General features: G+C 46.3%; 6 protein-coding genes across 15 annotated transcripts; 3 read left to right on the top strand and 3 right to left on the bottom strand.

Moving 5' to 3' along the window:
• The first annotated feature begins 10,307 nt into the window (after positions 1-10,307).
• On the top strand, positions 10,308-12,728 carry Hyi (hydroxypyruvate isomerase (putative)). Of its 2 annotated transcripts, none has more exons than XM_047549736.1 (8): positions 10,308-10,616; positions 10,702-10,813; positions 11,516-11,630; positions 11,783-11,861; positions 11,953-12,002; positions 12,107-12,176; positions 12,259-12,439; positions 12,550-12,711. In XM_047549736.1, the coding sequence occupies exons 1-7, from the start codon at positions 10,418-10,420 to the stop codon at positions 12,396-12,398; spliced, it is 765 nt and encodes a 254-aa protein (XP_047405692.1). In that variant the 5' UTR covers positions 10,308-10,417; the 3' UTR covers positions 12,399-12,439; positions 12,550-12,711. The 2 variants fall into 2 exon arrangements, with proteins under 2 accessions (XP_047405692.1, XP_047405688.1); XM_047549732.1 differs by having other exon boundaries at positions 10,314-10,616; positions 12,305-12,439; positions 12,550-12,728.
• Positions 12,729-13,439: 711 nt separating this feature from the next.
• On the bottom strand, positions 13,440-65,024 carry Szt2 (SZT2 subunit of KICSTOR complex). The gene is given in 94 exon segments (XM_047549747.1): positions 13,440-13,463; positions 13,466-13,585; positions 13,740-13,808; positions 15,166-15,282; positions 15,389-15,794; positions 15,908-16,036; positions 16,187-16,334; positions 16,679-16,892; positions 19,382-19,456; positions 19,539-19,619; positions 19,814-19,904; positions 22,204-22,403; positions 22,525-22,631; positions 22,634-22,649; positions 22,737-22,816; positions 22,919-23,186; positions 23,360-23,493; positions 23,496-23,535; positions 23,607-23,707; positions 23,834-23,964; positions 24,148-24,232; positions 24,235-24,279; positions 24,364-24,461; positions 24,587-24,627; positions 24,630-24,692; positions 24,695-24,741; positions 24,744-24,756; positions 25,157-25,257; positions 25,260-25,289; positions 25,679-25,762; positions 25,765-25,845; positions 25,958-26,121; positions 26,246-26,334; positions 26,336-26,350; positions 26,583-26,747; positions 26,858-26,953; positions 26,955-26,977; positions 27,585-27,696; positions 27,786-27,891; positions 27,981-28,000; positions 28,002-28,063; positions 28,066-28,083; positions 28,167-28,247; positions 28,250-28,318; positions 30,342-30,471; positions 31,162-31,261; positions 32,007-32,208; positions 32,363-32,434; positions 32,559-32,646; positions 32,725-32,803; positions 32,805-32,890; positions 33,239-33,424; positions 33,484-33,489; positions 33,656-33,713; positions 33,798-33,905; positions 34,062-34,203; positions 34,365-34,658; positions 34,765-34,843; positions 35,033-35,123; positions 35,182-35,183; positions 35,249-35,390; positions 36,278-36,390; positions 36,392-36,410; positions 36,412-36,521; positions 36,630-36,762; positions 37,000-37,018; positions 37,021-37,206; positions 37,296-37,460; positions 37,593-37,716; positions 37,959-38,053; positions 38,236-38,406; positions 38,612-38,725; positions 38,832-38,856; positions 38,858-38,947; positions 39,120-39,288; positions 39,558-39,652; positions 39,898-39,976; positions 40,297-40,512; positions 40,596-40,681; positions 40,683-40,814; positions 41,013-41,127; positions 41,263-41,415; positions 41,627-41,769; positions 42,448-42,577; positions 42,764-42,998; positions 43,400-43,570; positions 43,778-43,988; positions 49,479-49,585; positions 49,996-50,137; positions 51,243-51,374; positions 55,566-55,736; positions 56,014-56,187; positions 56,665-56,790; positions 64,924-65,024. Coding segments are annotated over 94 exon segments (10,302 nt in total). The 5' UTR covers positions 64,951-65,024.
• A 94-nt stretch (positions 65,025-65,118) lies between these two features.
• Positions 65,119-70,564, top strand: Med8 (mediator complex subunit 8). Its single transcript, XM_047551718.1, has 7 exons — positions 65,119-65,161; positions 66,406-66,524; positions 67,177-67,321; positions 67,933-68,073; positions 68,246-68,327; positions 68,685-68,933; positions 70,181-70,564. The coding sequence occupies exons 1-7, from the start codon at positions 65,156-65,158 to the stop codon at positions 70,243-70,245; spliced, it is 807 nt and encodes a 268-aa protein (XP_047407674.1). The 5' UTR covers positions 65,119-65,155; the 3' UTR covers positions 70,246-70,564.
• On the top strand, positions 68,801-88,183 carry Elovl1 (ELOVL fatty acid elongase 1). 7 transcript variants are annotated; one of them, XM_047551706.1, is made up of 9 exons: positions 68,801-68,933; positions 70,181-70,241; positions 86,033-86,090; positions 86,274-86,464; positions 86,635-86,715; positions 86,832-86,888; positions 86,970-87,075; positions 87,160-87,296; positions 87,445-88,183. In XM_047551706.1, exons 3-9 carry the CDS (start codon positions 86,045-86,047, stop codon positions 87,664-87,666), a joined length of 840 nt encoding a protein of 279 aa, XP_047407662.1. In that variant the 5' UTR covers positions 68,801-68,933; positions 70,181-70,241; positions 86,033-86,044; the 3' UTR covers positions 87,667-88,183. The 7 variants fall into 7 exon arrangements, with proteins under 7 accessions (XP_047407662.1, XP_047407621.1, XP_047407612.1 ...); XM_047551665.1 differs by lacking the exons at positions 68,801-68,933; positions 70,181-70,241 and adding an exon at positions 83,418-83,566; XM_047551656.1 differs by lacking the exons at positions 68,801-68,933; positions 70,181-70,241 and adding an exon at positions 83,856-84,180.
• Positions 88,184-88,327: 144 nt separating this feature from the next.
• Positions 88,328-100,571, bottom strand: Cdc20 (cell division cycle 20). 3 transcript variants are annotated; one of them, XM_047551645.1, is made up of 14 exons: positions 100,538-100,571; positions 100,161-100,431; positions 97,262-97,349; positions 92,248-92,674; positions 91,865-92,091; positions 91,607-91,755; positions 91,424-91,520; positions 91,150-91,278; positions 90,856-91,052; positions 90,646-90,740; positions 90,280-90,508; positions 89,995-90,120; positions 88,875-88,992; positions 88,328-88,559 (listed from the first exon to the last, which is right to left on the bottom strand). In XM_047551645.1, exons 4-14 carry the CDS (start codon positions 92,376-92,378, stop codon positions 88,381-88,383), a joined length of 1,677 nt encoding a protein of 558 aa, XP_047407601.1. In that variant the 5' UTR covers positions 92,379-92,674; positions 97,262-97,349; positions 100,161-100,431; positions 100,538-100,571; the 3' UTR covers positions 88,328-88,380. The 3 variants fall into 3 exon arrangements, with proteins under 3 accessions (XP_047407601.1, XP_047407593.1, XP_047407585.1); XM_047551637.1 differs by lacking the exon at positions 100,538-100,571 and having other exon boundaries at positions 100,089-100,207; XM_047551629.1 differs by lacking the exons at positions 100,161-100,431; positions 100,538-100,571 and adding an exon at positions 99,937-100,141.
• Mpl (MPL proto-oncogene, thrombopoietin receptor) lies at positions 95,487-109,193 on the bottom strand. Its single transcript, XM_047551616.1, has 12 exons — positions 109,115-109,193; positions 108,840-108,972; positions 108,359-108,537; positions 107,506-107,804; positions 106,951-107,113; positions 106,573-106,699; positions 102,536-102,720; positions 102,224-102,366; positions 100,272-100,431; positions 99,937-100,033; positions 97,262-97,349; positions 95,487-97,061 (listed from the first exon to the last, which is right to left on the bottom strand). The coding sequence occupies exons 1-12, from the start codon at positions 109,191-109,193 to the stop codon at positions 96,768-96,770; spliced, it is 1,947 nt and encodes a 648-aa protein (XP_047407572.1). The 3' UTR covers positions 95,487-96,767.
• Between the last annotated feature and the right edge of the window lie 278 nt (positions 109,194-109,471).

Below are 109,471 nucleotides of genomic sequence, written 5' to 3' on the forward strand. Positions count from 1 at the left end.
ATTGTGTTATATTGCACAGTGGAGGCAAGAGCACTATTTTTAGGACTGTAAGTTCTCTCCTGCTCTAAGTCCTGGTCAGTGAAAAACTGACAGTTCAATCATGTTAAGACTCCCAAAGACTCAGATCCTTTAAGAATAAAAGTTTGGAGCTGAGTGCATGGTGCCTGCCAGTAATCCCAGCAACTCAGGAGGCTGAGTCACAAGGATCTCAAGTTAGAGGCTAGTCTCTACAATTTAGCTAGATCCTGTCTCAAAAAATAGGCTGGGGAAGTAGCTCAGTGGTAGAGGGCCCTTGGGTTCAATCCCTAGTATCACATAGAAAAAGAGAAAGAAAGAGAGAGAGAGAGAAAGAGAGAGAGAGAGAGAAAAAGAGAGAGAGAGAGAGAGAGAGAGAGAGAGAGAGAGAGAGAGAGAGAGAGAGAGAGAGAGAAAGAAAGAAAGAAAGAAAGAAAGAAAGAAAGAAAGAAAGAAAGAAAGAAAGAAAGAAAGAAAGAAAGAAAGAAAGTTGGCATCATCCCATTGGGTACAGAATACATCCAGCTGAGGCGCTGGATGACAATGAGAACCTAGATGGAGGGATGACGAAAGGTAGTGGCAATCACCTCTTTAGGCTCCATTACCAGCTACAGAAATGGGGACTGTAAAATCTGTTTCATGTTACTTTATGTTTACTCCCGGTATCAGTTTCTAGTACTATCTAATGAATCACCATAAATTTAGAAGCTTAAAGCAATACCCATTTATTAACTCACAACTTTGTAGTTCTGAAGTCCAGGCATGGTATACACAGCTGGATCCTCTACTCACAGTTTCACAAGGGTGATATCAAGATGTGGGATGGGCTGCTGCATGTCCACCCGGACCTCAGGATTTTTGTCCAAGCTCATGTGGTTGAACTTGGATTCTGTTGTCTGTGGCTAGAAGAGTGAAGCTCCCATTACTTTGCTGGTTGTGAGCCAGTGACTGCTAAGTTCCTAGAAATCACCCACGTTCCTTGCCACATGGGCCTTTCCATCTTCAAAGCCACCAATAGAGAATTCCTCATGTATCAAACTTGAATCTCTTTCACCAGGAAGAGCCTCGATCCTCTGAAGGAATCACCTGATTAGGGCAGTCTGACCCAGGACAGTCTCCCTGTAACTGATTTGGGACCTTAATTATATTGGCAAATCGCTTCATGGAAATCATTGATTAGGGTTTGACTGAATAACAGGGAGGTGGGTGTACTCCAGGAGGCGGGGATTTGGGGAGGCTATCCCCAGGTTCCATCTATCATACGTTTCCTCACTGTTACCCAATTCATTATTCGAAGAACCAGCGGTTCTGCTTTAAGTTTCAGGAGAGATTATGCCAGGTTGAGATTGCCTGATAAAATGGTAGCCAATGGGCCTTTGTCATCCCTTTTGATGAGGACACGACCTTACTCAGAGGAAGGGGAAGCATTTACAGAGGATGGAAAGGGGAAACTGTGAAACTGTGTCAGATATATTCTGTTTGTGCCTCCAGATCTCTTTTCTTCCTTTCTTGCTGCCCAAGATGGATCTGTGTTGATTATATCAATGGGTTCTCTTGACCTTTGGCTCTGCTGGTTTATCTAGTAGGGAGGCCTAGTAGGAGATTAGAGGAGTGAGAGAGTAAGGTCAGGACATTTATTTCTAAGACTTCCTTCCTGTAAGCTTACCTCATACTGTCTGTACCCTTCAACTCAGGGCCTGTCCTCCTCTTGGGGCAGCCATTTCTGTGTGGCTGTCTCCTTTGGGTTTCAGCCTCCCACTTCATCCTTTGCCCTTTCAGGCCTCAGAGGCCTTCGGTTGCTGTAGGAGCTACATATCTCCACTACATCCTGCCCACACCTTCACAATAGCCCCATTATTAAATCTCCTGAATTATCCTAATTTGAATGTGCCATCTGTTTTCTGTTTGGATTCTGACTGATACAAGAACCTATTAAGAGACAGACACAGGAGTGCGGCAGATGGAGATACAAATATTACTTTTATTACCATCAAAACTGATACTGGACAATATGGCTTAGGTCTGCTAGGCAAGCATGTTTGTTAACATGTGACCCCCGAGGTTGGCCCTGCGAGGGCTTGCCCCTGTGAAACCCACAGCGGGAAGGAGCAGAGCAGGATGTGTGCTTTTTTGGAATGAAGAGAGAGGACATAACTGAGCTGAGCATTTCAGTGGCTTTCTGCTGAAGTCACCAGTCAGTTAAGTCAGTTCCCAGGCCCAGGGGAAAACTGAGAAGTTGGGGCAAGAGGCAGGAACCTTATTCTGAAAGGGCTCCTTCTACAAGGGATCATGAAGCCTGACAACATTTTGAATTGTGAATGATACTTTTAAAAAAGTTAAAAACAAACAAACAAACAAAAAGCTGGGCACAGAAGCGCGTGCCTATAGTCCAGCCCTTGGAAGCTGAAGAAGGTGTGTCACTGTAGCTCAGGAGTTCAAGACCAATCTGGGCAACATAGCAGGGCCCTATCTCAAAGCTGAAAGAGTCAACCTATAAGCAAAAACAGCCAAAGATTTAATATGCAGAAATTTTATAAAGAACACCTACAGGGCTGGAGCTGTGGCTCAGTGGCATAGCGCTTGCCTAACACGTGTGAGGCACTGGGTTCAATCCTCAACACCACATAAAAATAAATAAAATAAAGGTATTTTGTCCATCCACAACTAAAAATAATTTTAAAAAAGAACATCTATAGATTGCTTAATGAAAACATTAAGGATCCCATTGAAAAGTGGACAAGGACTACTAACAAGTATTTCATATAAAAGGATTTTTTTGCAGTGCCGGACATTAAACCCAAGGCCTTGCTCATGCCAGGTAAACGCTCTACCATTGAGTCAGACCCCGACCCTGAAAGAAAATACTAATGGCCAATAAACATTTGGAAAATTGAGGTGTACAACTTTGGTAATTATAAAGGAATTGATTTTTTAAAAATAGTTTCTCCTTTAGATTGTCAAAACTTTTAAAATATTTTTTAGAACTAGGGATTGAACTATATCCTCAGACCTTTTTGTTGTTTATTTAGAGACAGGGTGTCCCTAAGTTGTTGAGGCTGACCTTGAACATGCAATCCTCCTGCCTTAGCCTCCCAGATCGCTGGTATTACAGGCCTAAGCCACCACTTTAAAATTGTTGAAAACTTTAAAGACTGATATTATCTAATTTTGAAGATGTAGAGAAATAGGTACTCTTAAAGGCTGTTAGTAAGAATATAAACTGATAAAGCTGAAGGGCAATTTAGCAGTGAATTAGAAGTTCAGATGTGCTCATCCTTTGACCCAACAAGTCCTCTTCTGGGGCTCTTTACTGAAGAAATATTCATATTTGTACACAATGAAAGCATAGACAAGGATGTTTATTCTTGTAATAGTGAAGATTTGGAAGCAATCTTGTAATTCACCAATAGGGGAATAATAAAAATCTTCCCATTTTGGAATAAAATGCAGTTAAAGACTGGCCAAAGGGAGAGAGAATAATAAACTAGATTGAGTTTATAGACATTTTTAAAATAAGAAAATACTATTTATTGCTAAGTGGAAAAAACAAGTTGCAAAAATACATATACGTAATACCATGAATAGCATCCATGTGTGTAAAAAATAAATGAGAAGGATAGGATTGTGTAGTCAAGGTTACTGAGATTTTTCAAAATTGTAAACTTAAAAACTTAAAAAAATTACAACTATTCCCTTTAAGTCATGCATACATGGGTTGTATACTAAGTTTAAAGTTTGCATGTGGGTGGGTATTCAATTAGTTAACATTCCACCGGATTGCCAAGAGCTTTTATTTGTTACCAAGCATGCATATTTAAGAGAGGGAAAGAAGGGTTTTTGGATGTGATCCAACCCCCAGTGATAGCTTCGAAACTAAGGATAAAGGGCCAGTTATGGGAACCTCCTTTTAAAGATAAAGGTGTGTAACATGAACAGCAAATATTATTATATTCTTCCAAGAATATGGATGATTGCTCGTGTAAGCACAAATTTTGTAAAGTGATTCAATGCTGTTTTGTATAATGATGTTATTATTCAATGTACTGTGTGTGAGAGATCATTCTGTTTAAATGTGCTGACATTTTAGTTATAGAGTCCTAATGTACATGTACCATGGGTATTCCAGTATGAATGCCTGGGATACAATGGAAATCGATGAAAGAAAAATTTTATCCAGGATTTAATTTCCTTTTTGACACTGTTACAAACTGTCATGAATCCAAGGGATATGAACTATTACTGGTAAAATGAAGTAAAGTAGGAAAGTTAAATTCTCAAGTCTTAGAAATGCAGGCTCAATGGCTCAAAAAATAATAGTGACACTTGAATGTTGATATTCTTAAATCTAGGCAGCTATAACTGAACACATGGTTAGGTGTGAAAATATATAGCATGATATATGGAATCTGGTTTGAGCATACTGATGAAAAGACTAGCAGCTCAGATAAGACAGTTAAAAAGAAATGAAGATGATCTCGTATAGAGCAAGATAGGAATGGGTTTAATGAAGAGTGGGTGAACTAAAAAACATTAGCATAATTTCATGACGCTGAAAGACTAAGATTCCCTCTTAGATATTGAAATCTCTAAGTTATTGTGGGATCACTCAGCCTATCACTACAAATTATATGAAATGATATAAATTTATGAAATGATATAAATATATAGCTCTAGCACCCCATGTTTCCAGGCTTTAAATTTCTTTTTATCAAGAGAACCAAGTATTTACTGAAATGTGTACAATGGCGGATCCTGGGATAGGAAAAGTAAGTTAGTCCTGGGACATCTTGATTTTGCCGAGTTAAGATGAAGCAAGGAAGCCAACCTGGCTTATTCCCTCAAGGTGGTTCAAGTGCTTACTAGAATGCCTCTCTCAGTTTTTCTTTGCTGCTTCTCTCTATCTTAGCTTTATCCTCCTGGGCTGACTGTCTCCAGGGGTATGATTCTATTAGGAAGGAGAACAGAGGGAATAGATGTTGGATAGGCAACCTACGACATCTGTAACAAGTACCACGGTTGGTATAGTTTGGCTCAGGTGCCCAATGATTGATCAACCACTGTGGTGTGGAAATCAGAATCACTTAAGAGATTGGCACTGCTTGTTTACATCTTAAAGCAAAGAAGCTATGAAAGTGATGTACAATATTTCCCCTAAACAAGAGAATTGTTCTAGAGAAAGCCAGAGGTCCTCTATTAAGGATCTATTATCTATTGCTACTAACAAATTACCCCAAATTCAGTGACTTAAAATAATGACTATTCACTACTAAAGAGTTTCTGTGGATCAGGAAACCAGGGTAGTTTAGTTTGGTGTCTGACTCAAGGTTTCTCACAAGGCTGCAATCAAGGTGTTGGCCAGAGTACAGTCATTTTAAGATTCAGTTGGGGGCAGGATCTGCTTCTAAGCTCATTGATATGGCTATTGGCCGGCCTTGGGTCCTTGATAGCTATTGGTCCGTGTATTAGCTTGGGTGGTGCTATAGTTAGGATCTTGTTTCCTCCAAAGGCCTATGTGGAAAAGGCTTGTTTTCCAGTTTGGTGGGATTGGGAGGTGGTAGAACCTTAAGAAATGGGGCCTAGAGGGAGGTATTCAGATCATTGGATGTGGGCTGTGCCCTGGAAGGGAATTGTGTGATTCCAGCCCCTTTCTCTCTTTCACTTCCCAACTATGAGGTGAACGGTTTTGGTCCACCCTGTGCTCCTGCCACCGGACCAAAGCAACAGGACTAATCAATCATGGACTGAAGGTTCTGGAACCATGAGCCCAAATAAACCTTTTCTCTTTACAAGTTGGTTATCTCAGGTATTTGTTGTAGTAACGGAAAACTGACTAACACAGGCTGCTATATCAAAATACCATAGACTGCTTCTAGGCTTAAACTAGAAGCATCTACTTCTTATAGTTATGGAGGTTGGGAAGCCAGAGATCAAGCTCTCCTGGCTTGCAGACGGTTGTCTTCTCACTGTGTCCTTACATGTAGAAAGAGGGAGAAAGCTCTGGTCTCCTTTTCTTTTCTTACAAGGACACTAATCCCATTTTGAGGCCCTACATTCATGATCTCATCTAAGCCTAATTATCTCCCAAAGGCTCCAGTTCTAAATATCATCACATTGGTGATTAAGGTTTCAACTTATGCATTTTTGTATGTATATGGGACAAATTTAGTTAACAATAACTAAAGACATCAGTTCCTCAACACAGTTTTGTCCATAGGGCATCACAACATGGCCTCTGTTTTTTCTCACACCAGGTGAGTGAAGGAGGGAGGGTACCCAAGACAGAAGCCACAGCCTTTTTGTAACATAATCTCTGAAGTGGCATGTTTGTCCTTTTCTATTTGTCATAAGTGAGACACACATTCAAGGGGAGAGGAATACCCAGGGGCATGAATACTGGGAGACAGAGATGATTTGGGTCCATTTTATAGGCTATCTATGACAGGCTCTGAGCAGATCATATAATAAAGGACCACCATACTGAGCAGAGACCATCTAAAAAGCAGCGATCATAACCCAAACTACTCATACGAACAATACAAACAAGCTGACTCTGGAGATAAACCTCAACATTATGATGATACCACAATGAGAATGTTAATATGAAATGTGCTAACAGGTGGCAATAATGCACACAGAAGATTTTAAATTTGTTTTTATTGAATAGGAACCCAACAAATAAAGATGGTATCTACAAAACATTTGTAAGCTATAAAGAAGAGTGATAAAAGGAACACGCATGACTGTACCACCCAGTATAAGAGAAGGGGTGACAATGACTTTCAAGGTCTCCAATGCCATCTTCTTCCTTCCTCCTGAAAAAGTCATCTTCATGCTGCATTTTGTGATCATTATTCACTTTATCGTCATCGTTTTACTACAGATGTTTGTATTCCTACTCAAGATGTTGTTTGGTTTTCCTGCCTTTGGCTTTATACTAATGGAATTGCACTGTATGCATTTCTTTCAAGATTTTGTTTCTGAGATTTATCCACTTGACGCCTTGCATTGGTGTTTTCAATTTGACCCAGACTTTACTAAGCTCTTCATGTAGTGCTCCAGTACAAGAGCAAACTCAGTTATCACTTGCGCCCCCAGTTTTCTCTTCATTTTTCTTTCTTTCCTTTATTTTGGGGGGTGATTGTACTGGGGATCGAACCCAGGGATGTTCTGCCAACCCCAGTTCTTTTTTTATTTCCTTTTTTTTTTTCAGGGGTGTGGTATCAGGGATTGAACTCAGGGACACTCCAGCACTGAGCCACATCCCCAGACCGATTTTGTATTTTATTTAGAGACAGGGTCTCACTGAGTTCCTTAGTGCCTTTCTTTTGCTGAGGCTGGCTTTGAACTTGTGATCCTCCTGCCTCAGCCTCCTAAACTACTGGGATTATAGGCGTGTGCCACTGAGTGTGGCTCTGTTTTTTTTTTTTTTTTTTTTTTAATTTTGAGATGGGATCTTGCTAAGTTGCTTACGGCCTTTCTAAGTTGCTGAGGCTGGCTTTGAACTTGCAATACTCCTGCTTCACTCAGCTTCTCTTGTTGCTGGGATTGCAGGTGCGCATGCTCACCCAGCTCTCTTCACTTTTTTATACAAAACAGTTTGACTATACTACAACTCATCTATATATGTCTTGATGGACATTTGGGTTAGTTCCATCTTTTTGCTACATAAATAGTACTGCTGTGAACATCACAGTGCTTGTTCCTGGCACACTTGTGCAAAAAATTTCCTCAGGGAATACACCTGGAAAAGGAATTGTTGGATCAAATACATATAAACTTTAAGATATAATGCCAAATTGCTTTCTGAAGTGATTGTAGTGATTAACATTCTTATCAACAGTGAGTAAACATTCCAGTTGCCCCAAATATTATCCAGAATTTGATGCTGACTTTTATTTTTGCCAATCTGGAAATCATCATATGGAATTTTGCTGACATTTCAATTTATATTTCACACATGAATTGTTACATGTTTTAGCATATTGGTAAGTGCTATCCAGTGGTCAGATGAGACTCTGAACTCTATACTCAAGTTTTAACCAGTTTACAGATTGTTGTTACCTTAACAGAACATTAAATTCTTTGGTGAAATGCAAAGAATCAAGACTTGTAGTTAGTATAATGCCTATGTTGCAAAGTGGTATAAGATAGAGACCATCAAATGATGAATACAGCAAATAATTTTTAGGCTGGGAATGGTGATGTAGCTTGGTGGTAGAGAATGAGGCTGTTGGTTCAAGTTCTAGCACACGTGTGTGCACAAAGAAAAAGAAAATGAAAATAATTTTCATGGACATTGTATTCCTTATATATTTGTTTTAGAATGTTATGTGAAGATGTTGTAAGGTGATTAAGAGGAAAAGCGAGTCATATACATCTAGTTTATGCAACATCTCTGCTGCCCTAAAGGATGTACAAGGAAAAAGGGGTGGGCCATTGGGAGTGGACACATTTTGTTCCTGATTCACAGTCCAGGAGATGGTGCTGCTATGAAGGTCTTACATAGAGTTTGCATACTCAGGGATTTACAGTGAAGTGTTAATAAAGGATCTACTCTTCTTAGATGTCATGCTGGATTGTCAACTTTGGATTGTGAACCTGCTGAGGTGGGGACTGATTAAAATGCTAAACTTAGTGAGGTCACTTCCTGATTGGACTTTACCCAAGAAACACATTCCAGGATAAGCCAAAGGTCCAGGTATAAAGTCAGCTGCCAATGGGCGAGAAATCAGGTGATCAGGATTAGCTGGTGACAGTCTGTACTTGGTGGTAAGGCTGAAAAAATGGAACCTGCCACTGATATTGATCAAATTATATTGTTATATTGTGTATTGTGGGCATATATAAATATGTAACAAACAAATCCCACCAGTAGTACAACTATAATGCACCAATTTTAAAAGTGGGAAAAATAAAACGGAAATGGAACGTGTCAATTACTTGGATTAACTACAGGATGAGTCTGACCCCAGGTGTCTGAGTGGGTCTGACTTGGGCAGACAGCAGTGACAAAACAAACAGTGGAAGCCACGTGCTGGGTACACCTTGAACTCCTACCAACTTTAGTACAGAAAAGAGATCAAAATGACTTCATCTGTGGATTGTTGGGAGTATAAATTTACATTTCTGAAAAGTAACTTAGCACATCTATCAAGAACATATTCTTGTTTTTTGGCCATGTTAGTCTACTTGTAAGAGTCTGTAGATGAAAGTATGTTCATTCAAATTATCTCAGAAAACCCTAAGAGGCTAATAAGATGAGGAAACCCAGGAAAGTGGGAACATCCTAGCCTTGGGAAGGGTCAGACCTAGGAGCAGGTGTGGGTTTGGGCTGCCCTGAGACAGCAAGTGCACTGCTTGCTCTCCCAGTACTGTTACCCCTCCTCTCTGCTCTATCTTTTCTTTACCACCTAACTCCTGCTTGTCTAGTTTCTATAGCCCCAGTCACCTGCTGACAATATCACCTCTTAATTCTCAGTTTTTTCTTGTTTGAACTCTTGATAGGGGAATCTGATTGCTCAGATTACCTTTCAAAACTATTCAAGTAAGAGATACTCTGCCTGTCTGTGGATTAGCTGCCCTTGGATCAGATGTCCCTCCCTTGGCTCAAATTAGCAGGCCTAAAAGGGGACAGCCAACCCATAGCTGCTGACCAGTGGTGGGTCAGTTTCCCATATAAAGGACAAAATCTGAGGACAAACATTGTGTGATGGACATGCTTAGAAAAGGAATCTTTTAAAAAGATGCAGAAATGGGGACCAAGAGGTGCATTAAAGTGCTGTTATAGCACACACGATGTCTATCAATGGAGTAGCATGATATTTATGGGCTGTTTAAGACATGCAACAATGAGCAGCTTAATGCAGTGACTGAAGATTATTGAAGAACAGAGAAAATGCTCACAAGATATTACTAGGAAAAAACAGACTATAAGACTGCATATTCAATATGAGCAGAATTTTCTAAGAAAAAATGCAGATTTATTTTTTAATCTGTAAGGGAAAATTAATGGGTTAGTCGTGTGATACCTCGTAGTATAAAGTTATTTATTTGGTCATAACTTTCAAATCTTTCCTAATTAATAGACACCTTTTTTTTTTTTTTTTTTAAATAGTAGAAATTATTTAAATATTGAAGTCCGCGTTCCTTAATTTGACCGGACCTGGGATGGCCCCTTCCCGGTTCCCAGTCCAGAGGGCGCGCGCTGCCGCCCGGCCTCTTCCTCTCTCCAGTGGAAAAAGGTCCTTTTCTGCACGGTCGCACGTTTTCCAACTCGTTGCCTTTCTAACCACAGATCCACACACGCCGCTTCCGAAGGCCAGCCCAGGGAGCTCTGGCGCCGCCCGCCGGCCTTCCGCCTTCCGGTGGCTCGCGGACTCTTCCTGGTCCGGCCTGTCGCGGCATGGCTCCGCTGCGCTTCTCCGCCAATCTGTCCTGGCTGTTCCCGGAGCTCCCCGACCTCCCTGCGCGGCTGCGGGCCGCAGGCAGCTCGGGCTTCGAGGCCGCCGAAGTGGCCTGGCCGTACGCGGAGCCGCCCGAGGCTCTGGCGCGCGCGGCGCGGGTAGCCGGGCTGCAGCTGGTGCTGATCAACACGCCCCCGGGTGCGCCCTGGGGCCGGCCGGGGCGGCGCGCGGCGTGGGAAGCGCGGGGTCCCTGAGCTGGAACTGAGGCCCCTTTTCTCCGCAGGAGACCAAGAGAAGAGGGAAATGGGCCTGGGGGCCGTCCCCGGGAGACAGGCGGCCTTCCGAGAAGGGTTGGAGCAGGCTGTGCTGTACGCCAAGGCTCTGGGCTGTCCTAGGTATCCCGCTCTGTCCCCCTCCCACCCAAGACCATAGAGTCGGGGTCAGAGAAGAGGTCGCCAGTTTTGAGACTCAGGGGCTCCGGGGCCTGAGCCCACTGACCCTTCTCCAGCCCTCTAGTTGGTCTTTTGTAAATTGCGTTTGTGTATTTTATCTGTCATTCTGTTTGCCATGGTTTTTCATGAACATCCCACGGGAGCTCAGTCTGACCAGGGAGAAAGCAGCTTAAATACAGCCTGGGATCCAGTGAAGGACATGGGAGCTGTGGGAGCAGGGTAGGCACCTAAGCCTGACTGGGACCAGAGAAAGTTGTATACAGATAGTTTAGAGAGGAAGTAGGCAGCATGGAATGCCCAAGGGCAAACAAAGGTCAAAATCATTTTTAAATACTGAGAATCAGACTTGTTTACAGGCTGAGGGGAAGGGCCAAGGGAAAGGAGAGGTTGAAAGTACAGGAGGGTTAAGTGAAGGTTCCTGTGGCAGAATGATGGGTTGACCCTAAAATGGCATCTGGGAAAAGACCTGACCTTGGGCTGACACAGGAGTGCCTGAGGATAAGAGGATGCTTGAACACTTATGCCCAGGTGGTATGGACCACAGGCCTGGAGAGATGGGTGAGGGCCAGCATGGTGAGCAGGCATCCAGGGAGAGGTGCACAGGGAACTAACAGCATGAAACTTCTAGTCCCATCTTCCCCACAGGATCCACCTGATGGCTGGCAGAGTACCCCAGGGGGCTGATAGAGCAGCAGTCAGGGGTGAGATGGAGACAGTTTTTTTGGAGAACCTGAGGCATGCAGCTGGAGTTTTGGCTCAGGTGAGAAGTGGAAAATGAACTTAGATGTGTGTAGGTAGAGGGGTGCACACTGACCCTGTCAGGTCAGACTGACAGGTGTGTTGGCCAGTGACTGACTGATGGGGAACAAACTTGGGAGGGAGTGCTATTCATAGCATCCAACATGGTGCTAGGAGAACCTCGTGGGACTGCTGGAGCCCATTAACACCCGCATCACTGACCCCCAGTACTTCCTGGATACACCCCAGCAGGGTAGGACTCCAGTCTTATTCCTCCTTCTGTTCCTCTTGATTCCTATGGTCTCCTTGAGTCTAATGGCTCCCCTCCCTGGCTTCTTTCTTAGCTGCAGCCATCTTACAGAAGGTTGGAAGATCCAACCTCCAATTACAAATGGTGAGTGGGAGGAAGGGGGCGCTTCTCAGAGAGCCTGTTCTCTAAATCTGGGGAAAATGGTGGGAGGCACCTGAGAGGTCTGACTATAGAATTCTTTTCCCCAGGATATATTCCACTGGCAGATCATGGATGGGAACCTGACAGGAAACATCCGGGAGTTCCTGCCCATCGTTGGTGAGAGGGCTCCCTTCCTTTGTACCTTCTTGATCTGCCGTGCTGCTTCCTCTGCTTGTCCACCCCTGACTCTGTCCCTTAGGCCTCAAGAAGAGCCTGGCCCCGTGTCTTTCCACATCTGTCCCTAGGGCATGTGCAGGTGGCACAGGTCCCTGGCAGAGGGGAGCCCGGGAGCCCTGGGGAACTGCATTTCCCCTACCTGTTCCAGTTGCTGGAAGATGAAGGCTACCAAGGCTTTGTGGGCTGTGAATATAAGCCTCAAGGTGAGGTTCCAGGTGTGGCCCTGGGGAAGGAGTCTCTAGAGGGACAGGTATGGACAGGGGCTGGTTTTCTCTTGGTAAGTTGAGATGCCATTGCCTCCCTTTCCCTACAGGAGACACAGTAGAGGGTCTGAGTTGGCTACGTTCATACTGGGATAGTAGGGGCCACCCACGGGTTGTCCAGTGAGGTCCTGCATACCACCCGCATGCCTTTCTGGGGCAATGAGTGAGCACCCCGAATCATCATCTTTGAATTAAAGACAACCTGCTGAACAATTTCATATGTGTATGTTATGGGGTGGAGGACACACAGTGTCTAAAGCTTCAGTTTCTTTGAGTTGCTTCCCTTCCATTGAGAAGGGACACACGGCTCATGCTCAAATCCTCCAGTTGGTGCCAGAGTTGCTGTGGGAAAAGGAGAGATTTTAAGCCTTCCTCCTCACTTAAAATGAGGAACCGGGGTCCAAGAGTAAAGGGGCTTGGCGTTGGTCACGTATACTTCAAAGGCAGAACTCAGATAGGAACCAAGGTCTCATCTCAATAGCAATGTCCGGCAGTGATGTCCAACTGGAAATGAAGACCAGAAGTCTAAGGTGGGCAGGCAGGTGGCTGACAGTGACCAGACTGAGAGGCAGGATTCCAGCAGAACTTAATGGGTGAGTGCTTATTACTTGGCATGAAGAATTCCCAAGACTCTAGCAAGTGGACCGGAAGGAGATGTCCTCTTCTGGAAGATCTGAGGAGCTTGAGAGGGAATGGGTGCCTTAAGAGCTGACCTCACCCCCTAGAGTCCTGGGCTGGTCAGCAGCTATAAGTGTTTGGGGAGGACAGTCCCTGCTGCCAGGCTGTAGTAGTAAATCCCCAGATATATTCATAAAGCCTTTGGTGTCACTCAGTGTGCAAGCTGGCCCTGGGGCCTGGGGGTGCTAATTAGTCCTACCCCAGATAGGCAATCTTACAGATGCATGATTCAATGTACAGTGGCATTCAGTGGTCCACTTCCTCAGAGGAGGCGGGTCCAGAGGGTGTGAAACAGGCTGTATTGATGACGGACTCTAAGTGGTGGTAGGTGGAGACCAGCTGGGCAGGGGGGCTCTCGCTGTCCTGAGGCTGCACTGGGAAGGGCTCTCGGAAAACCACTGTCAGAGACTATGGGGAACATAGTAAGAGTGAGAGAAGGCCATGGAAAAGGACAGGGAGAAGGGCTCAGGAAGAGTGGGCACCCAACCTCAGTAGGCTCTGAGGTGATCTTGGAGTACAGCCTCCCACTGGGCTGACACAAAGTCCCCATCCCTGTTCTCACCGTCTTTCCCAAGTGGGAGTCCAGAAACACTAGTACAAAACAGTCAGTGAACTTCTGATTCAGCACAACCTGCAGTGACAGATGATGTGAGTGGGCAGTGAGATTTGTCTCACCCTGGGGTGGGGGGTGCTGACCTCTTGCAGGGCATCCTGTGGAGACGGCAAGAAGAGGAAAGGCTTCCTCCTATCACCATGCCCAAGCCCAGCTGGACCGTTTCTTTACACTGAATCTCAGTTCACATGCTCACTGGCCTGCCAATCAGCCTGTCCAACCCTCCTCAGAATGATTCTAGAGGCCCTGCACAGAGCACACTGTGCTGGTTGCCTGGCACGCTGAAGCCAACCAGCAAAGGAGAGTTTAGTACTCTTGGCATGATGCCTCCTCCTTGCTTCCTGTCCTGGGTCTCTTATCTCTGATCCCACCCTTGGAACTATCCCTTGATGTCCAGGTGCCCCCTAATACTTGGCTTTGGGATCCACCCCTGGGGTGATTTCTCCTCCGCCCCAAGGCTTCATACTACTTGTTCACATAGTTGCTGCCTAGGTCTCTCTGCTGAGTGCAATGCCTGATATTCACACACCTCTAGACAGTAAAGGTCCTTATGGGCCTCAGGCTCAACTTGGCCACCCTTCTCCCAAACCCACGCCTGCTTCAGTATTCCCAACACTGCAGGAGCACCCCAACTGCCCATACCCACCTATACCACTGCAGCCTTGGTTTCTGGATTACACTCAGAAATGAATCTTCCCCATAAGCACCATGTTGTGGGGCCCCTCACCAGGCTCCGATGCCTACTTTCTCATGTGCAGTCTCTGCTCAAATGCCTCCTCTCCTGAACCACAACTCTCACTGGGCCCATCTCCTTAGTCTCTGTAATTCCCTAGACGTGTGCCTACCACCATAGAGCTTTTCTCCCTAGCTGTCCTTTACAGCTGTGCTTTCAAACTTCAACATGCACACATCACCTGGGGATACTGCCAAGATGCAGATTTGAGTGTGTGTGTGTGCTGTCTGCATTTCAGCAAGCTCCCATGTGATGCTGACACTGCTGCTCTGAGGATCACTTTGAGTAACCAGATGTTAAAGCCTCAGAGCTCCCTCTGGACTCCAGACTCCAACCACTGATGGAGTTCTGAGAGCTCCCTGGGTTGCCAGTTCTAGAGCTTGGCCCTCAGGATCTCAAGCCCAGGTGTGTGTTCTTGGTGAGCCTTTGAGGACAAAGCTCTTAGTTAATTCTCAGCAAATCATATGCTGGGGATAAGTGCTCAAGGGTTTTACATCTGTCTGTGTAGTCCCATTCCATCTAGGTCTTGCTCTAGGGAAGAGCTTGTATGGTTTGGCTGAGTTCCTTAAGGGGGACATCTGTCATCTTTGATGAGGATTTCTGCTGTGCTTCCCCTTTTAGAGGAGGGTCAAGGGAACTTACCAGGTACTGAGTTCCCAAATCTGGGCTCTGGAAATGGCGACAACTCTGGGGAAAGCGGCTCAGGAGAACCTTGATCAGGCTCTGGTACCAGGAGACCGTCATGGACAGGAAGCAGTCCTGGGAGAGGGTTCACAGGCCTGAATATGCTATTCCTGAGTCACCTAAGACTCCTTTACCCTCACCATGGCTGCCTGTGGAATTTCTGGAGCCCACAGTCTCTTACCAGCTGGGGGTCAATGTCTCCAATGGATTTGGCATGAACTGCCTCTAGAAGCTCCTCTAGCTCTGCCAGGGCCAGGCGCCCCCCAAGCCTTAGCCGGTCAGGCCCTGGTGGCTCCAGCAAGAAGAGGCGCTTCCAGAGGGTGTCCCGACGGCAATGCCCACCAGCCAGCCGGACTAGCTGAGCCAGCCGTGCCCGGGCCATGCCCACCTCTGCAGCCAGTGGTGGGAACAGAGGAGCTGGCCCCGGGACTAGAATAAGCCCTGAGGTCTCCCCAGGGCTGCCAGCTATGCTCCCAGGAGCCTCTGGCTCAGGGGGCAGTCTGGGTGGCTTCCGGAACCGTCGCATGTCAGCAGTGAGTCTGGGGAAGAGTTCTCGTTGGCTGGTGAGCACCACGAAGAACTGCAGCCTGGTTTGGGGAGGGCAGGAGAGTGGGGGGGAGGGGTCACAGCAAGACACACACAGGGGAGGAGGAGGAGGCAGCTGGGAAGTGGGCATGTTCAAGGTGGGGGATCTGCTGACCGCAGAACATGCCGCTCAGCTTCTCCTTGCTCCTCAAAGGGTGCAGCACAGTGACAGACAAGCAGAGACACATCAAAGTCATCCTGGTGGCGAAGTCCCTCAGAGTCTAGGTAGGAGCCAGAGCTGTGCAGTGGGGTTGGGGAAGATGTCAACTCTGAGATGCTAATGAAACCAACCCCACCCTTATGCCCAAGAAAACACGGGTCTCCCTATTTGCGAGTGTGACCCCAACCTCAGCCACACCATAGTGTGTGCCCACTTCCCAGTCTTACCTGTGCCCATGCTGACACTAGGGCATATTCATTATGTTCTGGGCCCCCTGGACGGGCCATACGTAGTGGCTTCATGTGGTAAGAGCTGGCATGGTCAGCTACATAGTTGTATAGCTGGTGGGCAGCAATGAGTGGTGTGGGGAGCTCCAATGTCCCTAAGGGGCAGGTCATAGAAACAGCAGACACTAAACCTGGGATAGGCACCCTGATCTGGTGGGGCTCACTGCAGGCAGAGTGGCTCTGCCTTCCTGGGGAGCTCCTGAGTTTCCATGGAACACTGAGATGGGACGAAAGAGACTCAGAACAGAGTGCAGGGTACACATGACATTGGGTCCAACTTTGATATGAGACCCAGAATAGAAACATGGGGATGTGGTATGAATAATATGGGAAATTAACAACAGGAGACCACTTGCCCTGGGAGATAGTTCCACCAGACCTGAAGACACTTTGTGGCCTGTTTGTTTTGGGGCTCATGGGCTTGCTCTAGGGCACCAACCTTGGTAAATGTGATTGCGGCCAAAGTGGGGTCCATCAGGGTGGTGGGCCAAGAAGTGTCGCAGGAAGGTGGTGAGGTGGTAGCCATGACGCAGCACCAGATGGGCACCCAGCACATGCTGGTGCACAAGACGCAGGTGGAAGTCATAGCTGAAGGAGTGCACGTGCATCAGGTCCCGCACCTTGTCGCACTCCTCTGTGAATAGCATGGACAGCTGGGGAGGTGGCAGCAGGGGACAAGGCTCTTAGCATGTGGCAGCACAGGCTGCCCAATTCATAGTTCCCTACTTCTGGGGAAGGAGAAGCTGCCTCAGATTTCCTCTGTTGCTGTGGGCCTTGCAGAAATCCTTCTACCAGAACAGCTTCTAGGGGAAACCCTTCTCTCTCTCTCTCTCTCTCTCTTTTTTTTCTTTTGAGGCAGGGTTTCACTATGTTGCCCAAGCTGGTCTTGAACTCCTAGGTTCAAGTGATCCTCTTGCCTCAGTCCCCTGAGTAGCTAGGACTATAGGCACACACCACCACACCTGATTTACTCTCAGTTTTAATACCATATTATCACTCTAGGACGATTTTGAGAGTTGGGCCTTTTTACTCATTATCCCAAATCCTGCCAGAGTCTAGCCTAGATTCTTTGATGCAAATGTCTGAGTATCTACTATGTACCCACCAGCAACCATTCTAGGAGCTGGGGACATGGAGAACAGACACAAACTCCTTCCCTTCAGAAGCTTACAGTCCAGTTGTGGGAGACAGGATAATAAACATCAGACAGAATAAATAATTACAAAGTACACTAGAAGATGGTGTTATGGGAAAGCAGTGGTCAGGTGAGGCCAGGTATGCATTTACTATCAGAAAGCTTTTCTTACCATTTGTGTACAATGTGTCAAATGCATTCTGCATGTGTAACTAATTAGAACAAATAAAAAAATTAACAGGAAAAAAATAAAGCTTTTCCTGGTCTTTCATACCTCTCCAGCTTTACCTTCCTACCATACCACCTGCTCTTCCCAAGGACATCACATATTCTCTCCTCTACACTTTGCCTGTGTGCCCTTCACCGAGAAGGCTGTTCTCTCTGAACTCAAGCCTGGTTAACTCTTACTTGTTCTTAAAGCTGCCTCTGGAATACCCCACCAGGATAGGCCAGGTGGGCTTCCTGACATGTGCCTGCCTGCCTGTGAATGATTCACTGAAAGAAGAAGGCAGGCAGGCCGAGACATGGAGTGGGTATGTCTTGGTGGAAATCACCATTCCTAACTGTTAACAACTGGACATGTGGTGCTGGAATGACAGAATGTACCTAGCCACTCTGGGGGCACTGAGCTTATGACTTAATAAAGCAGGAAACAAATGACTGTAGGAGTCAGACTAGTTGTATGACCTTGCATAGTCACAACCTCTCTGTGCTTCAGTTTCCTCAACTACCATGGAGATAATGTGTAGGTCTCCTGAATTAGAGGCAGTGTGATGAAACAAAGCTGAGATTTGAACCCAACAATGCCCTGCTGAGCTGTGTGTCCAGGGACAATCCTCTATGAAGCTGTCTCCTTATCTATAGAGAAGTAAACTGTTCCTCTTTACCTAGTATGTACACTAAGCACTTCATGGACAATGTCAATCATGATGCAAGTTAGAAACATGAGCAGTGTTAAAAGAGTGCCCAGCTGGAGGGAGATTAGGGGACTCGGAAGCCAGAAGGAAGCTCAGGAGAGTAATGGGAGTGGGTCCCTTCAATCAGAGGGAGGTGAAGAAGCACCTGCCCATCCATAACTCTCTTCTGAGCACTCTGGTGCATAAACGCACCATGCTTTTTTCTGGGTCACATTACCCTGTGATCTCCAGTGACCAGGTATCCACACATAAATCAAAGGAAACCATCTATGGCTGGATGTGAGCTGCCAATATGAGAATTCCATGCAATGGAGAGAAGTCTGCACTGTCTGAACTGGACCAAATCAGATCCTGATATCTCAGAAAGTACATGCAAGATAGAGACCAGGTACAGCCCCTAGTGTGACATTCTTGGCAACCCGAGGAGCTGAACTAACTAAATAGAGCAAGGGTTCCAGGTCCCTGACCTCACTTGATACCTGACTCTTTGTGAGCATTCCTAAGTAAGTGCTTGGCCCTCCTGGGATACGGAGGCCCTGCCTGGAGGCAGACTGGCAGGATATAATAATAACTAAGTGCCAGGAGTACACTGTGTGGGCCAGAACTCTGGTCCTCATTCTCTGTTAGTGACATACAGACAATGCCAGGCTGTCTCCATCTCTAGATTAGGCCAGGATGGTGCATGGCACTGACCTAAACATGTGTCACATTACCCACTGTGCTCAAATGTCCTCATTGTTCAGCTATCCATGGTTATGGATGACCACTGTGCTAGCTACTGTTAGTGCCAGAAGACCCCTGGGCTGGGCCACTGTGCTAGACTGCCTTCTGCCTTGGGGCCATGGCTGGATGCAGTATGGGCTAACCCGGGGGACAGACTGGTGGGTGGTTCAGTCATAGCACCAGAATGCAGAATGACCACTGACATAGCCAGGCTATGGCACCTGGTCAGTCACTGAGCCAGACTGCCTGCTGCATTATTTTATTACCACTAGAAGGGTCATGGAACCATGCTGCCCACAGCATACTGGGGCTGTAGTGACTGTGCCTATGCCTTGTCTACCCATATACCTCTGTCCCCGTCACATACCTGAGAGTTGACAGCTTGCCCCATTGGGATTCGGGAACATTCCAGGGCAAACTGTTTCACACAGAAGTAACAGCCCTGCAGAGAGAGTAAGATGGGGTCAGGTGGGTGAGAGACAGGTGGGGTTGTTTCTTTCCACTCAGTGCTCCCCCCTGCTCACCTGGAAAGTTAACTCCATGAGAATGATGCCTCCGGGTAGTGCCCGCTGCAGGTGGTAGGTAGTGACTGGAGAGCCTGTGCTCTGAAGAAAAGGAGGTTGGGGGCTCACCAGCCTTGAACCAACCAGCAGGACACAAGTTCTTTGGGTCTCTGACTTTAGTGATGTTAGTCTGGGGTCAGCAACCTCAGACCATTACTCAGGACCAATCTGTGCCTTGGGAATAGTTCAGGGTTGGTGACACTTGCTAACTATAACATTATATGATACTGAGTTACCTTGGGGCTCCCCTCAGTCTTGGTTTTTGGGCAGGAGAAAGAGCCTCGACCTTCTGTTCCAAGGATAGCCATCGCCCGCAGCCGGCTGGTGCTATAGGAAAGAGGTTGAAGCAGGCCAAGGGATCAAAGAATATGGTTAGCAGACCATTTTACGTGGAACTGTTTTGTAGGAGAGGCCCAGAGAAGGGACTGCTCAGGGTCTCACAGTGAGCAGGTGGCAAGGCTGAGCCTGGAGTCCAGGTCTAGACTGCAGGGCAAGGCTCTCTCCACAGCTGCTGCCGCCTTATGGGCAAGTGAGCTGTGCTTGGTTGGGGAGGGGAGCACAGCCTGGTTCTCTATGGTGGGAAGGAGGAGAACACAAGAGGGAGGGGGAAGATGAAGCCTAAGAATTCATTAGGAAATTCAAGGAGATGCTTGATGTCCTCATTAAGAACTTTCCTCTGAGAGGGAAACAGTTGTTCTCTTTTGATTGGAGAGTGATGGTCCCAGCATTTCACAGGCCTACCGTTCTTGTTCTTAACTGGGAAGCAAGGGGAGATGAGAAGCAGGGAAGAACAGTGAACAAGGACCAAATAGATAGGGTTGCTGGGTCTCATTCGTTTACACAAGGAGCCATAATTTTTTTTTTTTCCCGGTGCTGGGGATGGAACCCAGGGCCTTCTCGCAAGCACTCTACCTACTGAGCTATATCCCTAGCCCAAGGAGCCATAACTCTTGCTGGGGGTCAAAGCTTGGGTCACTGGCAGACAAAATGTCCCATTTAATACTCAAGAAAATTGGGATAAGACTAAGTAGTGATTAGTGATCATTAAAGATTGGTGAGAAAGGAAAACTTGACTCTAAATTGTTTTTTAAACTCAGTGTCTTGTAAAAAAGGAACTGAGGGCTGGGGATGTTGCTCAGTAGTAGAGCACCTGCACCCCAGGTTTGATCCCCAGTACTACACACACACACACACACACACAAAAAAAAAAGGAATTCAGATTTTGGGGATTTTGGGGAAGACATAACCAAAGGGAAGGTATAAACTACAATCTTTTATAGAAGCTCTTAAAGTTGGCACCGACTGTCCAGGGCAGTGCACTAAGTCACCCCTCACTGGATTGTGGAGGAGTGAGCTGGCCACTGTGATCAGGGACGGGGCTTCCAAGGAAAGGCTTCTCTTCCTAGTACCTGGACTTAAGAGAGGGATGTCTGGGAAGAAGAGAGGTGGTTATAAAAACACCAAGGAGTCAGAACTGGCTTTCTGGACCAAGGTGTTGTCTTGGGTATGAAGAAGTTGTATTTTATACTTAAAAAAAAGTATGTTAACAGGGCTGAGATGTGGCTCAGTGGCAGAGTGCTTGCCTAGCATATGTGAGGTACTGGGTTTGATCCTCAGAACCACATAAAAAAATGAATAAATAAAACAGTTATTATGGAAAAAAAGTATATAACAGAAGCTGAGTATAGTGGTACACACCTATAATCCCAACAACTGGGGAGGCTGAGGCAGGAGGATTGCAAGCTCAAGGCCAGCCTTAGCACTTAGTTGAGATATTATTTCAAAAAGAAAAAAAAAAGTGGAGGGACAAGTGCTTGGGATGGGATGTAGCTTGGTTGTAAAGAGCCCCTGGGTTCAATTCCCAGTACCAAAAACAAACAAAAAAAAGTATCTAACTGAAAATGGAGAGGGGCAAGAAAATGTCTTGATAAACACAAGTATGAAGACACAAAAAAAATTGTGTGTAATGTGAATAGACTATTTTTCTCACACAGCCACTGGGAAGGACTGGGAACACAGACTCTGAAGACCTCAAAAATAGGACTCTGAGATCTGACACAGAATGGGAAAGGTAGCTGCAGAGCTGCCAGTAAGTGCAGGGGAGTAGAAGGTGGTAACAGAAGGCAGCCTCCTTCCTAAGGGTCAGACCTGACAGCAGGGCCAGGTAGAGAACATGACTAAGAACAGGTCATCAACAGTGATATAAGTAGGCCTAAGACAGAGGTCCTTGGTAAGGAAAGGACACTGAATCTCAGGAGGCCAGAGAGATGACCAGCACACACATCGGTGAGACCCAGACCCAAAAGCTTATTAGAAGCATGTATGAGATTCATGTGTGTGTGAACATATAAACAAACATATAAACACACGAGGTGTGGGTGGGCACAAACTCAGTGCGACTGCACACAGTTGTGAATGGATGTGCTCATGAGTTCCATGAACTGTATAAGGTTTGTAGGACATGCATGAAGGCTGCATGGGAGTGTCCAAGATCCTCATGTGTGCATGCCATCCCGATGGGATGAACATATATAAGGTCGGAGTTGTCAAAGTAGGACCCACGTGAAAAGGAAGGGCTATGGAACTGAACCTGCAGCGTAAAAGAGGGGAGGAGGGGGAGGCTCACCTACGGGCAGGCGAGGGGGGCCGCACTGGAACCAGCACAAAGCCTATGCTCTGTAGATACTGCACATACTGCTGCAGGAAGGCCAAGCTGAGTTCCTTCAGCCAAGGCTCCTCACGGGCTCCTGGTGGAGGCATATCCAAGGATTCGCAGCTTGTGGGAGCCTCTCGACTCCCAGACCCTGACTCAGGACGATGGCGTCGCTGTGGGAGTGGAAATGAAGGTTCTACCCACTGTCAACCACCCTTGCTGGGGTGCAGAATGAAGGCCACTATGGGGTAAACAGAGATCTGTGCGGAGAAATCTTGGAGTCTGAAGCATCACCTGTCCCTCAGGGGGCCCAGACGTCTCCAGGGGTCCATGTAGCCACGCAGCTGGGTCGAAGAGCAGAGCTGTCGCACAGTAATGCACAAGGCGGGATGACTGTTTAGGGTCTCTAGCTCCCCGGCCTGGGGAGAGGGGGCAGTGGGCAATCAAGCACTGGCCAGGAAGGGCCCATAGGATCCTCGTGGAGGACGCAGGTTGGTGTAACTCACACTGATAGGCATGCTGGCTGGGGCAGAACGCTGCTGCCAAGTTACAAACAGGTTCTCCATCTTCATCTGGCGCTCTAGCTCTGGGGGTGGGAGGCACTAGTAGTAGCCCCAGGAGTTGTCACCCCTCTCCCTCGCAGACTCCACAGATTTCCCCTCCCTACTGCCTGGCTCAGGGCCCTCACCTCTACGTTCTGACATCTTGATCTCCAGGAACTGTTGTCCATGGTAGGTGACAGGATCAGGAGGTCTGGGCACAGGACCAAGGGTGGAGCTGGGGCGGAGAGCCGTGATGTCCCTCAGAGCCTCGTCGAAGGGGAATGTGTCCAGAGGAAGGGGACCCCCTCCACGAGAGGAACCACTCAGCCGGCCCTGCTCGCGGCTCAGTGGGGGACTTGCACTCCGGATGAGGGTCTCCACTTCCATGGTTGGAAGCAGAAATGGGTTTGGCTCCTGGGAGAGATGGAGTATCACAATGAACTGTGGCCTTTGCCCAGTCCCTCTCACCCCAGGGGTTTCCTCTTTGACTCCTTACCTACTACCTCTGCCCTTAGTCTGTCCCTTCCCTGCTGCATCATTCCACTAACTCCTAGCCAGAGTTGGAGGGGGAGTCAGACAGCAAATACCTTTTCATCTCGCACAGGGAAGTCCAACTGTCCATAATGATGGAAGAGCCCAGCTTCTGGCTAAGCAGGGCAGAAGATAAGATGGGCCCGTGCATTTTGCCACTGTACAAGGCGAACCAGGGCTCGGCCCAGGCTGCCCCCAGGTCTGGAGCCCAGTTGTAGGCCAGCAGCTGTAGCTGTAGGTTAGGGTTCGGGGTCAGTGAGATCACTGAGTACTTCCTCCCCAAGTCCTTGGCCCCACATTTACCTTCTTGTCCATGACTTCCAGCAGTAAGAGCCTCTGTCGGGGAGCACTTCGCCCTGAGCTTCCGTCTCCTCCTGGCTCAAAGCGCTGCACAGCTTTGGCAGCTACAGGTGGGGAAGGAGCACAATGGAGATCTGCATGCAGATTACCCTTGATCCCACCCTGCTTCCTGCAGGGTCAGAGACCACTCATGTCACCTAAGCCCACCCTCCTCTTGGCCACACCCTCACCCTGCTGGGTTGGTCTCCTCCACTGCATAAAGTTCCTTCCCAGAAGCAGCAGATGTCGCTCAGCTGCTGGGCGGGGAGCTGGGCCCAGCTGCCCAGGGGAACAAGGACTGAAGATCTCTGCTCTGAAACCCCTATTGGAGGGGAAAGCACTCAGAAAGGAGACCATCCATGGCTCCATTCCCTGCCCAGAATTCACCTGCCTGGGCCAAGTTTCCACCTCTCCTAGCTCAGCCTCCATGGGTCCTGGCTTCCCATAAGTGCAGCTTTTGGGACATCTGGGGAGATTCCCTTCAATTCCAAGAGATCCCACTCACAAATTCTGCTCAAAGACACGGACACTAGTATCGCCAGCCATTGAGGTGACCAGAGTGGTGAACTCAGACAGGATGGATGGAAGAAGAATCGGGACACCATGTGGGTGGAGCTTCTGGACACGGAGGCACAACCTGGAAGGCAGAATGTCACTATGATGCTGCAGGATAATAGAACAGGCCAGGGGTTCAAGGATAGGAAAGGGGCTGGGGTCTCACCAATCTGAACCATAAACTCCATCCAGGGTTGAATGACATGAGCAAACACGGGGTGCAGGGTCCCCACCTCACCTTCCTCTAGCTGTGCTGTACGGCGTCCTAAAGACAGAGCAGAGTTAAGAACTTTACTTCCATACGGACACATTTATACTAACCAAATGCTCCTCCATGACCTCACACCTGTACCCTCTAGTGACACGACACCCAGCATGCACATATATACCTTTGTCTCTGGGCTCCTGAATCTGGGGCCTGGTGTTCGCTCAGTTTCCACCTGGAGTCCGAACACTCTCAGTTTTATGACGCCTCCTACCTCTAGTATCTTCTGGGTCGATCCAAAAACAATGTCATCAGTTGTTTTGGGGGAACCCAAATCCCACCTTCTGTTTTACTCTGGGGAAAAATGCAGTGAATGAGGAAAGGCTATCAAGAAGAGGAAAGGGTGGAGGATGGAGGCATTATGAAATGGTAATGAGCTCAGGGAATTTGAGGCCTGGATTCAGGCCCTGGCTGCCCTGGATGCTGACTAAGCAGCCCTGGGCAGGTTACTTAACTTTCCTGAGCTTTATCTTTCTCATGGGTAAAAGCTCTACTATCTTGCAGGCTATTGTTGGACCCAACAATAAGATGGAAGTGATTTGGGGCTCTCTACATCAGTGAGAACTTCCCATATTCTGCAAATTGCTATCCAAAGGGCAGAGTAAGTAGTCTTATCTCAAAAGAGAACTGTGGCAAAGTCTAAAAGGAGACAGGCAAGAAGGTAGAGGCCAACTTCACCACTTGTTCCCATTACCAGCATGTCCCAGAAGCTACGCCGGCCAGTTTTGCTGGGCGGAGTCACAGGTTCCCCAGGGACAGGGGCAGGGGGAAAGGTGCTAGATCGGCCTGCAGGCTCTTGGTTTCCAAAGACCCGCTCCTGAGACTTCCTGTGGACACCAGACGTTACAGACTTCCATCACTGATCATGAATCCCCATTCTAGACAAGCCAGCCCCAAGACCAGTATGAGGGTGCCTTGCCACCTACACTGCCTATTAGTGAGTATATGCAACTGATAGTGTACAGATGCACATGTTCATGTGAGCTCCTGAGGACAGACCCCTCTCTGGTGGTGACCAGATGCATGCATATACTCTCACCAGTGTTTTGCCTTGATGATGCACAGGAAAGTGATGGACAACCGTGAATATATATTTTTAATGGGGCCTCTGTGATGCTTTCTCTGAACACTACTTTCGCACCCTTACCTGCCAAACTGTACTGCCTGGATTTGCAACATTTTCTGGACTATGGGGGTGGGCTCTTGACCTGCTCACCTGGGGGTGTATCCTCTGTACATAGCGAAGCTGGCAGCAGTCTCAGCTCCATGACAGCATCAGCCAGGGCCTGGCGAGCTGCTCCCGGAGCTTCTCCTCCAGCTGCACAATACTAATATTCCCCTTTTCCCAAACATCCAGTCGAAGCCTTGGGGCCCCATCCTGAGCTGGAGGAAAGAGCTGGAATCACCTGGGGGTACACCTAGATTCTACCTACTTACCACCCTTGTCTCCCACAGTACTGACTAAACATGCCATCCTCTGGCCAAGCTTCCCCACCTGAAGAACTGTCCAGCATGACTGGGCAGCGAATGACCTGAGTCAGTTGCTCAAATTCCTCTTCTCGCAGTTGGTCTGGGGGCCCCGGGGAAGAGGGGGGCCACAGTGCCAATGAGATGGGGGCCCCTCCTTCGTCCACAAAGGCTACAGTGATGCAAGCGACTCTGGGTAGAAATACATAGGAAGGCTCAGATCTGGCACTTTCAGACCTCCCCTCCCAAGACCCCTCAACTACAAGGCTGTGAAAGGCCCTCTCAACCACAAGATGAGCAAGAGGCTTTCCCACACCTGGTGTCCTGCACTGTACCTTTGCCTCCAGTGCCCTGTCCACCAGGCTTGTTATATAAGTAGATGTCCAAGTCAGGGAGGCCACCCTGTGGTGGGGAGTGGATGCTGGGGAGAGAATAGCCCACAGAACACTAAGATAGAATCCACAGTAGGGAAGTGGGGTAGAGATATACATGGGAGCACAGAAAGACACAGACAGATAATGAATATGAGTGGGGGCTGGGTGTGCACAGGTCCATAGGCAAAGGTACATATGGGGAATCTGTAGAAAACAGTTATTGTCAGGGTGTGCAGGGGGCAGGGGTGTACATGAATGTGAGAAGTGAGGGCAATCTACTTGGAAGTGGTTCCGGCTGTTGCTGTCTGTGTATTTGGGAGAGTGCAGGAAGATGAGCAGGTTTTGCCGCAGGTACCAGGCCAGAGCAGGAAGCCATGGCCTGCAAGAGGCAGGTAGGGCCAGGTGCAGCACCTCTGAGGGGAGACTTCCAGGGGGTTGAATGAACTGCAGAGCGGAAGAGGAGGTTAGAGCTGAAATGGAGAGTTCTAGCCTAGATTGCCCCAGCACCTGAGGCTGGACCAGAGAAGGATGTTGGACTCTGGAAGGGAGCTGACCTCCACATCAGCAGGTGTCAGCTTGCAGTTTCGAACCAGCATGACTGTGATGACATCCAGTGTGGCCTCATCCAGGCGCCGCCGCAGAACCCGCACATAGCTCATCTGTGATCTCAGGACCTTGACGTGGCCACGATGCAAAGTGAGACACTGGTAGAAGATCCAGCTACCCCTACGCCAGCCCTTAAGCCCCAGACTCTAACAATCCCTTATATACTAGAGACACCAGGTTCTAGTTCTGCCAAGCTACTCACTGTGACTATGGACACATCAGTTGTACCTCAAAGCTTCAGGCCCTCATTCATAGATGAGAATTATAATAGCACTGAACTCACAGATGTGCACAAGGATTAAAGGAGAGGGTGTGTTATAGTAACCTTATCCTGAGATTTGCCACACAGTATCTAGACCCCGTAGGCAGGCTCGACACAGCCCCAAATGAACCCATCATCTTACCCCAGCCTGCTCCTGCCATCAGGCCTGTGGAGCCACATTCTATCCTACAGTTACCAGGCTCTTCTTCCCAAGCTGCACCTCAATTGGCTAAGAGTCCAATCCCCTAAATGTCACTGGAGTCTGTCCTCTCCCACTGGAGCAAAGCCCAGGGCATAGCAGGAACTGGAGGAGGGAGCCCAGTGGAGAGTAGGAGAGGCTCTAAAAGAAGTTGTAGAGGATTTGAGGATTCTGGGACCTCATGGGCCATTCACCCACCTCTCATATTCCTCACCTGCTTGCCCTACACCATGCACTAGCAGCTGGATATGTCTGTCCACTTGACCCACAGGGCGAGTAGTATCTGAACTACGGCTGGAAGCCACATCCAGGGGAGAACGAGGGCCCTACAGGGACAAATACAATCAAGGCCCAGCACTGGGGAGCAAAATACAAGGGGAACACAAGGGCGTCAGGGAGGGTGAACAATACATGCCGAGGATTCCTCAGAGTAGATGGGCTCCTGGCTTCGGGACAGAGCTAGGGAAGTGGGCAGAGCATCCCCTTCCCATGGCCGGTCACTGCAGGAGGTCTCCAGGAGCCTGGGGAAGAGTGGCAAAATCTCTGGACATGTATCCTCCCATGCCATCCCTGACTCAAGCTTTACTCCATCTTTCCAGGGCCCACATACCGAAGATAGTACACTGCTTTTTGTGGCTCGCTCCTGATAAACAAACATATTCTTCCGGTTCACCACAGAGAAGGCATTAAGCCAGAGCGCAGGGCCTGGATGGCTGAGGGAGTAACACAAGTTCAGAAGGATCTCCCTTCCCCAGATCCTCTGCCTCCCACCTGCCCTCTCACACCAATCACATACCCCGAGAGACCCCCATGCTGGGTCCCATCTTGAGGCGTGAGTGGACTCGGATTACAGTTCCCCATACAACGTCACAGGAGAATGGCCAGGGACAAACTGCATTGTGGCTGCTAGGTACCCTCGGGGTGCGCAGCTCTCATCAGTAGCATAATCTGAAGGGAGGGAGAGCACGGGTTAAAAACAGGCACTCAGCCCCCTGCCCTCCAGACTGCTCACCTGGGACTGGCTGACTTGCCCACTCCCCCAGATTCTTCATCATCATCTATTCCCAGGGAAAGATGAGTTCTTTGGGTAACAAGCAGGGCCAGGCAGAGGCATGCCCTTAGGAAGACAGGTCACTGCACAGAGGCTTTCAGAGCCAACTTGAGGAGACTCAGAGAAGGAGCTAAGTAGCAGTGGAGCAGTGTGGAGAAACGCAGAACTTGAGACCATCCTGAAGACAATGCCAAGGGATTTTGGCCTGTCATAACATGTCAGAGGCACTATTAAGTCACTGTTCTCACAGGAAGGTTGCAACAGTAGCATCATTAAAACAAAAAGACTATGTACAACCAGCTGCAGAGTGGGGGAAAACCATGTCCTGTGCTTTGAAGGCCAGATATCCTGAAGGTGGTGTGGCGGTACCCAAGAACCCATGGCCATAGACTAATGTGTTGTTTGATCCTTTTCGGGTTTCTGTATTGATAAGAAATCTTTCAGTAGGTCAAAGAGGCAACCTGGTTTCCCAGAGATGTTGCTATCAGGTGTCAGCAGCATATAGGATACCCAGGAGGTTGCAGAGTTTCTGTGTAGAAACTCCAGTATGGAAAGACAGTTGCTAAGGGTTTCAGGGAAAAAAATATGGAGACTAAAATGAGGAAGGGCTGGATTGGGGTTGTGGCTCAGTGGTAGAGTGCTTGCCTAGCATGTGTGAAGCACTGGGTTTTATCTCAGCACCACATATAAATAAATAAAATAAAAGTCCATCAACAACTAAAAAAATATTTAAAAAAAATGAGGAAGGACTGCGTCCTGAGTTCTTACTGGTCTTACATTCTGCCTGCTGGGAGTCATCTTAGAATGAAAATAGTTAGTTGTCCTGGCTCATTCTCAATTTGCAGAAATTGCCTTCAATATCACTGAAGTCTGCTAATTATGGGGATTCTGCTTTAATATGGGAACGTTTCAGGATATGCTGAGAGATGCACCCTCCTGTTGATATTAGAAAATTGTCAATGGGACTGGGGATGTAGCTCGTGGTAGAGCACTTGCTTAGCATGCATGAGACCCTGGTTTAATCCCCATTTCAAACACACACAGATCGTCTATAGACTGCCTGAGAATGTTAAATGTAAGGAGTGGTGTGATTATACTTTTAAAACCAGAAGGAAGGACTACAAAAGAATGATATGATTTAGCTTTCCTTTATGGGCTAGGATGAGAAGTTATAAGGAAAAGAGAAGGGAGCTGAAGAATTGAGACTTCAATTACCACCTCAAGTAGATTATCAAGTTTCCTTAGCATGACCAGAAATCCCAGGAATTCCAAAGGAGCCCTGCCTGCCTGTCTGGTGGCCCGCCTTCTATGGGAACTCAGGCTCCTCCCCTCTGGTCTTCTCTCACCTGTGAACTTGTTCTTCCCCCAGACTCCTCATCCTTGTCTAGTCCCCTACTGGGAACAATACTTTGGGCAATAAGACATGGCCAGGTACAGGCATGCCCTTAGGAAGACAGGTTATAGCACTGTGTCCCTTCAATCTTTTCTTCTTTTCTGTATTCTTCAACCTCTCTCCTCCTTATTGGCTCTTTCCCTATAGAGTATGAACATACTCAAGTCTCAACCTTATTTTGAAGTTCCTTCCTTGCCCCATCTTCCTTCAGTTACTGCCATATCTATTTTCTCTTTCTCTTCACTGCCAAGCTACTTGATAGAGTAGTTATTCTCTGTTCCACCTATCTTCACCTTTCCATTTCATCTGGTTTTCTATTCCACCTCTCTACTGAAACTGCTTCCATGAATGTTACTGACAAACTAGAAGCAGCCAAATCCAGAAATCTTTTTCTATCCTCTTCTTGCTCTCTATTACTTTGCACCAATCACAAATAGTGAAGGTTCTGCTCTCGGCTTCCTCAGTACTAGATAAAAAAGTGGGTAGCAGTATTGCCTTTAGAGGGAGGCTACTGAGTGGGATCCTACCATCACTGGGGAGTGGTGCCCGCTGTCGGGAGTGGAAGGGGGTCTCACTGCGCCACAGATCTTCTTCACTCTCGGCCACCAGAAGAGAGTTACACACGTGACTGTCATGAAGATCTTGAAGAAGCAATCTCTGGGAGAAGGAACAAGGTGTCAGAAAACTGAAGAATCTCCTCATAAGTGGATGGTGAGTGGGATGATCAAAAAGGCCAGAGAGAATGACCACTATCACTAGGGGTCAGAGATCAAAACACCTGTAATCAGAAATGGTGTCCCATGGTAAAAGAGGGCTTTAAGAGCAAATCCAGTGAGAAGCAACTTATCCCTCTCTTTGCCACAATCTGGTCATATTTTTCAGGTCTCAACTTAAAAACCACTTGCTTCCCTTAAGAAGCTTTCCCTGTTACTCTGGCTTGTCAGATCCCTGATCTCTGCTTTTCCTTTGCAGAATTCTTCACAGTTGTCATTGAAATAATTCATGTAATTTAGTTGTTCAATATCTATCTCCCTGCTCTATATAAGCTACACAGAGTCAGGGTTCCTTCTGGTTCATATTAAATTCCTAATGATAGCACACTGCAAGGAGAGGGAACATTTCAGTTACTGGGAGAGAATGAGAGAGTGACCCACTATTATAAACGTTGAGTTGGAGAGCTCCCTAGTCTGTAGGGAGCTGGGGGAGTAAGAGCATTAGAAAGCATTCCACAGTTATTGCTAAGTCTGTGGCAAACCAACATCCTCTGAAAATCAAGTTCCCAGAAAATCCCTTCTTATGTGGTCTGTGCCTCAGTGCCCAGAGAGCCCTGCCCTTGGTTACGCTTACCTGGTTGACCTCCCTGCAGATCTCACCAACTCGCCTCACCAGGAGCTGCTGCAGGTGGCGGCACTCAGTGCCGGGCCCCCCATCCTCCCGAATCAGGCTCCTAAGAGGAAGGATGAATTTAACACAGACTGGCAGGGAGGGGGGAAGTTTTATTTGTCATAAATGGGAGGGGAGGTCATGGAGAGGGGCCAAGAGAAACCATAAGAAAGAGAAAGGATTGTACGAAGGAAGTAAACCTAATGGGAATGGTAAAAACGGAATTCTTAAAAGCAATTCTAGGAGCCCAGGTTCCCTGTGTGCCTTGCCAGTTCCTGTGTGGCCACCACATTAAGGTTTCCATCACTTCTTTAATCTCAAATCTGATCAGAATGGTGGTCTTCCTGTTCTCAATCCCACCATGAGAACAGAGCAGTATTTAATTTCTCTTGCTTGAGTTTCTTCATACCATTAGGGTAAGATTAGGTAGGGTTATTTATATAGATTAATGAATTGATCCATGTAAAATGCTAGAACAGAATGTACATATTTTACGTACGTGTCAATATTAGCTATCATTCCTTATTTTTATATATCAACCTCTGAAGTTGCTCTGAACCATAGATGTTTTTAATGTTCAGCTAGAATCCAACTCTTCATTAGCTTTTCAACCTCCACCAAGAAAGTCTAGAGTTATGTGCTTTACTAGATGTGGGAAGAGATCTGAAGTCCTAACCTTAGAATTCAAATCAGATTCCTACCAAAGCTCTCAGTCTCATTCTTACTTTTAACAACACCTGGAGAAAGGTGTGAGAACAGGGCAAAGAGGTTATAGCAGTGTCAGGGTGTAGGCCCTGGCTGCTACTCACTGTGCATGTGCATATACTTCCACACGATCCTGTAGTACTCGGACAATGAGCCAGAAGTCAGGCAGGCAGGGCCGAGGAAGGACTGACAGTGAAGGCTGCAGGGGTGCTGGTCCAGGTGGAGTCCGCAATGTGAAGGGGGCCTTCTCACTGAGGGTCTCATTTGGACCTTCACTGTCTGAGCCACTACTGCCACCATCATAACCTGTGTCAGATGTGCTGAAGTTTATTCCCATCCTGACTGAGCCTGACTTGTCTGAGCCTCCAGGTACATCAGTCTTGATGGTCCCCTTCAAATAAGCCCCTTCTGATGCCTCCTGCCATCAGCTTAGAGTCCTCTGCCTCTACCCCCGGCTTACCTAGGTGGTCTGAGTCCACACTGCCTTGACTGGATATAAGGCTTAATCCCCGACTGGGCCCAGGCTGACTCCCTGAATAGAGAAGGAAAATGCCTGGAGCTTCTCTTGGTCCTGCCTAGGGCCTACTCCAAAAATAGAAGCAGGAAAAAAATGGAAGTTCTAGTCCTCAAACTTTGCTTCCCAAGTTCTCTCTTACCTGCTTGTGGCAGGTTGGACAGGCTGATGAGGGGTGTGCCTTCAGAATCCTCTGGGGAGCAAGGGGCTTGGGGACTGGCAGTCAGGGCCTGCAAGGCAGGATATCAAAACTAAAGTACAGTGGCACATACTCAATACTACCTCCCTCTACCCCAGGTGAGACTTACCTCTCTTTCAATGGCTTCAGTCCTGTCCTCATGGCTGTGCCAGGCCCAGGACACTGCAGGGGGCTCCCATGGGACCCACTGGCTGTTGGCCAGCTGCCACAAAGAAGAAGCCACTGTCAGGGTCCTCAAGGAGAGAGTGGCCAGGAAGGTGGAGGCGCCGGAACTCCTGGGGAGCAGGGACCAAGACTGTAATTCAGGCAGGAGCAGCCCTCTCTATACAAGGTAACTATACTTCCTCACTAGACACTCCCAACTACCTAGTGAAGCAGATGCCGGCATCCCTACTGCTTAGGTAAGAAAAGATTTGGTGACTTTCCAGGGTTCAACAGACCAGTGACAAGGTTGGAGGCTGAGTTGGGCTTTTAAGCATAGGGGTGAAGAGCAGACAAGATTATAAGGAGATATCCAGGAAGGATAATTCCATGTACTAAACTTAGGGTCTTAGAACTTAGGCTAGAAGGCCCAGGAAAGGATACATCCCCAGGGGACCTGGAGTTTTCTGAGAGCAGCTTACCTCCTTGAATTGTGTGAGGGAACGCTCTGGCCCAAACACAAAACTCAGTGGCACAGTTTGGCGAAGGCAGTAGAGCGTCCAGGAGAAGCTATGGATGTGGGCAGCTGCTCGATGCAGGGCGGGGCTCTGGGGGATGCCCCCTCTTCGCAGTGCCCCCACCATCTCATCTTCTAACAACCAGCGGATCTAGAGAGAGCAACCCAGGATGTGGCAAATGGCATCTTTCCTTGCTTACTGAGCATTACCTCACTCTCAGTCTAGAAGGTACTAGAAGATAACTCTGGCTCAGTCTAAGAAAAGCCTTAATTCAATCCCAGAATAAAGGGGGGTACTTTTCTCATTTATATGATAGAAAGGTTATCATTTATAGCACTTGGAGTTATTGCTGCACTGGGAGAGAGAAGGCCCTCACCTCACTCATGTGGTCTCAATAGCCAGTCTGTGTGGTGGGGCCAAACTGGACAGTCCTGGGTGCCTAAGGGGAAGGAAGATTCAGATATTGGTTTCCAGAAATGAAACTGAGGGGAGTGAGAACTGTGAGAAGAAGATAAGTATATACCTCTCTTCTTCTGGGGGTGGTAGTGGGGGCCCCAGGCCATCATCTGACCTTAAAGATGACGGCTGCCCTGGGGACCGTGGGAACGAAGCACTGCTCTCAGATGTTGACCTAAATAGGGTAGGAACAAAAGTCAAAGGTCAGGAGACACTACCCCCCTGGGGCCTCCTCAAAGTTTCCTTAGTTCCCATGTCCCTTTATATTCCTTTAATGGTCCCCCTATTCCCACAAAAGTCCCAGACACCCCCACCAAGCTGGCTACCACACCTGTGGTGCTGAGGGTCCGAGGCTGGGGGAAGCTCCACTTCCAGGGGCAAGGTCAGCACAAAGACATCCAGAGTGACACTGAGGTCTCTCAGGAGAACTCGTCCTCCAATTGGGGGGCCCTCCAGACTGGCAAGTACCTGACCTGGGAGAGAAGGAAAGCTGGGGTTACTGGGGTCCCTGGGAAAAGCATAGATTCCATGTTCTATGTGCTAATGAGTCATAGTCCTAGGCTCTCCTCCACCCACAGAGAGGCAGGCAATCTGTACTGGGACGCTGGCCTTCCCCAGGCTCCTTTGATCTCACCCAGACAGGTAGGCAAGCTGCACACAGGTACTGAGCTGTGCTGTCCACGAAGCCGCACAGAGCATGTGAGATGTAGGAAGAGGGGTGGCAGGTCATGCACAAGGCTCTCAGGCCCAGTGGGTGAATCACCCCCCAAGATACTGAAGGAGTCTTCATCAGGGTTCACAGTGTCTGCATCTGACAGTGAGGCAGAGTCTAAACCAGCAGGCCCCAGGTCTGGTTCACGGCTCTCACGGTATTCCACCTCCAGCTCTGGATCACTCTCAGTGACCACACAGCAGGCAGATGTGTCACCTAGTAGTGCATGTCATATGGTCAACAAGCTAGGTTGGCAGTGGAGGCCCCTAAATCCTGGCTTAAAGCAACCTCCTCCTCCTCATCATCCCACTTGCTCACATACCTTCTTCTCCCACAAGTTCGGCTTCTGAAAACTCCAGGTCACTGACTTTTCTGTCTACTGTGTCCCGAGGACCATCATCCTAAGCAAAAAAACACCCCCAAAACCAAAATCAAAACCAAAGAAACAGAACAAAACTTGATCCAAGCAGGACAAGAACTACATTGGGCCACAGGGAACTAAGATTCAAGAGGATTCACGAAGGCTGAGTGGGATGACTAGAGCTCTGTGTTGGGGGCACAAAGGAAGGAAGCAAAAAAAAAGCACTCACTTCTCGTCTGCTGGATGGAGGGCAATAGAAGAAGTAGTGAGGATTGGAGGGCACTGTGCGGAAGTGGAGACGACTAATTTCCAGGATACTTCTCCTGTTGTGGGGTTTAGAAGTGGGTTATGATGCCAGCTGACCCTTGAAGGCACTACCCCTCTACCAGAATGGAACAGTGCACAGGGACCCTACCCCTCTTCTGCCCTCACCCAAGCTCCCCACCTGGATGAGGCCATGAAGGGCATCATGTGCCTCTCCTCTTAGCTGGCAGACATCTGTCAGAGAGATCTCTGGGCCAGGGTCTGGATTGCCAGGAACACGAGCACTCTGAAACTCAGGTTCACTTAGGTCCTCGGTTTCTATGCTGGGAGGTGGAGGTGGGGAGGACACCAGTATCAAGAACCACCAAGGGTTAGGAGATGCCTGCTTCCCAAGTGAGAAGCAACACACACCTGTCTCTTGTCTACAGGGTATCAGCACAATGGTCTGGCCAGTGACAGAGGCCAACAAGAACCATCCCACCCATATGGGCTCTAACCTCCACATTTCTTGAGGACCAGACATTTCTGTGAAACATAGTGAGGATGATCCCAGTTTTGTGACTTTTGTCACTGGGTAGAGAATGGTATCTTTTACCATGAATGGGGAAGATAGGTGGAGAAGTGAGGGTTTGATGGGAAGAAAGTGAGTTCACTTGGGGGACATGAAAAGCAGGGGATTTAGAGCTTCAGAGGGCCCTGGGCTAGGGTTCCAGCCAAGAGTCTTCAATATACCCACCACTCTAGCTCTTGTTTCCCCAGGGGCAACACACTGTAGATATTAATACAGAGCTATCTGCCTGCTCATCTTTCTTCTTTCCTCTAGCCTCCCTTCAGCAGGGGCCTTTTAAGGCCTAAAGTGAGCTAGGGAATCAGCAGTGAGCAAAGTGCATAGTTTGGGCCCCATGACACACAGATTAATTGGGAAGACTATTACTATTGTATGGAGGTCCTCAGAACAAGTCTCCAAAGAGGCAACTGGGAACTCCCTGGTCCTGACCTGGCTCATCAGACCACAGGAGAGATGGGGAGTGACTGGGAGGGAGACTGCTGCCAGAGCCTAATGGGAGAAAGCAGACTGCATGGGAAGAAGGAAGCCAGCAACAAAATACTGTTGCTTCTCTGATGCACATTCCTGGATTAGAAGGTCCTTGTTTTAGAGTTTTGGTTTGTTCCCCCACCTTCTCTGACACCATTCAAGAGTAACCCTAACCTGGACTCAGAAGCTAGGATAGCTCGTTCCCGAGGCTCTGGACCCTCCTCAATGCTGCTGCTGAAAAGCCCTGGGCTGAGGGGACCAGGGCTTGGAGGTGCATGAGGTAAACCCCCAAGTGTGGCCACACATGCAATCAAAAATGGGTGATGTCTACTTCTTGCAGTAGTTCCTCACAGGCATCCACTGCTGTTAGCAAATCCTGGCAGTTCACTATTTGTGATTGCTGTAGCTCCGGATAGCCCTGATGGAAGTAGAAAAGGCAATGGGGGTCAGTCCTGGAATGATCTCTCCAAGCCCCACTCCTATAATGCCTGTATCTCCACTCCCAGAGCCCCACTTCCTCCTTCACATGGCCTTCTTGCTCACCACGGACATAGCACCGCTGTGCATGCTCCTGCAACAAGGCACAATGGGTGGCTGCCTCTTTGTACCTGGGCTCCATCCAGACCGAGGATGCAGAGGGGTGGTCGATGAACTGAGTCCTAGGAACGGAGGGACAACATTGTTTGGTCAAACTCTCCTATATGATACCTTAGATTCATTAGCCGATGGATATTCAGTCTCTTATATCCAGACTTTTACAAAATGTATTCATTCATTTGATAAACTTGCTAAGGGAAGTCAGAAGCTGAGTTCCTGTCACTGACCTGAATCAACCTGTTGTCCACACCCATGAGTATGCACCTTTGTAGGAGGACACAGATCAATATCAAGGACACTCACGGAAGATGAGATCTCGGGTGCCTGAGGGGGCTGCAGGCCAACCATTTGTTCCCTCAATGCTTCCAGGGAACAGTTATAGATATAGACAGGACACCGGGTCCGGGGCCCATCTGCACCTTCTGTCTGGGGAGCCTGACGCCCAGTGTAAGCCTGTAAGTCCTGGTGGAAGGGAGGGCTCAGCTCTCCTTGATCCTGGGCACTGTCTGTGGGGAAAAGTGTCCCATGGTCTTCAAGCCCTTTATTTGTTTCTCACCCCACTCCTGCTTACTGACATCAGAGTCAATGACCTCACCATCAGCTAGGGTTACGCTGAGGATGGGGACTTGGGACTTGGTAGCCTTAACCCCAGTTCCTCCAAGATCTCGTGGACTTGGGGCTCCACTCCAATCCCCAAACTTAGTCTTTGTTTCTTCTTGAGAATGTCCCTCGAGGCCATAGGCAGCCAAACGCTGAACATCTGAAGAGAAAAAGACAGATACAAATCAGAATTGGCTGGTATTCTGGTGAGGAAGTGCAGGGTTTGTATTGTGTGTGTGTGTGTGTGTGTGTGTGTGTGTGTGTGTGTGTGTGTGTAGCCAGTAGTTGGTACCTGTGAAGGTAGTGGGAAGGAAAGTCAGGAACACATGCTGGGGGGTCACCAGCCTGGCATAGCAGCGCCACTGAGGGGGCTGAGCAGAGATGAGAGGACTCAGAGTTTCAGAAAGACCTACGCCCTGTAAGAGAAACAGAAAATTAGAGTAATCTATAAGGGAACATCTAAGCTCTGTTCCCTTCCTCCACCCTGAGCTGATTCATCTTAGGTATAGTATGTAAGTTTCAGAACAAATGACAATGATAGTGTTCTGTCATTGGCAGAAGGCATTTGGAATCAGGGTGATAGAAATCTGGGCATGGACGTATAGTTATGGAAGGAGGTCAGTATGATAAGGGCTCAGGGAGAAGACTCAATGCTGACCAGGGCAGGAAGAGCTGAGTCTCCAGTGGCCTGGGTGGTACCAATTGCTTGATGCTTTAGGATCCCATGGCTTCCCACTGGTGGCCCCTCTGCACCTACGACAGGGGTAGAAATGGCAGAAAAAGGTAGAGGCAGCCCCAGAGAAGCAGGGCTCTGAATTGAAGAGAAGAGGAGGATGGCGAGGAGGGAGTCCAGAGCTCAGACAGAAACCACCCTGTGGGAGTAGGGGAAAGGGTTGGGCTGGAGTCTGGTGTTAGGAAAAAGGAGGGGAGCTCACCTGGATCACGACAGCTCCGGCACAGTACCTCACTCAGGAAGGCAGACTGGTCAGCAGGGGTCAGTGGGATCTCCCGGTCACTCAGCTCCTGCCCTAGGCAGCTGTGCAGCAGGCACAGCACCATGTCGTTGGCAGGACAGGGCCCCTCGGCGAGAGGAACACCCTCTGGCTCTGCCCGACACACACTCTACTCAGCACCCAGAGCCTCCTGCAGCCCAGTGTCCCCAGCTCCACCCTGTCCAGCAAAGCCCTTTAGCCTCAATTTCCTTCTGCCCTATCACTCACTTGCTCCTCTACTCATCCTCTCTCTACTCTCTAATATGCCCAGCATGCTGGCCCCTTAGGAGAGGGGTGAGTAGGTACCAAATTCACCCACCTTTGGAAAGCAAAAGGAAAAACATCTGCAGCTGCTGGCACTGTGGCAACAATCCCATTAGGTCAAAATGGAAAGGGATCTCATGGACACAGGTGTCTCCTCCCTGGTCCTGTCCTAGGAGGGAGGGAAGGATGATATGACACAACAGTGAGACCCAGATTACCTGCTTTCTTCCTGCTCATTCCCCGGTTCCACCCAGTGGGCCACATTTGCCACTGACCATCAGAGACCCGGGGCTCTGGGGGGCAAAGGACTCCATTCCTTGCTCTGGCACAGCTGTATCAGGTATTCAAAGCTCAGCATGGAACCTATGCAGGCAGCATCCCGTGGGTGCAGCTAGGGGGAAACATCAGAGGACAGGAGTCAACCCCTGGTAACCCTAGCCTCTAGTTCTCAACAAAGCCTAAATAGTCACAGACATTCAGAGTGCCAGGAAGCCCACAGGTTGCAGCATTCAAAGGAGACGCAACCTGGTAAAAGATCAGGGTCTGGTTCTCAGTTCACTCACAGCTTGAGGGATCTCAGAGTATGTCAAGTCCTGCAGGTGCTTCCAGTTTTCAGGGCCAGGTCCCACTCGCCCATACTGTGGCTCCACCCACACCTCAGTGACCAGATTAAGCTCCGAGTCCCCCTCCAGGGCCTCCACCTCCACATCATTGTCATCATCTGTTGAAAAGCTAAAGGAGAAAGGGCTCTGAGGAAGAGGAACAGGGATTTAACACATAGCCTTACATCAGAGGGAGAGCCTCATGGAGGATTGGAAGGAGGCAGGTATGGAGGACAGCCTCTGTAGACCATGTTTGCCTGATGGAACACTGAAATACAGCATCTCCCCCCTTCAACTTGGGATGGACATCATCCCTGGATACTTGAGCCAGATGTTTAGGCAACAGTGGGGAGAGAGGGTACTCTGCAGAGGTAACTTCCAGGCAGGGCTAAACCTCACCTGTCTTTGGTGGAGGTGGAGTGGGGGGGGAAGAGAATGTACTGGATGACACACGTGTGCTTCTCTTCAGCTGCGGCTTCCCCGGGTGGTTCATTCTGTTGGTAAATAGAAGATCCTAGAAAAATTCTGGCCAGTGCAAAGACCTGGTCTGGCCTAGCTCTGTCCCTCAGAACTTCAGTACCCTCACCACTTCTCATATTTCTATGACTCAGGCCTTGGTCCTCTGGACATATGGTCCCTAGGAGGCAAAGTTTATAGTAGTCCCCACCCAGCTCAGAGGCAAAAGTCCCTGAGATTATGATGGACCTCGAGGTGAAGTGTCATGAGGGATGGCACACACCTGAATTGGAAGCTCCAGGACCATATTGATGATTCCTTCCCCACTGCAGGCAAAGTGGAACCCTTCAGAGAGTCGAACTCTAAAGCCCCATAAGAAAAGAGATACTCAGTGCAGTGCCCCAACACATCCATCTCCCACTAGCCATCGTTAACAGTCTAGTCCACTGGGGGCTCTGCTCAGACTAGTGGTTCCTCAGGGCGCAACAGATCCAATTAGGATAGGAGGCCAAAACAAGCAGAGTAGAGGGAAAGTGCAAGGTTAGGTAGTAGCACACTCTATACCTGATACTGGAATATGGAGATAGAAAGGGCCTGGCTTAGGCTTTCTGTCAGGGTTCAAACCCAAAGTCACGCTCACTCTATTCCTGCCCCAGTAGCCTAGCAGGCTCAGGTGACATACTCAGTGAGGATGGACAGGAGCTGGGCGATGGCACTTAGTGGAAGTGCAGGAGCCAGGCCTGATGGAACACTCCAGAGCCAGCGTTGATGGTAGAGGTAGCGGGACAGTGATGCTAGGCTAGACGAGGCTGATCGGCCTGACACTAAAGGCAGTGGCCCTGGTGGCTCCAGTGTCAGAAGGAAGGGTGCCCGGTAGTCCAGGGGTAGCTTCTCATACCTGGGAAATGGACCATTCCCCAGTTATCTCTATTCATACCCTTCCTCGTGTTCCTGGGCTCCCTCCCCAGTCTCTATACCAACCTGATGAGAAGCTTATCCAGTGGTTTATGGAGGACCACAAGGCAGGGCCGGTCAGATAGGGCCTGCTGCAGCCCCAGCATAGGGGGGTGACTTGGAGGGAGAGCTGCCCCCACCAGTGCCACCCAGCCCTTTTCGTTTCACCTTGGGTGTTGGCTCCTTGCTTTGCACCCGGTGGGGGAAACGAAGGCGCAGGATCTCTTCCTGCAAGCCTGACACAATCTGCAAGGAAAATGTGGTTAAGTTGCCCTATGAGACTGAGAAAAGGGGCCCACAGACAAGGTAAAAGAACCTTCTCCTTCGAGCCTTTCTTGGTCTGGGATCATTTCTCCCTAATAAAACTGGCCCTGGTGGGGCAAGAGAAATGGAGTACATCTACATCCCAAGACTCCTTGGTCTGGGAGTCAGGGCCCAGCTTACCTTGTGCCGGGCCTGTGCTGGAGTGCCAATGGGAAAACCCAGGCGAAGAACCATGCATGGGGCCTTGGAAATGATGCGGACCATGTAGAAGGAGGAGGGGGGCTGGTCTGGGGCACTAGGGAGAAATGGGAAGGAGTGAGCAGCCCCAGGCTGGGAGAATATGGGTTTAGGAGGGTTGAGATCTGGCATTACAGGAGGAGATATGGAATGAAGTGATGGAGAAAAACTGAGGAGATGTCAATTTGCCCACCTGGAGAGCAGCTTGACGTAAGAGTAACCCTCGACCAGCACAAAGCTGCTCCAGTCCCGAAGCAAAGAGGTCAGGGAGGAGTGTGAGATCCTGCACTGGATAGTGCTGTAGCGTCCATTGCTGCCTGGGGTATGCAAGTGCTTGGGGATTGGTCTAGGAAGAAGGTGTTGAAAGAGATCAGACCTCCTCCAGCTCCAATCTTGGGGGAAAAGTAGACAATTTTTTCCTCTTCTAGGCCTGCCTGAGATTACGGGGGCTGATAAACAGGAAGACGTGGATGCAGCTGGTACCCTTCCCATCATTCCCTATCCTCTGGCCCCTGCTCCTCCACCCAAACTATGGCCTTAACCCTAAAGGTACACACGTGTCATGCTCCAGGATGAGCACCAGGCGATGCATGTGCAACCAACGCTGCCATGAATTAGCATCCATAGACAGCACTGGTTTCCAATAGGCAGCAAACTGGGCATGAGATGAGTCAGAACCACTGTGCTGAAGGGAGAGCACCTGGGGACAGAAAAGATAGCCCTATGGGAGCATCTGTGGAAAGTCAGCAAACAGAGCCATGGCAGGCTCAGTTCAAGGGGTCAGAGACAGCAGTAGGTTAAGGCTAAGGGCTACAGCCTAACCCTGGGACTGAGGAAAAACAAATTTGAATATGAAGGTTGGATTAGGATGACTGAGTGAGGGACAAATTGTGTAGCCCTTTAAAGCTGAATTCGGCAGGTAGATGGAACCTGCTCAGCTTCCATCACTGACTTTCAAGAACTGGTGATGAGGCGCCACTGCACACTCATGTAAGCCATGTGCCCATCAGTGCTAGGCTGTCAGTCATGGGCTGAGTGTGAAGACAGCACAGGACAAAGGAAGCGGTGGTGTTCAGTAAGTACACAGTTCACAGTGGTTGATGATGGTTGGGAACAGGTGAAGGTGGTTGGAGAGGCTGGGGTGAGGGAGCAGAGTCTGCTGAGGGCCCACCACCTAAATATTCTGGAAGATGTCCAACACCTGTGATCTGTTAAGGACCTTCTGGATCCTTCTCCTCCCCCTCCCCAGGGTCTTAGGAGGGAGAGGAGGTGAAAGGTGAAGCTTCCAGTTTCTGTTCCTTGAAAGAAGGAACAGATGCTGTGCTGATCCCTGCACAGGTAGGCAGAAAAGGGGCTACCAAGCATCAGAGTCACTCACCGGGGTGGTGGAGCCTGGAGGGATGTAGAAGAGTGGCACTCCACTCTTGGTGCTGTCTGGAAGTGTGAAGTGCTCTGGCACTGAGGAGAAGGACTGAAGGTGGGCTAACATCTGGTCAGTCTGGTTAATGCTGTTGAATAAGGGTCAAGCCTGAGCCACAGCTGACTCTGCTGGGTGCAGTTGAGGGGGACCCCAAGGAGACATGGGACCAAAGACAGCCAGGTGCCCTGGATGACCCTCCCCACTCCCAGTTTCACAAATCTATCCCTCTGTACAACAAATAGGGCATTATTCACCAACTGGTGACCTCACTTACCTCTGCAGTGTGTTCCAGAAACGGCGGATAACATGTGTACGATACAAGGAACGAATGGGTTGCCTTAGTGCACAGGACACATCATGCAAAATGTCATAGCCACCTTCCATTGTCACTTCCACCCGTGTTCCTCGAGGACCATCAGGCTCCAGGGGCCAGGGTGCCATAGCCACATACTCAATGCGCATGTTGTGTTTCCAAAGCAGCACTAACTTCACTTCCAACTGGGAGCCTCCTTCAGAGGAACAGAAGGGTCAGTTGGGTGAAGAAGGCGTAGGACTCCAGGCCTAAACAGATTCCTATCTGAAACCTCACCTACCTCACGGAACTCTAGCCTGGCCAAAGGTTCTAAGCACAGTTCCATAGGTTTCAGGTCCACTAACCTGCCAACTGATTTAATAAAACCAAGTTCAGGACACGATACCTGCCTCAGTTGGTTCATCTTGGGCAAAAGGAGATGGAATTGGGAAGCTACATGCTGGGAGAATTAAGCCCTAAAGGCAACTCTGAAATGATAAGCAGAGTCTCACAGTGATACTCTTTCAAGTGTGATATATTCCACTCTGTTCAACAAGTCGGCCTGCACAAAAGTTCTCAAAGATCTGTGAAATTACAGTAGGACCTAGTGACCCTTACCTTTGGCCAGAGTGACCTCTCGGACACTGTAGCCCTCTCGAAGCCGTACAGACACAGTGCTGATCAAGTCAGCTGGCACCTCCTTCTCAGTGTGCTTCTTCCGGCGCAAGGCCAAGGCAGGGTTGCTGCTTGCGGAGACCAGGTGCTCATTAAATAGGCGGTGCTGAGAACCTGGCAGGCCATGAAGATGGGTAAAAAGAAAATGGTGATCTGTCAGTGGACAGGTACATAGGGGGAAGAGATTATGCCAAAATCACTGTGAGAACAGCACCAAAGTAGCCAGCCCAGTTAGACTTTCAGTCCTCCCAAAGCCTATATTGCATATCTCTGGGCTCTTTGTATATTCCCCTTTCCATACCCAACCAGCCTGCCTCTTACCACAGTAATATTCAGGGTTCAGTGCTTCCCCACTGCGTAGGAAGGAGTAGAGTAAGAATGCCCGGTGGTAGACAGTCAGACCCAGGTTGCCTGGCTCAGGCTCAGGACAAGTAGACAGGTAGGAGCCAAATGTTGCCATTGCGATGAACTTCATCAATTCCACATTGGGCACATGACCAAAACTGCAGTCATAAGAGTAAACTCCTCCCACCTGGAGAAAGTGAGCAAGTAGAGACTCTGCTCCACCAGAGGAACAGGAGACAATGAACAGCAAGAGAGGGAGCTGGGACTGGGTGGCTGTTCCCATCGCCTGGACAACAGAGAGAAGTAGGCTACCATTCTCTCTCTGTGCCTGCCCTCCCTTGAGCCCTTCTGAAGCCTGTACCATTTGGATACATCATTCTCTGTCTTTCTTCCTCAACATCAAATACTCTTCTCTCCCTTCACTAAAGATTTCAGCAACTGGTTCACTGGTTTCCTGTCACCATCCTGAAAGACTTCAGTGTATATCTAGCAAAGTGTTTCTCAAACTTTAGTGAGCATACAGAACCCCCCAGGGATGTTGTTAAAATGCAGGAGGTCTGGGGTGGAGCCCAAGTCTGCATTGCAAACAAGCTTTCTGATGCCAATGCCAAGGCTCCAGATCAAAATTGGCGAACTCAAATACAATGAATTCATTATGGCTACAACCCATGATTATTCCTTTAGTTCCTTTTGCCTTCTTCCAGGTGCTCTTTGACCACACTGGGTCTGCCAGGCCTTCAGTGTGCTCTCTCCAAGTCTAACAGCACTGTTTTTGACCCTCCTTATGCAACCTAGCCTGAACCTGGATCCTTACTTAGTTCAAGCAATTTCATAAACATTGTTTTCAAATCCCTGAAGGCCAAATCTAGCCCGTCACCTATTTATGTCAATAAGGTTTTACTGGAACTCAGCCATGCCATTAATTTTGTATTGTCTTTGGTTGCTTCCACACTACCATTTGAGAGCCTTCACACCACCACAACACAGCACAACAACGACAAACCAAAAGGCCCTTAATGCTTAAATATGCACTAGATTGCCTAGATGACTCATCCAGTTCCCTGGTTGCTTGGTTCCTCAAACCTTATCTCTACTCTACTGCATGTTGGCTATATCCTGGGCCCTGGCTTCACTTGGAACACATCATCTTTGCAATTCTAAACTGCTACAACCCATGATTATTCCTTTAGTTCCTTCTGCCTTCTTCCAGGTGCTCTTTGACCACACTGGATCTGCCAGGCCTTCAGTGTGCTCTCTCCAAGTCTAACAGCACTATTTTTGACCCTCCTTATGCAACCTAGCCTGAACCTGGATCCTTACTTAGTTCAAGCAATTTCATAAACATTGTTTTCAAATCCCTGACTCTCTTCACTGTTTTCTTGTCCTATCTCAAAACCCCAACTAGGATCACAACCTCTATTCTCAATCAATGGTGCCCAAATGGAGAAAACTGCATAGTGTATAGGCTGGCCTTATATCAAAACATGACAACCCACTCAGCAACTTATTCACAGTTGTTTTTTTTTTTTAAGCTTATTTTATTATACACAAATGGGATACATATCGTTTCTCTGTTTGTATATGAAGTAAAGGCATACCATTCCTGTAATCATACATTTACATAGGGTAATAGTGTTTGATTCATTCTGTTATTTTTTCTTCCCCTCACCCCTCCCACCCCTTTTCCCTCTATACAGTCCCTCCTTCCTCCATTCTTGTCCCCCTCCCACCCCCAACTATGTGTAATCATCCACTTATCAGCAAGATCATTCATCCTTTGGTTTTTGAGATTGGCTTATCTCACTTAGCATGATATTCTCCAATTTCATCCATTTGCCTGCAAATGCCATAATTTTATTATTCTTTATGGCTGAGTAATATTCCATTGTATATATATACCACAGCTTCTTTATCCATTCATCAATTGAAGGGCACCTAGGTTGGTTCCACAATCTGGCTATTGTGAATTGAGCAGCTATGAACACTGATGTGGCTGCATCTCTGTAGTAGCTCATTTTAAGTCCTTTGGGTATAGGCCAAGAAGTGGGATAGCTGGGTAAAATGGTGGGTCCATTCCAAGTTTTCTAAGGAATCTCCACACTGCTTTCCAGAGTGACTGCACTAATTTGCAGCCCCACCAGCAATGTGTGAGTGCACCTTTTCCCCCACATCCTCGCCAACACCTATTGTTGGTTGTATTCTTGATAATCACCATTCTAATTGGGGTGAGATGGAATCTTAGGGTAGTTTTGATTTGCATTTCTCTTATTACTAGAGATGTTGAACATTTTTTCATATATCTGTTGACTGCTTGTAGATCTTCTGTGAAGTGTATGTTCATTTCCTTAGCCCATTTGTTGATTGGGTTATTTGTATTCTTGGTGTAGAGTTTTTGAGTTCTTTATATATTCTGGAAATTAGTGCTCTATATGAAGTATGAGTGGCAAAGATTTTCTCCCACTATGTAGGTTCTCTCTTCACATTGCTGATAGTTTCCTTTGCTGAGAGAAAGCTTTTCAGTTTGAATCTATCCCAGTTATTGATTCTTGCTTTTATTTCTTATGCCATGGGAGTCCTGTTAAGGAAATCTGATCCTACGCCAACAAGTTGAAGATTTGGATCTACTTTTTCTTCCATAAGATGAAGGGTCTCTGGTCTGATTCCAAGGTCTGTGATCCATTTTGAATTGAGTTTTGTGCAGGGTGAGATAGGGGTTTAGTTTCATTCTGCTGCATACGGATTTCCAGTTTTCCCAGCACCATTTGTACAACAAGGTTATCTTTTCTTCATTGCATATTTTTGGCACCTTTGTCTAGTATGAGAAAATTGTATTTATTTGGGTTTGTGTCCACATCCTCTGTTCTGTACCATTGATCTACCTGTCTATTTTGGTACCAATATCACGCCACTTTTGTTACTACTGCTGTGTAGTATAGTTGAAGTTCTGGTATTGCAATGCCCCCTGCTTCACTCTTCCTGCTAAGGACTGCTTTAGCTATTCTGGGTTTCTTATTCTTCCTGATGAATTTCATGATTGCTTTCTCTATTTCTGTAAGGTACATCATTGGTATTTTAATTGGAATTGCACTGAATCTGTATAGCACTTTTGGTAGTATGGCCATTTTGACAATATTAATTCTGCCTATCCAAGAACATGGGAGATCTTTCCATCTTCTAAGGTTTGCATTTCTTTATTTAGTGTTCTATAGTTCTCATTGTAGAGGTCTTTCACCTCTTTTGTTAGATTGATTCCCAAGTATTTTTTTTTTTTTTTGAGGCCATTGTAAATGGGGTAGTTTCCCTAACTTATCTTTCCGAAGATTCATCACTTATGTATAAAAATGCATTAGATTTATGAGTATTGATCTTATATCCTGCTACTTTCCTGAATTCACTTATGAGTTCTAAAAGTTTGCTGGTGGAATTTCCCGGTTCTTCTAACTATATAATCAAGCCGTCAGCAAATAGGGATAGTTTGAATTCTTCTTTTCCTATTCATATCTCTTTAATTTCTTTGGTCTGTCTAATTATTCTGACTAGAGTTTCAAGGACAATGTTGAATAGAAGTGGTGAAAGAGGGCATCCCTGCCTTGTTCCAGTTTTAGGTGGAATGCTTTCAGTATTTCACCATTTAGAATGATATTGGCCATGGGCTTAGCGTAGATGGCCTTTACAATGTTAAGGAATGTTCCCACTATCCCTACTTTTTCTGTGTTTTGAGCATGAAGGGATGCTGTATTTTATCAGATGCTTTTTCTCCATCGATCAAAATAATCATGTGATTCTTGACTTTAAGTCTGTTGATATGGTGTCACAGTTGTTCTTAATCCTGTACCTTCTTCTTAACACTGGCCTCCTTTCCTTATGGTAGTCATCATTACCTTTCACTTCAGAGAGAAATGGGGCCTTTGGTAGAATTTATGTACACCTTCACTTGTATCTTCTAGCTCAAAGAAAGAAATGACACTTGCCTGCTGTGAAAGAATACCTCAATCTGTTTCTAGAGCCAATGTCTTGTCAATTTAGGGACTTTATTCCATCAGGTTCCCTTTTCTTTCCCTTTTTTCAACCTCCTCTTCAGTATGGCCCCTTAGAACCTACCTTAAGTCTCTAGTTTAAAAAAACAAACCAAATAGAATAAACACCCTTCCTTCTGTCCTGTGCCTTCCTCTGGCTACCATTCTCTCTTGTTCTCCACTTGATTTGAACAGCCAAATTTCTTGTGTCAACACTTTTATCTATTTCCTTCTCTTCTATCCACAGCAATAATTTCCCTCACAACCTCTTCACTAAAATGGTTCTAAAAAGGATCCCAGTGATCTAATTACTACGTCCAAAGGTCACTTCTCATTCGTCATCCTACTTAATCTTTCTCAGCATCTTGCAATGTTAACTACTCGTTTGTTCCAAAACCTCTGACTTCTCTGACATCAGAAGCTCCTGGGTTCTTGTCAGATTATTTTCCTTCATTCCTTGTTAAGTCTTCTAATAATGGTGTTCCCCAAGGCTCTTCTGGGACACTTCCCTCTTCTCAATTACCATCTGTAGCCTGACAGATCTTCAATTTCTATCTCTCATCTAGCTTGTCTCGAGTATCAGGATCTGCATATCCAACTGTTAACGGTTATGAATAGCAGCCATTTCACATGTAATTATGCACTCTGCTCTGTACTTTAAAGGCACGATCTCACCCATGGAGGTAGGTACTCTTATAATCTCCATTTATAAATGAATCCAATCTAGAGGTGAACTGGTGCGTCCAAGGTCACAGAGCTAATAAATACAGCCAAAATTCAGAGTAGGCATGCCTAACTCCAGAGGCAATGTTCTTATCTACTATACTGTGTCCAATCACAGGAACCTCAAAAACAACATACATGAACCTGAACAAAACATACACTTACACAAAATGTCCTCACTCCACCCCAACTACTTCTCTTTCCATTTGCTCTGCATGCCACTCAGCAGAAACTTGGAGACACCCTTAACTTCTCTTTCTCCCTCACCTGTCCCTCTATCTTGTGAATCCCAAGTCTTATTGACTCCACCTCTTTTATTTTCTCAACCCTCTTGCCCCTCAGTTTCCTAATTTAAAGCCCTGACCCTCTCACTTGAACCACTGCAATTAATTGTCTCCCTGCCTCTACTCCTGCCTTTGACTCAGCAGGAAGAATGGCCTTTACAAAATGTAAACTCATTTAGTGATTTTTCTTCTATATATCTGTATCACCCACAGAATTGTACTTAAACTTCTTAATACGGCAAAACCAGCTTCAAGTCTACCTCTGTAGTCTTACTTCCCATAGCTCTTGCCACCTGCCCTGCAGACCACCAATCCAAATCAGTTGTTCCCTAAGTATGTCTTCCTGTCCCTTTGCTTAAGCTAGTTTGAGCTGGTTTTTAAACCCCTGAAATCAAAACAAAAATAACTAACCTAATGGGGTAGGTAGGGCTGGAACTGACTCAGATTCTTTTTATTTAACATGCTGTCTCCAAAATCCTAAAGAATGGGGACAAAAATGAAAGTCCTCTCCCGTCATTGCTATCTATGCTGCTCTAGACATGACACCTTCCCCCTCCAGACATCTTCACTTGGGAAATCTTACCTGTAAGAAAGTGACCAGTCACACCTGACTGTGAGATACCCAATTCCCTCTCCTTCCTAGAAAATGCTCACCTGCACAAAGGAACAAGCCACAGTACCACTGCGAAGCTGATTCAGTAGTGTCTCACAGACAGCAACATCAGGGACGCTGGTCACCCCATCTGTGATCACAATGATACCTGAGGCGGGAAATAAGACTCAGACCTGCAGCACTGGCCAGACAAAACTAACAGGGAGGCACCCAATGGACAGGGCACTGAAGACCTCAGTGTCCACCCACCAATGTGTTTTATAAACCTCTAATACCTTTCCTTTTCTCCTCCCCTCCTGCTTCTTTCTCTTGATGCTAGATCAATCTCCCCTAGGTGATGTCCTTGGAGTTCCACTCCTTTCCACTAGGGTCCCTGATGGTTGTCAGAGCTGAGGGTACTCAAGATACACACTAGTGCAGACTTGTATTTTGCAAACAATGAAACAGGTCCTCTTCCCTGGGACCCAGTGATCACCAGGAACCTCTATCTTTGACAATATCCCCCCACCCTTCCGGAATCCCCATTTCCCCATTCCCACCAACATTCTTTCTACTGACCTGCACTAGAATTTGAGGGCAGTAACTGCAGTGCCAAGATGCCCTGACGAATCATACTGACCAGCCCAAGATCAGCTGTCACCATGGAGACTCCTACTTTCCGGCCCAAGGGCTCCCCTGAGTCTGGAGACTGGTCTTCTGCCTGGCCCCAAGTTACAGAAAAATTAGAATAGGACAGGTTGCTTTGCTGCCTCACCCACAGCAAAACCAGAATTTATATTTTTTCTTATTTTAAATTTAATTAATATTTATTTAATATTTATTTGAGAATTGAATCCAGAGTGCTCTACCACTGAACTATGTCCCTAGTTCTTTCACTTTTTATTTTAAGACAGGTTTTCACTAAATTGCTGAGGCTGGCCTTGAAGAGTGATTCTCCTGCCTCAGTCTACTAAGTAGTTGGTATTATAGGAACACCCCACCATGTCCAGCTTCTTCTTTTTCTTTCTTTCTTTTTCTTGAACTCAAGGCCTTACACTTGCTAAGTATGTGCTCTACCACTGAGCTACAACTCCAGCCCCCAAACCAGAACTTACAGCCCAGTATTGCCCAGGTCTAATCATGTGAAGACCCCAAGCTCCCCATTATGCTGCTGAGTCCTACTGTTCTCCCTTCTACACATGTGCTGAGCTGCTGAACCTCATATGGGGAGGAAGTCCAGCACCAAAAAACCACTGGCTTGTACTGAGGCAGGGCTTCTCCACCTTTTGCTAAGAAGAGCCTTCTTGATCTGGCTAACTAGGTAGGTGTCCCCTTTCTCCCTCACTGCCCATGGGTGTCTCTCCCAAAGCTGTGTGCTCACTATGATGAAATATTTTATAAACAATTCAATTCCATTCCAGTCAGCAGGCACACAGAACTGCTACTGACTTACCTGTTCACTTTTAGAGTATCCAAAGCAATTCTAATGAGCCCAAGTAGCTTTATCCATGATTATTTAAAATACTAACTTGAGATCAAAGTCACTTATGATCAGCTTCTCAGATCCCCATTGGAAGAAGATCCCAGATTGAAAAAACACAAGCAAATGGCCTTTACCTTTTCTCCCTCCAAGAATCTGAGTCACTGTCCTCCAGAAGGAAGCTTGTTGTAAGTGTTCACTAGCTATCTGTCCTTGTTGCACTCTGCCCTGGCTCAGCCCTTTTCTGCCATCCTTCCCCTCTCTAGGTGGATCAATCCTCCTCTCTGCCCTCCACCCTTACCTACTGTCTTTCGAAATGGCCTCTGCCCACTTCTCTCCCACATACCTGGCTCTGGGGATCATACTGCTGCTGCAGCATGGCAGCCACCTTATCCTCAAAGAGGCAGAGCTGCTCATACACCTGCTGAAGGAATGCTTCCCTCTGGGAAGGGTCCAAAAGGCAGCCCTGAACCAGCACCTGAGAAGCACAAGGGAAAGATTGAAAGACCAAAACGGGATACTGGCCCTTACAGACCTCTGCTCTCGCCATTTATTTGCCATAGCTCCCTCCAGGCAATCCTAATTTCCCACCCAACCAGGATTCAATGACTCCACTCCTCCGCCTCAGATCCACTTCAGCAATTCTTAGCCCAGGTACATGGCAATCCTGTGCATAGTCCCAAAACACTGTCATCTTAATCTGGGGTCACAATGTTTGCCTCTGTTTAGGGTCTTCCACCCTGGGCTTCCCCAGTCTCCCACATGGGGGCACCATAAGATCTCCCAGCTCCTTCCATATTGGGCTTTGGTATGTCACCTGTAAACTGCCCACCTCAGCCCAGCAAACCTGGTTTTACTCATTTCTAAGTGTGCTGGAGGTTACTGCTTCTTTTGGACTCAAAATGTTCTTCTTACTTTCCCCATGAATGTTCCTACCCTCAGCAGATAACTTCTACCCCTCTTCATAAAGGAAGTCAGACAATAGGAACTCCCCACTGACCCTCTCCAGGAAATCCACCCCTCTGAGAATTCCCCTCGAGGTCTACAACATGTTTACATCTATCCATGTTCTTGTTCTCCCTTGGAGGCTCTGAAGAAAGGGTTCTTCCTCCTCCTCTTTTCCCCTAAAGCTAATCTCTCTCCATCTTTTCATAAACCTTTGTCTCTCTAGGATCTTCACTCTCTCTCCGTAGATTCATTTCCTTCTACTTCAAACATAAATAAATGCCCCCTGTATACAGGCCTGTAAGACCTTGTGGCGGACCCCAGGATCTCATCCCTCTTTCCTCTTCACACTCCTATAACCTGTCCTTCATGTTCACTTATTCTCCCTGACCCCTGCCCTCCTGTGGAACAACTTCTACTTCTTCACTCCCTATTTCAGAATGGGCAAGGGGGTAGGGACAGCCATGGAGGGAAAGTGGGACACTGTCCCACTCTATACAGGCCTGTGAGAAGGTAAACAGAGAAGTAGCAGGAACTGGAGCAACAGAAAGATGAGAAAAAAAAGTTCTTATATGTATTGTTCACAAGAGATAAAATTGTGATAACACAACTGGCCAACAATAAGGTGCTGGTTAAATATTTCAAGATAAAACAGGATAGAAAAGTAAGTTAAGGAGTAATTAAAATAATTTTCAAAGAATATTTCATGAATGTGAGGGTGATCTGGTTGTGACATTGGTCACCCCATTTATCAGCAGGATTGATTCAGCTGATCTGGCTGGCTAGGCAGGTATCCCCTTCCTCCCTCCTTTCTCCATGGGTGTCCCTCCCAAAGCTGTATGCTCAGTTTAAGAGGAAAACCATTCTTCAGTCAAGAGTATATGAGTAGCTGCATTTCCCTGCTAGAATAGAACCTCCAAACAAGCTCTCAAAGAAAATTTCATGACATGGGACAATGCCTGTATTATAAAAAAGCAGGACACAGAAGTCATATGTCTGGAATGCACCTGATAGTTCTCTTTCTCTCTTTAAATAAAGGGATGGTGGTGGGGGAGAATCAAAATATACTCACTAGACTAGAAGGAAATTTCATAAAATGTTAACAATATTATTTTGGAGTATTATGTTATAGGTGTTTTGTTCATTTTTTATTGCTCTTGTGGCACTGGGGAATAAATACAGGACCTTGCACATGCAAGGCAAGTGCTCTACCTATGAGCCACACCCCCAGCTCTTTTTATTTTTTGAGACAAGGTCTTGCTATGTTGCCCAGGTTGGACTCAAACTTGGCTATCCTCCTGCCTCAGCCTCTGAAGTAGCTGGGAGGTACACACTACCATGCCCAACTCTTTATATTTAATATGGCTTTCAAATATCCAAAGGACATGAATTATAAATAAATTCAACTTAACTTTGTTTTTCTTTTCTCTCTCTCTCTCTCTTTTGAGATACTGGGGATTGAGCCCAGGGACACTTTATCACTGTGCTCTAACCACGAGACTTCACAAGCCCTTTTTATTTTGGTACAGATACTAAATTGCCCAAGCTGGCCTCAAACGTAGGATCTCCTGCCTCAGTCACCCAAGTAGCTGGGATTACAGGCTTGTGTCATCATACCTGGTAACTTTTTTTCTTTTAGAGTTGCATGATATACCCTGAGGAACCACAAAGATGTGGCGGCTGGCTTGGAGGTGGCTAGTGGCCCTGGGAGCTTACCTAAGGCAATTCTCTTCTTCCCCACAGCTACTGTCCTTGTTCAGGTCTCATTCTCTCTCCCAAATGGCAATCATTTTCTGTTTAGTCTCCTTACATCCAAACTTTGTCTATAATCCATCCTCCACACTGGCCACAATAAGTATGATCTTACCTGTGTACAAATATGATTCTGTTGCTGTCCATTCAAAACTTTCAGAGGTTCCTCTAATACCGATGGCTAATTATCTGAAAAGCTAACATTTGTATATTTTCTCTGTGGCAGGTTCTGTTCCAAGTGCTTGCCATGTATTAATCCAATCATACATTTTGGCCAGGCACAGTGGTGCATGCCTGCAATCTCAGCAGCTCGGGAGGCTAAGGCAGGAGGATTACAAGTTCAAAGCCAACCTTAGCAAAAGTGAGGCACTAAGCAACTCAGTGAGACCCCGTCTCTAAATACAATACAAAATAGGGCTGTGATGTGGCTCAGTGGTTAAGTGCCCCTGAGTTTAATTCCCAGTACCACCTGACTCCCAAAATCCCCACTTTGGAGGAAAGATACAGATGCACAGAGAAGTTAAGTAACTTGTTTAAGGGTACACAGTCAGTATATGTACTGCCAGGTAAACATAGGCAATGACCCAGAGCTCTTAATTCCTCTATAGAATAAAGGACAAAGTCCTTAGCCTGATATTCAGAGTTCTTCCTAACTGACCCCCACTTCTGTCTCTGGTCTTTTCTGTACCACCACCTTCTCATATCCAAACGTTATTCTATCAAAACTGAATAACATGTACCTCCCTAAAACACCTGCAATCAGGAGTACAGTTTAATAGCTATGTGCCTTTGCTTTTGCTGGTCTTCTCTTTTTTGAACAGTTAACCTCGGTTCTTTCTTCAAGACTCAGTTCAAATACTGCTTTGTCTAAAGGACTTCCCTTGTCACTGTCCCAGGCGATGCTCCCTCTTGGTGTTTCCACAGTACCCCAGTCATAACTTATTAGTGCCCTTATCTTGTTCAACTTCAATATCTGTTTCCCCCTCTGAATATTCAACTCCTTCCATCAGGACAAAGACAGTATCTGATTCATCTGGGTCTCTAGAACCTAGCTTGGGCCTGGCACAAGTCAGTCTTCAGTGTTTGCCAAGCAGAACGAAGTTTTGAGTGATTACCTAACACCCATGCTCCCTCTGCCTTGGCTATCAGTACTTGCAAAGCCTGGCCTCTGTTTGGGGATGTGGCCCATAACCACCAGGCTAAAAGTTGTCCTAGGAGAGCACTTTAAACTGGGACAAAGGGCTGAGAGTCCCTGCCCTGGGATCTGGCATGTACCAGTTGTGTTGCTGTCTACTTTAGACCTTCAGATCCTGTTCTTGGCTTCTGTCTGTCTCCCAAAAAAAGTTTGATGGCTAAGGTGACAATACAGCCAGCAGGGACAGTTTCAGGATAAGCCCCTACCAAGGAGTTGAGCTTAAAAGCAGATGAGGGGAAACTGGGCCAATGCTTATCTAAGCCTAAAACAGATATTCTTGTAACAGACTTGGCCATTCTCCAAAAGGAGTGTCTTGCGATAGCCTGCTTGTGTGGTGGATAAGCACTGTAATTATCTATGTGGTCAGCATTATACCTGACGGTTCAGAGGCCCTCAGAGAAAATGACCCTTTTCTGTCCTTAAAAAAAATTACATTTCTTAATATCTATAATAATTTGAAATCACAAAATATTCCAAAAGATCATCTCCTGGGGGGTAGTACAAAGAGTTAGTACAAGAGAAACCATCTGACAAAAGTAAAGAGGGGAATGAGACAGGCATTTGTCTAATCAATGTCAACTGACCCATCCTTGGAAAGCATCTTTAAGGCAAGAGGAACTAGTTCTTTTCAAGGGGACAGAGACTCATGAGAATGACTAAGAAACAGGTTAGAGAAACCAGCAGAGCTGGGGACTTGACAGTAGAGACAGAGTAAGTACTTAGCAGATTATTGGAAATCTGGTCTGAGGATAGAAAGCTGGAGAGAGGATGCACTACCTGGTGGGACTGCAGGCCAATGATCGAGGAGTAGGCCTGGATAGTTACGTAGATCTCAGGCTGGAAGTTGATGCAAGATCCAGGCACTCGGAATGGCCGAAGCAGCCCGCCCAGGCAGCGTGACAGGGCATGGAAAACTTCATCAAACAAGATCTCCCCTGTGGAATCATCCTGAGGGCAATGCAAAGACACTCTCTCAAGGGTGCCCAAAAGCAACCCTAAACAGAGGGCAGAAACAAGCAGCTTCCATGAGTCAGTAGGACCCTCAGCTTATGACTAATCACACCCCTAAATATATTGCCACAGATGGAATGGGACTGTCTTTTAACAGTCATCATTCCTTTATAAGTCCATCTTCTTCCCACAGTGGTTGGTTGGGATCCTTTCTCTCCTCTTTACCCCTTACTCCTCCATCCCTGCTTTCCAGAGTCTCTCTCAAACTGCTTACCACAATGCCAGTAGATGGGCTAAGGTCCAGCTCAATGACAAATCGATACTGCCAAGCCAGGAAGGTAACCCGGGTAGAAGGTACGAGGAGGAATGGCCTAGGGACGACTGGTTCATCTGGCTGCCACCCGGGAGGCAGGATGCTGAGGACTTCCAACTCCTGCTCAGACTGAAGCTGAAAATTAAGATGGAGATAAGAAGAAAAGGATCAGGAAAGAGTGGCTGCTTTCTTCCTAGAATCCCATTTTTGGCCACTGATTAGCCGTGAGACTGTACAAAAGGTACTTAACCTCTTTAAGTCTCAATAATCTCGTTTGTAAAATGGAAATAATCCTAATTCCAATCTAAAGTGTGTTAGTGGATCAAATGTTATGAAGTGCTCCCTAGACTTGCCTTTAATACACAAAACTACCCATAAACTGGCTCTGCTTCCCATAAACAATCGCCTACTCTTTCCCCCAATTATCTGGAAAAATTATTAATCAGATCTCCCTTAGGAGATCATCTTTTGGGCAAAGTCACTTGACCCCGCTCCCCTGAAATTCCAACTCAGAGCTCTCAGAGTTAGTCTCCCCTCCTGTCTGTTTTCAGCACACTTCAACAAAACAAATCCTTCTGGGTCAGCCCCTCATGCCTGTCTCTTAGGCCTCACCAGCAACTCCTGAGGTGTGGCCTGCACAGTTTGATGCAGATGACTGAGAAACCATGCCAGGCGAACATTTCTGGAGATTCGATAATCCTTTTTCATTAACAGGAACACCTGCCCAGCTTCTTCCACCTAGGAACAGAGACATTAATAAATCTGAAAGAAAAGGCACTGAGTTTCAGCATATACAGACCCTGTGCAAGTTATGTGTCAAGGGACTGACACTTTGAGAGCAAGGCAGCAAGTTCACCCCTGCCACCATGCAAAGTGTTACCAGCAAGTCAAGTCTCAACCCTCTGTTCCCATTCACTCTGCACAGACCTCCATAAAGATGAAATGACCTTTCCACATTTTCCACATTATGTTTCCACAACTTTTTTTGTTTCTTTTGGTACCAGGGATTGAACTCAGGGGCACTCAACCACTGAGCCACATCCCCAGCCCATTTTTATATTTTATTTAGAGATATGGTCTCACTGAGTTGCTTAGCACCTCACTTTTGCTGAGACTGGCTTCTAACTTACAATCCTCCTGCCTCAGTCTCCCAAGTCACTGCGATTACAGGCATATGCCAACCACACCCTGCTCCACAAATGTTTAATGCGAATTTCTCCTATAATCTATAATCTTGAGGGCAGGGATTGGGTCTTGTTCTATTTTTTGTGCCTTTGTACTTGGCAAATTGATTCAAACTCAATGATTGTTACATGTATGTCAAACAGTTTCTCTTGAGTCTTAACAATGGCAGGCCCTAAAGAAATAGTCACTAAGTAAATGGTCAGTATTCCAAGTGAACATCTTGAAACCAAACCTCTGTGGGTCACAAATTCCACTCACATACCTTTCAGTTGCCCACATTCTAGTTCCTTTCCTCTATGGTTTCAGATGGGGTCACTTCAACAATGTCCTAACAAGCTTCAGTTCCTTTGCCCAGGCCCTTTTACTATACAAGCCCTGCCAAAGTCTTGAGTTGAGATGAATGCAACATTCTCCTCTGTTCACATGTATATCATGGTAGCTATACTATGACAGGAAAAAACTGTCACCTTGCCAGCAGTGCCAACTCTAGCAGGCCTTTACCAGTCCCTTGACTTCTCCCTCGTTGGGTGCCTTCCCAATTCCCCACAGAAGGTTTTCCAATCTCGTAACTCCTACACTCCCAGCAGATAACTTGCCTACCTGTTCACAGAGGAAATAAGGATCAACTGGTCTGAGCTTCCCCAAGTCTTACTCCCTTACTTTTGCTTGTCCTAGACAAATCATACATTTCTCTTCTTGTATTCCTGCCTAGTAAGGGGGCGAGGATACTAGCTCCAAGGGCTGAAGAAAGGGTGGTGGAAAAGAAATGAATAGAAGCCAACGGCTACCTGTTAAGGAACATGATGGCAAAAGGAAGCAAAGATGTATTCCCCCCCATAGTAGGGAAATATGCAGAGGAGATTGAAAAGGCCCTGAAAATGCATTAAGGAAGGGTGCCCAATGTCAGAGAAGAGCATGGATAGCAGAGATGCAAGGGCTAAGGATGTAGAAAGTCTTTCTTCTTTTGTAAGACAGAAGGCAAGGATAAAAAGAAACAGAAGCAGATACTGGAAAATAACAAAGGTGACAGTGGAATGGGAGAAGGAACTCACATCTCCTGGACACCTACATTGTCAACAGCACTCTGTAGATGCTAAGTGCAAGAATTTCAGATTCAGACAGCCTGGGCTTGAATCCCAAGCTGGCTACTTATTAGCTGTGTGATTATAGAAAAAGTACTTGATCTCTTTAGGTCTCAGTGTCCTCATTAGTACAATGGACATAATCCTAATACCAATCTAAAGTGCTGTTATGTGGACCAAGGGAAATCATGTATATGAAAGTGCTCAGCACAGTGTCTGGTCCTGAATAAGAACATAATAAAAGTTAACTGTTACAAATTATCACCAGGCTCTGTACTACATTTTTTTTTTTGACTAAATAGTAGGCATAGGGGTCAGAAGTCAAACCAAAGCATAATGAGCACATCAAATGATGAGCAAAGCTCTTCTACTGAGTGACAAATGGATAAAAATGGAATGTTTTGATGATAGGCTGGTGGCTCTCATCTATAATCCTGATCACTCAAAAGCCTGAGACAGGAGGATCACAAGTTTGAGGTCAGCCTAGGCAACTTAGTGAGATCCTGTCTCAAAATGAAAAATGAAGGAGAAAAAAAAAAAAAAAGAGCTGGGCACATACCTCAGTGGTAAAGCACTCTGGGTTCAATCCCCATTACCACAGGGGAAAAAACAGGCGGGAAGCTGACCATCTCTGAGTTAAGAGCAGAAAAGATTTCAAACAGTGATAAGAAACAACATGATGGAATAATAAATAGAAAGGATGCTTTGAGGGGCTGGGGCTGTAGTTCAGTGGTAGAGTGCTTGCCTCACATGTGTGAGGCACTCACTGGGTTCAATCATCAGTACCATATAAAAATAAATTTATTAAATAAAGGTATTGTGTCTTATCTACAACTAAAAAAAAAGAATGCTTTGACAAAATCAGCTAGACAAAAAGACAATTTAAACACTGATATGACATGACTTCATATTATTTTGTGTTAGGTCTCTAAAATCATGTTAGGAAATACTACTATTGCACTGCTTCCCAACACTATGCTGAGGTAGGTTCTTGCTAGCATTTTATTGTATTTAAAAAATTTTTTTTTTTTGGTACTAGGGATTGAACCCAGAGGTGCTTTATCACTGAGCTATATCCCCAGCCCCTTTATTTTATTTATTTTGAGACAGGGTCTCACTAAGTTGCTGAGGCTGGCCTCAAACTTGTGATCCTCCTGACTCAGCCTCCAGAGCTGCTGGGATTACAGGCCTATGTCACCCCTACCAGCTCATGCTAGCATTTTAGATTTTATCCTTAAGGGTAAGGTCAACCCCATACAGGGTTTTGGAACTCACTCTGGCTACCATGTGATTCAGAAAGACTCCCTAAAAACAAAGGGAGACGGTAGTGACCTAGACAAGAGCTATTCAAAGTAGCCATTCTTGAACTGTTTCCCATGGGATAAGTAGTGCTAGAATGCAAAGTTACCACTGCCTTTCACTGAAGAAATCTTATGAAAAGGAAAAGGAAAAAAAAAAAAAAAAGAAGTTAGCTGAATTAAGCAATGAGTTTACTTGCATTTAAAAAGGGTCTTTAACTGGGGATATAGCTGGTAGAGTGCTATATCTCAGTTGGTAGAGTGCTTGCCTTGCATGCACAAGGCCTTGGGTTCAATCCCTAGGACCAAAAAAAAAAAAAAAAAAAAAAAAACACCAACCTAGAAAGGGTCTTTAGGATAAGACAGACAAGAAGGAAGCTAGTTCATAAGGATAAAATGGAAAGCAAAAATATTGATTCCCTGCTTATCAAATTTACCCTATAATGGAGGACAAAAATACGAATCAAATAATTACTCTATTGTAATATTACAATGTGAATAAGTGCTTCAAAGGATAAAAATGTGCAAGTAACAAAGTAACCTGATCCAGTTTGGGGACTTAGGAGAAAGGGATGCTGACGATTGAGCACGTTTTACTAAGTGGGGAAATGGGGGTAACCCAGATAAAGGGTGGAGGCATCTTCTTGAAACTAGGAACATCTGCCTAGCTTTCTTGCAATATTCCCTCTTAATATATGATCCTTCAAATGTCAACTGAATACCCGAAATCTCCTAAGTTCTCTTCACATTCAAGATTTACTTTATCAGAACCAGAAGACTTAATAATTTAAGCAGGTACAATGATGTTTTTCAAAGTGAGATCCAAGGACCCAGATGCATTAGAATTGTCTGAGATGTCTTATTAAAATGCATCTTCAATTCCTGGGCACTAACACAGACCAACCAAATTAAGAGTTGACAGAGCTCAGGAATCTGCATTTTAAAAAGATCCCCAAGGGAGCCTTCCAAATTACTGTAGAGAATCCTTGAGTTAGTTGTGTTTTCACAGCACCCACATTCAGATGGAGCTTCACATCCCAGTATTAATTCTCCTCAAGTTTGAAGTGCATCACTCTTAAAGTAGACTTCCAAAGATGATAAAGCAAGCTTTTGGGGTTAGAGACATGAATTCAAATCTGGTTCTATAACTTGCTCTCTAGGTGATCTTGGACAGGTTACTTAATTTTTCCAGACCTCAATTTCTTCATTGACAACATGTGGATAAGAACATCGTCATGAGGATGTTGTTGCAATTAGGTAGGAGAGTCAGAACAATGGTAGAGGAAGGCGATCATTCTTTGGAATATTTATTGAGGTCTACATACCATTTGTATCAAGATGAATAAAACATTACCAGGCAGTGTGCTGCATACCATGTATACAGGATGAATGAAACACTGTCTTGCTGTTTCCAGGTTCTTGTACCTGTCCCTTTGAGATTAACGTCTGGACTATTTTTTGAGTCTTTTCTAAACCATGTGCTGTCTTCTGTTCACAGACTCCAAAAAATAATCTGGATTCCCCTAGCCCTGAACTGTCTGACATCTCCTTAGTATTATACTTATGCCAGCTTCCTAATCCTCTAGTGTAGCCGCACACTGAATCTTCTCCATCCTTATCTCTTTCCAATTCTCCACATTGCTCAGGTAAGAGCATGCACTCTAGTTTTAGAGAACCTGGGACTAAATGCTGGTTCTACAGTTTATTAGCCGTATGGCTTTGGCACAGAAACTTAAACTCTCTGTGCCTCAGTTTCCTCATCTGTTCATAGGGATAATACTAGTGCCTATATTGTGGGAAATTTTCTGAGTATTAGATACTTAGTAAACTCAAATGTCATTCCTCTGAGACTTTCAGATCCATCCACCCTCAATCTCTCAAGGAAGTAGATTAAATACCCTAGTTAAACATCCTCATTTGTTCCACTGCAATACTTGTTATCATAATTCAATGTTTATTTATTCCAGAAAGATAGGGAGTATACACACTGCACAAAAGTTATCTCAAAGTGGATCAAGGAATTAGAATTAGCCCATAAACTTTGTAACACCTGGAAGAAAATGTAAGATCAACACTTCAAAATATAAGGGCAGGCAACAACTTCCTCAGTAGGACTCCTAAAGTTCAGAAATACCACCAAGAATTAATAAGTGAGATGACATGAAATTAAAAAGCTTTGCATAGTAAAGGAAACAATGAAAATGTGATGAGAGAATCTCTAGGAGAAAATTTTTGCTAGCTATTCGTGACAGAGAATTGATATACAGAATACATAAAAAACTCAAAAAACTTATACCAAAAAATTAACAAATGAACTAAGTAGGTACTTCTCAAAAGAAATACAAGCCAGGCAAGGAGGCACACTCATGTAATACCAGTGAATCAGGAGGTTGAGGCAGGAGGATTGCAAGTTTGAGGCCAGCCTCAGCTACTTAGGGAGACCCTGTCTCAAAATAAACAATAAAAAGGACTGGGGATGTGACTCAGTGGTTAAGCTCTCCTGGCTTAAATGCCCAAATTAAAAAAAATATATATATCCAACAAATAAATGGAAAACATGTTCAATATCTAGCAATTAGGGAAATACAAATCAAAACTACACTGCAATCTTATTTCACTCCAGTTAGAATGGCAGCCATCAAGAATACAAACAATAATAAATGCTGGAGAGGATGAGGTGAAAAAGGAAGTTGACACTCTTGGTGGGATTGTAGATTAATACAACCACTATGGAAATCAACATGGAAGTTCCTCAAAAGACTAGGAAAGGAACCACCATATGACCCAATTATACCACTCCTCAGAACTTATTCTAAAGAATTAAAGTGATCATACTATAATGATACATGCACACCCATGTTTATAGCTGCACAATTCACAATAGCCAATTAGTCTAGGTGTCTGGTCAACAGAATAAGGAAAATGTGGTATACACACACAATGGAGAAGAATGAAATTATGCCACCTGCAGGAAAATGGACAGAATTTGAGAGAATTACGTCAAGTGAAATAAGCCAAATTTGAAAGTCAAGGGCCAATTCATTTTCTCTCATATGTGAAAGACAGAGGGGGGAAAAGGAAAAAAAAGGTGGTGGTGGGAATCTCATGAAAACTGAAGACAGACCAGTAGAACAAAGGGACCAAGGGAAGAAAGAGGGAAGGGAAAAGGGAATGAAACTGACCAAATTATATTATCACATTGTGTACATGTATGTAACAAAGAATCTCACTATTATGTGTAATTATAATGCACCAATAAAATATGGGGGAAAAGATAGGGAGCACATCTGTCTTACACCTCTTTGTATCACCCTGATGCTTAGTAAAATTCTGAGTCCATAGCAACACCCACAGAATATGATGAATGAATGATTTCCTAAATCTGACTAGGCACATTTTTTGTACTGGGATACTAATATCCTCTAAAAGCATTTTTTTTTTAATGTTCAGAGGCAGAATTCTTTGCTTCCTTTACCTTCTGAAATAAAATTTTCAGAAAGCAAATCAAGAACTTAACAAATATAGGCTGAAAATTTAGATCAGTGGTATAGTGCTTCCCTAGCATAGAGGAGAGCTTGAGTTTGAACTCCAGCACTGAAAAAAAAAAAAAAGGAATTTAATAAATGCTTAACTTCGGGTTGTCAACTATCTTTTTTCTCTTTTTTCACTTCCTTAAGTGGCTATTAGAAAAATTAAGATTACATATGGGACTTATATTACATTTCTATGAGACATGATTATTTTAGCTCTCTGCCTAAAAGGTATATTATACTTCCCCATGATATCCCTCAATGTCCTCTCATTTTAACATATATGGGAACATATTCCAATTTTTCATGTTTTTTTCAGTATTAATATTTTTGATGCACGGTATACACCATTACCCTCATGAACATGTCTGATTCTTTTAAGTAGGGCATAGTTTCCTACAACCAACCACATTTAATGTTGGGTGTCATCACAAGAAAATTTCAATGAAGTAGACATTTGCTATTCTGTGACTACTTTATTATCTATGCTGTTAACATTATGGTTAAAAAGAGAAGGTCTCTACATCGTGTACAACCATAGAAACGAAATGCTGTACCCCATTTGTGTACAATGAATCAAAATGCAGTCTGTAAAAAATAAAAAAGTAAATAATTAAAAATAAATTTTAAAAAAAGAGAGAAGATCTGACTGGACACAGTGGCACATGCCAGTTATCCATGCTACTTGAGAGGCTAGAGAAGAAGGATCACAAGTTCAAGGCCACCCTTGGCAAGTTGGTAAGATCCCGTCTCAAAATAAAAACACCAAAAGGGCTGGGAGCTGGGCGCGGTGGTGCCTGTAATTCCAGCAACTTGGGGCACTTGAGGCAGGAAGATCACAAGTATGAGGTCAGTGTTAGCATTTCAGACCCTTGGGCACTTAGAAGACCCTGTTTCAAAATTTAAAAAATAAAAAGGGCTGGGGATGTAACTTGGTGGTAAAGCATCTGTGCTTTCAATCCCCAGGACCAAAATTAGGATAAAATAAAATAAAAAGGGCTTGGAATGTAGCTCAGACATAGAATGCCCCTGTGTTCAGTCCCCAGTACTGCAACAAAACACAGTATATATGGGGCCGGACTAATTATTTTGGAGTTCTAGCCAAAACACTCACTAGCTGTTAACTTTATTACTCTTAACAGCTCTGTGTTTCAGTTTCTTCAACTGAAACATCAGGGATGATAATGGTGTTTACTTCATAGTGTTGTGAAAACTGGTATCAGTAAAGTGCTTAGGAAGTTGCCTGGCAAGTAGTGAAGTATCCAGCAAGTAACGACTACTATTTGTATCCTTATACACATCCCAGACTTGCCCAAGGTTGCAGAGATAGCTAAATAGCAGAGTAAATACCGGAACAAGGTCTTACTCCTAGTCAAATATTTTTGTCCCTTGAAACAAAAGCTGCTTTTTCTAAAAGCAGAGCCCTAGAACTAAATTAACGCATGCTGTTTATTGCATTTTAACATTTGAAGAATGTAGAAGCCGGCAAAAGCAGTCTACCGTCGTGTTGCCCATTTAAATTGAAACAAATAATCAAAACAAGTTTTGATAATACCACTATCATTAGGTCAAAGGGTCGGCGACACAAACGAAATTTCAGTAAACAAAGCAAAGGAATCCTCTAGTCGCCCCAGGAAATTGCGGACCAGAGAGAGCTGGTTTCTGGGCTGCCCTGGCCCGGCCAAGGCTGCGCAGGAGGAGGCCAAAGCCACACCTGCTCCTCGGACCCTCCCCCTCGAGTCTCCAGACCCAAAACTGCGCCCGCCCGTCCCTCACCTCCGGCTCCGGGCGCTCCGAGGCCATCACACAGCCCTCCAGCACCGGCCCGGGCCAAGGAGGATGTTCCACACTTGACCCCTGACCTGTCTACCTCCACACGCCCAAGAAACCGGAAGTCGATGGGAAGGCCGAGCTCTGGGCTTTCTGATTGGTGGATGTCGCCCACTCAGGGGCGCTCCTGTCTGGGAAACCGGAAGAGGAAGTCGTTGCTGCAACCGCAGCCGAAGCAATGCAGGTGAGAACCCTGTTGGGCCTACTGGCAGATAGCTAGCTCGGGATAGCGGAACCAGGAGTGACCTGGCGGAGAGTGAGGAGCTGAGACTGAGGGGAGGGGTCAGAGCCTGCGGCTTTTAAGAAAAAACAGAATGGGCGTGTGGGGACGAGGCCAACTGGAAAAGGAGCGCAGAGGCCAGTGGGGGTTGAGGCTGAACCGGAGAAGGACTCGGCCAGGTCGAGAGAAAAGAGGCAGCGCTAACTTCCCTGAGTGTTGTAAAGGATCAGGTTGTCATTTGGAAAACTGAGATGCAGTCCAAGAAAGTGATGGACTGACCCAGGCCCCGAGCTAGGCTGTTGGAGGAAGACAAACAAGGGATCTGTAATTGAAGCCCAAGGGCTGAAGGAATTGTGGGCCGCGGAGGCCAAAAGCTAAACTGTTTATAAAAATCTCAGACTTGGGTGGAACCCAAAGTCAGGCTCCTGTCAGGCACATTGCCAGGTTTGTAAGACTGCTTTGCATCATTCTTCCCAGCTTGTGCCCAATCGTTTTTAAGGGTGAAGAAATGGAGTAAAATAAGAGCATCAGACAATGGAAAGGAAATGCTGTACAGATTCCCAGAATTTAAAATTGTCTGGTGCTTAGAAACGTGGGTTTTCTTGTTTTTCATTTGCCATGTAGTTACTTACATCTCATAGTCTCTCAATGAATGCTTGTAGGTCAACAGAGCTTGGAAAAGAGGCACGGGAATATTGGCAGAGATAAATGAGTACACATTAACTTAGCTGAGAGAAGGTTGAAACACCAAATGCTAAGGAGAAATAAAAACTAAGGTGCAGGGCAGAGAGAGTACAGAGCTGGTATTCAGAGAAAGCTTTATGTATAGGCAGATTTCCCCAAAATTGTGTTGTTGACAAGAATAGCTAGGTTTACAAGGCAGATTCTAAGAAAGAGGAAGACAGTGTACATGTGTACACCCGTAAGATAATGAACTACAGGTATTGGGTCTGGTGAAATTTCTCAATGAGGGATAGTAGGGTGTACCTAAAAAACACAAGAAGAACCATGCTTGGATTTGGAGGTGATAAGAGAAGAAAATCTGGGTAGGTAGAAGGAGTTGAGGTCAGGTGAACAGGTTGAAAGGTCTAAGGGTTGATGCTGTTACTCAAATACCAAAGATAGAAAACAATTTGACTTTTCAGCTTTATTCTGTATGTGTCACACTTACATATATCTGGATAACCAACCTGTTCCTATTTGTGCAGCGAGAGGAGAAGCAGCTTGAGGCATCATTAGATGCACTGCTGAGTCAAGTGGCTGATCTGAAGAACTCACTGGGAAGTTTCATTTATAAGTTGGAAAACGAGTATGACCGGCTAACCTGGTAAGGGTTGCCAGGGCAAGCTGAGGAGGGCTTACTGGGTGGGGGGCCAGGCCTTCTGATGGATAGAACATTTCTAATGATGTAACCATTTATCAGTTTGCAAACATCTTTTGATTTGGAAAGAGTTGGGTTGCCCAATATTGAACAAGTAAAGTTTGGCTTAGGCCCTCCATGGCAAGGAAGCAGAGAGAAATGCTCAGTTTCCCAAGCCAAGTTTTTTCTAGCTTTTGATTCTTATCCTTTGATTTTTTTTTTTTTTTTTTTTTTTTTCTGGTGAGGAGGTCCTTTCTGCTGGATCTCTTTCCACAGATGTGGCTTTTAGTCTTCTAAATCCAATCTACTCAGAAATAGTGGCTCTTATTTCCAGGTTGGAAAGGAGAATTTTACCCAGTTTCTGAATTTTCATTTGTAACACTGTAGCTATGATTCCTATTTTGCCACTATTTCTTACCCCTTTCAAACAATGAACTGCCTTTTTTCTGCATCTGTATCAGAAACTGAAAGTGTGTCCTTCTTTTCTAACCCCGTCATTCCCGTTAGCCAATTAGGTTCTCGCCTAGGCTTGTCCTAGGGTTATGAGTCTTTTGAGCCTCTTAAAGATTACTTTATAGGGAAGGGTTGGAACATTCTGACACCTTCTTACCACCACCAGGCCCTCTGTCCTGGACAGTTTTGCATTGCTCTCTGGACAACTGAACACCCTGAACAAGGTTTTGAAGCATGAGAAGACACCACTATTCCGTAACCAAGTAATTATTCCTCTGGTCCTGTCCCCAGATCGAGATGAAGATCTCATGGTAAGAAGAGAAAAAGGGTACAATTTGGGAAATTAAATTCTTAGATTAAAGTCTAGAGCACAATTTTTTAAATTTAATTAATTTATTTTTATGTGGTGCCTCACATATACTAGGTGAGTGCTCTACCACTGAGCTACAACTCCAGCCCCAAGAGCACAATTTATGATTGGTTATTCTAGAAGTTCTGAATGTGGAATGGTATGTGGCAGTGAGAAGGAAGGACTGCAGTTTGGAGGCCTTGCTTTTTTGTCCTGGAGGTGGAGTAGCTCCCAAATAGTGCTATTAAAATCCAGATGCCTATATTACCAAGACTTTTCTCTTCCAACATCTGACTTGCAAAAAAAGAGTCTCTCCTTTTGTGACTTTGTCTATTCCAATCTTTGAAGAAAATGTGGCAAGGAGAGGAATTTAATTTGCCCTTAATTATAGAGATAGCCATGTGAGAAGACAGAAATCATAGATAGAGTGAAAGGGACAGTGTTCTAAAAAGCAAGCTATTGTGTTTCAGGTTGTGTTTTCCCTGAAAATGCACTGTTTGCCCTTGGGAAGGAAATAAGACTGGATCTAATTCTTGGGAGTGCATGGTAGGATCAATAAAATTTGTGTTACAGCGACAGACTGAAGGACGGGTGCCTGTTTTCAGCCATGAGGTGGTCCCTGATCATCTGAGAACGAAGCCTGATCCTGAGGTTGAAGAGCAGGAGAAACAACTGACAACAGATGCTGCCCGTATTGGTGCTGATGCAGCTCAGGTTGGACTGTCACTGCCCTGATGCCCCCACCCTGATCCCTTGATGAGAAGCAGACATTATCACTTCTGTGTAGTAGAGATACTCAATTATTACACTAAACTGTCCCTGGAAGAAATTCCTCCATAGTCATTTCCTATTTATCCTAATCATTGCACCAATTCGTATGTTACAGAAGCAGATTCAGAGCTTGAATAAAATGTGCTCAAACCTTCTGGAGAAAATCAGCAAAGAGGAGCGAGAATCAGAGAGTGGAGGTAAAGACATATTGGTAACAGAGGGAGAGGTATATAATAAGAACACTGGGATAGGAATGGTGGTTTGAGTGGTAATGAAGTGAAGATACAGAATGAATCTTCTGCTTTAGAAAGGGTTTGCTTCCATACTGCTAGCCTTTTGTATTTAAACCAACCCTGGAGCAGGTAGAAGAATGGCAAAGTGAAAAGGGAAAATTTGGAGATAGGTTTGGGAGTATTCTGGCTCTTCCCTGGACTGTGAAGAAGTCTACATGATGCTGAAGTCAGAACTCCAAGCCCTGGCAATCTTTGCAGGCCCTCCAGCTAGGTGTAGTCCTAGGATCAGATGTATATTTCATGGTCCTCCTTTTTCTTTAGGTCTCCGACCAAACAAGCAGACCTTTAACCCTACAGACACCAATGCCTTGGTGGCAGCTGTTGCCTTTGGGAAGGGTCTGTCTAATTGGAGACCTTCAGGCAGCAGTGGTCCTGGCCAGCCAGGCCAGCCAGGAGCTGGGACAATCCTTGCGGGAACCTCAGGACTTCAGCAAGTACAGATGGCAGGAGCTCCAAGCCAGCAGCAGCCTATGCTCAGTGGAGTGCAAATGGCTCAAGCAGGTCAACCCGGTAAGGTGGCCAGGGTGGAAATGTAAATGACTTTGAATGGGTATAGGAATGACCAGGATTATCTGGGCCCCCAGCATCCACAGACTGGGGATTTTCTCCTTTGCATAGTGACTCAGAAAACAATTTTCAGCAGTAAAAATTCTCATCTGAAACTCTGCAACAGGTACCAGAGAGTAAGGAAGAACTTTGAATAGCAGAAACTGCTCTCAATTTCTATGTTCACACCTCTTTCTCAGTTGTCTGTCCCATTTATTCTGAAAATTAGGTGTGTGGTCAGTGTCTCTTCTTAGGTAGAAAAATCAATGGTCAGCTGTGTGCAGTGTGCATGCCTGTAATCCCAGCAGCTTAGGAGGCTGAGGCAGGAGGATTGCAAGTTCAAAGTCAGCCTCAGCAACTTAGTGAGGCCCTAAGAAATTTAGTGAGACCCTGCCTCAAAATAAAAAATATAAATGACTGGGGATGTAGCTCAGTGGTTAAGTGAGTTCAATTCCTAGTACCAAAGTGGGGTGGAGGAATCATTGGTCAGATCTTAATCAAGATCATTTGGAAGATGCATCAGGAATTGACAAGCAAGCAGTTTCCTATTCCTGTAGATATTATTTTCTTTGTATCCTGTCTCTCTTGCCTTCCTGCCTTCTCTTGTACTCACTTTTAGTAATTATGAGAACAGTCTGGGGGAGTTAAGATGCAAGCAACCAGAAGAGGTATTTCTTCCATGCTGTCTAGGAAAAAGCCCAACTAAATCAAGAGAAAATAAAGTTTTTTTTTTTTTTTTTTTTTTTTTTGGTACCAGGGGCACTCTACCCTGAGCTATATCCCCACCTGTCTTTTTTTTTTTTTTTTTTTTTTTAAGCCAGAGTCTTGCTAAGTTGTTCAGGCTTGACCTGGAATTTACAGTTCTCCTGCCTCAACCTCCTGAGTAACTGGGATTACAGATATGCAAGAATAGAGTATGCTTTTATCTGTGACACCAAACAGGGATCACACAGGTTTATGTGTCTTTGCTAGGAGTAGATAAGCAGAACATTTCTCCCACTATTCTCCCAAATCACCCATTTCCTCCTAGATGTCTTCAGGGAGGCAGGTATTAAAGAACCACACCTCTGATCTCTGCCAATCAGGGTCAGATGACACAGAGGTTCTGCAGTGATAAAGGAGATGGCAGGAGGGAACCTGAGAAACCACATTTCTGATTTATTGTGAAAGTCTTGCCTTGCCTCAGATGTCTTTCTTCGTATTCCTTTTAGGGAAATTGCCAAGTGGAATAAAAACCAACATCAAGTCAGCTTCAATGCATCCCTACCAGCGGTGAGTGTGAATGGCAGCCTTCACTACCAGGTGATCTTTGCACAGTTGTGCAGTCATATTACCTTTGCTCAAGGCTCACCTAGAGGGGTACAATAAAAGAACATGGGCTTTCAGCAACAGACAGATCCCAGCTCCACTGGTGACTAGCTATATGACTTTGGGCAACTGACCTACATTTTCCGAGCCTGTTTTCTCATTCATAAATGGTGATAATACCTACCTCATAGGGTTGTTATGAGGATTAAAATTAGAAAATGAATGTAAAACACTTAGCCCAGTGTATGAAATAATAGGTATTCAATAAATGGTCATTTTCATAGCCACTTTTCTACCCTGCCCTCCTCAGTTCTTGATCCAGAACCCACCTGATGTGCTACTGTTCCATGTCAATGGTGAGCTGATGGACCCAGAATCAAATAAGTCTGTGCTTATTTTGTGCTACCAGAAACTGTAACAGCCTGTATGTCCTTAAAGGCATATTGGCTCAGGCCTCTCCACTCAGGTTCCATTCTGCTGTCCCTCTAAGTGCAGATGAACAGGCTTCTGGGTGGGGACAAACCATCTACCTACAACGCTAGTGAAACTTGGGCCTGTCCATCTCTGAAGGCTCGTTAAATTCTTATATGGGGAAATAGGTAAAAAGCCCCATCCTTTATCACACCCTGTACACATGAAGGAAGATATCAAGGGACTAGTAGGTACTTTGCCAACCAAGACTGTGTGGGAAAGGGTTTTTCTGTAGTACATAAAATCCCCTTCTTCCTCTGGACTTATTTTTCTTCTTTTGGAGGAAGAGGGGATTGCCTTTTACACTGTCTTCAGGGTTTAGTTTCTGTATAATTGTGCTTTGTTCCTGCACTCTGGTCAGGATGGTTTTCCTCCATTTCATTAAGCCTATGGCTTAGATAAGAGCCAGATCAATAGTGGGAGTGGGCAGCCCAGTACCACTGCCTGCTTTTATGAATTTGAAGAGCAGAGTGTGTTTAGACAGCCAGCCTATGCTGCCTTTCTCTGTACTCCTTTGTGAGCAAGAGCAGGGATTGAATCAGCAGAGGTGGACCAAAGAATTTCTTTATGAAATATAAGTATTTAAATTGATATTCACTGGCTCAGGGTTGTCTGACAGCAGTTTATGAGAGAGCCAATATAGGGATCAGAGACAATTGCAGTAGTGAGTGCTGCAAGGCAGTTCAAATTTGTTCTCTATAAAATATTGGTCTTTAATTAGCTTTGAGCTCAAAACCCTGAGACTTCCTTCCTGCCCATTCTTTTGGTTGCATTTCCTATTCTCTTCTATCACACTGGTACTTTGGCCTTTGTTGGTGCCAGACAGCACTCTGCCAGGCTGTGGCAGCAGAGGCTGGGACAAGTGGTCCCAGATGTTGCCTGTTCCAGTCCCAATAAGACTTCCTGTCCCAACAAGACGAGAAATGGTGTCCATAAAGCTTGATGGCACACACTTGTGATCCCAGATACTTGGGAGGCTGAGACAGGAGTAGTCCATGTTCAAGGCCAGCCTTGAACAATACACTGCAGTAGGGGAATCCTACAGCTCTGAGGCAACACCGGACCTTTTCCCCCATTTGAATAGTCTGGCCCATTAACCCAGTCAGGTGTTTATCTTCTCAGCTCTTCCCTTCCCACTGGAAACGTCAGAGCTAAACTAGGATATTGGACAGAGCTCCAGCCATGGTTCTTCAGAACCCCTGGAGCAGCTTTTGGTGATTCTGTCCTTTACTTCACCAATGGTACCAACCCCATGTTTCTCTGTTGTCTCAGCCTGATATCGACTTCATTCCCACCTTGCTATTAAAGTGGATTCCGTGTCCTCCAAGAACAGAAACATCCTTCTGTCCCAACAAAAATATATGCATAACTTTACCTAAATCTTGTGCCTTTAAGCAACCTTCTTATTCTGGAGTGCTCATACCTCAGTGTTAGTCATTCTGTGAGTACATGTTCTCATTTCCACCTTCCACTTCTGGGTACACAAATCTGTCACATCTCCCATTTGGGGGCCCATACAACCCAGAACCCAGAATAGAGAGAATGTATCTCTCATCCCTAACAGTCCCTAAGAATGGAATGTATATGGAGTTTCTTTTGAAGAAGAGGACATGACCTGTTTACTTGCCTAGATTTAGGATTTACAAAACATGACCCTTGGCCTACTCTGGTAGCTTCTCTGTTTCTTACTGTGCTATTTCACTCAGGGATTGTACTTTCTCCTACCTATAGGGCTCTGGGAGAAAGGGATTAGGTCTTGTCTCCCAAGTTTGTTTCTGGGATGGAGAAAGAAGCAACAGCTGTGAAACCTCAAATACCACAGCACAGTTCATCCCACTGAAGATGGAAGCTTATTGAATTAATGTCAGCCTAACGCCCATTGTTTAGAACCTCTCCAGTTCTCCCTTGAGGCTAGGATTCGGTCATTGCTGAATCCTTTTGTTCATTGCTGGGGTTGCCTTGTTCTCTTCCGCTCCCTGTGTGTATTGCTTCCCTACTTAGCTGGCTCACTTCACTCAGCTATGAACTTTCTTGGGAAACAGTTAAGATAGGTTGTAGCCAGGTGCTCCTTCCTGCTCCATAATGGGCCCCATCATTAGGCCTGACCTGGAAGGGATGTTATTGCCCACCTCTTGCCCTGCTGCTGTTGGAAAGAAGCTGAACTCTGCAGGAATGCCCCAGTGCAAGGCTGGGCCCCTTTCCACCCCCTTTCCACCTCCCCCAAGCAGCTGGAAACAACCTCTCCCTTTGTCTGAGATTCTTGTACAGAATAATCCTCCTTATGGACAATGTATTCTCTGTGTCCCATGGACACAGGAGCCGTGTGAGCTGATCCCAGCACCAGGCAGGACGGAGACTGAATCCTTCCAAACGCCCACCCTGGGTCAGCTCCTAGAGGAACAACTAAAGGGTGAATATTTTCTTCTATCTGCCTCAGATTTGGGGGGATAACTTATTGCAGTTTAGCATTGACCAGGAGCTGTGCTCCCTCTTCTGCTCAGCCCTGAGAGTTCACAATGCCAATTTAGGGATGTTTGATGTTGCTTTTGCCTGAAAGTCTCAAATGCACAGGGGCACTGGGCTTGATGGCACACACTTGTAATCCCAGATACTTGGGAGGCTGAGACAGGAGTAGTCCATGTTCAAGGCCAGCCTCAGCAACTTAGTGAGACCCTATCACCAAATTAAAAAAAGGGCTTTTTGATTGGAACAGAAGGTAAACTCTACCTTCTGTACTTTGACATGTCCCTCAGGAAAAACTTCCTCTCTTTTAACAACTTCTTTTTTGTTCTTGAGTGCCCATGTATCACTGCGGCAGATCCTGGGTTCCTTATGTGGCCTCTTGATAAGTCATTTGCTCTCAGGATGTCAGCTATCATGTGGACATGGCAACTTCCCTGGGCACAGAATTGAAAAAAGTTCCTGAATTCCTAGAACTTAATTTTCTTGACTGATTCCAGCACTCTTTCTAGCTTAGCAGTCTCTGGCAGTGATTCTCAAGCCTATTGTCCCCAGGCATGGTTTTGTTTTCCTCACTGTAGGACTATGTTACTTAGATTTGCCAGTGTTTCCCTTGATCATTCCCTAAGTCCCCCACACTGCTACAAACTACTCTTAAAGTTCCCTCTCTGTTGCCTGCAACTTTACATACTACCAACATCCCTCTAGACCATTCTCTGACCCTGTTTTCTAGCTTTCATATCGTTCTCTGGTGAAGACTCATCAAAGAGGTGGTAAGTTACTGCAGAGGTACAAATATTTCAGAAGTCACCTCCCACTCTGACATCTCTGTCTTCCCTAGGCAAGATATTTGTAGAGAGAGACTCCCTTGGCATAGGCAAGAAATCGTACTTTTTAATGACAGTAACCTTCTCTGTTAGTTCAAATATAAAGTGCCCTTGGCCCTTTCCTCCTTTCTCTCTGCCTTACACTGCCTTTTCTCAGTGTCACCCTACTTTCTTAGTTTGTGGCCCTTTCGATTCTTCATCATGTTTTGCCCACAACCCACGTGTAGACCATCCTTTGTTCTTTTTGCTAATTTTTCTGGACTTCACCTATTTTCATGGCCCTAGTTAATGTTGTTTTAGTGTCTCTTCCATGTTAAAAATCCTTCTTGACCCTGTATGCTCTCTTGCTAACTCACTCACAGGCACACTTGAAAAAAGAGCCTACAACAATCACCATCTCTTCTACCTCCCATTCACTTTTTAGCCCTATGTTTGGGCTTCTGCTTCCACTATTCCTCTGAAATGATATCAAAGACTGTTGTTTATCTAATGGCTAAATCATGAGTTTTTCCCAATTCTTATATTGATATCTCCACAGCATTTAACAGCACTGACCATTTCCTTTATGTCTCTCTCTTCCCACTTGGCTTCCATGGCATACATTCTCCTTGTTCTCCCACCTCTTTGAACATTCCTTCTCTGCAGTTTTTGGACTTCTGTACTTCTGCTTGCTTCTTGAATGTGGCTATTCTCTGGAATTTGTTCTCAACCCTCTTTTTTTTCTTATGTTACCTGCTTTCTCTGTGACTACCATTTTTATATGCATAAGTCAAACAAGTTTTACTTTTAGTTCCAAACCTCTTTGCTAAGCTGCAGATTCTTGTTGGGCATCTCTACTTACATGGTCCACAGAATCCTCCGGTTGTAGATGTCTAAATCCAGTCATCCTTTCCTCTGTATCTGTTTCTTTTCTAGTTTTCCAGGGTTACTTAAACCAGGAATATGGAACCTATTGTAAACTATTCTTCCTCCATGTTCCCAAGTTAGTCCCCTTGATTAGCCAATCTGATACCAAAACCTATCAATTTCTTTCTTCAATATCCATCCATCCTGCCCCTGAGTCTCTCCATAAAAATATTGTTCAGACTCCCTATCTCCAGGCCTGATTAGATATCTAGCTTGTCTTCTAAAAGGCTGCAAGATAGATTTTCTAAACAAATCTCATCCCATACTCCCTGATTAAAATCTTTTTGATAGTTCAGTCCCCACGTTTCTCAAACTGGGGTCCACATAACCTGGCATATTGGTAGGCATACTGAAAGTCACAGGATGAAATTATCCTGAAATTTTCATTTGAGGGTAAATAATTTAAAGTGGAATGCAAATTTAGTATGCATGCATTATTAAGAGAAAATAGATGTCAAAGAATTCCTGCTAGTCTGAAGGGTTTCAAGCTAAGACACCACATTTCCTGGTTTTTTTTTTTTGTTTGTTTGTTTTGTTTTGTTTTGTTTTTTGGTGGGAGTGTGGGAAGGAGGGTGGACATAACATTCACTTCATTGGAAAAGTTTTAAAAGTAGCTCACATTTCCTGGAAAGGCAAGTAGGATTCTGTGCTCTAACCCCTTGCCTCCTCCTGACTTAATCTTCTATATTGTCTTACTCTCCACTTAATTCCAAAAGCCATACAAACTGCTTACAGTTTCCTGAATGTAATAGGCTCTTTCAAACCTCCATTCCTTTATCCACACTGTTCCTCTGCTTTGCTTTATTGTTCTGTCAGACGAATACCCAATTATCTTTAACAATTCATCTCACAAGTCACCCCCCAGTGAAGCTTTCCATCATCCCAGTTTGTTCACAAGTCAACACCAAAGTCAATTACCTCCTGTTTTATGCTCCACTTTTGTACCTTGTACAAGCATATTCTGGATCCTGCTGCATTTTATTGTCCCTCAAGTTTAAGCACACTGAACTGTCAGAGTTTGAATCACAGTTCTCCCACCTGAGACCTGAGAGATCTTTAGCAAGATTGTGTGTCTGGCATACTATAGCATCTGGCCCATCATAAACACTACCACTGGTAGTGCCATTGTGTTATTTCTGTTATGATTTGACTTTGGAGAGGTAGTATAAAATAACATTTTGGTTGAAAGAGCAAGTTCTAGTGCCAGAACTGCCTGGGTTCATATCCTACCCCAGCCATTTGCTGTGTAACCTTGGGCAAGTTAGTTTATCTATGACTATTTTCTTATTCCTGTGGATGATAATGATGGTGGCATTTCATGGGATTGCTGCAAAGTTTAAGTGGGTTAAATGCTTAGAATGGTGTTTAGCAGCAGGAGGAATTCAGTATACATTAGCTATCCCTAGGAGATCAGCTAGAAATCTGCTCTCAGTAATTGTTTGAATAAATGATTAACCAATCCCTCTAAGAGATTGAGACCTCTCCCTCTGCAGCTCTCCTGTGCTAATGCCTCAGAAACTATCCTCAGGAGATACCTTTTGTGCAGATTTCATTCCCTTTGGTATCTCTCTAGCAACTAGTGCAGAGGGGATACGGGGACATTTTTACATTGGATTGCCTGGCATATGAATCAATTTTTTTTTTTTTTTATATACTGGGGATTGAACTCAGGGTCACTCAACCGCTGAGCCACATCCCCAGCCCTATTTTTGTATTTTATTTAGAGACAGGGTTTCACTGAGTTGCTTAGTGCCTTCTTAATTTGCTGAGACTGACTTTGAACTTATGATCCTCCTGTCTCAGCCTCCCGATCCTCTGGGATTATAGGCATGTGCCACTGCCTGGCCACATGAATCAATTTTTAATCTAATTTTGTGATTTTTATTTCTCCCACTTAGTTGTTGCCTGTGTTTTTCTCTTAAGTCCCATTTTGGTCTTAAATTGTATTATTTCAATTTGAGCACAAATGACAAGTTCCCTCACCCAGAATCTTTTTTTTCATCATTTCTGAATGGTATTTCCCCTCTGTTCAAACTAGCTAAAGATGCAGTTCCAGTCTTCCTACATTCTCTCCCAGAGGGTCCCTTCACCACTTGAATTTCTCTCTCTGCAGTTGGGATGGGTCCTTGCCTCACTTGTCTGGGCCTGCCAATTTGGACTCAGGTCTTCATGAGTGGCCATGTGTAATTTGCTGGGTCTCATTACCAGAGCTCCATGCTTGCCTGTCTACCCCTCACCCTCATCACCAGTCCTTCAGACTATGTTTTATGGCATCTTCCACCATTCTTTTAAATATTTTCAGTTGTAGATGGACACAATACCTTTGTTTAATTTAGGTGGTGCTGAGGATCGAACCCAGGCAAGTTCTAGGCAAGTGCTCTACCACTGAGCCACAACCCAAGCTCCTTCCACCAGTCTTACCACTTTGCTGGGTTCTCTGCTACAGCCATAAGAAAATAAATATCCATGGGCCATGTGCTGCCTCATACCTCTATGACTTGACATGTTCTGCCCACTTGGAATGTCTGCCATCTCTTTTTCCTGCTCCTATCCCTTGTTTACCTGGTGGAAAATTCATCCTTCCAGTTCCAAGTGTCATCTGCTTCTGTAAAATCTTCATCACCTCTTCCCTGTACACTTGATCATTCTTAAACTACTGCTCTCCTGTACCTCTACACACTTCCATTATAGCACTTAAGAGTCTATGGTAATTTATTTTGTATAAGTTCAAATCCTGGCCTGGACTCTTACCCACTGTATGACCTTAGGCAAGTTACTTCACTTCCAAGACATTTAGTTGCCACCTCTGTGAAATAGGATTATAGTTCTGACCTCAAAAGGTACTGAGCTTATTTCAAATAAAATTCAAACCTGTAAGTATCTCTTAATTTCCTATAGGATAAAGTCCAAGCTTCTTAGAAGGGCATGCAAGGACCTTCCAGCAAATCTTAGCACTCAAATGCTATTACCCTTATTCTCTCTCCTGAGAAATCATTTTTATCTGGTGATATATTAAACTTCTGATTATGACACATTACAATTAAATTAGCTTAACCAAAAAAAAAAAAAAGGACCCAATCATATTTGGGTTATGCAAATAATTTTAGATAGACCCAGGGGCTCAAATCTCTGAACTGTGACTGTATTTCTCCACTCCACATCATTATATCTCAACTCATGGAAGAAATTTGGGTTTGCCAGGGTTAAATGCCATTTAGAGCTTGGATTGATGGGGGACATAGGGAAGGACACCAGGATTAGTATACTAGAGGAATCTAGAAGGAAAACCTTAAATGAAAGCAAAGACGGGAAAGTGAATACAGCCTTCGTAGTACGCTTCATGTGTTTCATCTAAACAGAGAATCCTGAGATTTTTTCCTCCACCCCCTTCCTTTCTTCTGAATTTAACAGTGCTGTGTTTCAGTTGTTTGTTGAATGTGCCATCTCACCTCAAACTCCAGATATCCCAGATTACTTTCTTTTTCTCCATTTGCTCCACATGAGTTATCCAACTAACCAACCTTGGTTCCCGGTCTTCTCTCTACTCCTTCCCCACTTTCCACCATTGGTCTAGGTGAGACCTTGTTTTGTCTGGCCAGTGCCTCTGTGGGGGTCCCCAGCTAGTTTCCCTCCCTCTGCTTTCCTCTTGATAATAAACCTGTCAGTTTTGTCTTTCAAAACATAATGGGGATCATATCAGCCTCCTATTCAATCTTCAGGGACATTCCCTAGACAAACTAAATTCTTCACTTTTTTATCCAAAACACTTTATGATTTCGAGCTAACCTACCTTTTAACCTTCTATCATATGAAAAACCTGTCATTCACCATATCCGTTAGACAAACTGAATCCCTTGTATTACCCTGTGCCTGTCCTATGCTTTCCTGGGTCCATTCCTTTGTCCTTGCATTTTCCTCTGCCAGAAAGACCTGTGCTGCTTTCACCTTGCTTGCTATGTGATCTTGAGCACACACCTCAACCTCTCTGATTCTATTATTTTCATCTGCTAAGAGGCAATAATTACACTGACCTTCCTTACAGGAGCCAACCACAAGAGCATATGGAAAGCAACTAGTCTCATGCTTTTCAGAGAATGTACTAAATAGAGTAGGAAGCTTCTCTTTTTCCCTCTTGGCTCTTCTCACATATATTCCAGTGCTTTCTAAGTCCTCCATCCTGATAGCCTGCCCTGATTGTTTCCTAACAAAAAGCCTCCCCTTTTCTCTCTCTCCAGAGCTTTTCCTGCAGGTTCAGTCTCATTCCTTCCCTATTCCTGAGTTTCTTCAATTCAAGGAACACTAAATGGTACCTACAGTGTGTGGCACTGGCTACCCACTGATGAATCAGACCTTCCCCTGACTTTTTAGGGGTCCAGGCATGCCTTCAAATTCCAGATGATGAGTGTTTCATGTGGTCTCTCCCTTCTGGCCAGATGTTTTTCCAGACCTAATCTCTTCATCCAGGGTCTTAGGAAGAGGACATCTGCTAGCTGATTGAGGCACAGGGATCCTCAGAATGATTAACTGGTGAACCCTTTGCCCTCATCTTTGCTCCCTGTCCTCATGGGCTTAACCCTCCCAGCTTCTCAGTGTGGATACTATATAGGAAGTGCCTTTTGTTTTTTACAGGATGGGGAAGGGAGAAGCTTGAATTCCACCGGGAGGCTGCTTTTATTCCCACCTGACACTTCTGTCACTCCTCACCAAAGACCCTCAGGTCCTATTGCTCTTAGCTGATCGCCTGTGAGTCCCATTTGCTATTCCTTCCACTGTTCCACCCACTCACTCGTGAACACGCAGGAATGCTTTTTTCCATTTCTTCCTCACTGTCATTTCTACTTCTCTGACCCTTTTAATTTTTGTGCTGAAACAGAGCCTCAAACAACTCATGGGAGCAGAGTTGACAGAGTTCATACAGGTGGTATTTTTCAGACTGGACCCTTGGAGAAATGACTCCACTGGTTTACCTTCTGGGAAAAGAAAACAAAGAATGGCCCCTTCAAGAGGAGTGAATGGAGAGTGAGTCACATAGGGTGGGACTTGGAAGTCATCACTTCACTTCCCATGAGTCAGGAAGACTCTAGGAAGGAGGTGAAATTTTAGCTGTTGGACTGAGTATTCTTTCTCCATTCCATGGGCCTTCATCCTTATCAAAACTGTGGGTTCAGTTTCTCCAGTTTGTCAGCCCACCCTGGTTTGATTTTCCTTGTACCCAGGTAGAAGAAAGCATGGCCTTGAACCTAGCTTCCCTGCAGACTCCAAGGGTCCCATTTCTGCCTCCTGCCTCCCACTTCCTGAGCTGGGCAGGGGAGCATCACTCTTCAGGGTCTCCCACTTGGAGGGGCCAGCATCTCTGCTCACAGAGTCTGCGTAGTGCCTGCCATAACCCGTACCAGACTTTTATCATTTCCCAGAAATTCCTCATCTTACAACCCTGTTGAGAGAATGTCCTACCTTCTGAAAAAAGGGAAAATAGACTCCTTTAAATAAAAACTCCCTCAGTCTCCTCCCATCCCACCAACAGATACTCTTCACTTCCGCATATTTCAGTCGGTGAGGTATTCTTAGCCAAAGACCAATCCTTCCACGTGTGCTGGAGCTCAATGCCTTGTTCCACACAGCATATAAACATGCTCCAGCCTCTTCCTATTAAAAACAGCCCTTAGGATCAATCTGAGCTGACAGCCAGATGCTATTTTAAAAGCTCCCCAGCTGGTGCTGAAAAACAAACAGAATAAAATCCAAACTTCTTACCAGGGCTACAAGACTCTTCATAAACTGACTCCTGCCTACCATTCCTACCTTTACTGATGTGCCTCTGAGCTGAAGCCCTACCAAACTACTTAGAGTTGCCCAAACCTGCCACATCTTTTGTTTCTGTGTTTTCACATATATGTGTCCCTCTGCTTGGAAAGCTTTTCCCTGCCTTCTAGAAAGTGTCCTCTAATGTTCAACGTTGGTGTCATTTCTTTGAAGTCTTCAAAAGTAACCTCCATCTTGTGTGAAGTCACCTCTCTTTCCCAGAGCTTTCATAGTCCTCTGGGTTTATCTCTAAGGGGATACTTACCACATACTACTCTAGTTCATGTATTTGCCTGTCATCCCCCACTGGATGTGAGTGTTTTGTAAGAACCACAGAGCCACAGAAATACCATTTGGTAGACTTGAATCTGTATCAGATATTGGAAGATGCTTTCTCTCAGGACTAGGACAAGACTGAACAAAGTGTCTTTGAACACATTCATTCATGTAGTCAGTCAATCAACATTTACTGAGAGCTTGTCATGGTCATTTACCAATGTGGTCCAGGTGAATAAATCTATAGTTGAAGAAGTATCCTGTCACTACTATGTCTGGCCTCTGAAATAGTCTCATCATCTATAATAGTCTGCTTTGTCTGTCTCTAGTGGACTCTCATGATGGACACTTAAAACCCCTCAATAGTTCTCTCATAAAAGTTCTTTGCACACAGTAAATGTTTAGGAAATATTTATTAAATGGATGTTCACAAATCCATATAAAAATAGGTACCTTGATATATTGGGCTGCTTCCCCACTGTCAGTTAAATGTTGAGACAGAGACAATGCTATGCATTTCACATGGGTTATCTCCTTTAACCTTCACAGTAATTCTGTGAAATAGGTACTATTATTGTTCCTGTTTTATTGAGGTTTCATAATTTACATAAGGTCATACAGATACTAATTGGAACATTAAAACTCAGGACTTTAGAGTCAGGTGTGACCTCAAAGCCCCTAGAGTATATCTGGAAGACATTAGGCCTTCAGTAAATATTGATTGGCTCCATGAATACTGCTCCCAAGTGGAGGGGAGTGGAAAAGGTTTTGAATTATTTTCTTTCCTACTTGATTCTGGGTTCCTTGATCTCTTTACTTTCCCACATTGTCCCATTCACTCTAACATCCACTCAGAAAACATAGAGGTTTAGCTGAGTGGGTCAGATAATAGATACACAGAGATGACTAAAGTATGGCCCCTGCTGAGAGGAGCTTGTAGTTGGGGTTGAAAATTAGAGTAAAATCATGGGATCAAGAGGAGGGAGTGACCTACTGGCTGGGAGACCTGACTGTCGTGTGCTGAGCCAAGGGGTAAGGCTTGAGGGTTGAGGAGGTATGATGGTAAAGCACTGGTGTGACCCAGGAGAGTGACATAGGTAGAGTAAGAAGACTAGGTAGAGACTAGATCAGGTCAGACCCTAGTGTACAATGCTAAGGAGTTTAAGTTTCTTGAATACTTGGATTCTTTTGCCATTTCCTTTCAAGGGAAGGTACCAATGGGCTGGGTTAGAGCTATACTTTGGCTCTGACTTCTTACCTAAGGTCTAGGATGAAAATTCCACGTAGCTATATCCCACCATTTATGAACACGGTATTCCAACCAGCTACCACCTCTTCTGAGTTCTCTCAGTTCTGTCCATATTTACACCATCCAAGTCTACAAGCAGTTATTGGATCACTGTAGGCAAAGCACTGTCCAGGAGCTGCTGGAGGTAGAAATTTCACTGAAACCTAGTTCTTGGCCAGAATAATTAAGTCTAGTTGGTGGCCAGGTAGTGTAGAATCAACAATCATATATAGAGACATGGTACTTCTTGTGAATTTCCACATTGTCTGCTTCCTCCAGTCCTATCAGGTTCTTCCCCAGGTCCTGCTGTTGTCTCTCATTTGTCTCTCTTCAGTACCCTGGTCACCTAGACTATAAACCTTATGAGTCCAGGGACAGTGTAATCAGAACTTAACATGGTCTTGCAACATATGTTTGATGAATGAATGACACAAGCCTGATAACAGTCTTGAAAATTTTCAGTTTCTCCTCTGCATCTAGAATAAAAATCAGACTGTCCCTTTGGTCTTCAAGACCTTCTAGGTTGGACCACAGCCAACTTCACTTCCTTTTTTCCCCTTTCACTACCTTGAAGGCCAGTTTGGCCAGTGATTCACAGTTCTTGCCCGGGGCCACTTGTATTCTCCCACCTCCTTTCCAGGAAATCCTCTTGGCGGCTCCTAATGCTAGGACTCATCCAAGTTTATAGGATCGGTGGGAAGGCATCGGTGGCCAGTTGCTCCCCTCCCGCTAAGCCGTCCCTGCCACCTCAATAAACCCTTAGCCCACCTAGCTGCCCCCTTCCAGGACAGAGATGAACCCTGGAACTTCCGCGAGTCCCAATTGGGCCTGCCGTCAGGCGGCGGATGTGTGGGTTCTGTTGGTGGACTGGTCAGAGGGCCGAGAATGGGACCATCGGGTGCCGGAGGTCAGGAGAAGAAGGGTGCTCCCAAGACGGGCCAGGCCGCAGGCACCGGCCGTGGCGGACTGAGAGATGCGAGGGAAGGGGTGGGGAGCCCGGCCGGGTGTGCTTCCTGCCCCGGGATCTGGCGGCCCGCCCCTGCCCCCGCCCCTGCGGCCCAGCCGGCGCTGGACGGCCCCTCCTGCCTGGGCTGGTCGCCCAATCAGCAGGCGCCCCCCGCCCGGACCGCCCCCTCCCCCTCTGGTGACAGAAAGTCGGCCCAGCAGATGAGGAAGTGGCAGGCAGGATAGCCCTGGGGACTGCTCTCCGGCCCTGCTCCCCCCTGAGTCTTCCACTGCTGTCCGCCTGGCCCCCACTGGTGAGTCTGGACCTTCCACAGCTCCCCACGTGCCGGCGCCCCCTGCCTGGCAGGCCCGGCTAGCCCTGCCCTGCCCTGCCCTTCCCTGCCCAGGCTGTGGGCGAGGCTGTTCCTGGGGCGAGTGGGTGGGAGGTCCCAGCTCCTGGGGCCGGGCCTCACCAGCACCCTCCCTCCCCGCCCCCCTCCGGCCTGGCCCCCGTTTGCTCACACCTAGGCCTTGCTCCCCCGCCTCTTGGTCTTGGCCCTCTCCCTCCCCTCCTCTCCTCCCTTCCCCTTCCCTTTCCTTTGCCCGGTGTCCTTTTCCCTTCCATCCATCTTAAAGGAAGGAAGGAACCGGCTAAGTTCCCCTGTGAGGGACACACCCAGATTTCCCTCTAGCTTGGGGAGAGGTCCTTCCCAGAGGCCCGGAGTCCCTCCTGACCTCCAGGGTGCCAGTTCGAGTGCGTGGGGGTGAACTTGAGGCTGGTGGTTGAGGGAGATAAGGAGCTCGCATGTGCCAGAGAGGAGCTGGGTGAGAGCACACGCCTAAGGCTTAGGCCCTGTCAGCAGCAGAGGCCACCAACAGAGTCACTGTGCATGAAGAAATGAGGAGTGTCGCCCGCCAAAACAGATCCGTATGTGAGGGAGGTGTGTGTCAGTGTATGGTGTGAGTGGTCAGATGTTCTCTCACCTCCCAGTAGCAAAACCATGTGTGAGTAAAGTGGTGTGTAACTTGAGCGCGTGGGCCTGAGCCTGAGCCTGTGAGCATATGCTTTTGCACACAGTGCCCCGGGGCTGTGCAGGGTGGTATGTGAGTGCCAGGACCAGTGCAGTCTGGAGCAGGCGTGAGACTGCATGTCATAGTCCACAGAGGCTGGTTGGGGTGGTGTCAGAGGCAGGCAGTTGTGGCCGGTAGGCGGTGTGTAGGCCGTGTGGATGTGTGCTCGCTCTCTGTGTGGTGCATGCTGTGAGAGTGTATATGTAGAAGGCAGGGTTTGGGGCCTGACCATGGTGGGTGTGAAGAAGGGTGGGATGACCTGCAGGTTTGGGGAGTCTGAGATGTGCGTGCGAGAGGGGCACATGCGGCTTCTGTTGGATATCAGAAGGTGCATTTCTTCATGGAGCACTGTACAAGTTTTCCTCTGAATGGAGGAAACTGGGAGCACCTGCTGTCCTGGCTGTTGAGTGTTGACTGGTTCCCCTGGGACAGGAGAGCCTAGTCCCAGGCTCTCCTGGGTCTAGGCAGAGGTTTTTGTGTCCCTGTAAGCCCTCTCCGACATTCCTTTGGCCCTTGAGGGGGAGGGCGCCTAGCCCATTGGGATCCCTCCCAGAGGGAGGGGAAGATTCCTGAGACATCCTCCACTCCCCACCTCCTCACATGCCACTGGCTTCCTTGCCCCTCCCTGGAAAGGAAAGGTTCTTGTACCCATTCTGAAGTAGGACAAACTGAGAATTCATGGCTGGTTTGGGAGAGGATGCTGGGTGTGGATTTTTAGCAATTCCTTGGACCAAGGCTGGGACCAGGGCCAGGAGAGATTTCTGGAGAACCTAGGATCTTAGCTTATCTGGCTGGTCCAGAGTGGTGGGTGGTGAGTTTTGGGGCTTTATTTGACTTTCCCAATCCTGGTGGTTCCTGCTCCCCTAGGCACTGACCTGTGGCCTGGACCCACCCTCCATCCCATGCCCAATACAGCGGGGGCGGGCAGAGGGCGGGGCTGCTGCCAGATCTAGTCAGACAGGTGGAGCCACTGGGGCAGGAGTCTCAAAGAGCCAGGCTGCCAGAGAGGAAGGGCTCTTCAAGAGAAGAGAGCCCAGAGAGCCTACAAGGAGAGGGGAGGAGAAGAGAGGCTGGAGGTGAGAGCCCTGGCAGGCAGAGAAGAGACCTAGGGAGAGGAGGAACCACAGACCAGTAAGGTTCTGGAAGGGCCTGGGGAGGTGAGAATCCCGGCAGGGGAGAGGAGGGACCCTGGGGAGATGAGAGATCCAGCAAGGGACTGAACCAGAAGGACCCGGGAGAGGAGGGGCAGGGGAGGATAGATTGAAAGGGAGAATCCCTGGAGACAAGAATACCCTCTTAGAGCTGGGGAGGTGAGAGACTTTGACAAAGAAGGGTGAGGAGGTTCACTGGAGTTGAACCCCCTGTTGGTGAGAAGGGAAGGCTCCAGAAAGAGACCAGGAATTGAGAAGGGTAGGCCAGGAAGTAACTCAACAAAGAGGAGCTGAGGAGAGTAAGATGTGGAGAGGAATGGTGGAGTAGTCCTCCCTGAGGCAGGCAGGATGCACGGGGAGCAAATGCCCCCACCAAACTGCCTCCTCCTCCCCCAGACCCCAGTGGTTCCTTCCTTTCACTGTGAGGCATCAGAGTTGTCTTAGTTTTGTGTCTTTAGACTGTTGTCTGGTTCTGTGTCTTGTCTCTGTGGGTCGGTTGTGGGATGGGGGTACATAAGTGTGCCCTGTTTAACGTCGTCCCTCCATCCTTCCCTATAGTCCCTAGCCAGGATGGAGGCTGTTATGAACCTGTACCAGGAGATGATGAAGCATGCAGGTGAGATGCTGTCCACAAGCCCTTCCCTCCCTTCTTTCCTGGGATCCTGGGATTTAGGGCTGTGTCCTAGTGGAGAGTCCCTTTGAATCCCTTGAACCTTTGTGACCTGACTTCATGTGTATAGATCTGATGAGGCTCCTTTAGACCCATGACTCTTCCTGATTCCTTGACATTCATTCACAGATCCCCGGGTCCAGGGTTACCCTCTGATGAAGTCCCCCCTGCTAATGACCTCCATCCTCTTGACATACGTGTACTTTGTACTCTCACTTGGACCTCGCATCATGGCTAACCGGAAGCCTTTTCAACTCAGAGGCTTCATGATTGCCTACAACTTCTCACTGGTGGCACTCTCCCTCTACATTGTCTATGAGGTGGGCCTGGATGTCTAGTCTTTAATTCCTGCCCGCAGGATAAGGGGTGGGACAGAGGAGCAGAGCACAGCATCTAGCCTTTCCAGAGATTGAGATTCATTTATTCAGCTAGAGATGAGGGGGGATTGCTGGGAGCAGGACTCTGGTGGTCTGACTCACACTCTTCCCAGTTCCTGATGTCTGGCTGGCTGAGTACCTACACCTGGCGCTGTGATCCTGTGGATTATTCCAACAGCCCTGAGGCACTTAGGGTAAGTAAGTAGGGGCTGGGGTTAGGTCATAATCGATGACTTGTGCTCATGGCCCAGTTTAGAGAGGCTCTTGGAGCAGTGTGTGGGGTTCCTAAGGCTGCCCTGACTTTTTGCAGATGGTTCGAGTGGCCTGGCTCTTCTTCTTCTCCAAGTTCATTGAGCTGATAGACACCGTAAGTAGTTATGAGATGTATGAACTGGGGAGGTGGGGAGGGAAAGCTCCTGGCTCTGAACACCTACCTGCACTCTTTCAGGTGATCTTTATTCTCCGGAAGAAAGATGGGCAGGTGACCTTCCTGCATGTTTTCCATCACTCAGTGCTTCCCTGGAGCTGGTGGTGGGGGGTAAAGATTGCTCCAGGTAATGGTCTAGGCCTTTGGAGGAGTGAGTACTGGGAACCAGAGGCCCAACTCCCCTGACCCTGTTTTATTGTCCCTCCCACAGGTGGAATGGGCTCTTTCCATGCCATGGTAAACTCCTCTGTGCATGTTATCATGTACCTGTACTACGGATTGTCTGCCCTTGGCCCTGTGGCTCAACCCTACCTTTGGTGGAAAAAACACATGACAGCCATTCAGCTGGTGAGGGGTCTGCTGCTCTGTAACCATCCCAACATTCTTTGTCTGGATCCTGCCTTTATCTGACCTCTAACCTTTGACCCCATCCCTCCCCCATTTGCCCCTCTCCAGTCTTCGCTGATTTTGACCTGTGCTTTTTTCTCTATCCTAGCTCCAGTTTGTCCTGGTCTCACTGCACATCTCCCAGTACTACTTCTTGCCCAGCTGCAACTACCAGTACCCAGTCATTATCCACCTCATCTGGATGTATGGCACCATCTTCTTCATTCTGTTCTCCAACTTCTGGTATCACTCTTATACCAAGGGCAAGCGCCTGCCCCGCGTACCTCAGCAAAATGGAGCTCCCAGTATTGCCAAGGTCAAGGCTAACTGAGAAGCATGGCCTAGATAGATGCCCACCTAAGTGCCTCAGGACTGCACCTTGGGCAGCATCCTTCAGTGTCCTTCCCACCTACACCTGTGACAAGGGCTCAGGTGGTCAGGACTGAACAGGGGACTGGCCTTGCCCTCCCCACAGCTGGTCTCCAAGGACCACTGCCTTCCATTCCTTACACTTCTGGCGGACAGCTCCAGGGATGTGGCCTCATTGCCCTCTGCCATTTCAGAGCTGGGGGTTGAAAGGGCTGGACACTTACTTCCCCCTCTCTGCTTTAAACTTGGGAGAGGAATACTCAGGGCTGGCCCCCACCAGGGTCTTGTGGCCTTTTTCCTCACATTGAAGAGGTCAGCAATAATCTGTCACTATGGACCCAGGCTCCCTCTTCCACCCCACACTGAAGCAGGAGCTTCTGGGCCAAAGGTCAGGGTATGTGGGGGGATGCTGGGAATGTAGCTTGTGGAGGCTACCTACTCACTTGTGTCTTAATTAAAGTGACAGAGGAAACCACCAAGGCTTTGTGTACATGTGTGAGTGGAGGTGGGATATACACCCTGCTTTAGCCTCAACTACTAATGCTCTCATAGGAGAGGGGAGCCCCTGGGAAGGCTGCTGGGACATAGGTATTGCAAAGAGAAGAAAGAGAGATGTGACTTTATTAGAAAAATAAAAAAAAAAAAAAAACAACTGAGGTGATGGGTTGGTTTGTCATTAACGGATGCCTTGGTGGATGAGGCTGCTTTTAGCTGCACTGGCCTTCTCCCGTTCTCGTCGTCGCGCAGGGTCCAACTCAAAGCAGCGCCACAGCCGCAGGGTTTCATCTGCTGCTGCTGAGGCCACTGTGGCCCCATCTGGACTCATGGTCAGACTCAGGACCCGTGCTGTGTGACCTAGGGCAAATTAAGAGTAATGCATGTGAACATAGACACACACAGTCCTCTAATTTTGACAGCCCCCTTGAAATGTAATACACTGTAAAATTCAGTGAATTTAGTACAACTCAGTGGTTTTTAGTACATTCAAAGTTGTGCAACCATTACAACTATTTAATTCTCAAACATTTTCATCACTCCCATTTCCCTGTCCCCTCAGCTCCAAGCAACCATTAATCTGTCTCTGCATTTACCTAATCTGGATGTTTCACATACATGGAGTCATACAATATGTGGCCTTTTGTCTCTGTCTTCTTTCACTTTGCCACCTACCTTTGAGCTCAGCCACCTTGGCCATGGTTGGGTACTTCCAAATAACCAGCTGATTCTGGGCAAAGCCATGGCCTGAGATAAGCTCCTTATAGTGGGGAGACCAGAGGATGGAGCACACCTGTAGGGAGAAGCTGGTGTAGGCATGACATACAGCCAGGGATATTTGAATCAGAACTGTGTCCATTCTAGCATTAGGACCCTGCTAGGTATTACAGACTCACTTAAACGGTCACAGTCCTTAACCCTTTGAGAGACATTATCCATTTTACAGAAAATAAGGAAGTTTGATAAATTGCATACAAGTTGGTAGCCATCTGGCTCTAGAGTCCATTTCTAGAGTGAAGGCTACATGTTGGGGGAATGGTAGGAGAGGAAGCTGGAGTGGCTGCATGGAGGCCTACTCTCAAGAGCCTCAAATATCTTAATGGATTTGGATTATATGCTGTAGGTGATGGGAAGCCAGTATAGGTTTGAGGAGGACAGTAAAGACCACTCTGATCAGAGAGTAGAGGCCAAATTGGAGGAGATGAATGCTTAGAGGCAGGCATGGTGGTGCACAGGAGGCTGAAGCAAGAGGATCACAAGTTCAAGGCCAGCCTCCTCAACTTATTGAGACCCTGTCTCAAAATAAAAAAGGGCTGAGCACATAGTTCAGTAGTAAAGCTCTTTTGGGTTCAATCCCTAGTATGGCAAAAAGAAAACAAAATGCTTGGGGACCACTGAGGAAGCCATTTTTGTGCCTTTCCTGGGGAAGTATGATGAAGCAAAGTGGAAGGGACAGATGTGAATGAATTCTGAGGTAAAATGGATAGACTGATGAGTATAAAAAATTCCAGTAGACTTTTCAGGCTTCTGAGAAGGTTCTGTCATTCTGAAGCAATATAAGAGGAGAAGGAACACATTTCAGGGAGGTGGGACATTAAGGAGGTAGCAGTGGTTAGAGGACATATAGCTGAGTTAAGTCAGACAGCTGAAAATGGAACTTGTGAATACTGAGTTGGAAGTCTGGAAATCATTAAAGTATAGAGTTGGTGAAGATATTGGAGTAGACATGGTTGCCCAGGCAGACCACACAGAGTAACACTTAAGGAGTGAGAGGCTAGAATAGGTAAACAACTACCTGGGAATGGGCATCCACAGCACTCAGACAGGCTCCAGAGCAGACATTCCAGATGCGAATGTGTCGGTCACTGGTGCCCCCTCCTGTCGCTAGAATATTGGACTGCCAGGGACACCATGCTACAGCCTAGGTGGGATAAAAGCAAGGTCAGTAGGTACTAGGGCTGAACAAGAGGCTATTGGGGTGACAAGATGAACCCAGACCAATCTCAACATCCCACCTCCCCTTAATATTCCCCAGGTTAAAGCTGTGGAGTGGAGAGACCCAGTCCAACCCCTATCTCACCTTAACAGCACCTTGATGCTGGGTGAATGTTTGCAGGGGAACCCAGCCAGCTTCTCCTGGAGCACTAGGCCACACATTGACCAAGTTGTCGTTGCCACCACTAGCCAAATGTCGTCCATCTGGGGCCCAGCGCAGCCCACACACTTCCTGGCTATGGCCACTCAGTGTGGCCACATGGTGGTCTGCTACCCGAACATCATGGTGGTGGATGTGGCCAGAGCGTGAGCCACTGGGGGAAGGAAGAAGAAATTTAGGTCCTATGGCAGTCCCAAATGCAAGCAAGTCAGAGTTGCTTTAGTTCAGTCAGGGGCATAGGTAAGCAGAAATAAGACTGATTTTTGCCACAGTCTAGCAAAAATAACTGACCTGGACAGGATATAGCTATTCCAACTTAGGGAGCTCACTCGGGCAGAGTGACTGGTCATGTTTCGAAGTCGTTTCTGCTGTTGTACATCCCATAGCTGGAGAGAGAGGACCACTAAGATCAGAAATTGGGGTTTGGCATAAACGCCTTCTAGTTAGACAAGTCTCCTGGGTCTGATGTCAATAGAGCTGCAGTGTAGGTACCAGTCTCACCTGCACCTCAGCACTGCTGGTGCCCACAGCCAGGTAGTTTCCTTCTTTAATCCAGGCCACAGAGGATACATAGTCCCCAGGCTGCTCCATTTGCAACAACTGCAGAATGTCACCAGAACTTGCACTCCACAAGTATACACTGTTGTCCAGTGCCACAGCCAGTACGTTTCCAGAGCTCCAATCCACAAGGTTTAGGTCTACCATAGGCAGAAAGGCAAAACTATGAGATTCCTTGTTTGCCTGGTCCCCAGGCCCTCTTTTTCTATCGATGGGCAAGGATAAAGCTGCACTTACAGTAGTCATTTCGGATTTCAGGAGCATCCAGGATCCGGTCTGGCAGGGAAGGAATGTAACGGCAGGTCTTCCGGCTGGAGCCAGGAGTGGCCTTCTGGCTATAGAGTACTTTCAGTCTGTTCTGGTAGCCTGTGGCAATGGAGTGGGTCTAGACCATGGGAAAACTGACACCTCTCTCACCCTCAGCCTTAGGTGAGAAGAGCAAACAGCATCTCCCTCAGTCACTGGAGTGGACTGACAACAACCTCCAAAAACCAAGAACTTCAGGTCTTACCTTCTGGGGCATTCTGTGGTTTTCCACTGAGTCGAAGAATCTTGGCTTCCTCCACATCGAAACCATTCAAGTTCAAAGCCCAGGCTTTCTGATGCTCCTAGCATATGAGAGTGAAGGTGAGACAGGGTGGGATCCAGAAACCATAGTCAGGTCCCATGCCTTGCTCCTCTCTGAGAAACATACCTTTTTGGTGGGCGTCTGGCTGTTTTCAGGCTGGTTCTCCTTGCTCAGGAGGAAGCTAGCCACCTCCATCTGGGAAGCACTGCGATGAGGGATATAGCGGTCACCTCCAGGTTTGCTAGGGGTGGTCTGAACCTTGGAATTAGATTTGCCTGGGGTGGGGAAAGAGAAGTCATACAGTCTAATGAGGTTCCTGGAGGGAACACGAAGCCTGCTCTGGGCCATTCCCTCCCTCCCAGCGTCCCGACACATGCCCCTAACCAGGAGTTCGGCCTGGGGTCCTGCCGGCGCTGTGGGATCGGTTGGCTGCCCGCATGGGCGAGGGGGCCGGCCCCGCTGCTTCTTTGGCTTTGCGCTGCCAGCGCGCGAGGGGTGCATTGGGGATGGGTGCGTCCAGCTGAAGCAGGGAGTGCAGGTCGCTCTCGAACACGAACTGCGCCATGGGAGCGCCCGGAAGGGGTCCTGGGAGCTGATGCCCGCTGTGAGCCCTGGAAGGAAAGAGGCGACCAGGCTCGGGGACGGCGCAGGACTCCTTCGTTCCCGGCCAGCCTCACAATCAGGACGCCCTCGGTAGCAGCCCCTCCCGGCCTAGCAGCTCCCCCACCCCCCGGCGAATCCCTCGGCTCGGCATAGCTTGCCCTCACCGTGCGTTCCGGAGCAGGTTCCAATCCCCGACCGGCTTTTGCACTTCTGAGCAGCACCTCTTAAACTCTCCGCTCCGAGCGCTCATTGGCTCCTTCAAAACCCAACCGTCGCAACCGTCGCCCTCGCCCATTGGCCTCTACAGCACAGGGGGCGGGTCTTCCGGGACAAGTCACAGGTCTCACGAGAGTACAGCAAAGGAGCGTGATTTGAATGAAGGGTGGGAAAGAAGTCTGAAGCCGGTCGCTGGGAGAAGGAGTCTGAAAGTTGTAGGGGCAGGCGTGACGCGCATGGGGCGGGGCCTATGTTGCTTCCGCGTTCGCTAGTCGCTTCCATTCATTCTTCAGTGTCCCCCCTCACCCGCCGCGAGCACGGTTCGGGTCTGAGTGTTTGAGGGTCTGAGATCCTGAGGAAGTTTTCTCGAAAAGCCTGCATGAGGATCATACTTATTATACTTACTCGCAGAACTCGCTGGAATGACTCGGAAGCACTTGAGCCGTTCAGAAATAGAAAGGCAAGCGTGCGGGTGGCTGACAGGCAGGGGTGGGGACCGGAAGAAGACCGGTTTGTTAGGGTACATTCGCTTGCCAGGAACCCTGCTCAGGAAGGAAGTAACACGTGTGTTTGTTTTGTTTTGCTTCTTGTTTTACAGACAGGGAAAATGAGGCTGAAAGAGAAGTGAATTTCTTAAAGTCAAGAAAATGGATAAGGGGTTGGGGTTGGGGCTCAGTGGAGAGCGCTTGCCTAGCATGTGTGAGGCACTGGTTGGATCCTCAGCACCACATATACATAAATAAAGGTCTACCGACAACTAAAAAATATTTTAAAAAAAGAAAAGAAAAGAAAAGGGATAAGGATTTAAGCCTGCCTGTCTGGAAGATAAAGTTAGACTGCCCTATGGGAGACTCTGGGGCTTTAGAGATGTCAAGAACATTAGAGATTCTGTTTCACCTGTGCTTGGTGCACCCTCCTTATGAACTGCATATTCATATTTTACAGATGAAGAAAACAAGGCCAAGGGAAGGAATTTGCCCAAGGTTATTCAAAGAAGTTGGTAGGAATCCAAGTCTGACTCCAGTTCAATCTAATGCTCTAATCATGACTTGAATGAATTATGCCATTATAATTCACACCATCACTCAGGTGAAGCAGCAATAATTGAAATGATGGGTACCATTTATTGACCATCTCTAACTACTATGTTAAAACAGTTATATTCATTTTTTAGTTAAATCCTTAAACCCACAAGGCAAATATTTTCATTTCACAGAAAAAGAAACTGGGTCAGAATGAGGTTAGAAACTTGAGCAAAGGCAAACAACCAGTAATAAGTAGTAGAGCCAGGATTCAAAGTATTGGAGTAACCTCTGTAATCCCAACAATGCAATACACTTTAGGAAAGGCTGGAAAGTCAGGTTTTCAATCATTAGCCTGAGATCAACTCTGACAATGACAGAGAAAAACCTGTGGCTGTTAGACCAAACTTAATATTGTTACTATCTTCAACTTTGAAGCATTCATTTTTTCCTATTTCCTCTTCCCTTGGAAAATAAGGGAGTTGGCGTCTTAGGGTTATAAGTGGGGAGTTCCTGAACTCCAGAAAACTTAGAAAAGGCAGTCTAGTGTCAGGCTTAAGTGTTAAGCTAAGGAGTTTGGGTGTTATCTACCAGGTACTGTGAAGCCACTGGGGCTTTCTGTGTAGGGAAGGAACAAATAAAACATATCTGAGGTGGAAAACTGGCCACAATTTGCAGCTTCTGGACTGAGAATAACAAGAGAAAAAGGATGAGAGTGCAACCTCAGGGAATCTGTACATTTAGAAGTAAAGTCATAAAGGAGGTTATATTGACATGGACCTCACGGTGAGAGGGATTGGAATGTGATAGAAATGTGAATGATGACAGTAGAGGTCAACTCTGACCATGGAGAAAGAAATCACTGGTGACTTTGGAGAGGACATGACCAGAAAAGTGGTGCTGGGGATTTATTTAAAAGGGGTTGCGCCAAGCATGGTGGTGCACACCTGTAATCCCAGTGACTTGGAAAGTGGAGGCAGGAAGATTGAAAGTTCAAGGCCAGCCTCGGCAACTTAGTAAGACCCTATTTCAAAATTAAAAAAATAAAAAGAACTGGTGATGTAGCTTACTGTAAAAGCACCCCTGGATTCAATCCATTTGCCCAGCCTCTGATATCTATTAGTTTGCTAGGTCTGCCATAACAAAGTATCACAAACTGGGTGGCTTAAATGAGAAAAATCTGTCTCACAGTTCTGGGAGCTAGAAGTAACAGATCAAAATGTCAGTAGGATTAGTTCCTTCTGAGGGTTGTGAGGAAGAATCTTCTGTTCCCCTCCCCTAGTTTCTGGGGTTTCCTAGCAATCTTTTGTGTCCCTCAGCTTATAGAAGTATTGCCCTCATCTCTGCCTTCATCTTCACTTGGCTTTCTTCCTGTGTTGATCTATGTCCAAATTTCCCTTTTATAAGAATACCATTCATATTGGATTAGGGCCTAGGACCTCATCTTAACTAATTTTTTATGTAATAACCCTATTTCCAAATAAGGTCACATTTGAGGTACTTAAGACTTTAACATATGAATTTGGGGAGGGGACATAATTAATCCCATCCCATTGATGGAATCAAGCAAACCAAAGCCCACTAACCCACTGATACAGGGTGTATGAATCAGCCTTGCAGAGTACAGAGCAGGGTGGAGAAAGAGTGTGTTTGAATGGGGCAAATGGATGACATACAGCATATCCGCTCCCATAATTCATGCCCTCAGTCATGTTAAAAGTTCTGACTTACTTCTAAGGATCCAAGGCTAGGGTGGGAGGAGCATGAGCTTGAAAGGTTTATTCCCCTGGCTTCCTCCTGGCCACATCCCCAGAGGTAGACTACATGCCCCTACCAAAGGCCATAACTCCTGCCAGGCAGCCCTCTCTTATAGCTACTCTCTTCAAGTCTGGTAACCATTCCCTCTCCTTACTCCTGATTTTAGGATTGGTGCCAGCTCCCTGTTTCTTGTTAGCCTTGGGGATACTGCACTGTTCCTTGATGATTTTCCCAAATCTTGCCCTCACCTTTGTAAATATGCCTTTATTAAACTCTCATCAAGGGCTGGGGATACAGCTCAGTTGGTAGAGTGCTTGCCTTGCAAGCACAAGGCCCTGGGTTCAATCCCTAGCACCGCAAAAAAAAAAAAAAAAAAAAACCTCTCATCAAATTACCCAGTTTGAGTGTAACCTGGGCTTCTGCCAAGGCCCTGACTTAATACAGGGGGTATATTTGGAGCTAGCAAACAAACAAAAAATCATTTGTTTGAGAATTAGAATGGGTAGGGGAATCCATAACTAGAGTGGCTTAAGCACACTTATTGCTGCTTATGAATGCTTTAGAGCATGAAGGGTTGGTATGAGGTTAAGGTAACATTGTCCAGAAAGATTTTATTCATTTAGAAAACATTTATTGAAGGTCTACTATCATGTACCAGTAATATTCTAGGTGCTAGAGTAAAAGGACAAATAAATCATGGTCCTTGCCCACCCCCGCTCCACCAAGGAACTCACAATCTAGTAGCAGGGACATGTAAAGTTACTTGCATAAAGCATCACAGGTACTACAGAAGTCTGGACTGGAGCTAAGAACTTTGGAATTGTCAGCATATAGTAAGGTCAATGAGAACACACAGGTAGGAGATTAAGAATGGAGTCTTGGAGCTGGGGATGTAGCTGCTTGGCCAAAAGCAAGGTTCCGGATTCCATCCCCAGCACTGCTAGGGAAAAAAACAACAAAGAATGGAATCTTGAAGGACTGCAATAAAGAAGAAATTCTGGAATAACAGAAGAAGGAATATTAAGCATTTCCTATATCCTAGGCACTTTGTTTTACTTAGATTACCCCACTAATTCTTTTCATGACTTTGTGCTGTTATTACCTGTTTTATTGATGGGGAAACTAAGGATCAAAGACATTCAGTTATTTGCCTAAGGCTGCCAGCTAACAAGTATGAAAGACAGAAACTGAACTCAAGTCTGGCTCCACAGTTTATCCTGGCTCCATAGTTCCTCCTCTAACAGTATACTCAGAGAGACAAGAGCAGAACCAGGAGAGAAAGTGGGATAGAAGCCAAGGTAGGAAAGACTTTAAAGGAGAAATTAGTCAACTATGACAAATGTCACAGATCAAATAAATTGATGATTAACAAGATCCTATGGGCTCTTATATTTAGAAGATTTGAAGTGAACTTTGGGCAGTTTCATTAGCAAAGTGGTAGTAGGGGAATGAATACAAGTATTCTGGAGTCAATGGGAGGTGGAATTTGGCATTCAAGAGGAGAGAGAGAAGGTGAAAGTCAGAGAAATTAGCCTAGCTATGGAGAAAGAGGCCCAGATCTGATAGCAGCAGTATGGAAAGATTAGTGCTATGAAGTTGAGCTAGGTGGGCAGGCAGAGGGGGATGGAAGTGAGGTCTGAGGTGTTGGTGTTGGAGGGTAGGGTAGAGTAGAGTGTTCACAGAGAGGTCTAGATCTGTCCAGAGTATTGGGAGTGAGGAGCCAGCCTGCAGGGCTGCTGCCAGCAGCTTAGTGGTAGGTAGGAATGGTTGGCAATGTGGGTAGTGCAGCAAGACCCTGACTCAGCCATGGGTGGGCATGTAGACAGGGGCATGGTTCCCAGGCAGGAAGGCTGCAATCCTCGGTAGTCCATCTGGGCTTGGGAGGAACACAGGGGCAAGGGCATCCTCTCTGAGGACTTAGGTAAGATTTCAAGGAGGCTGGGTTCCACTTCTTCATAGGTATCTGTGACTGTGGCCTTGGGCTGGGAGAGATGTGAAAAGAGCTGGATTAGAGCAGATGGTATGTGTGGGGGACTGGATTGTGTGGAAAGGAGCATTGGGCTGGGGGCAGTGCCTGGGGGTGGGTACACTGTTAGGCGGGGACCTTAAACAAATTACACTGTGGGGTCAAGGATCATTGGTGATGGGGAGAGGGGTGGGGAAGGGAGAAGAATGCACTCACCGGACTCAGAACCACACCATCCCTAAGGTACTGGCCTAGGACCCGATGAAGGTCTGGAAGTGAGGGCCACAGGGCATGCCTCAATCTCCTAGAGAACAAGGAAGAGAAGGAGAATGAATCTTGGGAGTGAGTTGGGAGGGAAGGGGAAAGCACCGAAGTGGGGCAGTAAGGGGAGGCAGTGAGGCTGAGGGCTAAGCCTTGGAGAGAGGAGCATAGCTAAGGCTATAAAGTAAGGGAGAAGGTGGAAGAGGGAGGTCTGTGTACAAGTGTAGCACAGAGCTTTCTCAAACATTCCTGTCTCGGAGCACTTGCCCTTCTTCCTCCCTGGACACAATTTATTTCCTCACTTCATTAGGTTTCTCCTGAATATCCTAACAGAGACATCATCCCTGACTACCTTAAAATTATAACATCTCCTTTCTCCATCACTCTCTATTTCCTGCTATATTTTTCTTTACAGCACTAGACTTATTGCATATTTATTATATTGTTACATACATTTGTTTTGGTCTGTCTTACCCTACTATAGCATAAGCTCCTTAAGAGAAGAGTTTATTTTTTTTTACTCTTCTATCTCTAGTGTCTGGCCCATAATAGGTGCTCAAGAAATTATTTGAACCAGTGGAGCTTATTACTAAATTCCTACGTAGGGTGGTCTATCTGGGAAGAGCATGGGTTGTGTTGGGACCTCCAATTTTTGTTTTGTTTTGGTGCTGGGGATCAAATCGAGGGCCTCACACACTAGGCAAATCCATCCATTCTCCCTTCCTTCATTCCTTTATTTTTGGTTCCAGGGATTTACCAGGGGTTCTTTACCACTGAACCACATCCCCAGCCTTATTTATTTATTTATTTATTATGTTTAATTTTGTTTTTAGTTGTAGATAAATACCTTTATTTTATTTAGCTTATTTATGTGGTACTGAGGCTCAAACCCAGTGCCCCACGCATGTGAGGCAAACACTCTACCACTGAGCCACACCCCCAGCCCCATTTATTTTTTTATTTTGAGACAGGGTCTTGCTAAGTTGCTTAGGGCCTTGCTAAGTTGCCGAGGCTGGTCTCAAACTTAAAGTCTTCCTTAAGCAAGAACTTTGATACTTAGCTACAGCCCCAGTCCTATCCTTCAGATTCTTTAGCCTCACATTTCCATGTGGAAAGACTTTAGCTGGACATTTCCGGCCTCTTCCGCTACTTCACTCCCATCTCCCTAAGAGTGGAGGAGTGACTAACTTGGTTGGGGGAAAAGAACTGAGAATGCCTAGTTCAGAAGCACCACCTCCCTCTTCTCTGCAAACATTTTTGTCAGATCTAGCTATCTTCCAGTCTGTTCGTGCACATAGGTAGATTAAAAGTTCAGAGAGGGGCCTGGGGGTGTAGTTCAGTGGGAGAGCACTTGCCAAGCATGTGCAAGTCCTGGGTTCAATCCCTAGCACCACAAAAACAAAAAACACAAAAAGTTTAGAGAGAGACATGTTTAAAGATGGAAGCCCCCAAAAGAGGCACCTGACCCAGCCTAGGTCGATCAAAACACACTGCCTGCAGAAGCTGACTTCTGAGCTAAGACTCAGAAGAACAGCCAGTGTTACCAGTTAAAGGGCTGAGGTGGAATGGATTCCATGTTTGTTTATAATTTCCAATAACATTTCTCCTCAGCCTCCACATGTGAGTCATTCATTACTAACATTTATTTAAGGGCCTGCTACTTGGCAGGCACAGTGCTAAGGACTTAAAATGACCAAGTAAGGTCTAATGGGGAAGCATATAAAGAAATAAATACACGACTCAGCTACACACGGGGGTATAGCTCAGTAGTAGAACATGTGGTTAGAATACACAAGGTCCTGGGTTCAATCCCTAGTACTCAAAAACAGAAAAATAAATAAGTGCAGTAAAATGCTATTGGTACTGTATTGGGGCACAAAGAGCAGCCAATAAGGGAGGGTCAGGAGAGGTTTTTTTAAGGGCTGGTGAAGAAAGTTATTTAAAGATGAATGGGTATTAGTCAGCCAGGGAGGATATTCCAGGCAGAAGGGACATGATGTGCAAAGACACTGACAAGTAAGACAGCCTCACTTGTGGAGGAAATCAACAGTTTGGCAAGGCTGATGCACAAGGCAGAAGATGGTGGAAGTGCTGGCTGGGAACAGATTTTGCAGAGCCTTGCGAGTCATTCTACACGTTCTGGATTCTATCCTGGGGAGCTACTGAAGAGATGTAAGGAGGGGAAAGATAGGCTTATGTGTGCGTTTTAAAAAGATTATTCTGGTGGCTGTGTGAAGCTAGATTGAATGAAGAGGCTCTGTTTCAGTGAGTCAGAATATCTGTAGAGCTAGAAAAAGGGAGCCACTGTTTGAGCTAGGTTTAGGAGGTGGAATGACCAGACCTGATGGCCCTTGGATGGGAGTGTGGGTAGGGAGGGAGAACCATTAATGCCGAGGAAAGGTGGGCAGCAGCCTTGTCTCTGAGAGGAGCAGACAGGAGGTGGGGCTGTGAGAACTAAGGCAGAGTGGGCATGTTAAGAGTGTCATTGCCAGAGACACAGGACGCGGCTGAAGCCATAGGTGTAGGCGTGTAGTGGTCCAGAGAGCAAGTGTCATCGAATGACCCCAGGATGCTTGTTTAGAAACCTCTGCCCCTGCTGGGGTTCCGTCACCCCCTGGAGGGGGCGGTACCTGTAAAGCGCGGGAAACTGCCATCTCAGCAGCAGCAGGCCCAGGAGGGCGCTGACGCCCAGCAACAGGAGCAGAGCGGTCACCAAGGAGATCCAGGCTAGGGACAAAACCCGTCAGACCGCGGACGACCCTCGGCCCACCCGCAGGCTCACCAGGCCCGGCTGGGTCTCCGCCGCTCAAGCCAACCCTGGCCACCCCAGGTCACCCCAGGGTACCGCACGCACCAGGACATCCGCGCAGCCGCGACCGGTGCGCTCAGGGCCCCGCCCCGCGACCGGCGCCCCGCCCCTCGCGCAGCCGCAGACCGGCTTTGTCCTTGCCCGGCCCGGTCTCACCGGTCTCGGAGGTGGTTTCTACCCTCGCTGGGTCAGACCAGGCGCTCCAGGGGCCTTGGTAGGTGGGGCCGTTGAGCCTGGCGCGCAGCTGTAAGTGGTAGCGAGATCGCGGGCGCAGCTCCAGGGTCCCTCCCCGGGCCCCAAGGGGTGGCTCCAGCACCTGCGCAGAAATCCCGGCATACATTCACACTGACCACGACGTGCGAAGACCCTGCCATGTTTTTTTCATTACCATTCGTGGTAGGGCCATGGCCACTCAGACCTACACTCAGATACTCAGCCACACGAACCGTGCCACCAGTACCACTCATGCTGCAGAGGTTGTCAGATTTGCGCTGGGTGCTGGGGATACAAGCATCGTGTGCACAGGCAGTGAGACTTAATCACTTAGCAAACATTTATGAGCTGCTTGGGAAATGCCAAACATTGGACTAGGCACTGTAGAAAAAGATAAACAGAACAATCTCTCACATAGCTAGTGATGGAGATTTCCAAACAACCAAATAATCACAGCAGTTCATTAGTATGGTGTACCACGGGAGCACAAAGAAACGAGCTGCTTGGCTGGGGGTCACAGAATAGTTCAGTATGTTGAAAGCACAGGTGGGAAGGCTGGGTGGACAAAGAGAAGGCCAAGACAGTCCTAGTAGGGGGCTGAGGAGTATTAGTACACTATTCAACTTACTTGTTAATAAGTAGGGGGGAAATGGGGCAAAGGGAAAGAAAGGGTGCTATTGTCAGAAAGAAGAGAAATAAGCTTGAAGAAGTTCTGGATGGTTCTATTTTATACAATTTAACTACAGTGGAAGGAATCCATGCTTGCTTCAAGATAGTGGTTATCTTTGATGGGAAGGTGACTGTCGGGGGCATAAGGAGGTTCTGGGGTGCTGGAAGTAATTTATATCTTGATCTTGGTTAATAATTACATGGGTGTATACAGATATAAGATTAATTGTACATTTAAAGTTTGTACACTTTATTTTATGTAAAGTATACCTGAGCAAAAACAAAATACATTCAGGAAGAAAAATGAGTTTAGTTTTGAATACATTGAGTTCGAACTATCTGAGACTGAGGGGGTTTAGATAGAGCTATCTGGTAAGAAGTTGTATGTACATGTGTTAAGTGAGAATAAAAACAGACAATATTTAACCTAATGTATATGAGCATTTTGTATATGTCAGGCACTCTGCTATGTATTTATTTACTTAATTTTTACTCTATAAGGTAGATATCTCCATTTTACCAGTGAGGAAACAGATTTCAAAAATAGGTACTTTGCCTGTAATTCTTAAAATTTCTTTCCATATGGCAAAATTGGGATTGTTAATTGTTAATGTATAGCTATTAAAACCATGTGGTCGAAGCATTCACTTAAGGAGAACATATATATTTATCTAGAGGAGAAAAGAGCCAAGGTTGGAATTCTAGGAGGTACAACCTATTATGGAAGAGTGGAAAAGAGGAAAAAAGGAGCCAGTAAAGGAGAGTGAGAAAGTTCAGTCAGAGAAGTAGGAAGAAAATCAGGGAAAACTGATATCCCAGAGGCAAAGGGAGTAGCTGGGCATGCCACATACCCACAGAGATTACTACTAGTTGAAGCTGGGCATGGTGGTGCATGCCTATAATTCCAGCGGCTTGTGAGACTGAGGCAGGAGGATCATGAGTTCAAAGCCAGCCTCAGCAAAAGTGAGGTGCTAAGCAACTCAGTGAGAGACCCTGTCTCTATATAAGATACAAAAAAGGACTGGGGATGTGGCTCAGTGGTTGAGTGCCCCTGAGTTCAATCCCTGCCTCCCCCCTGCAGAAAAAAAAGATACTAGTCGAATCAGATAAAAAAGATACTCAAGCCCAGATATGGATACATGGACATAGTCCTTCTGACAGGAGATGTAATAAACCCTAGGAACACACTGTATTATGCTCTGCAGGCATTTGTCACTTGACCATACCTTCCAATCCTGATGGCCTTCTCCTGTGTATCGAAGCTGATAGCAGGTCTCTTGGGCTGCCCAGGGTGATGGGTGCTGCCATTCCAATTCCAGCTGCCCACTGGAGATCTCCCTCCAAAGCAGGTTTGGGGTGGGGATGAGCACTACAGGGATTTCAGCAGATCTGGTTTAAGCCCTTCTGTGCCTGAGACATCATGCTAACAGGGTCGTGGGACAGAAGTGCCAGAGTTGGGGATCATGGGCATAGGGTCAGATTCAGTGGGGGGGGGGGGGTGGGAACTGTGTGGGAGGAATGGGAAAGAGAGTTCTTACCAGCTTGGTGGATCCAAAAAGGAGAACCCAGGTAGCTGTGAACAGCACCCTGGTCTGTGGTCACCTCTACAAGGATGTGAATAACACTGTCATTTTGTGACTTGAAGTGGCAGCGAGAGAACTGAGGGGACTGTAATCCTGGATTTGTTTCCTCCTCCTCTTCACACTTCTCCCAAATGGGGTCCCTAAGAACCAGCCCCATATAGTCATTAAATCAGGCCTGCCCCAGATATGAATCCCCATCCTCCCTATAGTACAGGACGATGGCCTGTATGGATTATAGTCTAACTTCTCCCTTGGATGGCTCTCTAGAGCTTTCCCTCTATCTCTGTCTTGAGGTCCAGACTCTTCCTCTTGAGGAAAGAGCTAGCATGATATATGAAAATAGTATAGTCTATCGAGTTCAGGTCCTGGCCTACTAGTGTGTAATGATAGGCAAAATATTTGATTTATTTCTGCCCTAGTTTCCTTCTATTTATAAAATGGGTTGATACCTACCTCACAGGATTGTTTCAAAGATTACAGAGCCTTCATCTTTCTGGAAAGAAATATCTTTAGATTTTTGAATGTGTTCTCATACAGCAGCCCTCTTACCCCTACAGGTTATTTGCTATTAGTTTATTACAACCATCTTCTAACTGGTTTTCTGCTACTGTTTTCACCATTACCTTCAATTGTTCTCCATATGGCTACCAGAATTTGTTTTAAAAAATATTGCTCTGATAATGTCCAGAATATATCATGAATCTATTTATTTTGATCTTTACCATTGCCACATAAGGTGAAACCACCACATCTCTTGTCTGAACGAAGGCAGATTTCTAACTGCTGACCTTGTCTCACTCTTAGTATGATTCCATGGAGAAACATACCTTTTAAAAATTTAAGTCAGGTTATTCTTGTGCTTAAAATCCTTTAGTGGCTCCTTATCTCTTTATGATTTGATGCCTCCTTATCTCACCATTCTCATCTCTTCTGACTCTCATGCTGATTTAGCACCCTTCATCTCTGTGGGCCTACTTTCTGTGCCACAGATATGCCAAATGCTCTGTCTTTGCATTCTGCCCTTGCCCTGCTTTGCTCTGACACTAAGTCTTGACGGGACTCATTCCTTTTTGCTTCGCAGATATCAGCTCAACTGTTAGCCTCACTGGTGAGCCTTTTCCTGAGCACTCAGCCTAAATTAGCACCTCGCCCACCTCCTGCAAGCACTCTACCACCAAGCTACATCCCCAGCCCAAGAACCTTTTCTATTTTATTTGTCACTCTGATACCAGTACCTGACACATAATCTCCTCAATAATAATTGTTTATTGAGCAAATGAATCATGTCTCCTTCTTGATTATGCTCCCCAAGTGACTTTACATCACTGAAATTATTTATCACTCTATGTATTTATGTTTATTCATTTATTCAACAAACAATTGATACCCATGTGCAAGGCATTGTGCTAGGCCTAGGAGTACATAGAGGGATAATTGTCAAGGAGCACTCGCTTCAGTGGGGGAGACAGAGAAACAAACAGATGCTATTTTTCTGGGATGTGCACAGACTGGCTTGAAATCATCAAGGGGGAGCATCTATCACACTGGGAGGATCAGGGAATGCTTCCTAGCTAAGGCAGTATTTAGACTGAATCTTGGACTATAAATAGGTTGAGCAAAGAGAATAATTGGGCATCCCAGGCACACATAAGAAAGTGTGATGCTTTGGAGAAGTTTCCAAGTTTCCAAGTGGTTTGGAATGATTTTAGAATAGAGGGCCTAGTGGCAAATGATTAATGTAGGACCAGAGAACATGTCATGGTTGCCCTTGTGGCCTCTCTAAGGAGCTGGAACTTAAATCTTATAGTGATTATTGGAGACATTTAAGGATTTTAAACAGGGAAGTGTCATGATTACCTTTGTCCTTTTGGATGATCACTTTAACTGCAGTTTGCAGGAAGGATTTGTGAGGGGAGAGTAGAAACAGAGAAATTCATTAGGACAGTGTTGTGGTTTTTCATGTGCAAAGCGATCAGGGCCTGAATATAGGGTGGTTGGCAGCAGGGATAGAGTGAAAGAAATGATCCAAGAAATATTGAAGAGGCAGGAACAGCAAGACTATTTCTGATTGGACCTGGAGGGTGTTGGGATGCAGCAAGTCCAGGGCAATTTCTGTGTTTCAGGCCTGGGAAACAGAGTGCCTGGGATGGAGGACATTAAAGAGGAGGGGCAGGTTTTGGTAGAGGAAACGATGACTTCAGTTTTGTCAACCTTTAATCCTTGCACGGCACCCCTATATTATGTGAAATCTGTGTATTTATTAGAAATGAATGAATTAACTTTTTGTAATGAGCTCCAAGATATATATTTAAGTAAAAATGTGAGTTAACAAACCATATGGGGCTGAGGGTGTAGCTCAGTCGTAGAGTGCTTTCCCAGCATGTGCAAGGCCCTGGGTTTGATCCCTAGTACCACAAAAACAAAAACAAACAAACAAAAAGCAAACTCACTCTCTCTCTCTCCATATATATATAGTGTGTGTATATATACACACACACACACGTGTTCCAGTTTATATTTAAAAATGTATGTTCATGTATAAATGCATAGAAAAAAAACCAAAGAATATATTAAAACTGTTAGTAGTGGCCTTTTCATTATGCATTCATTGAATGATTTTTAACTGAGTCCCTTCTAGGCACTGTGGTAGGAGAGAATATACTGGTAAGTAAGAATGGTGGTTGACTTTGCCTTCATGGGTCAGGTATAGTCAAGATCAGCTTTTCTCAGCTGGAATTCTAAGATAAATTTTAAAATCAACTGAATAATCACATTAAGTATAAACATTAAATTGTAACCGTGATGAATACATGAGAGATAACATGGTACCATAAGAAGGCATAATCCTGCCAAGGGTCTAATAAGGAAGAGCTCTAATTAAGGGAGGGTTCCCTGAGATTCTGAAGGATAAGTAGAAGTAAAGATGGAAGAGTTGGATAAACAGCACATGCATAGATCCAGATGTAAAGGGAGCAGAGGGAACTGCAGAAGGCTAGTTCTGGGACAGAGAGCACAAAAGGGCTAGGATAAGAGAAGCTGAAAGCATGTGCAGGAGCTGGGTCTTTTAGAACTTTATAAGACTTCAGTATATTCTAAGATCAGTGGAAGCTATCAAGGGCTTTTTTTTTTTTTTTTTTTTTTGTACTAGGGAACCCAGGGCCTTTTGCATGCTAGGTGAGAGCTTTACCACTGAGCTACATCCCTAGCCCACTATCCAAGATTTTAATATAGGGAATTGTTTTGTTCATTTTTGCATTTTTCCTTCTCTCTCTCCTCCTCCTTTCTCTCTCTCTTTAGTGCGGGGGACTGCACATGCTAGGCAAACACTCTACCACTGAACTACACCCCAGCCCTCATTTTTGCACTTGTGAAAGATTAGTCCAGCTCCTATGGAAAGAATGACTTGGTGATTAATTAATAGGTCTTAGGTCTTTTTAGTAGCCCAAGTGAGAGATGATGATGGGTTGTACTAGGGCAATGGGAGAGATAAAGTGTACAGATTCTAAAGATATATCTTTTGTATGTAAAATTAACAAAACTCGGTAATAGATTCAGAGAGGACTAAGGATCAGTGAGGTGTTTCGTTGAAGTCCTTGAAAGCCAGGCTAAGTTTTGTATGGCTTTACTAGATCTCAAATCATGGGAAATTGAAATATATACCTGTGTAGGGGAAGACCATGCAAAGTTAAGAGTTTTACAAAGATCATGCAATGGTTGACATTAACAAAGGTCATTAGGTCCACAGCATGGGGAATAAATTGGAGTGAATGAAACTGTAGGTTGTTGTAATGTTGAAAGGCTGATATAAACCAAGGCATTCCCAGTGAATGGAAAAATGTTGAGAAGATAAAACACTCACTGGAAGATGGGAAGTAGAGCATGGAGGCTGTTCAGTGCAGGGCCAAGGTAGGAGAGTGAAAAGGGTCAAGAGTACTCTCTTCCTTCTTTCTGCAGGTTTGTGTCTTTTTCTCATGACATCAGATTCAACTTACCTATCTCTGGGACAGCATTGTGTCCTACTGTGGTAGAAGAAGCCTTGGGAGTTAGTATAATCCTGTTGCTGCCACTGACAGGTAACATTCTTCAGGTCCAAGGTAAAGCATTGCAGTCCAATTGCCACTGAAATCAAAGAAGTAAGTCCTATCAGGGCCATGTGCCCCTACTGTATACAGTATCTGGATCACTTTTATACACACAATATAGGACATTTACTCCTATTCTCTCTTCTCTCCCTGACCATAGTTCAGGTTAGTTTGAGGTCATTAGGAAGGACCATGTGTTCCCAGAGTCTCCATATCCAGCCCAAGCCTCCCTAGAGAACTTTTTTTTTTTAATTGTCTCTCCATTTACCCATTCTTTTGTTGTCCCACCTGCATCTCTGGGCAGGTCCACAGTCACAGGTAAGGACCAGGAGCCCCAGGAGCCCCGGAGGGAGACCCCATCAGGTTGGCTGCGTAGCTGGATCTGATAGGAGTTGCCAGGCTGGAGGCCAGAGATGAGGCAGCTTCCACCTATCACTGTCAGAGATGGAGCCTTGGGAGAAGAATCTCAGTGTCAGAATCTAGGCCTGCCTCTCATCCAAGACAGCCTCTATCCCTTATATTGGAAGCCCTAGAGTACCCCTGGGCAGTGCTCAACTCCTTACTGGATAAATATACACCTAGACTGGGGGCAAGGTCATTGGGTTCAGGGACTTTCAGGGAAATTCACATTACTATGGAGGCCTGACAGCCCTTAATTTTGTCAGTGTGAATGACTCAAAGTGGGAGATCCCTAAATAAATATGGTTCCTGAGGGTTAATAAGAGTGTATATTAACTCCCCAAGAACCCAGTCTAACATCCCCAAAGTATGGCCTGTCCTTTCTTGTGTCAAAACTGAGGGTAGAGGATAGGATGTAGGAGGGGAAGCAGAAGGTTACAATACTTCTTTAGTCGGGGAGGTTTGCATTGGTCCATCCTGTTGGGGTGCTATGGACTGAGCACATGGAGGCTGGTCCAGAGAGGAGGCTCCACCGAGCCTCCACCGAGTCGGGCAGCAGGTTTCTGTGGAGAGTAGCTGTATCACTGTGGGGCCAGTGGAGTTCCTGGGATCCATGGGGTCATAGCGGAGTTCATGCCTCAGGAAATCACTGATTTCAGGAGTTGGGGCCTCCCAGAGGATCTGAAGTTCTCCTGGCTGGCTCCCGCCCACAGCCTTGATGATACTGGGGGGAGCTGGCAGGCCTGAGAACAAGACAGGGTACATCAGAACTTGAATACCATGTTCTGTGGTTCAACTCATGAACTGTAGAAAGGGGTGCTAAATTGGGGGTAGCCACTGGGTTCGAAAAGATCATGGACTGTCACTCTTTTGGGGAGATGCCAGGATAGGAAGGCTCTTTATCTTGTCTTGCTTTCCTCATGAGAATGGGGACATCGCTGCAGTGCACTGGTTTGTTAGACTGTGTTCCTTGAAAACAGGAACTTATTTTCATGCTGTATCCTCATCATCAACATAGTACCTGGCATACAGTAGGTATTCTGTAACTGTTGAATGAGTGAGTAAATGAATATGCTGATGAGGTGACCAGGATGTCCTTGGTGTGAAATGATTTGTAGGATAAATCTAGCTCTGGATGCCAGGAACAGGAGGGATGGTCACGGGGTCTTGAGATGCCTCTGGGAGTCTGGTAATAGGAGGCATTCACGTTGTCTTGAAAGGCTGCAGGCAAGTCTGATTCTAGGAGCTGGGCTGCAGGCAACAAATGGAGAGGGCAGGGAGACAGAGATGCCCTTACCCACACTGTCCACAAAGAGTACCCGCTGGGTCAGAGTCTGATTCAGGAACATGTTCTTCACCCAGAGGTGCAGTGGAAAGAAGAGGCGTACTTCATCCTGGGCTGGAAACTGGCACACGTATCGAGTTCCAAAGGGGGGCACACTCTGGGAACTCAGGGGGCAGGCCCGGGGCTTCTCTCTGTTGGCATAGGAGAAATCTCCCTACACAACCACCATACTCAGCCCTGAGGACCCAGTCCTGGACCCATGCCCAACATCTGTTTCCATTACTGCCATTTTTCTTTTCACTGTTAGAGATAGGTGGGATTTGGAGTTATATAGAGACTTGATCTGGGCTGTTCTTAAAGTGGCTACTTAGTAGTACATGTATTAGAGTAATCCTCCAATAGGGATCACAACAGGGGAGCTCTTAGAGTGGGACTCAGCAGAGCCAAGCGCAGGGACAAAAATATGGGGAGTGAGATACAACCCAGCACCTACCCTGGGTAGGCAAACAGCAGCTGGTATGTCCCATTGGGTGCTGCCTCTTCCTCATCCCAGAAGCAAGTGAGGTCCTCAAATGTTTGGGAGAAACAGTTCAAGGGCTCTGAGTCCGAGGCCAGCAAGGAGACATCTGAGGAACAGCTGGTAAGTTGGGTTCCGAGTAGGGCACCAGTGGGAGTCTCTTACCCTACATCTCCTCCAAGGACTCTGCATCCCCTCCCAGGGGTCCCTCTTCCTGGGCATAGGTGATCTCCACCCTCTACACACCTCACCTTGGCTGGTGACTTGTGCCAGGTTTTGGGGGGCCAGGAGGAGGCAGGAGGTGACCATGAAGAGGGCCCAGGAGGGCATCTTCTCCGGCACTGTGTGCCTGCCTAGCCCATCCTCCCTTCAGGAAGCTGGGCCCCAATCCCCTCCCGGGCCAGCCCCTCAGGTTCCTGTCAGATACAGCCCCACGTCCTGTCCCTGTCCCTGCCCTGCTGGGGCCCATCCAGACCACACTGGGGCCAGGGGCCAGGGGAGGGGGAGTGGGCAGGAGGGTAAGAGGAATTTGAAAAAAAGGACATAGGCCTTTTGGTGGGAGAGAGATGGGAGGTATATATTTGAACACCAAAAGTAAAATAAGCCTG

This window comes from Sciurus carolinensis, chromosome 1 (assembly GCF_902686445.1).
Source record: "Sciurus carolinensis chromosome 1, mSciCar1.2, whole genome shotgun sequence".
Classification (NCBI taxonomy): domain Eukaryota; kingdom Metazoa; phylum Chordata; class Mammalia; order Rodentia; family Sciuridae; genus Sciurus; species Sciurus carolinensis.

What these genes read in the sequence shown, in the direction of transcription:
- Cdc20 (XM_047551645.1), bottom strand. Translation starts at nt 92,378, where the DNA reads ATGGGCGAGGGCGACGGTTGCGACGGTTGGGTTTTGAAGGAGCCAATG. An exon ending in AGCATCAAGGTGCTGTTAAG is followed by an intron (nt 90,121 to 90,279) that starts GTGAGATAGGGG and finishes TATCCCACCTAG; the next exon opens with GCTGTAGCATGGTGTCCCTG. An exon ending in CTGTGGATGCCCATTCCCAG is followed by an intron (nt 88,993 to 89,994) that starts GTAGTTGTTTAC and finishes TTCTCCCTACAG; the next exon opens with GTGTGCTCCATCCTCTGGTC.
- Mpl (XM_047551616.1), bottom strand. Translation starts at nt 109,193, where the DNA reads ATGCCCTCCTGGGCCCTCTTCATGGTCACCTCCTGCCTCCTCCTGGCC. An exon ending in GGACCTGCCCAGAGATGCAG is followed by an intron (nt 106,700 to 106,950) that starts GTGGGACAACAA and finishes CTTTGATTTCAG; the next exon opens with TGGCAATTGGACTGCAATGC. An exon ending in TTTTTGGATCCACCAAGCTG is followed by an intron (nt 102,367 to 102,535) that starts GTAAGAACTCTC and finishes AAATCCCTGTAG; the next exon opens with TGCTCATCCCCACCCCAAAC.
- Med8 (XM_047551718.1), top strand. An exon ending in ATCGAGATGAAGATCTCATG is followed by an intron (nt 67,322 to 67,932) that starts GTAAGAAGAGAA and finishes TTTGTGTTACAG; the next exon opens with CGACAGACTGAAGGACGGGT. An exon ending in GGCTCAAGCAGGTCAACCCG is followed by an intron (nt 68,934 to 70,180) that starts GTAAGGTGGCCA and finishes TATTCCTTTTAG; the next exon opens with GGAAATTGCCAAGTGGAATA.
- Elovl1 (XM_047551656.1), top strand. Translation starts at nt 84,151, where the DNA reads ATGAGGAGTGTCGCCCGCCAAAACAGATCC. An exon ending in GGAGATGATGAAGCATGCAG is followed by an intron (nt 86,091 to 86,273) that starts GTGAGATGCTGT and finishes ATTCATTCACAG; the next exon opens with ATCCCCGGGTCCAGGGTTAC. An exon ending in TCATTGAGCTGATAGACACC is followed by an intron (nt 86,889 to 86,969) that starts GTAAGTAGTTAT and finishes GCACTCTTTCAG; the next exon opens with GTGATCTTTATTCTCCGGAA.
- Hyi (XM_047549732.1), top strand. Translation starts at nt 10,418, where the DNA reads ATGGCTCCGCTGCGCTTCTCCGCCAATCTGTCCTGGCTGTTCCCGGAG. An exon ending in GCTGATCAACACGCCCCCGG is followed by an intron (nt 10,617 to 10,701) that starts GTGCGCCCTGGG and finishes TTTTCTCCGCAG; the next exon opens with GAGACCAAGAGAAGAGGGAA. An exon ending in AAGGCTCTGGGCTGTCCTAG is followed by an intron (nt 10,814 to 11,515) that starts GTATCCCGCTCT and finishes TCTTCCCCACAG; the next exon opens with GATCCACCTGATGGCTGGCA.